A 143,489-nucleotide genomic window follows, 5' to 3' on the forward strand; every position below is an offset into this window, starting at 1 on the left:
AATACTTTGGCCACATGATGCAAAGAACTGACTCATTCGAAAAGACCCTGATGCTAAAGATTGAAGGCAAAAGGAGAAGGAGGAGGCAGAGGATGAGATGGTTAGACAGCAACACTGACTCAGTGGACATGAATTTGAGCAAACTCCAGGAGATCATGAAGGACAGAGAAGCCTGGCGTGCTGCAGTCCATGGGGTCGCAAAGGGTTTAGACAGGACTGAGCGACTGAACAACAATGTCTTCTAAACCTCATTCCACAAGCGGCTGGGGTGGATGTATTCCGGGTTGGCATACCATACCTGGGGCATTCTATTTTATTCCAGAATTACATTTTGCCATGACAAACAAGTGTGACTAGAGGCACATGGTCAGGATAGTGAGGAATCTGTATGTACTGAATCTAGAAAACAAGGGACACAAATCTATTATTTTCCTAGATATTCCAACTGAGATGAATACCAAAGATCCCAATATTGAATGAAGAAAGATTTGACAACACACACACACACACACACACACACACACACACACACGCGCTCTCTCTCTTTCTCTCTCAAAGGTTCTGTGGCCTCTGGCTTTTTCTCAGGTCCCCATCTTTGCCCAGACTGGAAATTCTGGCAAGTACACTTTAAAGCCTGTCAGCCCATTCCCTGGCCTGGGTCCATCTCTTCAAGCAGCCATTGCTCTGGCCTGAGGCTACTTGTTGTTTAGTCGCTCAGTCAAGTTCAATTCTCTTGTAACCCCATGGATTGTAGCCCACCAGGCTCCTCTGTCCATGAGATTCTCCAGGCAAGAATACTGGAGTGGGTTGCCATTTCCTTTTCCAGGGGATCTTCTTAGGAATTTCGTTTTGGGGACAGAAGATGATGCATTCAGAAGCGAGATTCCAGCCCCAGATCCAGGCGCCAGGAGGCAAGGAGATGGAATCCGGGCCTCGGACGGTGCGGGTACATCAAAGGAGACCTCATGGGACCTCCTGGCGACACCAGCGGGGACCAGGACAGAAGCCGGGCGGAGATGGGTGGCGACCAAGTCTGGCACGGGGGAGCGTGGCTGAGGCGGGGCAGGGGGCGTGTTGGAGAGGCAGGGGCGGGGCCGGGATCAGGGGATGGGGCGGAGGTGCGTCGCGGTCGAATCTGGTACAGTGGGGCATGGCAGAGGCCGGGGCAGGGGCGGGGCCGGGGTCAGGGCAGGGGGCGGGGCGGAGGTGTGTCCAGTCTGAAGGCAGGGGGTAGGGCCGAGGCTCGGGCTGGGGCGGGGCCGAGCTCGACTTTGGTATCCTTGGCGGCCCGCTGCTCCAGTCTGGCCGCTCGGTTTTCGTGCATCTTGCTTCGCTTGGTTTCTGGTTGAAAGATCGCCATGGCGCTGCGTGCGGCCGTGTTCGACCTGGTCGGGGTCCTGACTCAGCCCTCGGTCACCAGTTTCTGGGATCGCGCCGAGGAAGAGCTGGCGCTGCCCAGGTAAGGGACCCCGCGTCGCTGCCAGTGCTCAGAAGCCTGCGTGGGTTGGTCCGGGCGGCTGGGGCGCCACTCCTTGGAGAAGTTGCTTTTTGAGACTCGCAGTTCTGATTTCAGATCTCTTGCTGTAGGGAGAGAGCGCTGGGTGGAAGGTTAGAACAATTACTCGGCCCTCAAATACCACTCTGTGTAAGTAGATCCACTGTCTTTCTATTTTCTTTTTTACTTTATTTTACTTTACAATACTGTATTGGTTTTGCCAAACGTCAACATGAGTCCGCCACGGGTGTACATGTAGAGTGTGTAAAGCTCTCTAAGGACTCCAGTGGCACCCCACTCCAGAAATCCAATAAACGGCGGAGCCTAGTAGGCTACAGACCATGGGGTCGCGAAGAGTCGGACACGACTGAGCGACTTCACTTTCACTTTCACTTTCATGCACTGGAGAAGGATGTAGCAACCCACTCCAGTATTCTTGCCTGGAGAATCCCAGGGATGGGAGCCTGGTGGGCTGCCGTCTATGGGGTCGCATAGAGTCGGACACGACTGACGTGACTTAGCATCAGCAGAAGGACTCCAAAATTGTCCTTTATATTGAAATCTTTTCTTAAAGTCAGAGAAATTACTCCCTGAGGTGTCTGCTGCCCACTTACTTCTCTGTAATGGAATGGGCTCGGGCTTTCCTTGTGGCTCAGCTGGTAAAGAATCTGTCCGCAATGAGGGAGACCCGGGTTCGATACCTCCGTTGAGAAGATCCCCTGGAGAAGGGAAAGGCTACCCGCTCCAGCATTCTGGCGTAGAGAATTCAATGGACTTTATAGTCCGTGAGGTCGCAAAGACTGGGACACGACTGAGCGACCTTCACTTCACTTAGAGAGCTGCGCTGAAGGTTTCCAGAGGAAGAACTCCTGTGCTTGTACAATGTAAACAGCAAAGCAGAAACGGCCCCCAAACCTAACCACTGGAAAACGGTCAACTAGGAAGCATAACCAGCAACCACAAGGTTCAGGATGAGATTTCAGTGACATCAGAAAGTATCTGTTATAATAAGTGTAGAAAAACAAACCCACCGAAATGTGCAACTCTTTATACAGCTTGGAAACTATGGAAAAACTATTTCAACTATGGAAAAACAGCTACATGTTGAAGATGCCTGAAAGAAATGTTCCAGAATACCCTTGTGGCTGTACCAATTTACAACCCAGTCAATAGTGCAGGCAGGTTTCTCATTCTCCCCATCCTTGCCAAACATGTTACTGCTTGTCTTTTGATAATAGCCATTCTAACAGATGTGAGGTGATATCTCACTGTAGTTTTGATTGCCTTTCCTTAAAGTCCCTTTAACCATGGTATGGTTTCACTTTTTTTAGCCTGTAAGTTGTATTATTTTTTTTTTAAGACATAAAAGGAGAGTAAGGTATGTCATATGTTTATACCTGTGACCTTATCAGTGGGGGAGAGAACATGACTTGTGAATGTACAAGTCACAAGAATACTTGTCAGTATACCAGTGCATATACTTGAGAGTATATCTGTGAGTACACAGGTCACAGGTAGTCAAGTTTACAAATGTACAAAATTTCAGAGTCCAGAGTGCTAACCATTACACAATGGAACCCACAAATGTACAAAATTTCAAACAGCACTGAACTTTGAGTCTGACCCAGGTTAAAATCTCAGTTCTAACACTTAGCGTTGGGCCACCTTGCTTAACCTTACTTATTCAACTCAACTGAGACCTTAGTCTTAAAATACCTCCCCTCAGATTTCTGTATGGGTTAGATTAGATGACATGTAAAATAGGCGGGCCACTGTGTTCCTGATCCAGTTTTTATTTATTCGGTTCTCAGGCACAGGGAGAGCAATGTACTGGGATGTTCTGTTCAGCCAGTGTGGCACTGACTCACACGCCATCTCTGTGACCATGGTGAGGATTGTTCCCAGTAGTCACAGAGCAGTATAGCAAAGCCAGCTGACCCCGGAAGTCAGAGTCCACGACTTTGAACGTATTAGCCTGTGGACAGAAAATGGAAGTGCCTCTTCACTTTTTCTTGTTCCTCTCCACATCCCAGACATCATCATGCTGCTAAGTCACTTCAGTCATGTCCGACTCTGTGCGACCCCATAGGTGGCAGCCCACCAGGCTCCCCCATCCCTGGGATTCTCCAGGCAAGAACAGTGGAGTGGGTTGCCATTTCCTTCTCCAATGCATGAAAGTGAAAAGTGAAAGTGAAGTCACTCAGTCATGTCCGACCCTCAGCGACCCCATGGACTGCAGCCTTCCAGGCTCCTCCGTCCATGGGATTTTCCAGGCAAGAGTATTGGAGTGGGGTGCCATTGCCTTCTCCGGACATCATCATAGTTGATACATAAATCATTTAGGCAAAACCCAGGGTTTTATTTGTTTATTTATTTTATAATCTTTTGGCAGCAAAATCTGACCTGGCTTCATTTGGTGGCAAGTCTTATCTGAACAAGCATAAGGTTATTTATCACCATTATCTCTCCTACTACTGTAAATAATCACATGTGCATGTGGCGTGTGTTCTCAGTCATGTCTTACTCTTTTGTGACCCCATGGACTGTAGCCCATCAAGCTCCTCTGTCCATGGGATTCTCCAGGTGAGAATACTTCAGAGGGTTGCCATATCCTCCTCCAGGGGATCTTCCCGATCCAGGGATTAAACCAGCATCTCCTGCTTCTTCTTCATTGGCAGGTGGATTCTTTACCACTTGAGCCACCTGGGAAACCTCAAATAGTCACACCTTTCAGTATAAATATATTCATGAGTTTGATTACACAGGCTGCCTCAGGCCCTCCTGGAGATGTTACTTAATATATGGTATATCCCCCATTTTACCTTTACAGTCTGAAAAATACAGACACATTTATGAATACATTGGTTAGTAGGTAGGTAGGTTGGTAGACAGGTAGGTTTAAAACAAACAGTAGAATTCTAGTACATGTATTGTTCAAGGTTTTAACTTTTTATCTAATTTTAACCATTTTATTTCATTCAACACTTGGATGTCTTTTTGTTTACACAGACCTACTTTTCTCTTTTTAACCACTGCATAGTATTCCACAATATGGAAGTTCCATAATTTATTTAACCATTTTCCCCTGTTGGTGGACATTTATTTGTTAGTGGTCACTATTGCAAATAATGTCACTGTCATATTTCCATAGGGTAGTTTTCTAAAAGTGGAGTTGCCAAGTAAAAGCAAGTAGTATTTACATTTAAAATATCGACTGATTCTGCCAAGCTATTCTCCAAAAAATGCTGTACCTGCCCTGACTGTGCTTGAGTAGGCCAGCCCAGATCCTCCCTAAGGTGGAGATGACTCTCTTGAACTTTTGCCAGACATAGAGGGAAAAACAGTATCCTGTATCAGTCTGCATTTTCCTCTCTGCTATTCATTTTTAGTGGTCATCTGTATTTTTTTTCCCTTGGTATTTACCTTTTTATACCATTTGCCCATTTTTGCATTTGATTGTCACTTTCTTCTTGATTTCTGGGAACTTTTGATTTCTACCATGATGTCTTATGTTTTTTACTTACCATCTCTTCTGCTACTTCTTTTTTTAAAAAATATTTATTTATTTGATTATGCCATGGCATGCGGGATCTAGTTACCTGACCAGGGATTGAACCCGGCCCCTAGCAGTGAAAGCTTGGAGTCCTAACCACTGGACTACCAGGGAGTTCCTGAAATTGTTTTTTTAAAAACATCTTTAATATCTTTTGTGTATTTTAGACAGAGAGAGAAACAGAAAAGTGCCCAGAGTGGTGTCTTAGTACAATCCCCTCTTTCAATAGCATCAAGGTTGCAAAGAACAAAGCTCTTGATTTAGGAGTCTTAAGAACTGCAATTCAGGAGAAACAAATTTGGGTAAAACCGAGAGTGTTCTGGGGAAGAGAAAGAGTTAAGGGCTTATTAAGGCAAAAGCCACGAGGCTGTGCTCTGATTCGAGAAAGGAAATAGTTGCCCTTTGGGAAGGGAGCCTAGTACGTATCCTGAGTTTCTGGCAGGTATTCTGATGTCTTCTAGGACAATACGTAGAACAATACATGGTCTCACCCAGATTGAGACTTACATAAGTCATGCGTCCTCGGCAGCCTCCTGGCTCCATTCTAGACCACTCACTTATTTATTATTGTTATTGCTCAGTCATTCAGTCGTGTCCAACTCTTTGAGACCCCATGGACTGCAGAATGCCAGGCTTCCCTGTCCTTCACCATCTCCTGGAGTTTGCTCAAATTCATGTTCATTGATTTGGTGATGGTATCCAACCATCTCAATCTTGGTTGCCTCCTTCTCCTCCTACCCTCAGTCTTTCCCAGCATCAGGGTCTCTTCTGGTTTTCCTTTCACACTATTTTAATCAGTGCATGACGTTGTGTGCCTTATAACTCTACTGCATAAATGTTTGTGCCCTTTGTCAGTATAAAAGTTCTCAGTAGGTATACAATTTTTCTAAAGCAGTTGTATCAGATCCTGCTCCTACCAGAACTATAAGAGAGTTCTAGTTTCTCCACATTGTCATTAGTACTTGATGTCATTCTGTTTAAATTTAGCAAATCTGGTAGGTTTATGGTGTTATCTCATGGTTCATTTGTATGTTTTTTAGCCCTTGTATTTTTTTTTAATTTTTACAGTGTTGTGTTGGTTTCTGCCATACAACAACTCAACTCAAATCAGAAATAATTATACTTGTATGCTCTCCCTCTTGAGCCTCCCTCCCTTCCCCCCATCCCACAGAGTGAAATAAGTCAGAAAGATGAAAACAAATACATATTTATGCCTAAATGTGAAATCTAGAAAAATGGTACTGATGAACCTATTTGCAGGGAAGGAATGGCAACACAGATGTAGAGAATGGACTTGTAGACATGGAGGAGGAAGGAAAGAGTGGGACGAATAGAGAAAGTAGCATCAACATATATACACTATTGTGTATACGTAAAATGGATAGTTAGTGAGAAGTTGCTATATCACACAGGGAGCCCAGCCTGGTGCTTTGGCACCATGGCTTTAATTCGCGTTTTTCTGATGAATAATGATGTTGGGCTTCTTATTAGGTGCTCACTGGCCATTTGATAATTCTCTTGAATGAGATAGTTGTTTGTTATAATTTCTTTTAAACCATTTCTTTGCTCTTCTCAGGATTTTTATTTTGATCTATCTTTAAGTTGACTGGAAGTCTTTCTTGTATTTTTTTTTCTTCCAGGAAAGGCATGATGGCAAACTACTATATTAGTTTTCCCTGCCTGAACCTGATTTGTGTGGGTCTCAGCTTATCAATAACCAATGTTCTGTTTAGGCCAGTCCTTGAGGTTCTTATTGTGATTACAAGACACCCTTCAGCAGTAGCCATTGGGGAACTTTGAAAAAAATAAAGGTTTATTACTTATGAGACCTGGAAGTTACACAGCACACCTGGGGTCACATAGTGAGGATATGAGGAGAATGAGAGCACCTGGGCCTGGGTTCTGCTTTTATCAGGGTTCAGGATGTGGGCCATGGTTTCATGGGCTCACTCTTTATTGGTGAATTTCAAACAAGAGCAGGAATTTAAAGCATGGAAATAGAACAAATAGCCCATTTGATCACTTATGAAAGCAACCGAGATCTCTAAAACAAAGGTGCCTCCTTGGACATAAGTTGTCTGGGGATAGACTTGGGGGGCATTCTTTCTTGGCATCTTTTTATCTCAATGTCTAGTGTGTATTACTCCACCATTTTCTCACATTTAAAGCTGCAAGCATAGAAGGCTGTTGTCAGTCTGAATTGTCCTTCTTTCGTGTATAGTCTTTTTTTTTTTTGCCCAAAATTTGTCTGTTAGACTTTCTTATCCCAAGAATTGAAACATTTCCCCACTCTCTATCTGCTGTGGTTATTTTTTCATTAATTTTGACTGGTGGACACTATTTTTTTGGTGAACACCTTTGATTTAAGAACTCAGATTTTTCTTTAGCCTGGAAACATCTTCTCCCATTTTTCCTTTGACTATTGCTTTCTGATCTTTCTGTGATTCTTCTTGTTTATTGAAGGAATTTGGCCTCCATAGGCCTTATCGTTTTGTACATTAATTCTTTTTTTAAACTTTTTTAAAAAATTGAAGTATAATTACAATGTTGTGTTAACTTCTACTGTACAACATAGTGAGTCAGCTCTGTGTATAAATATATCCCCTCCCTCTTGGACCTCTTTTCTCATCCCCCACCTCTGTAGACCATCAAAGAGCACCAAGTTGACCTCCCTGCTTGCACATTAATTTTAATTGCTTCATCATTTTACTCTTTGTCCTTGGAAATTTTGTTGGGTCTTTTGATTCACTAATTTCATTTCTGTGATAGCCATCTCACTGTTCCCTGCTTTTATTAAGCAACCTTAAAATTTGAAAGTCATGCTTCCCAGTGCCAACAACTTATCTCCAATTGGTTCTCTGAGATACCAGTAAAAATACTGCCTCCTTTTGTTTTATAGAGTTATCAACCTCTCCTTCCTGTACAGCTACAGTCTTCCTTCATTTCCTCTTCTTTCGTTGCTGCTGCTGCTGCTGTCGCTTCAGTCGTGTCCAACTCTGTGCGACCCCATAGATGGCAGCCCACCAGGCCCCTCCGTCCCTGGGATTCTCCAGGCAAGAACAGTGGAGTGGGTTGCCATTTCCTTCTCCAATGCGTGAAAGTGAAAAGTGTAAGTGAAGTCGCTCAGTCACGTCTGACTCCTAGTGACCCCATGGACCGCAGCCCACCAGGCCCCTCCGTCCATGGGATTTTCCAGGCAAGAGTGCTGGAGTGGGGTGCCATTGCCTTCTCTGTCCTCTTCTTTTACCTACCCCCAGTTTCAGGCAGCAAAATCAATTCTCCCTGTGCTTTTCCATCTCACTCATCCAGTGTGTAATAGTTATTTGTTTATTTGTTGCCTCACTTGTTCTAGGAGCTCCCTAAGAATATATCCATATTTTTTCATTTTTCTATCACAGCACCAGACACAATGCCCTGACACCTTAGGTCCTCAACAAAAGATTGTTGAGTTGAACTGTGTGTTGTTTCTTAAAAGTGGGTGGCAGCTGAGAAAGGAATGAGGGATCTTTTCGAGGTGATGTACCACACTGTGCTTTGTAATTCAGTCATGTCTGACTCTTTGTGACCCCATGAACTGTAGCCCACCTCTGTCTATGGGGATTCTCCAGGCAAGAATACTGGAGTGGGTTGCCGTGCCCTCCTCCAAGGGATATTCCCAACCCAGGTCTGGATCGAACCCAGGTCTTCCCCATTGCAGGTGTATTCTTTACCATCTGAGCCACCAGGGAAGATAGAAATGTTCTAAAACTGCAACACAGTGATGTTTGTACACCACTACAAAAATTACTACAAGTCATTGACTTGTACACTGAAAACTTGTGAGTTTGATGACATGTAAGTATAATTTAATAAAGTCATATCTGAAAAAAAGACAATCAATGGCACAGATGTGCCAAAGCCATTGTTGATGTTGGAAAATTGAACAAAGCTAAAAATAGTAGGGATTTTTTTTTTATCTTATGTCTTAATGTTAATCATTGTTACCTGCAAGAGGATTAGTTGGGTAAAAGGTTGTTGACTTATCAGATATGAAACTCCCAGATATCTGTCCTCTTAACATGGAATGTTAAATATTAATACTTTCAACTGGGTTGCCAATTCCATTCCATTCTAAGTTTTTGCCTAGAGCACTATACTAAGAAGGACTATAAATCAGTGTCTGAATGCAGTGGTATAGGATGTGACGGGTTAGAAACATCGGCCAGGAATTTGAGGGAACAGAGTTGTATGTGCCATCTGCTAACTGTCTGATGTCACCCAGCCAGCCATGGGAGGTGAGAAATTATCAAGAAAGTGGAATGGAACAGTTTGTTTTGTAATGTAGGAAAGTAAGAGGGTAATGACCTGGTCTCTCTCTGTCTGCCTCTCCTCTGGGCCACATACACAGGATAAACATGAACCAATGTATTAATCAGCTAGGGTTACCGTAAAGAAGGACTACAAACTGGGTGTTTTCAACAGCAATTCCGGAAGCTAGAAGTCCACCATCGAGGTGTCTGTCCCCTACCTGCTGTTGTGATGAAGTCATTTAAACGTTCCCAATGTTTCTTTGTGTCTTGCAGAGGCTTTCTGAGTAAAGCTTTCCTGAAAGGAGGCCCGGATGGTCCCAGCACCCGTGTGATGAAGGGAGAGATCACATTTTCCCAGGTGCAGTGATGTCTCATAGACCCCCTTAAGGAGATGTTCTGTGCCTACACACCCATCTTCCCCCACTACCCATAAGCTCTGTGAGGGCAGGACCACGTCTTCTGCCTCATCCATTTACCCCTTATAACACTTAACTCACAAGACTGGTGTGGAGACATTTCAGGCTGGTTTACTGTCTCTTTGAGCCAAACAGAGGGGCATGCCCCAGTGACTGGGAAATTCCCCAAGCCCTTGAAGATGTGTGCCAGGGAATTAGAGCAGCCAGAGTAGCTTTTTCTCCCCCTTAAGCTGTAGTTAAATACACATCACATGAAATTTACCACCGTGATCATTTTTAAGTATACAATGCAGTAATGTTATGTATATTCACGTTAGGTAACCAAATCCACCATCCATCTCCAGAACTGTTTTTTTAAAAAATGTTAAGTTAATATGTTGTATTTTCTTTCTTTCTTTCTTTCTTTCTTTCTTTCTTTTTCGGTCACATTTTTTGGAATGTGGAATCTTAGTTCCCCCACCAGGGATTGACCCTACACTCTGTGCTGTGGAAACTCAGAGTCTAATCCTTTGGACCACCAAGCAAGTCCCAGAATTCTTTTTATCTTCAAAAACTGAAACTCTATACCCATTAAACAGCAACTTCCCACCCCTCCTTACCCCCAGCCCCTGGCAACCACTATTGCATTTTCCATGTATTCTTTATATGGGCTTCCCTGGTGGCTCAGATGATAAAGAATCTGCCTGCCTATGCAGGAGACCTGGGTTCCATCCCTGGGTCGGGAAGATCCCCTGAAGGAGGAAATGGCAACCCACTCCAGTATTCTTGCCTGGAGAATCCCACATGCATAGAGAGAGGTGCCTCGTAGGCTACAGTCCCTGGGGTCACAAAGAATAGGGCGCAACTGAAGTAACCAACACTCATGCAGCATTTGTCCTCTTGTGACTGGCTTATTTCCCTTTGCATGAGGTCTTCAAGTTTCATCCATACTGTAGCCTGTGTCACCATTTCCTTTTTTCTAAGGGTAAATGGTATTCCACTTATGCATAGAGCACACTCTGTTTGTCCATTCATCTTTTGAAGGATGTTTGGGTTGCTTTCTCCTTTTAGTTATCATGAACAGTGGTGCTGTGAACATGGGTGTACAAATATCTGTTTGAAACCTTGCTTTCAGGTTTTCTGGGTACATATCCAGAAGTGGGATGGCTAGATCATAGGGCAGTTTCAGTTTTTAATTATTTGAGGAACCACCATATGATTTTCCATAGTGGCTGCACCATTTTACATTTCTCTGCAACACACCCGAGGTTACCAGTATTTCCATATCCTTGCCAACTTATTTTCGTGTTTTTTTTTTTTTAATAGTAGTCATCCTTAGAGTAGTTGTTTTCAGGCCAAACCACTGGGTCAGAGGCACTTTTGCTAATTAATAACTATGTGATGGGTGGACTTTGGAATCTAGGGACAGAATGTGGGTCACGGTTCCCACTTACAGATGTGTGAGCACACCAAGTCACAGAAGCTCTCAAAGTCAGTTTTGCCATCTATAAAATGAGACAAATAACACTGTCCATCTCCTAGGCTGTTATGAAGATTGAAAAGTGCTTAGCACAGTGCTTGTCATGTAATAAGTGCTTAAGAAATAGTAGTTACTATTATTACTACAACCTTGACTTTTTAAATTTGTAGTATGTGCATGCTCAGTCGCTTTGGTCGTGTCCAGCTCTTTTGTGACCCTATAGGCTGTAGCCCACCAGGCTTCTTTGTCCATGGGATTTCCCAGGGAAGAAGAATGGAGTGGGTTGCCATTTCCTCCTCCAGGGTAATCTTCCCATCCCAGGGATCAAACTCAAGTCTCCTGCTGGTGCTGCCATTTTTAAAAAATGCCACAGACCAGGTGACTTAAACAACAAATATTGATTTTCTCAGAGATCTAGAGGTAGAAACCCAGGATCAAGGTGTCAGCAGGGCTGGTTTCTCCTAAGGCCTCTCTCATTTGCTTGCAAATGGCCTCCTTTGCCCTGTCCAGACACTTTGGTTCTTCTGTGTGTATCTGTGCCCTGATCTCCTATTCTTTAAAGGACACCCATCAGATTGGATTAGGGCCCCCAGTGACTTCATTTTACCTTAGGGAAGTGAGTGAGTGAAAGTCACTCAGTTGTGTCTGACTTTTGGTGATCCCATGCACTGTAACCCATCAGGCTCCTCTGTCCGTGGGATTCTCCAGGCAAGAATATTGGAGTGGGTTGCCATTCCCTTCTCCAGGGGATATTCTCAACCCTGGGATCAAACCCAGGTCTCCCACATTGCAAGTGGATTCTTTACCATCTGAGCTACCTTAATGATTCTTTAAAGACCCTCTCATCAACGACATCACATTCCAAGGTCCTGGGGTTTAGGACTTCAACATGAATTTGGAGGAAACAAAAGTAGGCTCATAATAGGGATGTTTGAGTAGTTTCCAATTGGGAGCTCTTGGGAATATCACTGTTAGAACACTTTGGCTCATGTCTTTTGACATGTGTAGACAATTTCCACTGGGTATGTGTACAGGACCCTAATGCTGAGAAAAGACCCTGATGCTGGGAAAGATTGAGGGCAGAAGGAGAAGGGGGAGGCAGAGGATGAGATGGTTGGATGGCATCACCAACTCAATGGACATGAGTTTGAGCAAACTCCAGGAGATAGTGAAGGACAGGGAAGCCACTGTGCTGCAGTCTGTGGGGCTGCAAAGAGTCGGACATGACTGAGTGATGAACAATAATGTGTCCAGGAACAGATCTGGTGGCTCACAGGCAATGCATGTGTTCAGATTAAGTATGTGCTGCCCAAAGCTTTCCCAAGTGGTTGTACCAACTGACAGTCCCTCATCAATTCACTTTTGCAGTGGGTGCCATTCATGGAAGAAGACTGCAGGAAATGCTCCAAGGACTCTGGAATCTGCCTCCCAGAGAATTTCTCTATCAAGCAAATCTTTGAGAAGGTACTTTCAGCAAGAAAGATCAACTACCCCATGCTTCAGGCAGCTGTCACTCTCAAACAGAAGGGTAAGGATCCAATACTGGCCATTCTCTGACCTAATTGCAACAGAACCATTGGGAAAGTCAGGTTGTAGTGTGTTGAAATGTGATTTGAGATCAAGAATCTTCTGGGCCTAGATGGAGAGCTGTTCTTCAAACACAGCTTCAAAGTAAGTTTTAGGAAATGGCCAAAATAAGCACTATCAGAATATCTGTAAGAAAGAATTTTGTTTAATTAGCAATTTATGCCTCATGAGCAAAATTCTCCCCCTACCATGGTACCAGTAATGACCTGAATGACCCAACCTCTTATCACAGCGATTATAAAACAAAGCCTTTTATATTTTGTTTTGTTTTGATTGTGCCATGAGACACAGAAAATCTAAGTTCCCCAACCAGAAATCAAACCCACACCCCCTTCAGTGGAAGCAGCATAGTCTTAACCACTGGACCACCAAGGAAGTCCCAAACAACAAGACCTTTTAAGCAACCATGATTTTCTCAACCTCTTCATGTCACAGTGGTTGAGCTATATGAGCTGGCTGACATGGATTCAAGGGGTGTCAGATAGTCTAGGACATGAGGCGTTTCATAGGCGTTTCAAACGCCTTTCAATAGGCGTTTACTTATTTATCACAGAAATTTTAATTGTTAATTACAAAGATGATTTAAAATATGGAAAAATGCTTTAGACAGGAGGTTAAATAATAAAAGCAGAATGGTAAAACTGTCAGAACACTAAGATTATACTTATGTAAAAATGCAGTTGGGTATAAAGAAGGAAAGGGCTTCCCAGGTGGCACTAGTGGTAAAGAACCCACCTGCCAATGCAGAAGACTTGGGTTTGATCACTGGGTCAGGATGATTCCCTGGAGGGAGAGCATGGCAACCCACTCCAGTATTCTTGCCTGGAGAATCCCATGGACAGAGGAGCCTGGAGGGTTACAGTCCATAGGGTTGCAAAGATTCAGGCACAACTGAACACACAAACAACACACACACTAACAAAGTTTGCAGTAACGTGGCCTGGGAGGAGGGTGGAGGGTTGGAGTGGCAGTCAGAAGGTGGGATTCTAGGCCTTGCTTGGCTCTACCTGTACTGTGTGGCTCTGGGCACGTTAGAATTTGTCTGAGCTTTCATTTTCCTGTTGGTAAAGGTGGGATGGTAAGGCCTACGCTGCCTGCCCTAAAGGTGTAAGGATCAAAGGGGCTGATGAAAGTTAAAACACTTTGATCAGATGAGCTTCTTGCTCTGCAATTGCAAGGAATGAAGGGATGTATCATCTCCATCCAAAAGCCCTTGGTACATGCCATTAGCTGGATCTCATGTCTGCATCAGAAGGGGTGGATGGGTAAAGATGGTGCTTTTCCAACTTGTCCGTTGAGAAGCCAGGCATCAGGAGATTGATGTAAGTGAGCAGAACCCTGTTTGGCCCCATCTTTGGGACCCCCTCAGTGGGACACCCGGAGCTTCTCAGAGCAAAGTTCTGTAGCTGGCCGATTCACTGGCACCTTCTTGCTTAGGATTTACAACCTGCATCCTCACCAACAACTGGCTGGATGACAGCGCTGAGAGAGGCAGCATGGCCCAGGTGTTGTGTGAGCTCAAGCCACACTTTGATTTCCTGATTGAGTCATCCCAGATTGGAATGGTCAAGCCTGACCCTCAGATCTACAAGTTTGTGCTGGACACCTTGAAGACCAGCCCCAGTGAGGTACGTGGACACTGCCTTTCAATGGAAAAGAATGTTTTAGAGTGATTGCAATCAAGAAAAATTGAGGGACCTTCCCTTGAGGGTCCAATGGTTAAGAATCTGCCTTCCAATGCAGGGGACACAGGTTCAGTCCCTGGTTGGGGAACTGATATCCCACATGCTCTGGGGTAACTAAGCCTGAACACCCAGGTGGAGAGATCCCAGGTGCCACAACTAAGACTTGATGCAGCCAAATAAACAAATAAATTTTTAAAACATTAAAGAGGTGTGAACAGGTAGGGGACACCTGGGACTTGGCAGAGTGGTCCAATGTCCAGTGGTGGGAGTGACTTCTCCCAGGCCAGGACTTCTAAAGTGTTTTCACCTGCCCCTTCAGCCTAGGAAGTTCTACCAGAGATGGGCCTCTTGTTAACCTCTGTGCCTCTTGCAGGACCTTGGTTAAAACAGGCATCATTGTCCAGACCATTCAGAATGGCTTCCCAGGTGGCGCTGGTGGTGAAGAACCCACCTGCCAATGCAGTGAGACTTCAGAGATGCGGGTTCAATCCCTGGGTTGGGAAGATACCCTGGAGAGCTTGGTTAAAACAGTCATTATTGTCCAAAGCTGCCAGACCAGCTGGCTGCATTTACCTATAAAGAAACATAGACCCTGGGAGACTTTCCCAAGACCACAGGCTAATGTCACCCAACCAAAGTCTGTACAGGAAGGGGATCCAATACTACAGGAGTCTCCTTGTAGACACCCCCACACCCTTAACTCCTGCCTTCATGCCGTGTCTAGGTTATCTGGTCTAAAATGTTGTTTTTGTTGTGTTTCACTACTCTCTTCTCCACAAACGTGGTTGGCCCAAGACAAAATTCCTCTCTGACACTTTCCTGTTGGCCCCTTTCACCCGTAAGCTGATCGTTGTGACACATGGACTCTCTAGTTGTGGCGTGCGAGCTCAGTAGTTGCAGAGGTGGGCTTAGTTGCTTTACAGCATGTAGGATCTTAGTTCCCTGACCAGGGATCTAACCAGTGTCCCCTGCATTGCAAAGCAGATTCTTAACCACTGGACCACCAGGGAAGCACCAAAGGATCATTTTTTTTTTTTAATTTAGATCAGATCTACTCAATTTATATAGGGAATAAGTGAAGGAAGGAATAACTTTTCTTCCCCCTAAACAGTTGAAATATTTAATCTTTTAAGTAATCCTTTTCCTTACCAACTGGGCATGACACTTTTATTAGAAACTAAATTCTCATTTGTGTATGAGTCTATTCCTAGACCCTTCTATTTCATTAATATGTTTATCTCTTTTCTAGAACAAAACTTTTTCTTTTTACCTTTTATAGCTTCATATTTTATGAAGCCTTTTATTATCTGACCTTATTATAGGTCTATTCCAAACATTTTTTGGAGGGGGTCTATTCATACATGTTGATATTCCTAGATGAATTTTAAGTTTCATCTGGTAAGTTTATATGTATCTTTCATCTTCTTACAGTTTCAGATTTCAGGGAACATGTGTATCTAACTGTGTGTTTATATGTATGCTTACATAATTAAATTAATTACAAAATTAATTTTAAGAGTGAACAGTTACATGGAGAGAAAAATAACTCAATATTTTATCAATCTGATCATGAGATTACTAATCCTTTTTTTTTTTCTTTTAAGATTTTCTTATATGGACCATTTTTTAAGTCTTTATTGAATTTGTTACAACATTGCTTCTGTTTTATGTTTTGGTTTTTTGGCTGAGATGCTTGTGGGGTCTTAGCTCCCTGACCAGGGATAGAACCCACACCCCCTGCATGGAAGGCAAAGTCTTAACCACTGGACTGTCAGGGAAGTCCCGAGATTACTAATTCTTAACCTCAGCCACCGTCCACATTGTAGCATATTTCAGGCTAGTGGCCCTCATGCTTAAGTTTTGCTTTGATCAAACTAACGCTACCATCCATGCTGTTTGCATTCAGGTGGTTTTCTTAGATAACTTCGAAACTAATCTGCAGCCAGCCCGTGAGATGGGAATGGTCACCATTTTCGTCCGCGACATTGATGCGGCCCTGAAGGAGCTGGAGAAAGTAACCGGGGTGCAGGTAACTTTCCATCTGTGCCGAGTCGGATTTCCTGTCACTTGCCTGTGTTTAGCCACTCTCAACAAAACACGTGGAGTTCCAGGCAAGGACCTCCTGGGTGGAAGACTGTTACCCTTCCTGTAACCAGCATGATGTCTGTGACAAACTTCCTATTTCCTTCTCTGCAGTCAGCAAACAGGGAAATGATGCTCAGAGAGCAAGAATCTATATTGGTCAGAGGCAGGGGACCAAGACTAGAGCAAGGCCCTCAGAGTCACACATTCAGAGTAAATACTGAGAATGTCACTGCTGGGTCCTCCTCTGCAGTGGTCAGGAGCCCTGTTCTCTGATCTGCCTGGTGATGCTTCTGGAACTCGGGCATAGTGGTTTGGTTCCACCTGGGTCACACCCTCTTGGCAGTCAGAGGGAAGGCCCCAAAGTTAATCTGATCCTTTCTCAGGAGAGAGGGAGGCCCACCAAGATGCTGCTGGGGGCTGCTGGGGGCTGCTGGGGGTTAGCTTCTCTGGCAGAAAGGAGGCATCTTTTGTTCTTTTAAAAATGTACTTATTTATTTGGCTGCATCAAGTCTTAGTTGCCACACACTTTCTTTCTGACACTTATTACCACCAAATATGTGGAGGTTTTTCCCCACACCAAGCAGTTCTCTGCTGTTGGAATCCTTTAATGCACCGGAACCTGGTGGTCTGGAGTCGACAATAAGAAAGTGAAAGAAGGAAAGAGGCTAATATTCCCTGGGTTACACAGCTGGCCTTCGCACTCCAGGGAATAAGCCAGAAATAGAGAGAGAGAGAGAAGGAAGGACATGGGGACCCAACTCTGATGGAACAAGTGTGCTTTATTGAATTCTGTGTGACTATATATACCATACTACAAGGTAGCTTCTTCAGATAAAGATCAAAAGACCAGGCTTTACAAGTTACCTAGGAAACAAGGAGCAGTAGAGGCCATAATGCCAAAAGGCAATCCATATCAAAAGACAGTCATAGATTATCCCTTTCACCATATGGAAAAGCTAATGAAGGAAATCCTATGCAAGAATCCCATCTCTTTGACCTCAGTCCTGGGAGTGGCTTGCCACTCCTCTCGCTCCTATCAGGAACTGATAAGGAACAGAGGGTTCAAGAGAGATAGGAAACAGCACACAGGAGTCCTACTGTTAAACATTCCCTGACAATTCCCCCTATTTTATTATATTTGTAAAAAAAGGTCCTGACCATTTGAGTTGTTTAGTTTTAACAATTTTTGCAGAAAGGCAACGGTAAACAACAAATATAATTGCCAAGACAATCGCCAGAGTTACAGTTCCAGACCGATGCTGTGGGTGATGCTTTGAAACCATCCTCATGGGTCTAGCCCAGATAATTGATCAGCTAGTTGTTCAGCTAAAATTTCCAGATTGGTGGATGAAGGCAGACTTTTAAAGAAGATTTCAAAGATTTCTCTTTGCAATAATTGTACACTCAGAGAGGCATTATCATGTATAGCTTGTAAATGAAATTTGATTTGTTCCCAGTTATAGGCACTATGATCGAATTCAACAGGAGTAACACAAAATTGAGTAGAAATCCAATCACATTTTAGTATCACTTGGTTTTGTACATCTATTAAATGATCTCCAACCCATCTGATGGCTGTTTTTAGTTCCTGTATTTCATCTTGAATATCCTCATCTATCTGAGCCAGAGTGGCCCACATAGTATGAGCATCTTTAGTCCAATTTTGGATAAAACTTTGTGTTTGAATTGAGGTTTGTAAAGCAATGCCAGAGACAGCACCAGTGGTGCAAATAGATATTAATCCCAAAATGCCAAGAATCAGCCATCCAGTGAATAGTTTAGATCGTCTAAATAATTGAGTAAGTAATCGGGAAGAAAGCCCGGCCATGGGACATTCTTCCCAGGGCCGTTGGAGATTTACTGGTAACCACAAATTACATCAAGATCCAAGAATCAAAAGGGATTCACTTCTTAAGGAAATACAAGCGTTAAGTCAGGTATATAATTTGCACTTAATAAATTTACAGAACATAAAGTCTTATTGAATTGTCAGTTTCCTATGGCTAAAACAAAAGGAAGGTGAATACAAGCTTGTAGGAAATATGATTGATTGTAGCAAAAGAAATAATTACCATGACTACGAATGGTTCCTGTGAAATGTCCGGTCCAAGTTCCACGTTCTTCAATGCTCGCAGCAAGTTTCCATCAGTCCCATCATTCAGGCCCAATCTGTTTATCAAGGACGATCCGGGGACAAGGGGGTACCATACCACCGTCAAGCCAGCCAAGAAGTGCTCTGTCATGGTAATGCTCCATCGTAGTGTTAGTAACTTTCCAAGCCACTTGAGTAGCATAATCACATCCAGTGCTATTAATATCACCTGAGCAGTTAGACAACCACATACCATGGGGTCCCAAATCGACAGTGGTGTGGCTAGCCACAAATATTAGTTTTCCTGATTTGGCTTGATATTTATCCTAATGAACAGGAGTATATTTAAAGTTCTTATAAGTAAACGATGTACATAATGTTCTTTCTTCTTTGCCTAAGTTTTCCCCCAAGTTTAAGTACTATCGCCATAGTTCACAGAAGAAGAAACGGCAGTAAATAATCAAAGCAATGTCCGAAATTATTCTTTTGGAGGCAGGACCAAAGCCCAAGTTTGTCAGCTGAAGTTTATGCATAATTCCCCTGGGCCCAGGCACAAGGGAAGGACTTCATAGCCTAAAGAAATGTTAATTCATTTTCCCTCCTCTCCAGAGTATGAGGGCCCTTTCACATTCCAGGGAGGGGGCATCTGGGTGGAGTCATTGGTTGATATGGTTGGTCCTTTCTCCATCCATTCTACAACCTGCAATAAAGGGGGGTTGGGTAAGTAAGCCCAGTAAGTATGATTAGTTAATCTGGCTAGAGCAGGGGTTGTGCAGGCCAACAGAGTGAGTATAGCGATAAGAAGGTTTTCAGGACTCTGAGGCATTCCCTGTGGAGAAACCAGATTTTCAGCTTGATTAGTAAGGGTTTTTATCTCTCCCCAAGAGGGGAGGTCATAAGGTTGATGTTGCCAAGGGCGGTGCTTCCTGGAGATATTTAGAGCCCATATTGGAATTTCTTCCTCCTGGGGTTTTTCTTCCTTGGTCTCCATTTTGAATGCTGGGGTCCTGCTTGGATCAAACTTTCCGAAAAGGGAGCCATGTGAGTTCGTTGGATCCATCTGGGGAAATACAAGCATACCCCTTTCCCTGTAAGATTAGTTTCCCAGATTTCCATTGTTTATTGAACCCATCTTGATACCAAATGGGCAGAGGAAGAGTAGTGTCCTTCAGGTCCTCAAAATGTTTTTCTGCTCCTGTCAAGATATCTCTTTGTGGTAAGTTTTAAAAATTTAAAACAAATAAAGCTGTATTAATGATAGTTATAGGTTTAGAAAATATCTTATGTTGGAATCTAGTAGAGTCTGCTTTAGAAAGGGAAGATAGCAATGTTCCAGTGTATTCCCCTGTTGGGACCTTTAATGGACCAGAACCTGGTGGTCCGGAGTCAAAATAAGAAAGTAAAGGAGAGAGAAAGAGGCTGATATTCCTTGATTTACGCAGAAAACCAATAAAGCTCCTGACACAGGGCTTGCGCTGTTCACGAAGGCACCTGGCACCCTCTCAGTGGGGTGAAGGCACAAAGCACCTTCCCAAGAGGGTCTTAGAAGCCTGGGCAGGAAAATGAACACAGCCGGCTTCTGCTTCCAGAGAATTACCCTGAGAGAGAGAGAAAGAAAGAAAGACACGGGGTCCCAAGTTCTGATGGAGCAAAGGTGTTTTATTCAACATTGTGTGAGTATTTATACTGTCTTGCAAGGTAGCTATTTTCAGTTCAGTTCAGTTCAGTTCAGTTCAGTCGCTCAGTCGTGTCCGACTCTTTGCGACCCCATGAATCGCAGCACACCAGGCCTCCCTGTCCATCACCATCTCCCGGAGTTCACCCAGACTCATGTCCATCGAGTCAGTGATGCCATCCAGCCATCTCATCCTCAGTCGTCCCCTTCTCCTGCCCCCAGTCCCTCCCAGCATCAGAGTCTTTTCCAATGAGTCAACTCTTTGCATGAGGTGGCCAAAGTACTGGAGTTTCAGCTTTAGCATCATTCCTTCCAAAGAAATCCCAGGGTTGATCTCCTTCAGAATGGACTGGTTGGATCTCCTTGCAGTCCAAGGGACTCTCAAAAGTCTTCTCCAACACCACAGTTCAAAAGCATCAATTCTTCGGTGCTCAGCCTTCTTCACAGTCCAACTCTCACATCCATACACGACCACAGGAAAAACCATAGCCTTGACTAGACGGACCTTAGTCGGCAAAGTAATGTCTCTGCTTTTGAATATGCTATCTAGGTTGGTCATAACTTTTCTTCCAAGGAGTAAGCGTCTTTTAATATCATGGCTGCGGCCACCATCTGCAGTGATTCTGGAGCCCAGAAAAATAGCCTGACACTGTTTCCACTGTTTCCCCATCTATTTCCCATGAAGTGATGGGACCGGATGCCATGATCTTAGTTTTCTGAATGTTGAGCTTTAAGCCAACTTTTTCACTCTCCTCTTTCACTTTCATCAAGAGGCTTTTTAGTTCCTCGTCACTTTCTGCCATAAGGGTGGTGTCATCTGCATATCTGAGGTTATTGATATTTCTCCTGGCAATCTTGATTCCAGCTTGTGTTTCTTCCAGTCCAGCGTTTCTCATGATGTACTCTGCATAGAAGTTAAATAAGCAGGGTGACAATACACAGCCTTGACATACTCCTTTTCCTATTTGAAACCAGTCTGTTGTTCCATGTCCAGTTCTAGCTGTTGCTTCCTGACCTGCATACAGGTTTTCTCAAGAGGCAGGTCAGGTGGTCTGGTATTCCCACCTCTTTCAGAATTTCCCACAGTTTATTGTGATCCACACAGTCAAAGGCCTTGGCATAGTCAATAAAGCAGAAATAGATGTTTTCCTAGAACTCTCTTGCTTTTTCCATGATCCAGCAGATGCTGGCAATTTGATCTCTGGTTCCTCTGCCTTTTCTAAAACCAGCTTGAATGTCAGGGAGTTCACGGTTCATGTATTGCTGAAGCCTGGCTTGGAGAATTTTGAGCATTACTTTACTAGCATGTGAGATGAGTGCAATTGTGAGGTAGTTTGAGCATTCTTTGGCATTGCCCTTCTTTGGGAATGGAATGAAAACTGACCTTTTCCAGTCCTGTGGCCACTGTTGAGTTTTCCAAATTTGCAGGCATATTGAGTGCAGCACTTTCACAGCATCATCTTTCAGGATTTGAAACAGCTCAATTGGAATTCCATCATCTCCACTAGCTTTGTTTGTAGTGATGCTTTCTAAGGCCCACTTGACTTCACATTCCAAGATGTCTGGTTCTAGATTAGTGATCACATCATCATGACTATCTGGGTCATGAAGATCTTTTTTGTATAGTTCTTCCGTGTATTCTTGCCATCTCTTCTTAATATCTTCTGCTTCTGTTAGGTCCATACCATTTCTGTCCTTTATCGAGCCCATCTTTGCATGAAATGTTCCCTTGGTATCTCTAATTTTCTTGAAGAGATCTCTAGTCCTTCCCAATCTGTTGTTTTCCTCTATTTCTTTGCATTGATCGCTGAAGAAGGCTTTCTTATCTCTTCTTGCTATTCTTTGGAACTCTCAGATCCCTTATGATTACACAGTGGAAGTGAGAAATAGATTTAAGGACCTAGATCTGATAGATAGAGTGCCTGATGAACTATGGAATGAAGTTCGTGACATTGTGCAGGAGACAGGGATCAAGACCATCCCCATGGAAAAGAAATGCAAAAAAGCAAAATGGCTGTCTGGGGGGGGCTTACAAATAGCTGTGAAGAGAAGAGAGGTGAAAAGCAAAGGAGACAAGGAAGGATATAGGCATCTAAATGCAGAGTTCCAAAGAATAGCAAGAAGAAATAAGAAAGCCTTCTTCAGCGATCAATGCAAAGCTATTTTCAGCAGAGATAAAATCAAAACATACAGGTTTTCAAGGAAACATGAAGTCATCCATATGAAAGAAAGAGGGTTGTAAATAATCACTTTTACAGTATGGTTTCTTAAAAAGGAAGAGGGTCTTACATAGTTATCCATCACCGTGTGGAAAAACTAACGAAGGAAATGCATGCATTCCTAAGCCCCTGGGAGTAGTTTGCTACTACACTTAATTCCTGAATATTCAGGAATTAATAAGGGACAGAGGATTCATGACAGATCCAAAACAGCACACGGGAAGCTTCCTGTTAAATGCTTCCTGACAATTCCCCCTATTTTATTATATTTGTAAAACAAGGCCTGACCAGTTGAGTTTGTTTAGTATTAACCAATCTTGTAAAAAGGCAACGATAACAACAAATATAATTACCAAACAATCAGCAAAGTTATAGTTCCAGACCCGATGCTGTGGGTAATACTTAGTCTATGGCTATAACAAAGGGAAGTGGGACACAGGCCTGTATAAATATGACTGATTATAGCGAAAGAAATAGTTACTATGACCATGACTGGTCCCTGTGAAATGTCCGGTCCAAGTTCCAAGTTGTTCAGTGCTCGCAGCAAGTGTCCAAATGTCCCATTGTTCAGGCCCATTCTGTTTATCGAGGACGATCCTAGGACAAGGTGGGGCTAATCCACCATCAAGCCACCCAAGAAGTCCTATGTCATGGTAATGCTCCATCGTAGTGTCAGTGACCTTCCGTGTCACTTGCCTAACATAGTCACACACCATGCTGTTAACCTGCTCTGAGCAGTTAGATCGCCACATACCATGGGGTCCCCAATCAACAATTGTATGACTGGCCACAAACATTAATTTTCCTGATTGGGCTTGACATTTGTCTGAAAGAACCGGAGTATATATAAAGTTCTTATAAGTAAACCTTTTGCATAATGTTCTTTGTTCTTCCCTAACTGTTTCCCTAACACTTTCCCTAAAGTCTCAGTAGTATAAACATGGTTCACAGACAAAGAAAGGGCAGCAAATAATGCAAGCAACTCCGAAAATCCTTTTTGGGAGGCAGGATGAAAGCACAAGGTTGTTGGCTGACGTTTATGCATAATTCCTCTGGGCCAAGGCACAAGGGAAGGACTTCATAGCCTAAAAAAATGTTAATTCGTTTTCCCTCCTCTCCAGAGTGTGAGGGCGCTTTCAATTCCAGAAAGGGGGCATCTGGGTGGAGTCATTGGTTAATATGTTTGGTCCTTTCTCCATCTATTCTACGACCTGCAATAAGGGAGGTTGGGTAAGTAAGCCCAGTTAGTATGATTAGTTAATCCGACTAGAGTGGGGGTCGTGCAGGCCAACAGAGGGATCATAGCCATAAAAAGGTTTTCAGGACTCTGAGGCATTCCCTGTGAAGAAACCAGATTTTCAGCTTGATTAGTGAGGATTTTTATCTCTCCCCAGTAAGGGAGGTCATAAGGTTGATGTCACTGAGGGCGGTACTTCCTGGAGATCATTAGAGCCTACTCGGCCGTATTGGAATTTCTTCCTCCTGGGGTTTTTGTTGTTTGGTCTCCATTTTGAATGCCAGGGTCCCCCTTGGGTCAAATTTTCTGAAGAGGGAGCCATGTGAGTTCGTTGGATCCATCTCGGGAAATACAAGCATCTTCCCTGTAAGATTAATTTCCCAGATTTCCACTGTTTATTAAACCCATCTTGATACCAAGTGGGCAGAGGAAGAGTGGTGTCCTTCAGGTCCTCAAAATGTCTTTCTGCTCTTGTCAAGATATCTCTTTGTGGTAAGTTTTAAAATTTTAAAACAAATAAAGCTGTATTAACAATAGTTATAAGTTTAGAGAATATCTAATGTTGGAATCTAGTAGAGTCTGCTTTAGAAAGGGAAGATAGCAATGTTCCAGTGTATTCCCCTGTTGGGATCCTTTAATGGACTGCAACCTGGTGGTCCGGAGTCGACGATAAGCAAGTAAAGGAGAGAAAAGGAGGCTGATATTCCTTGGTTTACGCAGAAAACCAATAAATCTCCTGACACGGGGCTTGTGCTGTTCACAAAGGCACCTGGCGCCCTCTCAATGGGCTGAAGGCACAGAGCACCTTCTCGAGAGGGTCTTAGAAGCCTGGGCAGGAAAGTGAACACAGCCGACTTCTGCGCTCCAGAGAATTAGCCTGAGAGAGAGAGAAAGAGAGAGAGAGAGAGACACGGGGACCAAAGTTCTGATGAAGCAAAGGTGTTTTATTCAACATTGTGAGTATTTATACTGTCTTACAAGGTAGCAATTTTCAACAGTGATAAAGTCAAAACTTACAAGTTATCAAGTTATGAAGTCATCCATATGAAAGAGAGAGGGTTGTAAATAATCACTTTTAAGGTATGGTTCGTAAAAAGGAAGAGGGTTGTATATAGTTACGCATCACCGTATGGAAAAACTAACGAGGGAAACGCATGCATTCCAAAGCCCCCAAGAATAGTTTGCTACTCCACTTAATTCCTGAATATTCAGGAATTAATAAGGGACAGAGGATACATGACAAATCCAAAACAGCATACAGGAAGCCTCCTGTTAAATGCTTCCTGACAATTCCCCCTATTTTATTATATTTGTAAAAAAGAGCCTGACCAGTTGAGTTTGTTTAGTATTAACCACCTTGTAGAAAAGCAACGAAAAACAACAAATATAATTACCAAGTCAATCTCCAGCGATATAGTTCCAGACTCGATGCTGTGGGTAATACTTAGCCTATGGCTATAACAAAGGGAAGTGGGACACAGGCCAGTATAAAATACGACTGATTATAGCAAAAAAAGTAGTTACTATGACCATGACTGGTCCCTGTGAAATGTCCGGTCCAAGTTCCAAGTTGTTAGGTGCTCGCAGCAAGTGTCCAAATGTCCCATTGTTCAGACCCACTCTGTTTATCGAAGACAATCCTAGGACGAGGTGGGGCTAATCCACCAGCAAGCCACCCAAGAAGTCCTATGTCATGGTAATGCTCCATCGTAGTGTCAGTGATCTTCCGTGTCACTTGCGTAACAAAGTCACACACCATGCTGTTAACCTGCTCTAAGCAGTTAGATCACCAATACCATGGGGTCCCCAATCAACAATTGTATGATTAGCCATAATCATTAATTTTCTGATTTGGCTTGACAGTTGTCCCAACAAACAGGAGTATATGTAAAGTTCTTATAAGTAAACCTTTTGCATAATGTTCTTTGTTCTTTCCCTAACACTTTCCCTAAAGTCTCAGTTGTATAAACTTGGTTCACAGATAAGGAAAGAGCAGTAAATAGCCCAAGCAATGTCCAAAAATTTTTTTAGGGAGGCAGGACTAAAGCCCAAGTTTGTTGGCTGATGTTTATGCATAATTCCTCTGGTCCCAGGCACAAGGGAAGTACTTCATGGCCTAAAGAAGTGTTAATTAGTTTTCCCTCCTCCCCGTTCACATTCCAGGAAGGGGGCATATGGGTGAAGTCATTGGTTGATATGGTTGGTCCTTTCTCCGTCCATTTTAAGGCCTGCAATAAAGGGGGGTTGGGTAAGTAAGCCCAGTTAAGTCTGATTAGTTAATCCAGCTCAACCAAGGGTCTCGCAGACCAACTGAGGTTTTCAGGACTACGAGGCATTTCCTGTTCAAAGACCACATTTTTAGCTGGATTAGTAAAGGTTTTTATTTGTCCCCAAGTGGGGAGATCATATGGTTAATCCCTCTGAGGGTGGTGCTTCCTGGAGATCTTTAGAGCCGCCATGGCCCGTATTCGAATTTCTTCCTGTTGGTGTCCGTGTTGTCCCGTTTCCTTTTGAAGTCTGGGGGCCCCCTTGGGTCGAATCTTTTGAAGGGGAAGCCATGTGGATTCGCTGGATCTTCTGTGGTAATACAAGCATACCCCTTTCCCTGTAAGATTAGTTTCCCAGAATTCCATTGTTTCATTAACCTGTCTTGGTACCAAATGGGCAGAAGAAGAGAAATGTCCGTAATTCCTCAAAATGCCTTTCTGTTCTCATTAAGATATTTCCCTGTGGTAAGTTTAAACATTTTAAAACAAATAAAGCTATATTAACAATAGTAATACGTTTAGAAAATATCTTATGTTGGAATCTAGTAAAGTCGGCTTTAGATACGGAAGGCAGTAGTGTTCCTGTGTATTCCCTCTTTTTTATTATTATTATTTTTATTTGTAACTTTAGTGTGTGATGTGTTCGTTCGACTATGTCTTGTGTCTGTGGATTATAAGGAATATCTGTAATATTTTTAATAGAAAAAGATCGTAAAAATTGTTTAAATTGTCTAGAAATATAGGCAGGGCCATTGTCTGTTTTTATAGAACTAGGAGTCACATTACAGCAAAACAAGCTAATAAGTGGGTTATAACGTGTTGTGTAACCTCACCATGAAGAGGTGTGGCCCAAATAAAAGAAGAATAAGTGTCGATACACACATGCAAGGAAGAAGATGGAGAAAGTTCAGGGCAATGAGTTACATCCATTTGCCACAGTTCATTAGGTTGCAAGCCGTGAGGATTAATACCTTGTGCAATGAGTCGAAGATGTAGGGGTCTTCATCTACCAGTAGAGCAATTGCTAATAATTTTTTTAGCCTGGCAGTATGGGATTTTCCATAGGCAGTGTAGGGAGCCAGCATTGTTATGCAACAGAGCATGCTGTTCCTCTGGAGTAGCAAAGGAAGCTAGTATATCAGCTTGTTCATTACCGTAAGTCATGGGGCCAGGAAGACAAGGATGTGCTCGAATATGTGTAATATAAATGGGAGAACTGCAGTTTCTAACAACAGATTGTAGTTCGAAAAAGAGTTGTTGAATAATAGGTTGGTTGGAGTCTATGGTGGAGGTTTCTATATTTTTTAATACAAAAACAGATTTTATAGAGTCAGAGACTATATTAATGGGGTAAGGATGTAGGCAAATAACTTGAATAAGAGCATATAATTCGTTTTGTTGAGGAGAATGAAATTTACTATAAAAAACTTTATATTCCTTAAGAGACCAGAATGAAGCTTTGGCGTTTTTAGTCCCATCTATATGAAAAACCTCAGCCTATGGTATAGGCTGTGAGCTGATAATGCGAGAAATAATAAATTCAGTATTTTTGAAGAAATTCCACAGCTTACCAGAAGGATAATGAAATGAAATTTCTCCAAAATATTCCAGAAAAGCTACTTGGAAATCGGTAGAAGTTTGTAATGTGTTCTCAAATTGAGATTTATTGATAGGTATTACAATTTTATGAGGATCAGAGCCAATTAGAGTTTTAGTCCTATTTCTTTCATTGATAATGATTAGAGAAATTAAATCAAGGTAGGGTGTAAGTGACTTTATTCCCCTAAAATAAGTATAGATCCTTTCTACTGGGTATTCTTGATGGGCAAGAAGTCCTATGGGAGAATGAAGAGAGGGGAGTAAAAATACTTTTAGAGGTAAATCTAGTTTAATGTGAGTAAGAAATTGTTTTTGTAATTTATTCTGCACTAAATAGAGTTCCTCTCGTGTCTCTTGAGAAGGTGAATGAGTGCTATTTAAATCAGGATCTCCTTTTAAAGTATTAAATAGGTTATTCAGTTGATAATTAGCAATGTCTAAAGAAGGTCTGTACACATGGACATCACCAGATGGTCAACACTGAAATCAGACTGATTATATTCTTTGCAGCCAAAGATGGAGAAGCTCTATACAGTCAGCAAAAACAAGACTGGGAGATGACTGTGGCTCAGATCATGAACTCATTATTGCCAAATTCAGACTTAAATTGAAGAAAGTAGGGAAAACCACTAGACCATTCAGGTATGACCTAAATCAAATCCCTTATGATTATACAGTGGAAGTGAGAAATAGATTTAAGGGACTAGATCTGATAGATAGAGTGCCTGATGAACTATGGGCGGAGGTTCGTGACATTGTACAGGAGACAGGGATCAAGACCATCCCCATGGAAAAGAAATGCAAAAAAGCAAAATGGCTGTCTGGGGAGGCCTTAAAAATAGCTGTGAAAAGAAGGGAAGCAAAAAGCAAAGGAGAAAAGGAAAGATATAAGCATCTGAATGCAGAGTTCCAAAGAATAGCAAGGAGAGATAAGAAAGCCTTCCTCAGCAATCAATGCAAAGAAATAGAGGAAAACAACAGAATGGGAAAGACTAGAGCTCTCTTCAAGAAAATTAGAGATACCAAGGGAACATTTCATGCAAAGACGTGCTCAATAAAGGACAGAAATGGTATGGACCTAACAGAAGCAGAAGATATTAAGAAGAGGTGGCAAGAATACACAGAAGAACTGTACAAAAAAGATCTTCATGACCAAGATAATCACGATGGTGTGATCACTCACCTAGAGCCAGACATACTGGAATATGAACTCAAGTAGGCCTTAGAAAGCATCACTACAAACAAAGCTAGTGGAGGTGATGGAATGCCAGTTGAGCTGTTTCAAATCCTGAAAGATGATGCTGTGAAAGTGCTGCACTCAATATGCCAGCAAATTTGGAAAACTCAGCAGTGGCCACAGGACTGGAAAAGGTCCGTTTTCATTCCAATCCCAAAGAAAGGCAATGCCAAAGAATGCTCAAACTACCTCACAATGGCACTCATCTCACACACTAGTAAAGTAATGCTCAAAATTCTCCAAGCCAGGCTTCAGCAATACGTGAACCGTGAACTTCCAGATGTTCAAGCTGGTTTTAGAAAAGGCAGAAGAACCAGAGATCAAATTGCCAACATCCGCTGGATCATGGAAAAAGCAAGAGAGTTCCAGAAAAACATCTATTTCTGCTTTATTGACTATGCCAAAGCCTTAGACTCTGTGGATCACAATAAACTGTGGGAAATTCTGAAAGAGGTGGGAATACCAGATCACCTGACTTGCCTCTTGAGAAACCTATATGCAGGTCAGGAAGCAACAGTTAGAACTGGACATGGAACAACAGACTGGTTCCAAATAGGAAAAGGAGTATGTCAAGGCTGTATATTGTCATCCTGCTTATTTAACTTATATACAGAGTATATTATGAGAAATGCCAGGCTGGATGAAACACAAGCTGGAATCAAGATTGCCGGGAGAAACGTCAATAACCTCAGATATGCAGATGACACCACCCTTATGGCAGAAAGTGAAGAGGAGCTAAAAAGCCTCTTGATGAAAGTGAAAGAGGAGAGTGAAAAAGTTGGCCTAAAGCTCAACATTCAGAAAACTAAGATCATGGTATCTGGTCCCATCACTTCATGGCAAATAGATGGGGAAACAGTGGAAACAGTGTCAGACTTTTTTTGGAAGGGGCTCCAAAATCACTGCAGATGGTGACTGCAGCCATGAAATTAAAAGATGCTTACTCCTTGGAAGAAAAGTTATGACCAACCTAGATAGCATATTGAAAAGCCCAGACATTACTTTGCCGACTAAGGTCCATCTAGTCAAGGCTATGGTTTTTCCAGTGGTCATGTATGGATGTGAGAGTTGGTCTGTGAAGAAAGCTGAGCACCGAAGAATTGATGCTTTTGAACTGTGATGTTGGAGAAGACTCTTGAGAGTCCCTTGGACTGCAAGGACATCCAACCAGTCCATTCTGAAGGAGATCAACCCTGGGATTTCTTTGGAAGGAATGATGCTAAAGCTGAAACTCCAGTACTCTGGCCACCTCATGCGAAGAGTTGACTCGTTGGAAAAGACTCTGATGCTGGGAGGGATTGGGGGCAGGAGGAAAAGGGGACAACAGAGGATGAGATGGCTGGATGGCATCACCGACTCGATGGATGTGAGTTTGAGTGAACTCTGGGAGTTGGTGATGGACAGGGAGGCCTGGTGTGCTGTGATTCGTGGGGTCACAAAGAGTTGGACACGACTGAGCAACTGAACTGAAATGAACTGAACTGAGGGGCCATAAGGCCAAAAGGCAATCCATATCAAAAAGTATTGTAGATAATCCCTTTCACCATATGGAAAAGCTAATGAAGGAAATCCTATGCAAGAATCCCGTCTCTTTGACCTCAGTCCTGGGAGTGGCTTGCCACTCCTCTCGCTCCTATCAGGAACTGATAAGGAACAGAGGGTTCAAGAGAGATAGGAAACAGCACACAGGAATCCTACTGTTGAACATTCCCTGACAATCTGCCACACGACCCGGGTGGCCTACAGTTTAACTTAGTTCTGACAGCATCTACCTGGAGAGGGTATCAGAGCTCACAGGTTAAGGGCTCAGTCTGACAAGACTGACCCCTCGACTTCAGATGCCAACCCCACATTCACGTTGTCACCTGTGCTTCCAGCTGATTGGCTATAAATTGGAGGGTCTCAGAACCCCACCCCCCGAATCTATTAACTTGTCACAGTGGCTCACAAACTCAGGGAAGCACTTTTGTTTACCAGTTTATAAAGTGTTATTCGGGCTTTCCTGGTGGCTCAGTTGGGAAAGAATCTGCCTGCAATGCAGGAGGCCCAGGTTCGATCCTTGGGTTGGGAAAATCCCCTGGAGAACCCTAATGCTAACCAGTTTATAAAAGAATTTAATAAAGGACAGAGATGAACAGCCAGATGAAGGGAGGCACAGGGCAAGATCTGGGAGGGTCCCGAGCACAGGAGCCTCTGTCTCCCTGGAGTTGTGGCATGTTACCCTTTCAGTGTGGATTTTACCAGCCTAGAAGGTCTCTGAACTCCATGCTCCTGGAGCTGGGTGGATGTTCATGGAGACTTTCTCATGTAGGTGCGATCAATTATTAACTCCACTTCCAGCCCTTCCTCCCTCCCTCCCCTTCCAGATGTGGGGGAGGGGGAGGTAGCTGAAAATCCCAAGCTTCTAATCCTGGTTTTGTCTTTCTGGTGACCAGCCCCCATCAAGGAACCCACCTAGAGTCACCTCATTAGAACAAAAGATGCTCTGAGTACTCTTCAGTTCAGTCCAGTTCAGTCACTCAGTCATGTCCGACTCTTTGCGACCCCATGAACTGCAGCATGCCAGGCCTCCCTGTACATTACCAACTCCGAGAGTTTACTCAAACTCATGTTCATTGAGTCAGTGATGCCATCCAACCATCTCATCCTCTGTCATCCCCTTCTCCTCCTTCCCTTAGTCTTTCCCAGCATCAGGGTCTTTTCCAGCGAGTCAGTTCTTTCTCATGAGGTGGCCAAAGTACTGGAGTTTCAGCTTTAGCATCATTCCTTCTAAAGAACACCCAGGGCTAATATCCTTTAGAATGGACTGGTTGGATCTCCTTGCAGTCCAAGGGACTCTCAAGAGTCTTCTCCACACCACAGTTCAAAAGCATCAATTCTTCGGTGCTCAGCTTTCTTCACAGTCCAACTCTCACATCCATACATGACCACTGGAAAAACCATAGCCTTGACTAGATGGACCTTTGTTGGCAAAGTAATGTCTCTGCTTTTTAATATGCTGTCTAGGTTGGTCATAACTTTCCTTCCAAGAAGTGAGCGTCTTTTTATTTCATGGGTGCAATCACCATCTGCAGTGATTTTGGAGCCTAAGGAAATAAAGTCTGCCACTGTTTCCATTGTTTCCCCATCTATTTGCCATGAAGTGATGGGACCAGATTCCATGATCTTCGTTTTCTGAATGTTGAGCTTTAAGCCAACTTTTTCCACTCTCCTCTTTCACATTCATCAAGAGGCTTTTTAGTTCTTCTTCACTTTCTGCCATAAGGGTGGTGTCATCTGCATATCTGAGGTTATTGATATTTCTCCCCACAATCTTGATTCCAGCTTGTGTTTCTTCCAGCCCAGCATTTCTTATGATATACTCTGTATATAAGTTAAATAAGCAGGGTGACAATATACAGTCTTGACATACTTCTTTTCCTATTTGGAACCAGTCTGTTGTTCCATGTCCAATTCTAACTGTTGCCTCCTGACCTGCATACAGTCTCTCAAGAGGCAGGTCAGGTGGTCTGGTATTCCCATCTCTTTCAGAATTTTCCAGTTTATTGTGATCCACAGAGTCAAAGGCTTTGGCATAGTCAATAAAGCAGAAATAGATGTTTTTCTGGAACTCTCTTGCTTTCTCAATGAGCACTCTTACACTTAAGAATTTTCAAGGGCTTAATGAGCTCTTTGCCAGGCACCAGGGGCAGAGACCAAGATACATTAATACATTTTCCTATCTCTTATACAGTCATTGTAGATCTTCAATAATAGTGGTGCTTCCTTCGCACAAAGCATGTGGTGAAAACAAAGCCAGACCACAGTGGTGCTGTGAGGGGTCTTTTGCGGGGAGTTAAGAGTGGCTCAGTAGTAAAGAGCCCACCTGCCAATGCAGGAGACTCAGGTTCCATTCCTAGGTCTAGAGTATCCCCTGGAGAAGGAAATGGCAACCCACTGCAGTTTTCTTGCCTGGAGAATCCCATGGACTCAGAGGAGGCCAGTGGGCTACAGTCCATAGGATTGCAGAGTCGGAGACAACTGAAGCAACTTAGCACAGCACACACAGCACAATGACTTCACAACATTAGAGCATCTCTCCCAAGCTTGATTTGTCTTTCCACAAGCCCAGAAGACTTGTGCAGCAGAGAAGGAAGCGCCAAACCTGGAATTAGAGTGGCCACTTGCTGGTCCCACTTACGAGATTTATCCCCTCATCACATCTGAGCCACACACACCGGCCTTGTTGCAATAGGGAAAGTAAGCTATGTCCCACTTGTCCTCCTAAGAGGCATGGGGAAGGTGTAAGGGAAAATGCTAATCATTCCCTTCTAAAGAGGGAAGTGCCTTTTATCTGTCAGAAAGGCTATGGGAATCAGTCATGAGTGGGCTTTAAAGCTGGACAAAAACATGGGAGAACCATGTGTTTGTAGGAAACCCCCACCTTCCCCATCCATGGAATCAGGGAGACATCCCCTAGTGTGTGACCTGGGAAGTTAGGGACACATTAGAAAAAGGACTCCAGGGGCCCTGGGGGCTGTCTTGACTCCCTCATCACTGTCAGAGGTACCCAGTTACCCATCCCTGCTACCATACCCTGGGTCCTTTCTGAACACTGCATAGGTGGAGACCCACCAGTCTCACCCTCTACAGATTCCCAGGCAGACTCTTCCATTTTTAAAAGGAGGTCAGTTTCACAGTCTACTTCCTCCATTATTCGCATGTGGATTTTCACAGGTCTGGTGGTCAGACCATGCTCTTCTTTTATTTTTCATGCATTTAAAAAATCTTTTCCATGAGCTTCCCTGGTGGTGCAGTGGTAAAGAATCCTCTTGCAATCCAGGTGATGTAGGTTCAATTCCTGTCCTGGGAAGATCCCCTGGAGAAGGAAATGGCAACCCACTCCAGTAGCCTTGCCTGGGAAATCCCATGGACAGAGGAGCCTAGTGAGTTACAGTCCACGGGATCGCAAAGGAGTCAGACACGACTTAGCGACTACACAACAGCATTGAATATAGTTCCCTGTGCTATATAGTAGGGCCTTGTTGTTTAATCTGTCTTATATATAATGCATCTCAGTTCAGTTCAGTTCAGTTGCTCAGTCGTGTCCAACTCTTTGCGACCCCATGAATCACAGCGAGCCAAGCCTCCCTGTCCATCACCAACTCCCAGAGTTCACTCAGACTCGCATTCTATGAGTCAGTGATGCCATCCAGCCATCTCATCCTCGATCGTCCCCTTCTCCTGTCCCCAATCCCTCCCAGCATCAATTTGCATCTTCTAATCCCAAACTCCCAACCTATCCCTCTCTTCCCCTCACCCTCCACCATCGGCAACCACAAGTCTCTTCTCTTTGTCTGAGTCTGTTTCTCTTTCACGGTTAGGTTCGTATTTTGGAGTCTACCTATAAGTGACAGTATGGTATTTTTCTCTTTCTGAGTTGCTTCTCTCAATATGATCACCCCTAGTTGCATGGGCCGTACTCTTTTGTCTGCTACCCATTGGCCAGAATTCAGTTACCAGACTCCACTGACCCAAGGGGAAATGGAGGGAGTGAAGCCTGGCTATGACCCAAGGGGAGAGGGGGCCAGTAGGTCAGTCACGTCATCCACTCAGGAGGCCATGGCACAACTTGGGGCTCTCGTAATACTTTGTGAACTCAGAGGTCTTGTGGACAGAAGTAGAGCCATCTCCCTTACTGTGTGTCTCTTACTTTCAGCTTCTCCAAACCGCAGTCCCCCAGCCCATCTCATGTGATCCAAGCACCGTGACCCATGGATACGTGCCCATAAAGGTGAGTCCATGCACTCTCGCTGTCAGCCGAGTCCTCTCCAACCAGCCCATGTAAGACGACTCATGAGACATTTGTGAACTCTCCCGGGGAGCTGCACACCCACTATTTACAGGGAAAAGGCCTTTCCCACAAGCATCCAGCTTCCCTGGTGGCTCAGTGGTAATGAATCCACCTGCCAATATAGGAGATATGGATTCGATCCCTGGATCAGGAAGATCCCCTGGAGAAGGAAATGGCAATGCACTTCAGTATTCTTGCCTGGGAAATCCCAAGGACAGAGGAGCCTGGTGGGCTATATAGTCCATGGGGTCAAAAAAGACTGGACATGACTTAGCAACTAAACAACAACGCAGCAAAAGTATCATTCCTCAAAACTTGACAGCAGACGTGGGCCAGTGTGATCCGACTCCCACCAAACAACAGGCCACATGGGGGCCTTGCTCGGCCTGCACAGCCTGTGTGTCTGGCACTTAATTTCATTATTTCATCTGGTGGGTGTGATTGGGGCCTTCCTTTGTGTCAGGCATGAGCCAGATATGAAGGGTGCAGGGAGGCACCAGACCTGTCCTGGGGAAACTGCAGGGAAAAGAAAAAGAGGGAGATGGCCAGTTTTAAGCCCAGGGATCAGGGCTACGGCAAGACCAAGGCCATGTGCAGAGGGGCCCTGACTTCCGACCCAGTCGGCATACAGGACAGGGCTTTGGGACATCTACTCAGGTCCATTTTGGGATCTTTCTTCATTTGGCACTGTTACCATTTAACTAAGAAATCAAGTATAGCTATGGGTTAGCTGACACACGCACAAAAAAACCCAACAGTTGCTTTGGAGCCAGAAAGAACCAGTTAGAAATCTGCTTTGGCACTTACTAATTCTGCACATATGTGTACATTTCTTAATGTCCTGAACCTCAGTATACACAGCTATGTGATGTGATGGTGCTAATACCTGGTCTTGGTGTTCTTGTAAGGATTAACTGAACTATCCTGTGTTGATCATGGGGTGTAGTGCCTCATGCTCCACAAAGAAGAGAGCTGAGGACAAAGAGAACAGGTGTCCTGAGTATGGGTCTGGGACCTGGGTGGGTGGTCGGGGGGTGGGGGTGGTGCCTGATGCTCTGCACAGGGATATTCAGGGAGCATTTGCTATTTGCTCAGCACCTCAAGAAATAACCTAGATGAATGGAGGTCTTCCATGACCTCAGGGCTTGTGTGGTCTGCAGTCTGCCAGGAAAATATTTCCCATGGTGACATCATAAGATGTGGCCTTACTGGCAGTGACTCAGGTACTCAGAATGGGCGCTATGGGGATGGAGAAAGTGACTATAATGTAATTGCTGGGGATGAGGCTCAGTGGCGAAGCGGGCATCAGAGAATGAGTGGAATTTGAACAGTGAGAAAGGGCATTTCTGGTGAGCATCAATGAGTGCGGTCCTGGGTACTCCTGGAGTGGTGAAGGTTTCATAAGCTCCCTCCAGACCTCATCTCTAATACTGAAGCAGCATGAGGGCCTCCTTGCCTGGGGCGTCTCCAACCCAGTGGACAGCATTTGTTCTCAGAATCCTCCTGATGTTTGCATATCCAGCCAGTTTCAATAGATTCCTATTTGCCCTTGAAGGAGTATGATTCAGAGCTGCCTAACCACCTCCTTTGGCCTCACCCCAAACTTAAGGACTGGAGTGGTGGCCTCTGGGGATCCAAGGCTCTAAGGGTACTGTTGCCTTGATGCCAATGAAACTCAAAGTGGGCTAATAATAGATCCCTGATTTCTGGCTTAATGACAGTTGTGTTAACAAATCATTCAAAGAATGGGAAAGTGCATGTGTTTGCTGAGCTCCTCAGCTAGAAGAACAAACCTTTTAGTTAAGATTCATTAAGAACAGAGGGTGGTTAGGATCATTTGACTGGACAGCAGCACTGTAATATTTTTCAATATAAAGGAGTATAGAATTTTAAGTTCAATTCCCGGAAAAGGAAATGGCAACCACTCCAGTATTCTTGCCCGGGAAAATCACATAGACAGAGGAGCCTGGTGCGCTATAGTCAATGGGGTCGCCAAAGAGTCAGACATGACTTAGCGACTAAATAACAACAATTTTACATATAAAATTCAAGCATATTAACTGTTGCCTAAACAAAAAAGTTCAATTCCCTTTCTTTGCCAAGTACTGAAGGAAAGACTATAGAACATATTCTGATTTAAAAAAAAAAAAGGACTATTGTCCATGAAATAGTTTGTGAAACATCAGCCTGATGTTTTCTTGAGCAAAATAGCTCATTGGGAATTATGAGTGAAACTTCCAGTTTGGAATGCCCACCTTGGAGTTGTATGAGATGCAGTGAAATAGAGTCATTCCAAGTAGATTTCCATAAGATGGAGCTTATTTTTTTTCATTTGTTTCCATTAGAAATTTAAAGATATGTATTTTGAGGGGAAAATAAGGTGCTTTGACTATATACTGCTTTAGCTCTTTTGCTTAGACCCTGCTGTAATGGTCAGGGTAGGCTCGGTGCTGTAATAAATAGCCCCACACTTTCAGTGGCTTGACTCACAAGTTTGTTTCTGTCTGGCAGTGCAATCCAGTGTGGTTTGGGAATGGGCTGTCTCCTCACAGTCATTCAAGCACCCAGGCTTCTTCTGTTTGCAGGTTCTTCCTTCCTCACGGTCCAGTCCATTTGGGTACAGATAGGAAAAGCAAGGGGGAACCAGGTGAGAGAGAGGTTCATGGCCCAGATGGAACACAGGGCTCTTGCACTCAGACAGCACTGGCTAGTCACACGGCCACACCCACTGCAAGGAGGTTGGGGAAATGTCAGCAGAAGCCAAGGAGTAGAGAAGAAGGTGGATTTTCAGCCCGAGCAGTCTTAGGCACACCTGTGTAGTCCACAAAAGACCAGAAGTATAGCAAAGCTGGGGAAAAAATTTAATATTCAAGAGACAAACAGCTTTTAACGGAACAATCACGGTGTTCTGCACCTTCATGAGAATATTATGCCCTGCACAAGATCAGCCCCCAGTTTACTTTATTTTTAATTAATTGATTGATTTTATTTTTGTTTATGCTGGGTCTTTGTTGCTGTTCGAGGGCTTTCTTTAGTTGCGGCAAGCAGGGGGCTACTCTGTAGTTGTGGTGCTCAAGCTTCTTGTTGCCATGGCTTCTCTTGTTGCAGAGCATGGGCTCTAGGGTGCACAGTCTCCAGTAGTTGCAGCTCTTGGGCTCCAGAGTGTAGGCTCATTAGTTATGGTGCACGGGTTTAGTTGCCCCGTGGCATATGGTACCAGAAACCCTGACAGGATATGAGGGCCTTTTAGGGAGGAAGGCAAAGTCAGTTTGTTTTCTGATGTTCACTTCAATTCAGTTCAGTTCAGTCACTCAGTCATGTCCAACTCTTTGTGACCCCATGAACCACCACAGGCCAGGCCTCCCTGTCCATCACCAACTCCTGGAGCCTACCCAAACTCATATCCAGTCAGTGATGCCATCCAACCATCTCATCCTCTGTTGTCCCCTTCTCCTCCTGCCCTCAATCTTTCCCAGCATCAAGGTCTTTTCAAATGAGTCAGCTCTTCGCATCAGGTGGCCAAAGTATTGGAGTTTCAGCTTCAACATCAGTCCTTCCAATGAACACCCAGGACTGACCTCCTTTAGGATGGACTGGTTGGATCCCCTTGCAGTCCAAGGGACTCTCAAGAGTCTTCTCCAACATCACAGTTCAAAAGCATCAGTTCTTCAGCCCTCAGCTTTCTTTATAGTCCAACTTTATAGTCCAATTCTCACATCCATACATGACTACTAGAAAAACCCTAGAGGGACCTTTGTTGGCAAAGTAATGTCTCTGCGTTTGAATATACTATCTAGGTTGGTCATAACTTTTCTTCCAAGGAGTAAGTGTCTTTTTATTTCATGGCTGCAATCACCATCCACAGTGATTTTGGAGCCTAGAAAAATAAAATCAGCCACTGTTTCCACTGTTTCCCCATCTATTTGCCATGAAGTGATGGGACCAGATGCCATGATCTTTGTTTTCTGAATGTTGAGCTTTAAGCCAACTTTTTCACTCTCCTCTTTCACTTTCATCAAGAGGCTCTTTAGTTCTTCCTCACTTTCTGCCATAAGGGTGGTGTCATCTGCATATCTGAGGTTATTGATATTTCTCCCCACAGTCTTGATTCCAGCTTGTGCTTCCTCCAGCCCAGCATTTCTCATGATGTACTCTGCATATAAGTTAAATAAGCAGGATGGCAATATACAGCCTTGACATACTTCTTTTCCTATTTGGAACCAGTCTGTTGTTCCATGTCCAGTTCTAGCTGCCTGCATACAGATCTCTCAAGAGGCAGGTCAGGTGGTCTGGTATTCCCATCTCTTTCAGAATTTTCCACAGTTTATTGTGATCCACACAGTCAAAGGCTTTGGCATAGTCAATAAAGCAGAAATAGAGGTTTTTCTAGAACTCTCTTGCTTTTTCGATGATCCAGCAGATGTTGGTAATTTGATCTCTGGTTCCTCTGCCTTTTCTAAAACCAGCTTGAACATCTGGAAGTTCACAGTTCACGTAATCCTGAAGCCTGGGTTGGAGAGGTTTGAACATCACTTAACTCTAGCGTGTGGATGAGTGCGATTGTGCAGTAGTTTGAGCATTCTTCGGCATTTTCTTTCTTAGTGATTGACATTATGATCTTCTTTTCATGCCTTTCTTGTTCCAGTGAAACTGCCTATTTCTGTTGCACAGTTTGGCCATTTGTGTCTTCTCAGACATTTTCTTCTAACATTGGGGGTTTTTGCTGAGAAAGCCAGGCCAGGCACAAGTGATCTCGGAGCATACTGAAAAGGCCGTGTGGTCTGGGGAAGAGGTGTTGGTTCCCTCTGGCCTGCAGGCTGTGATCACTCCCTGTTCCCCCCTCTCTTCTACAGCCTGGGGTGCGTCTGCATTTTGTGGAGCTGGGCTCCGGCCCTGTCGTGTGCCTCTGCCATGGATTTCCTGAGAGTTGGTTCTCTTGGAGGTACCAGGTAAGGGAAACTGGGAGAAGGTACACCCCGGTCAGGTGAGGAGAGAGAAGCATCTAGATGGTGTGACCCAGGCTTGGATATCATTAAGAAGCTGAAACCTTGCTGTGGAGCATCATCTCCCAAGGATGACCATGATATCTCTGAAATATTGGGGTTGGAGATGGCTTCAGAGCTCAGAGCAGTGCTAGTCCCTATATTCCCTTTGCAGATTACATAAAGGTCAACTTCTTCAAGATGCTTTATGCCACCTGCTGGGAAGTGTGTAATGATTATAAAAATCTGCAAGGTCTTTGCTAGGGAAAGCTGCTCTCTTTGGTGTCGCATTAGGTGCAGTGTACAAACCCTACCACCATCCACTGGGAGCCCCATCCCAGTGAGATTCCAACCCCATGGCAAGGATTCCAGGTAGGGTCATGTGGCACTTAGAACCAAGCCATTTATAAGAAGCAAAGAGGGAGTGTCCAAAAAATACTGATGAGACCACACTGGAAGGGTTCTGAAATGTTTGTGCTCTAGATCCCTGCTCTGGCCCAGGCGGGTTTCCGGGTCCTAGCCGTGGACATGAAAGGCTATGGAGAGTCGTCTGCTCCTCCTGGTGAGTTAGCTGTTTTACAGCTTTTCCTGTGTGGGCCATGCCCTGGTCCCATGTCAGAGCAGGCAGCCCTTCCAAGAGGTCTGACATCCCCTCTCCCCTCCCAGTTCCTGCAGTGTCCATGTCTGTACACTTTGGGCCCCAGACAACCCTGGTCCTCATACTCTGAATGAATATAAGAAATCCAGTGGTCTGTGCCCCCCAAGGGAGTCTCCTGTGAGTCAGTGAGGATATAGAGTGTAACTGGTACCATCTAGCTTCTTTTTTCATCTTGCAGAACTGAATCTCTGGACCATTAACCAGTGACTCCCCATTCTCCCTCCCCTCAGTTCCCACCAAGCTCCCTTCTGCTCTCTGATTCTATAAACTCAACCAGGTACCTCATCTAAGTGGATCATACAGTATCTATCCTTTTGTAATTGACTTATTTCACTTAGCATAATGTCATCAGGGTTCACCCATGTTATACTTCGTATCACAATTTCCTTCCTTTTTAAGGGTGAATAATATTCCATTGTGGGAGGCTTAGTAGATCAGTGATAAAAGAATATGCCTGCCAATGCAGGAGCCTCAGGAGATGCAGGTTTGACTCTTGGGTCAGGGATATCTCCTAGATGAGAGCATGGCAGCCCACTCTAGTATTCTTTCCAGAATAATCCCATGGACAGAGGAGCCTGGCAGGCTACAGTTTATAGGGTTGCAAAGAGTCAGACACCACTGAGGGACGGAACACACACACACACAATATTTTGTTGTATGAATAGACCACAGTTTGTTTATACATGCATCCATTGATAGACACTGGGATGGCATCACCTTTTGGCTATTGTGAATAATGCTGCAATTAACACCGGTGTACAAATATCTCTTTGCATCCCTCCTATCAGTTCTTTGGTGTATATACCCAGAAGTGGAATTGCTGAAGTGGAAATACAGTAATTTGTAGGCCAGATTCTTACTTAACCCAGCATCTATGGGTTCTAGCAGGAGCCAATCTGAGGATGTCAGGGCCTGTGAACCCTTGAGACCACGTGTGGGTTTATGAGCATTTTCCCTGGGAAGGAAGGAATCCATTATATTTTTAAGATTTTTTTTTAATTAGGACAATTTTTAAAGTCTTTGTTGAATTTGTTACAACAGTGCTTCTGTTTTATGTTTTTGGATTTTGGGCCACAAGGCGTGTGGGATCTTGGCTCCCTGACCAGATATCGACCTGCACCCCCTGCACTGAAAGGCAAAGTCTTAACCACTGGATTGCCCAAGAGTGCATTGTCTTTATCAGTGTCAGAGGGATCCTCAGCCCCCAACTTTTAAGAATGTCCTGTGGAGGAGGGAATGGGAAGCAGTCAGGTGTGCAGCAGAGTCGCTGGTCCCTCTGTCATCAAGGATGCTCTTAGCAGCTTAGTGAGCCCAGGCAGTGGCTCACCACCCCTTTCCTGAGCTGCTGCAGCCACATTCACATCAGCCCTGCTATGTTGAGTTGGAAGCCCACTGACATGGGCTGGGGCTCTCAGGCACTCAGGGGCCACCTCCAGGCCACTCAGCCTATCATGGCAAGAGTGTGCCTCTGTGACTGTTTCCTAAATGTCATCATGTCCCATGTCAACTCAGCTTGCTACCTCTTGAATGATGCAGAAGCATTTTAGATAAAAGGAAGGACTCAGTCCAGATATTCAGGAAAGATGTCTAAGGGTATTTTCTTTAATTATTTAAGTGTGTATTTTCATTCATCTCTATTGTAATCTTCCCTGAATCCCTTGTATGGACTATATAAATCTAATCATGTAATAAGATACATTTTTCTTTGGAAAGGGGCCTTTTTAGTTTGTTGGTAACTGGGAGGGATTGGGGGCAGGAGGAGAAGGGGACAACAGAGGATGAGATGGCTGGATGGCATCACCAACTCAATGGACATGAGTTTGGGTAAACTCCGGGAGTTGGTGATGGACAGGGAGGCCTGGTGTGCTGCAATGGGGTTGCAAAGAGTCGGACACGACTGAGCGACTGAACTGAACTGAATTTTTAATCACACAAATTAAATTAAATTAAATTAAATGTTTCTTTTATTTATAATTGCAGAAATAGAAGAATATTCCTTGGAAGTGTTAAGCAAGGTAAGAAGGGTCTTTGGGTAACATCTGTAACTTCTTTTCCATCCTGTGTTTTCATTGATAAAAGACAGAGGTGTGATTTAAGTCCTAAGAATGCAGCATTTCACAGCATTTGGGTATAAGTTCTTTCTGAAGGTTGAAATATTTTGAAATAATAGCCAACATTTACTGTATATCAAGTAGGTTTTCCCAGGTAGTGCTAGTGGCAAAGAACCTGCCTGCCAAAGCTGGAGACGTAAGAGATGCTGGTTGGATCCCTGGGTTCGGAAGCTTTCCTGGAAGAGGACATAGCATCACACTCCAGTATTCTTGCCTGGAGAATCCCATGGACAGAGGAGCCTGGCAGGCTACAGTCCATAGGGTTGCAAAGAGTCATGACTGAAGCAATTCAGCATGCACGCACACCCTGTACATCAAGTATTTTTCTAAGTGTTTGATGGAAAAGGAAATTGATTACGAGGAGTCATATAATTTGCCTGAGGTCAACAGTTTTAGAGCCAGGTTTGAATTCTGTAGTAGCTCCCCTGCTCCTGCTCTTAACTACTCCACCATATCACCTTTCCCTCCTGAGAATTTTATAAAATCACTTTATTTTGGTAAAGACGTTTTTGGTCAGACCCTGGGAGTGAATGTGTGGACTGGAGACTGCAGTGGTCTTTCTATTCTGAGGCAATAGCACCATTAGGAGGGGACCCTCATCTCAAAGCTTGCACCCAAACCTCCATCAGCCCTAGAGCAAAAGCAAAGGCTGGAGGGACCAGGAGGAAGAAACAGCCTCTTGTGTGGCCTGAAAACTGGTGATGCCACTGATTATGCTAAAATTACAGATGCTGGTTCCAAATAGGAAAAGGAGTACGTCAAGGCTGTATATTGTCACCCTGCTTATTTAACTTCTATGCAGAGTACATCATGAGAAATGCTGGACTGAAAGAAACACAAGCTGAAATCAAGATTGCCGGGAGAAATATCAATAACCTCAGATATGCAGATGACACCACCCTTATGGCAGAAAGTGAAGAGGAACTCAAAAGCCTCTTGATGAAAGTGAAAGAGGAGAGTGAAAAAGTTGGCTTAAAGCTCAACATTCAGAAAACTAAGATCATGGCATCCGGTCTCATCACTTCATGGCAAATAGATGGGGCAACAGTGGAAACAGTGTCAGGCTTTATTTTTTTGGGCTCCAAAATCACTGCAGGTGGTGATTGCAGCCATGAAATTAAAAGACGCTTACTCCTTGGAAGAAAAGTTATGACCAACCTAGACAGCATATTAAAAAGCAGAGACATTACTTTGCCGACTAAGGTCTGTCTAGTCAAGGCTATGGTTTTTCCAGTGGTCATGTATGGATGCGAGAGTTGGACTGTGAACAAGGCTGAGCGCCGAAGAATTGATGCTTTTGAACTGTGGTGTTGGAGAAGACTCTTGAGAGTTCCTTGGACTGCAAGGAGATCCAGCCAGTCCATTCTGAAGGAGATCAACCCTGGGATTTCTTTGGAAGGAATGATGCTGAAGCTGAAACTCCAGTACTTTGGCCACCTCATGCGAAGAGTTGACTCATTGGAAAAGACTCTGATGCTGGGAGGGATTGGGGGCAGGAGGAGAAGGGGACGACCAAGGATGGGATGGCTGGATGGCATCACGGACTCGATGGACATGAGTCTGAGTGAACTCCGGGAGATGGTGATGGACAGGGAGGCTTGGCGTGCTGCGATTCATGGGGTCACAAAGAGTCAGACACGACTGAGCGACTGAACTGAACTGAACTGAACAGATGCTTTATTACTGGCAGGATGAGGGGACTGTGGCCTGCCCAGGTATAAGCCTACCTGTCATACAGAAAAAGTACACTTAGTGAGTTTTCCAGTGGATAGTTATCTGGGTAGATCCCTGAGAATATGTATGGATGCAGGACCTTCCTTCTGGAAACGATTTCCCCAGGACCAGAGATCCTTCAGGGAACTGTGAGAATGATGCTGTTTCTTATTAGAAATGAAATGGTCCCAGAAACAGCACAGGATTCTGGCTGCCCTGAATTAGTGACCCTGACTTCACTCTGGCCTGTGAACAGCCTCTGTAAGTTGCCAAAAAGCAAAGCCCATGCTCTGAGTTGCTTCCAAAGAAGGGTTGTGGACTCGGCAAACAGTGCCCGTGCACAGGCAAGTCTGAGGAACCAGTCTGAGAACCCAGAAAGTAAGGGAATAATAAAGAAAGAAGGAAGCGGAGAGATGCTACGAATACAAGGTTAGTGCTGAGGGAGTGGTGTGGACCATATCAGCTAGGAGGAAAAGGTAAAGGGGTTCCTGCATTTATTTCATTTCCCACATTCTTCCTTAATTGTTTTTCTCGCTCATGGGGGACTCAGATCACCTCAGTCACTGTAGCTGGACCACAGTTCTGCACCCTTCACCCCTTAGAGATGCTCTTACATCAGACAGTCTGTTAGTCAGGAACCTCATGGGTGCTGCCACTTTACATGTCATGGAGTTTCTGGAGAATCCCTCGGCTAAATTCCCCATTAGTGTGTACATTAGTTGGCTTGAGCTTACATGACAAGACACCACAGACCAGAGGGCTTAAACCACAGAAATGTATTTCTCCCCTTTTTGGAGGCTGAAAGTCTGGGTTCTGGTTCCAATAGGCTCAGGTTCTCGTGAGGGACCCCCTGGCCTGCAGGTGACTGCCTTCTTGCTGTGTCTTCACATGGCAGGGAGAGAGAACAACTCTGGGGCTATTCTTATAAGAACACTAATCTTACTGGCTCAGGCCCCACCCTTATGGGCTCCGTATATGCAGCTCTGTAGACTTATTGTACTGAGCAGAAGCCCTTTGCGTTGGCTCAGACAAACAGAGATGTTGTGACAAGTTACCTGGGATTCTTTTTGAAGAAGCGGGACTGAGAAACAGGAAGCCATAGTTGTTTTCCCTTTTATATTGGATTAAGGCTCATCCTAATGACCCCATTTAACTTCATCACTTTTTAAATGACTCTACCTTCAGATATTTAATACAGCCATATTCTGAAGTACCAGGTGTTAGGGGAATTTGGGGATGGGATTAGGGGTGGGGAGGACACTATTCAGACTGTAACAAAGGCAAACACAGTAATTCTAATCTTCAAGCTGCTGAGTTGGATGGCTACAGTTCTGATTTTGCTGTGTGTTTTCTTTCTTAGGACATGATCACCTTCCTGGATAAGTTGGTAAGTTATCTTGAACTGATCTCTTTGGAGAATTCTGTTTGGGGCTGGGCAGTTAAAGAAAAGATATAACCCTAGAAGATGTCATCTGTCAGAGCTCTCAAGGGAGTGGCACAGGCCGGGAAGTGGTGGTGGTGGGTGGGAAGGGACCACAAAGACAGGTTTGGAGAATACACAGATGAATTTGTTTTGGTTCTTGTTTTATGAAAAGCATCTTCCAAAGGATAGGATATCTTTGTTGGCTTTAAGCCAGGTGGAGAGCCTTAGTGCCAGGTTAAGAAGTTTGGAAAATATCTTAATATTCCCACAGTGCTTCCCAGGTGGCTCAGTGGTAAGGAATCCTCCTGCCAATGCAGGGGACGTGGGTTTGACCCCTGGGTCAGAAATATCCCCTGGCAAAGGAAAATGACAGTCCACTCCAGTATTCTTGCCTGGGAAATCCCATGGACAGAGGAGTCTGGCAGGCTACAGCCCATGAGGTCACAAAAGAGTTGGACATGAATGACTTAGCAACTTTATGCAGCAACTGTATGCAGGTCAGGAAGCAACAGTTAGAACTGGACATGGAACAACAGACTCGTTCCAGATAGGAAAAGGAGTGCGTCAAGGCTGTATATTGTCACCCTGCTTATTTAACTTATATGCAGAGTACATCATGAGAAACGCTGGACTGGAAGAAACACAAGCTGGAATCAAGATTGCCAGGAGAAATATCAATAACCTCAGATATGCAGATGACACCACCCTTATGGCAGAAAGTGAAGAGGAACTAAAAAGCCTCTTGATGAAAGTGAAAGAGGAGAGTGAAAAAGTTGGCTTAAAGCTCAACATTCAGAAAACTAAGATCATGGCATCCGGTCCCGTCACTTCATGGGAAATAGATGGGGCAACAGTGGAAACAGTGTCAGACTTTTTTGGGGGGGGCTCCAAAATCACTGCAGATGGTGATTGCAGCCATGAAATTAAAAGACGCTTACTCCTTGGAAGAAAAGTTATGACCAACCTAGATAGCATATTCAAAAGCAGAGACATACTTTGCCGACTAAGGTCCATCTTGGTCAAGGCTATGGTTTTTCCAGTGGTCATGTATGGATGTGAGAGTTGGACTGTGAAGAGGGCTGAGCGCCAAAGAATTTATGCTTTTGAACTGTGGTGTTGGAGAAGACTTTTGAGAGTCTCTTGGACTGCAAAGAGATCCAACATGTCCATTCTGAAGGAGATCAACCCTGGGATTTCTTTGGAAGGAATGATGCTAAAGCTGAAACTCCAGTACTTTGGCCACCTCATGCGAAGAGTTGACGCATTGGAAAAGACTCTGATGCTGGGAGGGATTGGGGGCAGGAGGAGAAGGGGACAACAGAGGATGAGATGGCTGGATGGCATCACTGACTTGATGGACGTGAGTCTGAGTGAACTGCGCGAGTTGGTGATGGACAGGGAGGCCTGGCGTGCTGCGATTCATGGGGTCGCAAAGAGTCAGACACGACTGAGTGACTGAACTGAACTGAACTGAACTGAACTGACTTAGTAACTGAACAACAATATTACACGAGTTTTAAAAAGTTACACCCCTTTTGAAATATTTAAAATCTAATGCCTTCATTTAACGTGGTTTGGAATGTTTGAGCATATAATGAGGCTCAAGGTCTATTGGAGGTCAAACCTTTTGCCATCTTGGGCCTAGTACATTCTAACAGATTTTTGTGATATCCTGTTCTTAATGGTTGTATCATTCTTTTAATGATTGTGCCCTGCCCACTTCCTTCCAGTGAGGCTTGGAAGGATCTGAAGGCCCTAAATGTGATCAGTAGGTAGGACAGAGGAGGGAGCCCAGTTTTAGGTTGGGGGCTGTGTGCATGCTAAGTCACTTTGGTAGTGTCCAGCTCTTTGCAATGCTATGGACTAGCCCACCAGGCTCCTCGTCCATGGGATTTTCCAGGCAAGAATACTGGAGTGGGTTGCCATACCCTCCTTCAGAGTATCTTCCTGACTCAGGGAAGCATCTCGTATGTCTCCTGCATTGGCAGGTGGATTCTTTACCACTAGCACCACCTAGGAAGTCCTTAGGTTGGGGAACCTGGGTCTGACCTCCACCTGGGACCTCCGCCACTTATCATCCTTGCAGCATGGGCAAGTCTCTTGACCACTGTGAGCCATCTTTTCATTTGCAAAATGTGTGTTAGAAAACAAAGAGCCTGTGACTCAGTAGGTCTTCCATGGACGGGAGTGTGGTCACTCGTGGTTACAGCAGCAGAGAAGAGGAAGATGCAGGGAAAAATCAGGAGATATAAGATGCTTTTGAGGCTCTCCTGGCTACTTAGGGGAGAGAAGATCCCAAAAGAATAGGGAGCAGAACAATACCACTCAATGGGAGATGAGCACAGGAGGGGAGGGGAGTCATTCTCACTTTAAGACAAATAGGAGGAAAGAAGGTGAAAAAAATTTGATTGGAGAGAAGGTAGAGAGGGAATTCATGGCCAGTGGCCTCAGTCTTCCAAGAAGATTTGAAAGGCCAGTTTGTGTGGCAGGTCTGTGGGGCCCACACATGGGGACAGAGGTTTCAAGACAGTGGACATTGGAAGTAGTTGCTGTGGTTGGACCTCAGGGGAGAACCAGGGCTCCAGCTCTCAGCACCTATCCCCCATCCCAGGAACCTGCTCACACTCTTCCCCTTTCTTTGTCCTCCTAGGGCATCGCTCAGGCTGTGTTCATCGGCCACGACTGGGGCGGCATGCTGGTGTGGACCATCGCTCTCTTCCACCCCGAGAGAGTGAGGTAATTAGGCAATGGGCATCAAGAGTTTGGGTCGGACTGGACTTGAATTCCCTAAAATCCTTCCTCAGGTCTTGAGTTCTAGAAAACATCTTGAAAATGGTAGGTTGTTATCTGAAAAGGTAAAACCTTATTCCCTTAGCTCACTGGTGTGTGAGTAGCATTGAAAAAAATTTTCACAACTCAAGTGTTGCAAGTTTTATTTGCAGCAAAGTGAGGACTGCAGCCTGGAGACAGTGTTTCAGATAGCTCTGAGAAACTGCTCTGAGGAGGTGAGAGGGGGCCAGGTTGGACAGCAGTTTTGCAGCAGATGGCAGATGTATGGCAGAAACCAGCATCATATTGTCAAGCAACTATCTTCCAATAATTTTTTAAAGTTGATTGTTAATTAAAGAAAATGAGATATCTCAAGTTAAGGGAATTGAGCACTTTCCCATGTATGGGAAGATGCAAGAGTCTGGGCTCACTGAAACCATTCCTTTGACATGCACTTCAGCTATCTGAGGCCAGCATGCTGTGTTTTTACATCCTGAGTTTTCTCAGGGCTCAACATAGGGAGTGGCTGCAGTCTGATGGTTCCTGCTGCTGCTGCTGAGTCGCTTCAGTCGTATCCGACTCTGTGCGACTCCATAGACAGCAGCCCACCAGGCTCCCCCGTCCCTGGGATTCTCCAGGCAAGAACCCTGGAGTGGGTTGCCATTTCCTTCTCCAGTGCATGAAAGTGAAAAGTGAAAGTGAAGTCGCTCAGTTGTGTCCTATGGGGTCCAGCCCCGGTGGATCCAGGGTAATTCGAAGTGGAGATGGAATCGGCGTCCTAGGAAAAAACTTATTTAATTACAGATATAGAGAGAGATTAGAAATGGATAGTGTAGTAGGAAATATTAGTGGAGAAAAAGAGGCTGAATAACTTGGTTTACATGGGATACCAATAAAATTCCAAGACAAGGAATTTGCACCATCTACGTTGGGCCACTGGTGCCACTTGAATATCGGAAGGTGCCCCTCCTTGGTCTCCTTCTCGCGTGGAGCTTAAAAGCTGGGGCAAGTAAGTAGGCGTGGCGAGCACCCACGCTCCAGATGGGAATTCAGCCAGAAAAATGGGGAGCAAGAAAGAAATGACACAGGGGAATCAGTCTTTCCAGAAACTGATCTGATTTCTTTATTTTTTAGGTTTGCTTATATACCTTTTGTTATACATAGAGATAAATGGAAATTTTAAAGTCACGTGGGGGTCAGCAGTCCTGACCTTTATCAAAATCAGGTGCTTCACATAAAAGTATACATAGAGGTCTTAGGGGTCTTACATCATCATCTGGCCATGAGGCCTGCTGACATTTTATGATCCTTTCTTTCTGATAACCAAAAAACTTATTTTTTCCAAGGGTGTATTTTCTTAAACCAGGCACCACCCTCTGAAGGTAGCAGATAAAGTTGCATTCCTATAGGGTGAGGGTGTAGTGGGTTACAACTAAGAAAGGAATTTATTTAACCTAAGGTTAACATGATTAATCTTAAAGGTTAATACTTATTTCTCCTATATGCTTAAAGGTTAATACTTATTTCTCCTATATGCTAGTTATATTCATTATAAGGGCAGGGAATATGGAGATTTAGCAGCAAACATCAGCCCAATAAATGAAAACCCTTCACCAATGTTCCCCTTAAGATCTATTTAGTCTTAAGATAGTGATAAAGTTACATTTCTGCATAGCAAGGACACAGTGATTTATAACAAAGTACAGTGATCTATAACAAAAGAGAAAATTCATTAACTCAAAAAGTCTAGTATTGCTAACATCAAAAACTACTATATTTCCTTTTCTATATCCCAAATACATTGATTAATATATTCCCAGGTGCCTAAGGATATGGAGGCCTGGCGGCAATCATTGACTCAACAATGAGAAAAGCCCTATGCTAATTAAGACTTTCAAAATACTCCAAACTCTCTGTGCTATTTATGGTTGAGAGGTTGTCACACAAGCTAGTCTGTCAGCAGAGAGGTTTGACCTGAGACACCCTTGTCACACCCAGGGGAGGGAATTAGCAGCAATTATTGGCGCAACAAATGAAAAACCCTTCACCAATATAATTCCTAACCAACCCACTATACCAATAATTTCTAACTTCCCAAAAGAATCTGCCTTTAGTAAGTCTAAAACATCTCGTGCCTCTCACTGGTGGGAGGCTGCAAACAATCACATGTGTCCAGACGAACCCGTACAGGTAGGCTAGATAACCTTCAGAGGAGTTCATAAGTTGAAACACTCTTGTCATGCCCAGGAATTTTTATTGACTTGGAGCTGTAAATTAACTCCTTCTCCGAGAGAGGTAATGGAGGTCAGCCCCCTGTAAAGTCAGAGGTATAGGTGAGAGCATGAAACAGTAAAGTAGGTAGACTCTGGTTTTGGGGGTAGATGCTCGGGAACAGGGGGTTTCCTGAGGCTCGATCCCGCCTTTGCATATGCTGAAGCCTCCTTCCTCATGACTTTTGCCATGGGCGGAGTTCCTCACGCTGGCTCCCGGCATCCAGACTCTTAGATGGTAGGTATTCTTTCTTTCCTGAGTTCCCTCAGGGCTTACCTGCTCACTTTGGAGGGCTGCAGCTGCTGATGACTGTGACATCCTTTGTTGACTGATATGGCAGAAAATATTCCATTTCTTAGTAGGGACAGTTTAATGAGCTAATGTCTTAGGCACAAGGCCTGTCCCAGTCACCAGTAATGCAGTGAATATTGCAGCACCCAAGTAGCCAGAATGCAGGACAATAAGGGTAGACTTTGAGGGGAGTGGGTGAGGTAGCAGGGATGTCAGCTTATAGAACTGAGGACCAGGAGAGACTTTAGCCCTGGTCGGAGTCAGAAAATGCAGCTTTTGATTTTGCCCTGAACTGGCTGTGTGACAACTCACTTCACCCATTAGACCCTGGTTTCTTCAACCACAAAGTGGTGATTGCCACTCCTACCCAACTATTCCAGGGCTTCCCAGGTGGCTCTGTGGTAGAGAATCTGCCTGATAATATAGGAGCTGCAGGAGACACAGGTTCAATCCCTGGGCTGGGAAGATCCCCTGGGGGAGGAAATGGCAACCCACCCCAGTATTCTTGTCTGGAGAATCCCATGGACAGAGGAGCCTGGAGCGCTACAGTCCAGGGGGTTGCAAAGAGCTGGCACAACTTAACGATTGAACACATACACACACACGGCTACCCCGCCTGCAAAGTGCTGTACAGAAGTCAGGTTGGAGTGATATTTCATGATCATGATCACATCACTCATGATCATTTTCAGAATGGCATTTCAGGCACCCATCGGAGCTTTCAGATGACTTGTTTTGAACCTGGAGGGTCAGGTGACCTTTGTGGCCACACACCACTTGAGTTGGTAACTGCAGTTAGAGCCTGTCTGACCTCCCATTTCAGCCTTCTATCTTAGCAAATTAACTAAAACATCATCCTTAGCAGTCATCTGTGTTTCCCTAACTAACCCAATTACCTTTGGATTGGCAGAGTGTATACAAATGGAAACACTTGAGAGACTTTAAAAATATTTATGCTCAGTTCAACCCCAGTTCATACTGTTGGGTGATCTCAAAGACCAGAAAAAATGAAACATTTCCTAAAATAGTTTTAAAGTTTTTGTGCTCTGTTCTTCTGATCTCTTTAGCTTCTCTGTTTTCTCTCTCTCATTCAAAAGGAAGGTAAGAAATCAGTTCTTAAGAATCAGTTTCACCAAAAAGTTACTCTGCAGACTGTGTTAGGTGCTTCTTCTTCTTTTTTTATTTATTTGACTGCGCTGGACCTTAGTTGTGACTTAGTTGCCCTTCAGCACGTGGGGTCCCAGTTCCCCAACCAGAGATTGAACCCACAGACCCTGCATTGGAAAGCAGACTCTTAACCACTGGGTCACCAGGGAAGTCCCTGGATGCTTCTTGAAGGGAACAAAAAGAAATAGAGCAACAACATATGGTCTCCACATTGTTGTTACTCTATTAAACTTAGTCTCTCTCTCTTTGTCTCTTTCTCTCCTGTGAGAATTTTTAAAGATTTAACATGAGCCAAGTGAAATTTTGTGCATAATAACATCAGATCTGAGACATGCAGGCATGATCTGGTTTTCTGTTTCTTTTCTCCTTGTGCCATTTCCACCATGTCTGCTGTTGGTTCTGGGGTAGTAACTTCTCCTCCATCTGCTCTCATCAAATCAGCCCTGTTACCTTATTCCTGGGAGGTTGTAAGGGAGCAGAGACCCGCTCAGGGTCTCACATCTCTGGGTCTCCAGAGAATGGGACTGCACATCTCTGGGTCTGGGAGCATCTTTTATTAAAAAATATTGTTGACAGCGCTGATCTTTGCCTTTCTATTCAGACAATGAGTGAAGGAAAAAGAAAAGGCAACATTTGATGTGGAATATTTCTTTGAATCATAGTTTTGCCTTTCTACTGAAATAAGCTTTGGGGACCTATTTAAAATAAGGATGTACTCACTTGTTTGTTTTATATCCTTTCTTTAACAATCACCTAAAGATGCTGCTGCCAGGAGGCTATGGTTTAGCTTTTTGTAATCTTAATGCAGTTTATATGTACTAAGTAGTCTTTAAGTATTTCAGTTCAGTTCAGTTCATTTCAGTCGCTCAGTCGTGTCCGACTCTTTGCGACCCCATGAATTGCAGCATGCCAGGCCTCCCTGTCCATCACCATCTCCAGGAGTTCACTCAGACTCACATCCATCAAGTCGGTGATGCCATCCAGCCATCTCATCCTCTGTCATCCCCTTCTCCTCCTGCCCCAATCCCTCCCAGCATCAGAGTCTTTTCCAATGAGTCAACTCTTCGCATGAGGTGGCCAAAGTACTGGAGTTTCAGCTTTAGCATCATTCCTTCCAAAGAAATCCCAGGGCTGATCTTCTTTAGAATGGACTGGTTGGATCTCCTTGCAGTCCAAGGGACTCTCAAGAGTCTTCTCCAACACCACACTTCAAAAGCATCAATTCTTCAGCGCTCAGCTTTCTTCACAGTCCAACTCTCGCATCCATACATGACCACTGAGAAAACCATAGCCTTGACTAGAAGGACCTTTGTTGGCAAAGTAATGTCTCTGCTTTTGAATATACTATCTAGGTTGGTTATAACTTTTCTTCCAAGGAGTAAGCATCTTTTAATTTCATGGCTGCAATCACCATCTGCAGTGATTTTGGAGCCCAAAAAGATAAAGTCTGACATTGTTTCCACTGTTTCTCCATCTATTTGCCATGAAGTGATGGGACCAGATGCCATGATCTTAGTTTTCTGAATGTTGAGCTTTAAGCCAACATTTTCATTTACATGCTATTATCTCATTTAGTGATGGTTTTTTAATATCTAATAAATAATATGTCAAGATGATTAAAAAGAAAACCCCATTCTGTCCCATTCTATTTAGTAAAAGTTACAATTTCTTGACTTGTGACTTAAATAATGTTTAAAATGGGTTCACTATGGTATCATTAGAAACCTATAGGCATAAATATAACTTAACCATGGCTATTGAACCTTTGAAATGTGGCCAGTTTTGAATTGAGATTACTATAAGTAGAAAATGCCTTCCAGGTTCCAAAGACTTAGTATGAAAAAAAGAATGTAAAATAGCTTCTTAATAATTCTTAATATTGATTACATATTAAAATTATTAATATTTTTATATATTAGGTTAAATATTAAATTAACATTTCCATTAACATTAAATTAAAATTAATATCAAATTAACTAATATTAAATAATGTTTAAAATTAATCTCACATATTCCTTTTTACTGGTCTTAATTTGGCTACTATGCTGTGCTTAGTTACTCAGTCGTGTCCAATTCTTTGCAACCCTGTGGACTGTAGCCTGCCAGGCTCCTATATCCATGGGGATCCTCCAGGCAAGAATATTGGAGTGGGTGGCCATCCCCTTCTCCAGGGGAATCTTTCCAACTCAGGAATTGAACCCAGGTCTCCTGCACTGCAGGCTACTAGAAAATTTTAATCATATATGGTTTGAATTCTATTTCTATTGGCTAGTATGGAGTAAGCCTTACCAGTCATTCCTCTGATTATTTTTTTTTGCCCTGATTATCCCATTGCTCCTATTTTATATATAAAATATGTATTTTTTATATATCTGTTTTTAAATATATTTCATATATCTGGTTTTTTTTTTAATTTAATTGGATTTTTCTTAACTGTTTATTTGGGTGGTAGGGGGAGGGGGGGAGGTTGTGCCTAGTGGCATGTGGGTTGTTAGTTCCCTGACCAGGGGTCACACCCACACCCCTTGCATTGGAAGCACAGAGCTTTAACCATTGGACCACCAAGAGAGTCCCCTACATATCTGTTTCTTTCATAGGAAAAGTTTCCCCAAGGTAAGAGTGGGATATGGAATCCTTGCCAACCAGTCAAGCTAACTGTATTCCTGGCCAACTTCTGTTAGTTCTGCATTCATGGGGTCTTTCAAATACACCCTCTGTTTTATTCCTATGGGAAGCCTAGTAATTCACATGGTAAAGAATCTGCCTGCAATGCAAGAGACCCAGGTTTGATCCCTGGGTCAGGAAGATTCCCTGAAGAAAATGGCAACCCGCTCCAATATTCCTCCCTGGGAAATCCCATGGACAGAGGAGCCTGGCTGGCTGCAGTCCATGGGATTGCAAAGAGTCAGGCAGTACTGAGCACACATGCACGTATTTGTCTAGGCTTCCTGTTAGACCATGGGGAGCTCCTGGAGTATCGGTTTTATGTTTTCTCTCCCCTAGTATGTGGCATGGAATTACACTCAACACAGAGGAAACAGTGAGTGAAGGAAGGAAGGAAAAATGACTGTGTTTTTAAAATCTAGAGAAAGATTATGCTGTGTACTTATTCTAATCGAGATAGATATACTGCATGTAATGTACATGAGGGCGTGCTTGTGTGCATGTCTTTGTCGAAGGCAAGTAGGTGAGAAATACTGCAGTTATGGTTGCTGGGGAGAAGGGATAGTTAGGAACTTTGGGAAGGTCGTGTACACACTGCTATATTTAAAATATATAACCAACAAGAACCTGCTGTACAGCACAGGGAACTCTGCTCAATGTTACGTGGCAGCCTGGATGGGAGGGGAATTCGGGGAAAAATGGATGCATGTATATGCAAGGCTGAGTCCCTTCGCTGTCCACCTGACACTACCACACATTGTTAATTGGTCATACCCCAATAAAAAATGTCTTTGGTTTTATATTGGGGTATATAAAATACATAAAAATTAAATTTGAGAAAACGGTGGGTTAGTTTTAGGTCCTGTTCTCCATGCATTGCTGGAGTGAGATCATGTATGTGGAACTCCCCAACTCCGAGCTCACATTTTGACACATAAGATCCTTTCTGGTCCTTGTAGACTGTCTTCTTATGGGGTCTGTGTCTTGACGCCTCTTCTTCCCTCAGGGCAGTGGCCAGTTTGAATACTCCCTTCATGCCGTCAAATCCCAAAGTGTCCTCCATGGAGATCATCAAGGCCAACCCCTCCTTCAATTATCAGCTCTACTTCCAGGAACCAGTAAGTTTGGGGCCCTGCCAGCCCACCAAGGGTTTTGTTCTTTCTCCTTCCTCCCTCCTTCTCCCTGATGGTCTGATCTGTCTCTGTCCTCTTGAGTTTTCTGTGGCTTCAGTGAGAAAGGTGTTCACAAGAAGGCTCAGGTGAAGCTAAGCTCAGCTGGTCCTTCCTGAGTGATGGCAATTCTGCATGTGTGTGTGTATTTGGAGTGTTGATGGAACAGCAGTGTGGTGCATGAGGTTCTCTGCTTCTCTGAAATGGGAAAGCAGGGGGCTGAGTGTTCGTTTGGAGCCACCTCTTCTTAGTTCTGTGGCTGAGCGGCTGGTGAAACCCACCTCTAGTTGTGAACACCTCCTGGCTTCCTGCCTGGGACCTGATATTTCTGTGTACTGAGGAGTGATGTTTGTAGTTAGACAGCACTGGAGCCTAAAAGCCCCTCACCAGATCCCCTGCAGATGTCCTTTGAGAGATGTGGGAGGCTTCTAGGTATCACCTGTGTGCCTCAAAGCCTAGGATGCCTTTCAGAGTTGCTTCCCAGGGTTTGAGTGCTGTGTGATGCATGTGGCTGCTTTCCACCTGTCCCTGGATTCCCTGAGAGCAACGTCGTCCAGCCTGGCTGCCCCCCTGCAGCTGCCCTCATCTGATCCTCCTCCGTTTGTGGGCTCTGCACTCTGATGCCCAGCTATGTCTGGGTAATTCCAGAAAGGATAAAAGATGCTCCCTAACATTCCAAAGAGAGAAGGATGGATCGAGTTAATTGATAAAGATCATGACAGCATCTCACCACAGCTATCATCCAGCCTTTGCCTGTCTGCTACTCGTGTGTGTGTGTGTGTGTGTGTGTGTGTGTGTGTGCACGCTCAGTCGCTAAGTTGTATCTGACTGTTTGCAACCCTATGGACTGTAGCCTGTCAAGCTCCTCTGTCCATTGGATTTCCCAGGCAAGGAAACTGGAATGGGTTGCCATTCCCTTCTCCAGGGGATCTTCCTGACTCAAGGATCTAACCCACGTCCCCTGGATCAGGAAGATCCCCTGGAGTTAGAAATGGCAACCCACTCCAGTATCCTTGCCTGGGAAATTCCGTGGACAGAGGAGCCTGGCAGGCTACAGCCCATGGGGTTCCAGAGTGGGACAGCTGAACATGCGCACATGCGTGCAGTTTCCCACTGTGCGTGTATGTGGCTCATCCATTCTCCCCTTGATGGACGCTTGGGTGCCTATTGGGCCAGGTAGTTCTGTTGGCATCATCACGTGGCCTTCTCTCCCATCTTTTCAGCTGCGCTGGCTCGCGCTGGCTCGAGGAGTCTTACTCAGAGGCCTGAGACCAGACACTAGACTGGGTCAGGACGCTGATCTTGTCTTGTTTGTCTTCAAAGCCCTCACACCTCCTCTTCAGCCACACTCAGAGAGAGTTTGGATTTAATCTGTGCGTCCTGCGCATCCAAGCAGGGAGGGGAGGGGCAACCCAGGATAAACTCAAGGTCAGAGTGACCTCAGGGGAGGGGGAACGATTACCAATAGCAGCCATGTAGAGCAATGATTTTTGTTTCAAAGGTTGTTACAGTCATTGTGGAAAAAAATCAGTACCTTTATTGCTCTGTGGTCACTGTTTGGGGCTGGCTTTGTTCTTAAGGACAAAGCTTCTTGGCAGGGAAGTGTTCTATATTCAAATTAGTGATCTGGCTACTAGAAGACCAGATTGAGTGAATCCAGTATCTGGGGCTGGTAGGATGGGCCCCAAGCTCGATCTTAAGGAGAAACCATGGTGGCTGATGCGTCCCTCCAGCCTGTATACTCCCTGCTCAGTGAGGAAATGGACAAGCCCTGTTCGCTTCTGTCTCTACACTCAGTTTCCTCATTTGAAAAAGGTGGGTCTGGTTGGATAGTTTTCATCCAGGTGATAGCTTTAAAGATAAGCTGAATTCAGGCCAATAAACAAGACACAACATAAAGCAACTCTTTGATTCGGGGATGGGCCCTGGGAGCCCTGGACTTCCTATGTGGTGCTAGTGGTAAAGAACCCGCCTGCCAGTGCAGGAGATGTCAGAGACTCAGGTTCAATCCCTGGGTCAGGAAGATCCCCTGGAGAAGGGAATGGCTACCCACTCCAGTATTCTTGCCTGGAGAATCCCATGGACAGAGGAGCCTGGCAGGCTACCGTCCATAGTGTTGCAAAGAGTTGGACACAACTGAGTGACTCAGCACGCCTGCAGGCACTGGGAGCCCCTCTTTCCCACCCTTTACCTACCCTGCACCACCACCACCACCCTCCTACCTCCCTACCACAGCTGCCACCTCTCTCCAGCCTGCAGGTGGCGTCTGTGAGCTCTCAGGGGTCCAGACTCCTGTCCCCAGCCCTCCCACCTCAAGTTCTTCCGAGCACCTCGGGATGTAGCTTAAACAAATGCCACGTTGAGATCCAGCTCTTTGAACTGTTAGCCAACATGTACTGTCCTGTCCTGGGAACTCTCCAAGTCTGGTGGAAACTCAAATCAAAAGCTGTGTTTTTCTTCTCAGGGAAGGGATTATGACCTTCACCTTTTTGTAGGAAGAAAAGGAGGAGGAGGAAAAGGCAGTGGCAGCTCAAGACAGCAAAGACAAATAGAATCGGCTAGGTGACTTCAGTACGACCTGTTCCATTCTCTTTTAATCTTAAGATTCTGACCCTGGGGACATCTCAGCACATCCAGTGTGTCCTATTAACCCTGCCCTCTCCCACCCCCAACACTGCTTCCTCTTCATTTCTCCTTAGCAATGTATTTATATTTTATTTCTTTGGAGATTTCATGGTGCCCATGGGTGTGCACGTGTGTGTGTGTAAAACCATAGCTATGGGCAAATTTCAAGCACCAAACACACTTGCAGGTGTTTAACCAGCTGAAAAACTAGGGAATAGAGAGAAAATTTAGGGGGAAATTATAGGTAATTAACAGAGATGGTTTTGAGATAGAAGGAAGGAACCTTGACATCCACATCCACATTACCATCTACATCTACATTACCCTTGATGTTTTGAATCTTTCTTAATTCCTGCTGCTGCTGCTGCTGCTGCTGCTGCTGCTGCTGCTAAGTCGCTTCAGTCATGTTCAACTCTGTGCGACCCCATAGACGGCAGCCCATCAGGCTCCCCCATCCCTGGGTTCTCCAGGCAAGAACACTGGAGTGGTTGCCATTTCCTTCTCCAATGTGTGAAAGTGAAGTCGCTCAGTCGTGTCCGACTCTTTGTGACCCCATGGACTGCAGCTTACCAGGCTCCTCCATCCATGGGATTTTCCAGGCAAGAGTACTAGAGTGGGGTGGCATCGCCTTCTCCATCTTAATCCCTAGAACACAGTAATTCTTTGAGCTACAGAGACTGCTGGTGGTTTGTTACATCATTTATGCTTTAGGTATTTCATCGTTGCTATCTGAAAAAAAGTTCTGAGTTGTCTAAAATAAAAAGTCAGATCCCCCTTCACTTCTGTAGAACTAGCTACTATGAATAGCTTGATGAGTATTTCCCAGATGTTTTAAAGCTATGCTTTTAAGTGTGCCTGTACTTAAGCATATTGTTGTTCCCTCTCTCAGTCATGTGCAACTCTTTGCGACCCCATGGACTGCAACACTCCAGGCTCCACTGTCCTTCACTATCTCCCGAAGTTTTCTCAAACTCATGTCCATTGAGTCAGTGATGCCATCCAACCATCTCATTCTCTGTTGCTCCCTTCTCCTCCTGTCCTGAATCTTTCCCAGCATCAAGGTCTTTTCCAGTGAGTCATCTCTTCCCATCAGGTGACCAAAGTATTGGAGCTTCAGTGTCAATCTTTCCAGTGAATATTCAGGGTTGATTTCCTTTAGGAGTGACTGGTTTGATCTCCTGGCTGTCCAAGGGACTCTCAAGAGTCTTCTCCATCACCACAGTTTGAAAGCATCAATTCTTTGGCACTCAGCCTACTTTATGGTCCAGCTCTCACATCTGTACTTGACTATTAGAAAAACTATACAGACCTTTGTTGGCAAAGTAATGCCTCTGGTTTTCAGTACACTGTCTAGGTTTGTCCACCAGGGAAGTCCCAGAAATGCACAATTTTATCCAAGTCAAATTGAGGACTGTAATCCAGAAACAGTCTCTCAGAAAATTCTGAGAACTGTCCTACCAATTAGAGGTCTAGACACAGTTACACTTTTTGAGACAGAGAGCTGTATATTAAATGATATCTTATCAACAGTTTACACAATCTAGTGAGTCATCATGGTTCATCGTGGCCCCTTACAAGGTCAAGGTTATCTTGTAAGGAGTTGTCTTGTTGATGTGAGAAGAATGTTGTTCTTTATGGTTGAGCAGGTTGAGCAGGTATTTCTGCTGATGAGGATTTGTTCCAAGTCTAATGCAGATACACAGTGTACAGTGTCAGGGGAGAGGAGGCCGAAAGGCACAGAAAAAAAAATTTATGTCTAAATTTTTCTTGTCCTGCCATCAGTTCAGTTCAATTCAGTCGCTCAGTTGTGTCCAGCTCTTTGTGACCCCATGAACCACAGCACTCCAGGCCTCCCTGTCCATCACCAACTCCCGGAGTTCACTCAAACTCATGTCCATCGAGTCGGTGATGCCATCCAGCCATCCTCTGTTGTCCCCTTCTCCTCCTGCCCTCAATCTTTCCCAGCATCAGGGTCTTTTCAAATGAGTCAGCTCTTCGAATCAGGTGGCCAAAGTATTGGAGTTTCAGCTTCACATCAGTCCTTCCAATGAAAATCCAGGACTGACCTCCTTTAGGATGGACTGGTTGGACCTCCTTGCAGTCCAGGGGACTCTCAAGAGTCTTCTCCAACACCACAATTCAAAAGCATCAATTCTTCAGTGCTCAGCTCTCTTTATACTCCAACTCTCACATCCATACATGACCACTGGAAAAACCATAGCCTTGACTAGACGAACTTTTGTTGGCAAAGTAGTATCTCTGCTTTTGAATATGCTATCTAGGTTGTTCATAACTTTCCTTCCAAGGAGTAAGCGTCTTTTAATTTCATAGCTGCAATCACCATCTGCAGTGATTTTGGAGCCCAGAAAAATAAAGTCAGCACTGTTTCCACTGTTTCCCCATCTATTTGCCATGAAGTGATGGGACCGGATGGCATGATCTTAGTTTTCTGAACGTTGAGCTTTAAGCCAACTTTTTTCTCTCTGTTTCACTTTTATCAAGAGGCTCTTTAGTTCTTCTTCACTTCCTGCCATAAAATCTGCATTTTCTTTCACACTTTCTTTGGTAAATAGGAGCCTACAGTAGAGGGCAAAAAAATAAAACAATCCATGTGGTCATTTAGAAGACATTCCTACCAAAGTCTTTATCTCACATTCTTTCCTTTTTTCTCCTCTCTTCTTCTCATCCATCTAGCCTTTGTTGGGATGTATTTATTACCCGGGCTATCACAGTGGGAATAAAAATATAAGTAAGATACAGTGTGTGTCCCTAAGAAATCCCCAGGCTTGTGAGGGGACCAGATCCCAAACTAGACAATTCTCATGCAATCAAATAACTTTTAACTGTTAGGTAGTTAGAATAGGAAAAAAGGAGTCCAAAATGGTGGTGGCTAAAAGACAAAGAAAGGGAAAAGCCTTCAAAAATGGAACAAAAGAAAATCCGAGTCACTTTTAACTATGGCAGTAATAATAACAACAATAATCACCATTTATTGGCATCTCTCCTATATATACTCTACCAGGCATGATCAGAAACAGGCATTATCTCCTGTTATCCTTATAAAACTCCCATTTTACAGATGAGGAAACTGAGGCTCTGGAAGATTAAGTTGCCCAGTTAATAAGGAGAAGTAGTGGGGCTGCCCTGGTGGCTCAGACAGTTAAGAATCTGCCTGCAATGCAGGAGACCCAAATTTGATCCCTGGGTTGGGAAGATCCACTGGAGAAGGGAATGGCAACCCACTCCAGTATTCTTGCCTGGGGAACTCCACAGACAGAGGAGCCTGGCGGGCTACAGTCCATGGGGTTGCAAAGAGCTGGACCCAACTACGTGATTAGCACTTGCAGTGGGGCTTGAAACCTTGTTTGTTGGATTCCAAAGTTCATCCTTTAATTCTTCTGATCAGGAGCACAGAGGGAGGAGCCCCATCCAGTGAACTAACAGGAGGCTTGTCATTGGTCTACGGGACTTAAAAATAGAGTAACACCATTTATAAATTACAGAGAGCCCGAGAATATCAACAGGGCACACCACCAGAGTGCAAACGCTCTTATCTCCCCCTCTGGCCCTCACCTTTGTCCTCATCACCTCTGTTGATCTGATATGCTTTCATGTGGGTGGACAGACTTATTTACCTTTGTGTTCTCTTTGATTTTCTGGTTGACCCTTTTGATATTCATTTGCTCTTTTATGGACTGTTTGCACTCTGCAGCCTATCCAGACCTCTGACCCCGTGGAGATTCCTCCACACGCTGAGACATTTCCCAACCTCAGGAACACCAAGCTGTTTCCCAGATGGGGGCTGCTCACAATAAATAAGAATGATGGGGCTTCCCTGGTGGCTCAGTGGTAAAGAATCCACTTGCCAATGCAGGAGACACAGGTTCGATCCCTGATCCAGGAAGATCCCGCATGCTGCAGAGCAGCTAAGCGCACAACTACTGACCCAGCACTTTAAAGCCTGGGAGCCGCAAGTGCTGAACCCACATGCTGCAGGCATGGAAGCTTGGGCGCCCTAGAGCCTGTGCTCCACAATGAAGCCACCACGATGAGAAGCCTATACACTCCCACAGAAGGGTAGCCTCTGGGGTCTTGTCGCAACTAGAGAAAAGCCTGAGCAGCAGTGAAGACCCAGCACAGTCAAAATTAAATAAATAAGAAAGCAAAGAAACCAATAAAAAGAAGAAGAATGATGACCTGTGGTAACATGCGGGGCCTTTATTGAGCACATAAAATGCACTGCCTTCCATGGCTATTTCTGTCCTCAACATTCATCACGTCACTGATGGCCACAACTGATTCTCCATCCTGATGGAATCTTATGCTTGTCAAAGGATTATGATTAACATGCCAACATTGCTTTCATCAGAAAACCTCAAACTGCCGATGCAGTGCTGCTTGGCGATAAATGTTTCCTTGTTGTAGTGCCGCTGCCTTGTAAATCCAGAGCTCTCGTGATGTGCAACCTACACAATAAACAAGTGCAGGGTAGCAGGACCTCTTAAAGTGTGCAGGGTCTGAGGGCCACCAGCACACTTTGCCAGCCTGGCTTACAGGACCCTCCTCTTAAAACAGAGCAGGACCCTATCAGGGTCCTTGCCCCAACCCCACCCGTATCATCTGCCAGCCGTTTGTCTGTGGAAAATTGTAGTCAGAGAATAAGTTTAATCAGACAAGTGAGAAACAGTTAAAACAAAGGAAAAGAGTCAAAAGAAACCAAATAACAGTAACGTACTCATTAAGCATAGTTGAGGACCTTTAGTTCTTTCTCAAGGGCTATAGGTAATATTCTGAGTCACCTCCTGTTAAGTTGTCTTATAGATACTGAAATCCCAGGTTGAAGATGTTAACTACATGATGACCAAACTATAGACATGACATGCTGCTGCAGCTGCTGCTGCTAAGTCACTTCAGCCATGTCTGACTCTGTGCAACCCCATAGACGACAGCCACCAGGCTCCCCCGTCCCTGGGATTCTCCAGGCAAGAACACTGGAGTGGGTTGCCATTTCCTTCTCCAATGCATGAAAGTGAAAAGTGAAAGTGAAGTCGCTCAGTTGTGTCCGACTCTTCTCACTAGGCTCCTCCATCCATGGGATTTTCCAGGCAAGAGTACTGGAGTGAGGTGCCATCGCCTTCTCCAACAGCCATGACGTAAGCTGCCACAATTCCAAGAACTGAGCTCAGAGAAATGGAAACAAATGGACCCTGGAACTGAAGACTGACTGTACCTAAAACAATCGAGATGATGCTGGTTGGACCACCAATGACCAATTTGAAAGATGACTGTCAGAGCTGACTGTGCTGTTTCTGCGTGTAGTTCCCCCGCCTTCTGTCTATAAAAGTTCTTGCCCACTGGTTGCCAGTCGGGGTTGGGAGTCAGCCTTTGGACAGACATCTGCCACCCTCCCCCTCCAGTTGTCGACATCTGAAATGAAGCTAACTTTCCTTTCCACCGACCTGGCCTGTTTATTGACCTTTGAGCAGCAAGCAGCCAGACCCCACACCCTGCTTTCGGTAACACTCTCTGGGAATGTTACTAGCAGGAGACGAATAAACCTTTCACTACATCCAGCCTCTGGTCCATCCAAGACCAGTCACAGATGCCCCCTGGAGTGGATGTTTTCCTGCTTTCTCAGCGTGGACCACGGAGAGCACATGAAAGACCCAGTAGGATCCAGGAAGAGCAGAGCTGTTTTATTATGATGAGGGAGGTGGGGCTTCAAAGAGAAGGCAGGGTTTGGTACAGGGTTTGATTAGGCCTGGAAATGACCAAAGAATCAGATATGGATGATAGAGTCCAATGTACCAACCTGAGCTCTCATGTGGCGGGAAGAACTGGGAGCACAAATGATACGTGTCCCAGCTCCTTAGCCAAAGACACCTTACTGTCCTGTTCTTGGGGAGACAACCTGGGTCCAAATCAAAGGAGTTGGTTTTGACGTTACTATGGCAATTTGAGACCCATGGTTGGGACCGCCTTTGGCTTCTAGGCCTCCCCCGAACCCTCCTCTTCCCCTCCCCACCCTTCTGCCCCCAACACTTCATTCCTGCCCCAGTCTATAATAATAAAGTGATTATTATAAAATTACATTCTCGTTGTAAAAATTTAGAAAAAGAGAAAAAAAAGTGATAGCCATAAACCTACCTCCCAGGTTTAGGGTGGGGTAGAGGGGACCACTAGAGAAGGCAATGGCACCCCACTCCAGTACTCTTGCCTGGAAAATCCCATGGACGGAGGAGCCTGGTAGGCTGCAGTCCATGGGATCGCTAAGAGTCGGACACGACTGAGCAACTTCACTTTGACTTTTCACTTTTATGCATTGGGGAAGGAAATGGCAACCCACTCCAGTATTCTTGCCTAGAGAATCCCAGGGACAGGCGAGCCTGGTGGGCTGCCGTCTCTGGGGTGGTACAGAGTCGGACATGACTGAAGCGACTTAGCAGCAGCAGTAGCAGTAGAGGGGACCACTGTCAGAATCCCATATTTTATTTGAAGCTTAAAAAAAAATGTTTTTCAATATGAAAATTCAAAATTATACACTTCTGGTGAATCTTGGGCTGGATGGGACAGAGGTCACGGGCTTCTTGCTTTGGGTCAGATAGGTTTCCGAAATCTCTGCCGCATCTTTCATTTTGCTTTCTTCATTGTTTTAGGGAGTGGCTGAGGCTGAACTGGAAAAGAACCTGAGTCGGACTTTCAAAAGCTTCTTCAGATCAAGCGATGAGGTGAGGCGTGCGGGGCGTGGGGTGGGTTTTCAGCAGAAAGCGGGAGCTGCAGGGGTGCAGCTGCCTCCTGTGGGAGGACGCAGGGATGGGAGGATGGGGGTGTCAGGGTCTGGTGGTTAGCAACTAGTCTGCTTTTCTTTGACTTCTGTGGTCAGTGTGATTGGGGTCCTCACTCCCACTGGTCCCTTCATTATAATGGGGGAAGGTCTGGTCCTAACTGAAACACACCAGGAAGGCTTTGAAACATATATATATAGATGAGATGGTTGGATGGCATCACCGACTCGATGGACATGAGTTTGAGCAAGCTCCAGGAGCTGGTCAAACACGGTTGGTCAGGCAGGGAAGCCTAGCATGCTGCAGTCCACAGGGTCGCAAAGAGTCAGACACGACTGAGTAGCTGAACTGAACTGGTCATAATGGTGACAGTTAAGAAGTTATTACCATTATCATTTGCATATGCATAATTGCTTATGAAGGTACAGAGTGAATTGATGCTTCTAACTCTTTTCTGGAGCAATGCCAAGAACCTAGACTGCCTTATCGTGATAATCCCACTGTCCTGTCTTATGTGTTAGGAGTCACTGTTGCTTTGTCTGGTCAGTGCCTGCTCAGATGTCCCGATTTTTGCCAGTTTCTTTGCTGAGCACTTCTGGCACCTCACTCTTTGATACTCAGTTCAATTTCTTTCTTCCTGAAGTACCTTCTTTTGTAGTTTTTTCAATAAGTGTTTGTTAGGAATAAACTCATCATCTTTTGGTCTCGAAAATATCTTTTTTTTTTAATTTTTTATTTTTACTATATTTTACTTTACAATACTGTATTGGTTTTGCCATTTGCTCTTAGGCCTGAGGAACAGTTTATCAGAGCATTCTAGGTTGACAATTATTTTCTTCTAGAAACTTCTATCACTGTTGGTAAGAAATCAGTCTCAAGTCTACCTTCTGTGTATTGTTTGTCTTTTAGTCATGTCTGATCCACAGTTTAACCCATCTTTGAGGTTTTAATCTCAATGAACAGTTTTTTGTGTTTTTTTTTAATTTTTGAAAGCTGTATTTTATTATTTTTCAAAGCATTCAGATCTCTGTCCATAGAGCCTCGGTTCTAGCCTTGTTGTTCAGTCCCTTCTTCTGTCTTAGTCTGACTCCATGTGACCCCATGGTCTGTCCATGGGATTCCCCAGGCAAGAATACTGGCCAGGGTTGCCATTCCCTTCTCCAGGGGATCTTCCCCACCCAGGGATTGAACCTGGGCCTCCTGCACTACAGGCAAATTCTTTACTATCTGAGCCACCAGGGAAGCCACATTAATCATTTTAAGCATACTCATTTTTTATTCTCTCTCTGTTCAGGTTCTATTACTTAGTATTCTTGAAGAGTCTTGTTCACTGTTTGCTTTGCTTGCTGTCTCTTGCAGTGGGGCCTTATTGTGTATGTGGGGGTAGGGGAGAGAGTTCTGTAATTTTGGTTTGCGAGCTCATCTTCAGTAGCACTTAATCTGCTCCAAACCGCTTCAGATGAAATGGAGGAAATGCCCTTCCTGGGTGGTCCAGCATTTATTGCTCCTGCCAGGCCCCTGGTGGAATTTACCAGCCCAAGCTCCCTTTCACTACTGTTGTGTTTTACTTCACTTACTGGGGCTTTCCAGATCTCACAGTGTGGATTCAAACTCAAATACATACAAAGGCAGACTTATAGCTGTGATTTCCTAGGGAAGTGTTTTTAGCGTCTTCTTAGTATCAAACTGAATAGACAGCTCCCTTGATTTCTCTCTATCATGGTGGGTGGGTTTTTCCTGCTGATGCTGCTAAGTCGCTTCAGTTGTGTCTGACTCTGTGCGACCCCATAGACAGCAGCCCACCAGGCTCCTGTGACCACGGGATTCTCTAGGCAAGAATACTGGAGTGGGTTGCCATTTCCTTCTCCAGGGTTTTTCCTAGTCCACCCTTTAACTGATGACTCCAGATTGACTCTGTGGATAGCAGGGACAATCTGATTTTTAACTTCCCATCTGCCATAGACCTAAGGTCTAATCTCTTGTTCCTATTGGTTGGTACACCCAGGGTTTACATTGCCAAGACCTGCAAACACCCAGAAGCGGCTGTAACCTGGAGCTTGGTGGGAGCTATCCCTAACTCTGAGCACTCAGGACCCGCCTAGCTCTCCTGGGCATTTAGAATATTTGTATGGTCTGCTGGCACACACAGGGCTTTTAGACACCCTGTTCATATGTATTTCCTTTGCTTGACCCATGACATTGTTTCTAACTTTTCTCCCTCCAGACTTTCATCACCGTGAGCAGAGTCTGTGAAATGGGTAAGAGACATTCTCAGGAGGAAAGGGAGACAGGAGGGGCCATGGCAGGAACCAGCTGAACGTTAAATGATTGTTTCTCCATCTGCCGGCCGCGGGCAGAAGCAGTCACCTGCCAGCCTGAACTCTGACATGCTTAACATAGAGCCTCTGCTGGTGAATCACATTTACCCTAACCCAGGGTGACCATGAGGCCCCGGCTTCCCTTTACCCACAGAGTTTTAGAGCCAAGAGCTTGGAGAACTCTCAGAGCTTGTCAAAGCATCCTCTACTGATTAGGACAGAGACCCAAGATAGAACCTGACCTCTGCATGGTCACCTGGTGCAGGTAGGGAGGAAATCAGGCCAGACCCCAGCCAGGTTGCTTCTGTCACAATTCCCTGGCCTCCCCTCCATCAAGCTCTGTTCCAACAGCCCCCGTTCTCCCTCGCAGTTTGGAAATAAGCAAGGAGCCGGAGCCAGAGCCAGAAGCAGACCAAGTGCTCATCCCCTCAGCTCCTGGATCCAGCACTGTTTCCAGAGAAACTTGCTTGGCACCAAGGCTGTGACTTTGCCATGATTCCCTAGTATTTTGTATTAATAACAATGATCACTACCACTTGTTTGAGCACCTACTCTGTGCATCAGACACTGGGCTAGCCCTTTTTAGTTATATTATTTATAATCCTCATGACATCCCTGAAAACTCTCTCTATTATCTCTGTTCTACAGATGAGAAAAATGAGTCCTACAAGAGTGCCAGAGTTTGTCCAAAGTGTCCAGGCTGGGGTTAAACTTCTGTCACTAGTCAGGAACACCTCTCCCTTCCCTCCCTTCACCCCTTTACTCATTCACATGGTCACTGATTCATTCCTTCATTCCTCAAACACTTAAAGTGTACGCTTGGTGTAAAAGCAGGAGCAGGTATCCAAACCCATGGGACAGCGTCATTGCCCTCAGGGAGTCCCAGTCTGTTTTTTAAAATTTATTTATTTTTAATTGGAGGATGATTGCTTTACAATATTGTGTTGATTTCTGCCATATAGTCTCTTGAGGAGGCAAAAAGCACCGTAATAAGACAAGGAGAGGTGGTGGAGGGTCTCAAGAGACACCAAGGTGTTGTAACTCAGACATCTGACCCCGGGGAGGGGATGGTGGTGAAGAACAATGGGAAGGGGATGGTGGAGAAGAAACAAGTGGCTTTTTGCAGGAGGACTCCTTGTGAACACCCCAGAGGAGCCCACCCTCAGCAAGATGGTCACTGAGGAGGACATCCAGTTCTACGTGCAGGAGTTCAAGAAGTCTGGTTTCAGGTAAAGAGGACAGCGCCCCGAACGCAGGAGAGAGAAGGTGGGCAGACAGCTTCTTCTGCTCACACGTGCAGGGTGAAGCCCAGTGATCTTCCAGCTCAGCCCCCTTCAACGTCTGGCTAGCCTCTGCTTGAATGCTTCCAGTGTCAGGAGGCTCTTTACTGATGATGCTCAGCCTGCTCTAGTTTGGAGAGTTCAGTTTGTTCTCCCTTATGCTTAGGAGTCCCTTCAGAGCACATATTTTTAGCTTTTTTTCAGTCGTGATCTCAGTGAGGATCAGAAGACAGTTCTGAGTTCTTACTTCAAAAGAACATAAAAACCCACATAAACTCAAAACTGCATATGTATTTCTGAAGTGGGTAGCAATTTAGGAGCCTCAGACTGGGGCGCAGATATGCTATAGAAAGGAGCGTAGAAGGCAATCTGCTCCAGCCCCTCCTCTCATAGGAAGGGAACTTAGAAGCCCGCTCCAGTACTCTTGCCCGGAAAATCCTCTGGACAGAGGAGCCTGGCAGACTATGGTCCATGGGGTCTCAGAGCCGGACACAATTGAGCACACCACTCACACACACTTGGGGCTTCCCTGCTGGCTCAGTGGTAAGGAATCTGCCTGCAGTGCAGACTTGGGAAACATGGGTTTGATCCCTGGGTCCAGAAAATACCCTGGAGGAGGGCCTGGCAACCTACTCCAGTCTTCTTGCTGGGAGAATCCCATGGACAGAGGAGCCTGGCTACCGTCCATGGAGACAGCTGAAGCGTGCGTGCTGAAAGGACACATGGCTCATCTAGGGTCTTTCCAGGCCCTCGTTCACACTGGAGAAGTCTCAAGGGCCCAACAGCACCAACCCCTCCTGTGCTTGAGGACTGGGAGAATGTTCCAGGCACAGCCCTGGGGCCACCCTGCTAGTCCGGTGGAGACACCTCGGCATCACTCACTGGTGTCCCATTAGGATGAAGCATCTCCCCGTATCCCTTTTCTTGGGTTTCCTGGGGCGGGGAGAGTGGCTCTGGCTAGTGAGGGCACTAAGCCAAGTTCCCACCCTCTTCTGAGACAGCCCTGGGAGGAAGCAGAGAGTCCTGTGGGGCTGGCTTCTCTGTGTCCCCTCATGCTGGTTTCAGAGAGTGTCAGCTCTCAGTCCGGGGCCATGCCTGCACCAGGCTGTGCTCCATAAAGCCTGGCAGGCCTATAGGGCACTAGGGAGTGACTCCCGGGCTGTGTTCTCGACCCCCTGCCAGAATCTTGGCTCTTCCTGGGAAGACTGGCTCTACGCTGAGCTGGTTGCTGGTGGGGTCTGTAGCACAAACATCTACTAAAAGCTTTCCTCTTTTTATTTCCCAATCTGCCCCTCCCAGGGGGCCTCTAAACTGGTACCGGAACATGGACACGAACTGGGAGTGGGGCTGCAAAGGCTCAGGGAGAAAGGTGAGTCCCATGCTGTTCTCTCCCAAGTCACCCTGAGGGCATCCATGGACCCAACTTAGCTGGTCAGAGTTGGGGGTGGACAGACTGCCAGCTGCTCTGGGAAGCACCTCCACTGCAGGGTTTCCTCTTAGGACCTCTGTGCAGCTGCTTCTCTTGGAATGGCAGAGGGTGGGACAGAGGGGGACAGGGGTCTGCCAGGTGACTACACCCAGGTGTCCCGGTGGTGTCCCAGCTCCAGGTGCAGGTGGTCCAGGGCAACCCCAGAAATCACAAGGTTGAAGCCCCCAGCTCACAGAAGGAGCATCACGTGCTCTCAGAGAGACAGGAGAGATAGGGCTTTAACCCCTGGATGTGTCACCTTGACCAAGTCAGTCTGCGTCTCAGTTTCCTCATTTGTCAAGCAGGAGACAGGTTTGCAGTCTCCAGGTCAGCAAACGGAGTAATGGAGTCCCAGGTTTACACTCAGAGCATTAAAAATCTAAGGGAAATTGCATTTTCACGTTCCCCAGCTCATTCCGTAACCCCAGCCATCTCCTTGATTCAGTTGAAATTGAACATCCTCTATGTGCCACGAACTGTGCTAGACTTTGGGGCACCAGACAAATAAAACAAGGGCGGTCCTGACCGCTCAGGATCAGGTATTCAGGCAAGAGAACATGAAACATAGTAGTTAAGAGCAGGTGGGGCAGGGATTTTCCTGGTGTTCCGGTGGCTAAAACTCCATGCTCCCAGTGCAGGCAGGCATCCAGGTTTGATCCCTAGTCAGGGAACTAGATCCCACATGCCGCAGCTACGAGTTCTCATGTCACAACTAAATATCTGGGCTTCCCTGGTGGCTCAGATGGTAAAGAATCTGCCTGCAATGCAGGAGACCTGAGTTCGATCCCTGGGTCTGGAAGATCCCCTGGAGGAGCATGACAACCCGCCATGCTTGCCTGGAGAATCCCATGAACAGAGGAGCTTACCAGCTTGCTGTTCATGGGGCTGCAGAAAGGCAGACTCAACTGAGCACACATAACTAAAGATCCCATGTACTGTGACTAAGACCTGACAACCAAATAAATAAAATTTAAAAGAAGAAAAAAGAACAGGATGGGCACGATGGCCTTGTAATCCCTGTGTGACCTTGGGCAAGGCACTTACCCACTCTGTTCTCTGTGGCTGCTTAAGATGGAAATGACAAGAGTGGCGCCTTCCTCAGGATCTGTGTAAGGATACAGTGGGTTGATGCATATGGAATGCTGAGCTAGAACAATGCTTGATACATAATAGTGGCTTAATTAATGCTCTTGAGCCAGTCATCACTCTGCTCTGTGATGGACAAAACCCCAGTGTGATAGGTAGATTGTCTCATAGCGTGAGGGATGAAGATGAGGTCTTTAGGGAGGTGAAGCCCAGGGATCTAAGGTTGGGGACCCCTTCTTCTGAGGTTTCCTTCCAGCTCTTCTCTCCCACCTCCATCTACACCTGTACTACGCCTTCACGTTTTCCCTTGGAACACTGTGGAGGGCATCCCTCCACACACCCCCACAGCAGCCTCAGGATTCATTTCAGCCACAAAGCCACCCCTGGGTCTTCACTCCTCAGAGGAGGGGGAGCAGTGGGAAGCACACAGCTCTGCATTGTAGGTAAAAAAAAAAAAAAAAAATAGTGCAAATTCCTTAACCAGAGACAATGAATGCCGTCTGGAAGTTGTAATGGTGGCATGAGAACAAGAATAAAGAGGGGTCCTCTCAATCCGGCAGTGCCCCGTTTATCAGTGGATAAAGGTGAAGTCATTTAGCTGCCTCGAATGTCACGCTGGTCTCCATGCGGCTGGCCCAGTCACACTCTGGCTGCCCTTCTGAAGCATCCGTTCAGCTCAAAGAAAAGGGATATCAATCTCCATCCATGCAAGGGCATCTTCCTCCTTCCTGGTGCCATTTGGTTTGTTCCAGAAATATCAGTCCCCGGAGCAGACCACATGCATGTACTTACACACATACACGGAACCTGAGTGGTCACTACATGCCCGAATCCATCCATATTGAGAAAAACAGTCTTTTCCTTCTCTGTGTCTCTTTTACTTTCACACAAAACACTTTCTTCTTAAAAAAAAAAAAAAAAACTTATTTATTTATTTATTTGACTGGACCAGGTCTTAGGTGCAACATGTGGGGTCTAGTTCCCCAACCAGGAATCAAACCCAAGCCCTGTGTATTGGAAGGAGAGTCTTATCCACTGGACTGCCTGGGAAGTCCCCAAAACACTTTCTTTCTGACACTTATTACCACCAAATGTGTGGAGGTTTTTCCCCACACCAAGCAGTTCTCTGCCACATGACCTGGGTGGCCTACAGTTTAACTTAGTTCTGACAGCATCTACCTGGAGAGGGTATCAGGGCTCACAGGTTAAGGGCTCAGTCTGACAAGACTGACCCCTCGACTTCAGATGCCAACCCCACATTCACGTTGTCACCTGTGCTTCCAACTGATTGGCTATAAATTGGAGGGTCTCAGAACCCCACCCCCTGAATCTATTAACTTGTCACAGTGGCTCACAGAACTCAGGGAAGCACTTTTGTTTACCAGTTTATAAAGTGTTATTCAGGCTTTCCTGGTGGCTCAGTTGGGAAAGAATCTGCCTGCAATGCAGGAGGCCCAGGTTCGATCCTTGGGTTGGGAAAATCCCCTGGAGAACCCTAATGCTAACCAGTTTATAAAAGAATTTAATAAAGGACAGAGATGAACAGCCAGATGAAGGGAGGCACAGGGCAAGATCTGGGAGGGTCCCAAGCACAGGAGCATCTGTCTCCCTGGAGTTGTGGCATGTTACCCTTTCAGTGTGGATTTCACCAGCCTAGAAGGTCTCTGAATTCCATGCTCCTGGAGTTGGGTGGATGTTCGTGGAGACTTTCTCATGTAGGTGCGATCAATTATTAACTCCACTTCCAGCCCTTCCTCCCTCCCTCCCCTTCCAGATGTGGGGGAGGGGGAGGTAGCTGAAAATCCCAAGCTTCTAATCCTGGCTTTGTCTTTCTGGTGACGAGCCCCCATCGAGGAACCCACCCAGAGTCACCTCATTAGAACAAAAGATGCTCTGAGAACTCTTACCACTTAGGAATTTACAAGGGCTTCAGGAGCTCTGTGTCAAGCACCAGGGGCAGAAACCGAGATATATTAATACATTTTCTAATCTCTTACACAGTCATTGTAGATCTTCAATAATAGTGGTGCCTCCTTCTCACAAAGCATGGTGAAAACAAAGCCAGACCACAGTGGTGCTGTGAGCGGTCTTTTGGGAGGAGTTAAGAGTGGCTCAGGAGTAAAGAACCTGCCTGCCAATGCAGGAGACTCAGGTTCCACCCCTGGGTCTGGAAGATCCCCTGGAGAAAGAAATGGCAACCCACTCCAGTTTTCTTGCCTGGAGAATCCCATGGACAGAGGATCCTAGCTGGCTACAGTCCATGGGGTCACAAAATAATCAGACATGACTTGGTGACTAAACAAGTAGAGGAAGCTACAGGGCGTGAAAATAACATTTCCTTTCCCAGGTGATGGGGGAGCCCAAGCAGGGAGATTGCTTCTACTTCCTGTTAATCTCTCCCCAGATCCTGATTCCAGCCCTGATGGTCACCGCGGAGAAGGACTTTGTGCTCACTCCTGAGCTGTCCAAGCATATGGAGGACTGGGTAAGGGAAGTCAGGGTCATCGGGGCTTCCTGGCAGAGGGCTCAGGTGTCCCAGAGGATGCAGAGTGGGATGTTCAGGGAAACCGCTTGCTTGATAAGGCCTTCCTCCACAGTGAGATAGTCACCTTTTGGGAGTAGCGATGAAGACTTCCTTTCCACCACCCTCTGCAGTCTCTCACCACTCACTCACTCTTTCATCTCATGGGCTTTTACAGTGCACTGAGACGCACTGGGATAGTGCTAGGTAGCAGGGGGGTAAAGACGAAGAAGGTACAGAGCCTGCCATGCAGGAGCTCACGGCCAGCAGTTAATGCGGTACCTAAGAGGCTTGGGAGGATGGGGGCACACCTGGGAGCAGGGGCTTCCCAGAAACGCTGACCACCACTTCTGGGCTTGAGGAACTCCTAAGGCTTTCCTGGCAGAGAGAGAATGGGAGAGGAGATGGGGTGTTGAGAGGTGAGGGTAGCTGAAAGAGCTCAGAGGATGACAGGAACCCGATAGGCATCAGGGTTTCCCCGAGCCCGCTAGGAGCTGCTGAGCTGCATGGACCTAAGTGCATGGGGACCACTGAAGTGGAATTGATGTTGTTCAGTCGCTAAGTGGTGTCCGACTCTTTGTGACCTCATGGACTGCCACATGTCAGGATTCCCTATCACCAACTCCCGGAGTTTGTTCAAACTCATGTCCATTGAGTCCGTGATGCAATCCAACCATCTCATCCTCTGTTGTCCCCTTCTCCTGCCTTCAATCTTTCCCAGCATCAGGGCCTTTTCCAATCTTTCCCAGCATCTAGTTTTTCACATCAGGTGGCCAAGGTATTGGAACTTCAGCTTAAGCACCAATCCTTTCAATGAATATTCAGGGTTGATTTCCGGGGATTGACTGGTTTGATCTCTTTGCTGTCCAAGAGACTCTCAAGAGTCAAACCTGTGATTTGGAAGTGTTCTCTGCCGAAAGCTTGGAGGTTGGTGGGAACTGGGAGGTCTTGAGTGGGGTCACCATGACGTCTCAAGTATCGCGGCTGGATACTGAGAGCGTTCGCCTGCACTTGGCCATGGCTTTGTTAGCATCATCTCGTGTGACAGAGAGAGTGTGTCTCAAGGGCTGCTGCAAGGGACGCCCTTTGTGGACTGTGGAACCAGTCAAGAAAGGGCTGTGACCTACTTTGGGGGTTCAGGTGCCGAAGAGAGGCGGAACAGCCCTGCCTACAGACCACCAGTGAGGAGGGAGGCAGCCTGGGGAGGGGACAAGATCACGGCTGCAGGGCAAGAGTCAACCAAGCTTGACTTGGCCTTTTCCAGCAGCGAATGGACCAAGGCCTAATGGTTCTGAAGGGAGGCAATCTGTTGTGATGAGTATGGGTCAGCCTGAATTTGAGTCTTAGCTCAGCCACTTTCTGTGTGGCTTTGAGCCAGTCACCTAGCTTCTTTTCTGAGCCTTCAAGTTACCCAGAAGATCATGGTCAAGGTGAAATGATGCAGTGTGTTTAGAGCACCTAACACATAGTAGGAGCTTGAGCAGTGGTCATTCCTTTTGTAAATAATGTGGGGTTTTCAGCAGGGTGGCCTGTGGGAAGCAGAAAACTTGCCTTCTGCCATTTACTTTTCTGGGTGGGATTTTCTTCCAGATTCCCCACCTGAAAAGGGGACACATTAAGGATTGTGGACACTGGACACAGATGGAGAAGTAAGGAGATGGGGGTCCCTGGGTGGGGGACATCAGGGCTCCTTGTTCACCTCCAATAAGCCGCTCACTTTGTCACCCCTACCTGCCCGCGAGCCAGGTGAGTGGGTGGAGACAAACGGGAATTGCCTTCTGTTCCCTTTCCAGGCCCACCGAGTTGAATCGGATCCTCATTGAGTGGCTGGAGACTGACGCCCGGGACCTGCCGGTGGTCTCAAAGCTTTAGGGTGCGATGTGTCAGCTGCCAGCAGGTGTTCTGACCTCTTCACCTGCCGGGGCACTGCTCTGGTACCCACATGAAGCTTTACATGTGTCTCTCACAACCAGCAGCATCATTCAGAAGGGGTTCACAGCCAAGAATTATTTTCTTTCAATGAAATGAGTCAAGTTTGACCTAATTTTAGATATGGAAAAAATCACATGTGATTAATTCTCTGGGTACAAAGGCATCAATTTGTCTCTAAGGATGGTTAGTGTTCTGTGGGGTTCAGAATGAGATGATCAGGGGGTGATTTCTCTTTAACGGATCGATTCACTGTTTTGATGATGCAGAATCAGCAATTGAGAAGCTTTTCAGCAGAGATGAGAGCTCCTTTATTCAATAAAGCAAAGGCAATGATGATACTGCTGTTTTCACTCTTGGGAGGAAGGCAGGGTAACTGTTCTAAGAAAACATCCTGTTCGGGTGAATCCAATTCCCTCTGCTCTTGTGTCTGCAAGACTCTGCATGGCCTAGAACAACACTGTCAGGTAGAACTTTCTGATGTTATAAAAATGATCTGTTCTGTGCTGTCGGATAGAGGTGCCACCAGCCAGCCACACTTAGCCTTTCACCCTGTCTCCCTGCTCCCCTGGCATGGTGTCCTCAGTAACTTATGCTCACCTCCCTTGCTGCTCATCCTGCAGGGAAGTCTTGTGGACAAGGTGGTGTCACCAGGCTGAATTCTGATGAATATAAATTAGGGAAAAAACAGCATGTGTATCTAGATATATGCAGAAAGCAAGGGGTAGGTTAGAAATGTTAGCAGCTATCATTCTTCTTTTAAAAAATATATTTATTTTTATTTATTTGGCTATGCCTGGTCTTAGTTGTGGCACACGGGATCTTTAGTTGCAGCATATGAACTCTTTGTTGCAGCATATGGGATCTAGCTTCCTGACCATGGATTGAACCCAGGCCCCCTGCATTGGGAGCATGGAGTCTTAGCCACTGGACCACCAGGGAAGTCCCAGAAGCTCATTTTTAAGTACTTCTGTGTGCCTGGAGCCCCATACAGACCATCTCTTATTCTTCCCATTTAACAGATTAGGAAACTGAGGGTCGAATAACTTGCCCAAGGTCACTTGGCTAGTGTGGGACAGAGCCGAGATTCATATGCATGGTATCTGGTTCTTCAAGCAGAGCTCCTTCCAGCAAAAGCTCTTCTCTTTTCTAAATCTGGAGTCAGACTACCCAGATCAAACTCTGCTGGGCACCGATCACAGTGTGACCTCAAGAAAGGGTTTCCTCTGCCTCAGCTTCCTCTATTAAAAAAAGGACATTAATAGCACTAAACTCCTAGTGGTTGTGTGGTGGAATCTGGAGTCACAAAACATATCTCGAAGGACACACAGGACAGTGGAGTACAGTTTATTACTCCAGCGGGTCCAAGGGGAATCAGTTCCCAACAAGGACCTTGATGTTTCTGAGAGACTTAGTTTCATACCTCTAGCTGTTACATGTTAGCAACCTCTTTGATGTGTATGATTGAGCTTTACAACAAGCAGGTGCTAGGAGAACAAACAGTTAAGGTTAAAGGGTGGGAACAATGATTATACATCTTAAGTGGGGGCAGAGGGGGGGTCTCCATGGTTAATCTAACAGGAGCAACCAGACTTCAACTATAATCTCCATTTGCTATCTATAAGGAGGGAAGGAGACCTGGTTTTTGTTAGCAATGGTTTCTTCATTCTTGAGCAGAGTTCAGGTCCAGTTCACATCCTTTCTTTAAGATGTATGACAGGCTTCAAGATGGAGTCTCTCCTGCTTTCTTCATAGTGACCCCAACAGTTGTATTAAATGCGTGAATACATGCAGGACCCCTAAAGCAGTGCCTGGCACAGAGAAAGTGTTCCAAAGCGTTAACTGTACGATTTCCGTTTTTAATTCTTAAAGAGATGGGAATACCTTACTACCTTACCCACCTCCTGAGAAATCTGTATGCAGGTCAAGAAGCAACAGTTAGAACCAGACATGGAACAATGGACTGGTTCAAAATTGGAAAAGGAGTACGTCAAGGCTGTATATTGTCACCTTGCTTGTCTAGCTTATGTGCAGAGTACATCATGCTGGGCTGGATGAAGCACAAGCTGGAATCAAGATTGCCAGGAGAAATATCAATAACCTCAGATATACAGATAATACCACCCTTATGGCAGAAAGTGCCGACTAAGGTCTGTCTAGTCAAGGCTATGGTTTTTCCTGTGGTCATGTATGGATGTGAGAGTTGGACTGTGAAAAAGGCTGAGCACCGAAGAATTGATGCTTTTGAAGTGTGGTGTTGGAGAAGACTCTTGAGAGTCCCTTGGACTGCAAGGAGATCCAACCAGTCCATTCTGAAGGAGAACAGCCCTGGGTGTTCTTTGGGAGGAATGATGCTGAAGCTGAAACTCCAGTACTTTGGCCACCTCATGAGAAGAGTTGACTCATTGGAAAAGACTCTGATGCTGGGAGGGATTGGGGGCAGGAGGAGAAGGGGATGATGGAGGATGAGATGGCTGGATGGCATCACTGACTCAATGGACATGAGTCTGAGTGAACTCCGGGAGTTGGTGATGGACAGGGAGGCCTGGCGTGCTGCGATTCATGGGGTCTCAAAGAGTTGGACACGAATGACTGACTGAACTGAACTGAAGAGGAACTAAATAGCCTCTTGATGAAAGTTAAAAAGGAGAGTGGAAAAGCTGGCTTAAAACTCAGCATTCAGAAAACTAAGATCATGGCATCTGGTCCCATCACTTTATGGCAAATAGATGGGGAAACAATGGAAACAGTGACAGACTTTATTTTCTTGGGCTCCAAAATCACTGCAGATGGTGACTGCAGGCATGAAATTAAAAGACACCTGCTTCTTGGAAGAAAAGCCATGACAAACCTAGAGAGCATATTAAAAAGCAGAGACATTACTTTGCTGACAAAGATCCATATAGTCAAAGCTACGGTTTTTCCAGTAGTCATGTATGGATGCGAGAGTTGGACTGTAAAGAAAGCTGAGCGCTCAAGAATTGATGCTTTTGAACCGTGGTGTTGGAGAAGACTCTTAAGAGTCCTTTGGACTGCAAGGAGATCAAACCAGTCCATTCTAACGGAAAGCAATCCTTAATATTCATTGGAAGGAGTGATGCTGTAGCTGAAGCTCCAATACTTTGGCCACCTGATACAAAGAGCTGACTCATTAGAAAAGACCCTGATGCTGAAAAAGATTGAAGGCAGGAGGAGAAGGGGACGACAGAGGATGAAATGGTTGGATGGCATCACCGACTCAACAGACATGAATTTGAGCAAGCTCTGGGAGCTGGTGAAGGACAGGGAAGCCTGGGGTGCTGCAGTCCATGGGGTCGCAAAGAGTCTGCCACGACTGAGCCACTGAACTGAACTTTCCAATTTATCCCAGGACAAGGTTTCTGAGAACTTTAAACTCCCAACCACTCCACCACCAGCTCCTCTCTTTCGGATCTGAGAATTAAAGGACTCATATCAAATGCAAATGTGTGCCCCGGAGGGTGATGACTACAAAATCTAGATAACGTTATTTCACTAACTGTGTCCAGGCTTATTTGTCAGGGAGCAGCTGCTGGAAGAAAGTGAACGTCTAGTCACTCAGTCGTGCCGACTCTTTGCAACCCCCAGGACTGTAGCCCGCCAGGCTCCTCCATCCTTGGGATTTTCCAGGCAAGAGTACTGGAGTGGGTTGCCATTTCCTTCTCCAGGGGATCTTCCTGACCCAGGGATCGAACCCAGGTCTCCAGCACTGCAGGCAGACGCTTTACTGTCTGAGCCACCAGGGAAGCCTAGTTGCTGGAAAGAAGAATCTTAAAACATCTTTCATCAGAAAAAACACAAGTAGGCAAACCTCTTCAACCTATTTGCGTTTCCAGAATTCTACACAGAAATCTCCTAAACCATTCAAAATGTTCAGAAATTCTCTTTTGGCAAATAAGGGCCAGATGAATCAAGTTCATAGGACTGCAACACATATATCACCAGTCGTACAAGACTGCAGGTCATTAAAAAAAAAAAAATTACTTCATAGGGGAAAAGTATTTAGGTCATTCCCAAAAATACTTTTCAGAGGCCATGTTAAGTACAATTTGTTTGATGTATGTTCAAACTGCTTTGATTTTTTTTAATGTTATTTTTATTTCAGACTACGAAGGCATAAATAACAAACTGTCTTCACCTCTGTGGAGGGAGCTAGTGCTCACTCATGTCCAACTCTTTTGGGACCCCATGGACTGTGGCCCGCCAAGCTCCTCTGTCCATGGGACTTCCCAGGCAAGAATACTATAGTGTGTTGCCATTTCCTTCTCCAGGGGACTCTCCCGATCAAGGGGTCAAACCTGCATCTCCTACATTGGCAGGCGGGTTCTTTACCACTGAGCCACCTAGTGAGCCTTTTAAAAGGAGCATGGCAGACCCCACGTTCTCTATGACCCCCGCATCCCACTGGGGGCAGGAATGCCAAGCTCACTCACAGGCACTGTCCTCACACCCAGTGACTGTCAACTAGCAGTGTCCAAGGTTTCCAGGAGAGATGTCTTCTAAAAGTGGATCTATTTATAACACGCAACAAAAAGCTATTTTTGTCTCTCTTGGAGCACAATGAAGCCATGGTTTTAGGCCTGGCAGTGACTCTAAGGCCCACTGTTCACACTGACGTTAACATGAAAACAAATTTAAACCAAACTGGCTAAATATGTAGGTCAGAGAAGAAAATATATAGATCAGAAGCTCAAAGATTTGAGAAACAAGAATTGGAGACTTCCCTGGTGATCCAGTGGTTGAGACTTCATCTTCCAATGCAGGGGCTGGTAGTTTGATCCCTGATCCAGGACTAAGATCCCACATGCCTCGGGACCAAAAACCAAAACGTAAAACAGCAGCAATATTGCAACAAATTCAAAGAAGACTTTAAAGATGGTCCACACCAAAAAAAAAAAAACAAGGAAGAAAGAAAAAGAAAAGAAATAAGAGTTGCGTGGAAAATATCATAACTCGCTATTCAAGGGAACACAGCTGGCCACAAACGATAAAATACCTTCTTAGCAATTGGGAAGTTTCTCCCCGATGTTAGCTAAATACATTTTGTCTAATTTCCATCCATATTTCCATGTTTCAGATGTTGGGTGCATAGGCCTTTGCCCCTCTGTCAGAACAGTAAAAAATCCAACTGCAATGCGGGAGACTCAGGTTCAATCCGTGGGTTGGGAAGGTCCCCTAGAGAAGGAAATGGTTACCCACACCAGCATTCTTCCCCCAGAGAATCCCAGGGACAGAGGAATCTGGTGGGCTACAGTCCATGGGATTGCAAAGAGACAGATATGACTGAGCGACTAACAGTTTCTCTTTTCACTTTCAGTGCTGTGTAGATGGTACCATTTAGACAAAATTTATTAAAAGAGAATGAGCTGGCTGAGCAGGTCAAGGAAGTAGTATCTGCCAATCAGAAATCATTAAACACTCTTCCAGATGTTCACGGTGTTTCAAAGAAACGTGTTAAGTTGTGCAGTCACTAAATCATGTCCAACTCTGCAACCCCATGGACTGCAGCACACCAGGCTTCCCTGTCCTTCACTATCTCTCGGAGTTTTTTCAAACTAGCATCCATTGAGTTGGTGATGCCATCCAACCATCATCTTCTCCTCCTCCCCTTTCTCCTCCTCCCCTTAATTTATTGTATATTAAGGACTCATTTTCACTGATTAATAAGCACAGGAGGGGAAAAGATAAAAAACAAGCTTCAGTGGCCATCAAGACAGTAACATTAATTTCCCTTGCCAGCAAATGTTTGAAAAAGTTAAGACTCAGCACACATAGAACAAGCTGAGTCCTTCAGACAAGGAGTAAGCAATAAACCATCGACCTCAACCACGAGATGGCAGCGACGCAGATTGAATTAACTGATAGACACCATTTCTGCTGATCTTATTTCTTTTCATGTCATTTTATTTTCTTCAATAAGGGCAATTTATAGGAGTGATGCTCCTGGCTTGAGGGAGGTAAAGGAAGACGAGTTCCATGCAAGGGCCACAGCAGAGTGAACAGAGCAAGCCTGATGGGTGACTCCAGGCTCCGCGGGGGGTCTCAGCGGAGCACAGAAGAAGGCCCCCAGGCAGTTTGGGGGCACAGTCCAGGTGTACCCACACCCATGGCACCTAGCTTCTGGAATGTACTGCCTCGGAATGCATATGCCCAAAGGAGAAACCTGGCTTCAGCTGTAGTTGTAGGAGGCATTTGTGGGTGGGGGAAGGACACATTTTGCCTGAAGTGTGGGAGACAAATTCTTACATCTCTTGCATTGGCAAGCAGGTTCTTTACCACTAGCAACACCTAGGAAGCCTCTGTGTGTGTGGGCGTGTGTGTGGGTGTGTGTGTGTGTGTGTGTGTGTGTGTGTGCTAATCTCCTCTTATCCAGAGTTGTTTTGGATCAAGGCCCATTCTAATGACCTCATTTTCACCTGGTTATTTCTAAAAACCTTATCTAAACATGGTCACCTTTTGAGGCCCTGGGGATTAAGCCTTCAACTTAGAAACTTAAGGGGCTGGGGTGGGGGGACACGATTCAGCCCATAACAGGGGCTCCATCTCTTGTTCCCAGTCAGCTCTGTTCTGTGGCCCTGAGCTCTGCAGATTCCTTACCCATCCCATTCTTTCCTCTCTGCTGTTGAGCTGCCTCTAAGAGATTATGAACAGCAGCATCTCCACTAGCTGGGATCTCCCTGTGGGGCGCATGTAGCTGCCACCCCTCCCCTCCCCCAGCACATACATTTGCAGATGGGGAGTGTGATCATGTTCACACACACAGACACACATGAACATGAATACGCACATGCACCTGGCAGCTCTATGAGACCCTGGTTTTGAGAACACAGGTGCGACTCTGACACCCCCATCCCAGAACTTCTCCTGTATGTATCTGACCCCAAGCTTTGCTCCTCCAGCCCAGCCTCGCCTCCCAAACCCCAGAGTCGTTGCTCTCACTTCCCACTAGACCCCAGCTCTTGGCTTGGACAGATCTGATGCCAAGATGCTCAGTGATGATTAATCTGTTCTGTTGGACAAACGTGCCTCAGAGGCCAGTGCGGTGCCAGGCACGGAGCCAAGGGGCAGTGACGTGGACAGGAATGTCCCAAGGAATCTGCCACTGGAAGCTCAGAGCCAGGAGCAAATGCAAGAGCCTGATACCATTTCAGGCTCTGATTGTGTCCCAGTGCATCTCAGATGTCTGCTCTAACCTTGATGTTTGCCCAGAGAAGCAGGCAAAAGCGCCCCCACTTTAGGCCTTCCCAGGTGTCACTAGCAGTAAAGAACCTGCCTGCCAATGCAGGAGACCTGAGAAATGTGGATTGATCCCTGGGTCGGGAAGATCCCCTGGGAGAGGGCATGGCAACCCACTCCCCTGTTCTTGCCTGGAGAATCCCATAGACGGAGGAGCCTGGTGGGCCACAGTCCACGGGGTCACACACAGTTGGACACGACTGAAGCAACTCAGCACCCATACACATGCCCCCGCTTTACTGAAGAGAAAACTGAGGTTCATGGAGGTTAACCAGCAAAGCATGAAAGAGAAACCCGGGTCTATCTGCCCTAAGGCCTGGAGAGGGAAGACTTCAGCTAGAAGACTCTGCCTGGGCTGTGTCACTTGTCCGTCTCCTCCCCCTCACACCATCCCCCACTACAGCCACCAACATCCTGTCCTGTCTCCCAGTAGCAGTGGGCAGCCTGGTGAATTCCTCCCCCAACTCTGACAAATGAACCGACACATGGGCCCCAGGTCACAGCCTCCCCTCATCTGTGGCTTTACGGACTCAGTTTCAAGGCCAGGGGTCCTTCAGCTCCAGAAAGCCCCCAAAGACCCTGTTGGAATCGAAGCTCCACAGCTTTGGGGGAAAAAACGGTCACCCTGTGAAGCCTGCCTCTCCACCCTGCTGCCTGAGCGGGGCTGAGGGGCAGAGGGCGGGCCTGGCGGCTGTTTGCCTGGGTGGAGCCCGTCGTCACACTGCTGATCCGCCTCCCGCCGCCCCTCTGTGCCTCCCTGAGCTTCTTTGCTCACTGTCACCACTCTGCTGGTTCCAGCCTCTCTGCTTTGCCCCAGGGCCCTGCTGCCCTGTGCTCTCTTCCCAGAGGAAGCCGGAGTCAGCCGAGGCCACTGACCCACCACTGGAGCCATGGTAGGACAAAATGGCACTGCTGGTCGGGTCAGTTCAGCCAGTCAGCCCCACCGGCTACATCCAGACTGAGCCCGTGAACCTGGCTTGGGGCAGGGGGGCAAAATTGGGCAGGTGTGGGGCTGAGGGGTGGCCACAGGGAAGCCTTCCAATTGGACTCAAGGCTCCAAGGAGCCGTTGGGGTGCTGGGGAAGGGATAGAAGAGGAAGGCCTGGGTTGGGCTCCTGTGTCTTTACTCAGCTGCTGTGTGAGCTTGGGGAAGGCCACCTCCCTGGGCCTCAGTTTCTGCTCCTGAAAATGAGCGTTGATATCATCCATCCAGTGGTATTGCTATAAGGCCTAAAAAGGTATGGCATGTGGAGGAACCCAGGCACACAGCAGAGGTCCCTCAAATGGGAATCCATTTCCCAGGGCTCCCTGCTTGGCCTCCAGGCCAGGAAAGGCTACCATGGAGTCTCCCAGACGTGCCCCTTCCTGCAGGAGAAGACTGGTGGGAAAGCTGATGGCCAGTTTCCTTCCTTCTTGGGCCACCGGGCCAGTTCATGCAGCCCCTCCCCCACTGTCCTACTCAGCCCAGTGCACCTTGTACTACTGGGTCTTTCAGAGGGCTCACCACACCGGAGCAGGAACCCAAATACTGCTTTCTCCAGCTGCAAACTGATCTCATCTCCCTGCTTCTCCTAAGAGTGCTGAGTTCACTGCATGATCTGCCCAACCCCCTAACCGTCCCGCTCCACCATGAGCTGATCGAGGAAAATGGTAGTAAGAAGCCCCCACATGGCCACTTGGCTTCAGAACTGACATGTGTTTAGGCTTCCCAGGGGTGCAGAGGGGTGTCGAGGGCAAACCCGGAGGCTGGCTCAGCGCCGTGGCCTCAGCCTCCGTCTCTACAATGTCAGGGCAGTGGATGGATGGGGGACAGGTAGCCTGAGACCACTCAATGGAGGTGACCCAGCTTTTGTCCTATCACATAGGTCCACGGGTACAAGGGGGTCAAATTCCAAAACTGGGCAAGGACCTATGGCTGTTGCCCGGAGATGTACTTTCAGCCCACGTCCGTGGAGGAGGTTAAAGAGGTGAGTATCTTGTCTCAGAACAGCGCCCGATGGTCCAGCCACCAGACCTCCAATTCCATCTGGATCAGAAATGTGGATCAGAAATGCCCCCAGAGAGGAGGCTGAGAAGAGAACTTCCCAGCTAAGACTCCCATCCCCATCCCAGAATTGCTAGCCAGGCAATAGCACCATGAGGTTGGCTCCAACTGAACTCTACTGTCACGTGACCACCTGGGGTGTCCACCAGTGACTGTCTGATTGTTATTTCTGGCTCAGGTCTCCTCTCCAAGCTGCAAATTGGCATATGACTTCTTTCATCAGAGACATAACAAACTTTGATGCCCCGAAGGATGTTTTTGATGTTTCCTTGCTTTCAACCTATTCTATTGCGGTCTTCCTAACTCTGTACCAACTACCTGGTTGCTCAAACTAGAAGCCAGGAAGTAGGTCACTGTCCTTTCTTTACCCTTACCTGACTTCAGCAAGTCCTGGCTTGGAAGTTTCTAGAACCACCTCCTTCTCTCCAGCACTGTTGCCACTAAGCCCAGGCCACCACCCCTTCCCCACCTGCCATGGCCTGAAATAGCCTCCCCACTGTTCTCTGTCCTACTCTTTGTGACCCCATGGACTGTAGCCCTCTAGGCTTCTCTGTCCAGGGGATTTTCCAGGCAAGAATACTAGAGTGGGTTGCCATGTCCTTCTCCAGGGGATCTTTCTGACCCAGGGATCAAACCCATGTCTCCTGCTTTGGCAGGCAGATTCTTTACTTGTGATCACAGAAAAAAACAAGCTTTTTCCTACCTCTGTATCTTAGCTCTTGCTTTTCCCACTACCTGGGATGCCTGTCCCTTCACTTGTCACGGGACCAACTCCTTTGCATCCTTTAGCACTCAGGGTAAATCACCTCCTCAGAGACTTCCAGACCACTTCATCTGAGGATGTCCCCATCTTCTGCATCTCAGCTCCTTGCTTATTTCTTTCACTGCATTCAAAACCTGCAGTGATTTCACTGACATGAACTTTTTCATGCATTTTTCTCTCTCCCTCATAAGGATGAAAGGCCACACTTTTCCTGTTTTCCATTGCATCCTTAGCACACCTAGCCCTTTATCAGGCACACAGGAAGCACTTAATGAATATTTGCTGAATGGATGAGTGAATGAATGAACAAATGGACAAGACCCAACCTCTGCTTTTGAAAGGCTTACCCCTAAGACAGGTTGCATAGGACTAACCCAGACGATGCAGGTGTTTCACTAGGATTAGCAGAGCACAAAGAGGGGAGAGATTCACGTGTTTGTGAGCCTGTGCATAAGTGTGTGTGAGGGCACTCAGAGGAGAGTGGTGGGAATGACATGGTTACCACTGGTGATCAGCACCACCTGCTTCATATCTGTGGTCTCACCTGTCCCCATCCATACCTATAAGGTAGTGATTACTAGCCCATTTAACAGATGGGCAACAGGCTCAGAGAGGCTTTGGAATTTTCCCTTGTTCTTAAATAGTAAGTATCAGAGCCAGATTTTAAACCCAGATTTGAAGCCCCCAATTTCTCAAGCAGAAGAATGAAGAAAAATGATCATTGAGTCAGCCCGGAGAATGAATAGGAGCTCAAAGGGGAGCTGGGGTAGGGCAGTGGGAGATGAGGGGAGGACAAGTGGAGAATGATCAGAGTCTTCAGTTGCTGGGGGGAGGGGGCAGCGCGGATGTTTGCAGGGCAGAGAGGGCAAAAGAGGAAGGCCAGGAGGTGGAGTGGCTTTGAATGGATCCGAGGTCCTTGAATGCCGAGAAAACAGGCTTCATACTGAGCTGAGGGCTGATGTCCTGCATGCAAAGGTTGTTCTGAGCTGTGTTGGCCTGCACCCCGCTCACTTCCTGGCCCTTCTCTCTAGTTCTTTCTCGGAGTGGCCTGCACAGCGGCGTCCAGCCAGCAGCACCTGGGGGACTGGGGGTGCAACGCCTGGGTGGCCTGGCTGCCTCTCAGAGAAAGGCCTGGGCTGAGGCTGATGCAGATGCTGCCTCCACAGGTGCTGGCCCTGGCCAGGCAGCAGAACAAGCGGGTGAAGGTGGTGGGCGGTGGCCACTCGCCCTCAGACATCGCCTGCACTGACGGCTTCATGATCCACATGGGCAAGATGAACCGCATCCTCAAGGTACTTGGAGCTCTGGGCTCCCTACCTCTGCTGCACCCCATGCCACTCCATTCCAGACTCCAGGGTGGAGGTGGAGGCTCCTTTTCCCTCAGGCCTCATCCCCTCCTGGCCTCTGAGTCCCAAAGTGACCTCCCCCAATTCCTGGTCCACTGTGATCACCCTCACCCCCGACAGGGCCTGCCCTGGACTCCTTCAAGCCTCACATCTGGTCTGTGTGCACCCTTGTGTCCACAGAGATGTCTACAAGTCAGGCCCCCAAAGGTAGATTCATGACAAATCCAGGGTTTGCACCTAACTTGTTCTGCATATAGGGAAACTGAAGATCAGAGAGGGGGAGTGACTTGCCTAAGGTCACACAGCTGGCCAGCGGCAGAGCTGGCCGCATACTCAGGAGTCTGACACCAGCCCTGTGCTGGGATACATTAATTCAGGCCTCTCACACCCACCCCCTGCCCCATCCACAACCAGGAGCCTGCCAGGGAGTGAGAGTACAGGCATGTGCTCTTGTTCTCACCTGACAGGGCCAGCTCCTCTGAGCTGTCATTTTTGCCTGGTACCCGCCCCTCCAGCTCTGCTAGAAGAGATTCTAGATTTCTCTGTACTATTTATTTCCTGATTTGCTCAGGCCAACCATCTCCACCCCATAGAAAATGCTCTGGTCAAAACATCAGTCATGGCAGGAATTAACTCTGATCGCTAATTAGTGAGGACCGGGTTCTGGTCATTGATTTTGCCCAGGCTGTGTGCTCAGAGTCAGTGAAAGCTGTGTTTTGGAGTCCACAGATGTGAATTCTTATCTCAGTTCCACTGCGGATGTTTGTGTGACCTTGGGTGAGTGACTTAGAGTCCCTGAACTTCAGTCTCCATGCTATGAATTGGAGAGACTACTCCTCCCCTCCCTCCCCCACCACCACCAGCCATGGGGGTCTCAGGGCATAGAACTACTCTCCCACATGGCTGAGGAGACCTGAGCGCCAATCCCAGCCCTATGGTGACCTTGAGTAAACCTCTTCTCTTCCCTGCCCCTTATTTCTTTCCCCTGTGACTAGAAGGGTTGCACAGGACAGTCCCTGAGCCCCGGCACTCTAGGGCTCTGCCTGCACCCCCTTTTGGCTGCCTGCAGTGGGAGGCAGCTTAGGATGACTGTGGGCTGGGACAGACATACTTGTACTCACAGCCTTGAGTGGCTGCAGGACGAGGGCTGGGTGACAGCCTAGCTCATCCTAGCCTGTGCCGGTCTTTTACAGGTGGACACAGAGAAGAAGCAGGTGACCATGGAGGCTGGCATCCTCCTAGCTGACCTGAACCACCAGCTGGACAAGCACGGCCTGGCTTTGTCCAAGTAAGAGCCACCTCACCCATTCCCAGGGTGGGTGCCAGTGATGATCATCACTCCCGACCCTGACCTCAGCCAGACACTCAAGGATCTGGCAGGGGCCAGAGAGGAGCACTTTTAGGATGCACCTGTTTCTCTGGATCCCTGTCCCATCCCCACAGGGTACCCATCTCCCCATCCCCGGGTGTCCAGGGGCCATTATATGAGAATAGAAAGAAATTGTTGTTTAGTTGCTAAGTCATGTCTGACTCCTTGCAAGCTAAACTGGGGATGAGATTCCCAGGCAGGAGATGGATCAGCTGTTCTGCTCTGAGGGGCCTCGCACCACAACCCTGGGAGGTATTGTCCCAGGAAGCCTAACTGTGTCCCTCCTCCTCTCCCCAGCCTGGGAGCTGTGTCAGACGTGACCGCAGGTGGTGTCATCGGGTCTGGAACCCACAACACGGGGATCAAGCACGGCATCCTGGCCACACAAGTGAGTTCACTTGCTTCGATGCTGACCACCAGGGAGAGGGGAGGATGGGTCAAGGCCCCTTCACCCTTGTCATCGATGCTCCTGACAAGCAGGCATTCCAGGATGGTTTGAGAGCTCCTCTGTTTAATTCTACACTTATGCTGATGGCAGGGAGCAAGGGGAAGACACTGGCACCTTTAATATCTACTGAACCCCAAGCACTTAACTGGGTGCTTCACCTAATCTCTCTGAGATGGTTATAGCCCTCACTTCACAGATGAGGAAACAGAGAGGTTAAGTCATACATCCAAGATCACACAGCTGGTGAGTCAGTGCCCACCTTTATTATCGCTGGACCCCACTGCTGTGTTTCACTGGCCAGCACTCAACTCAGCCCCAAATCTCCAACAAAGTCTGTTTTTGTTTTTGTTTTTTAATAAAAATCATCCTAACACCCTCACTCCCAGAGCAGGCCACTGTGCCCCACTTCTGCCAGTTTCTCTTCTCTGGTTTAGGCCGCTATTAATCAGAATTAGTTCAGCTTTATCTGTTCTCTCACCTGGGCACCCCGCCACCAGCTGCACATGTCAAAAGCAATTTCCGTCCCAGTGAGCAGATAGCAGAGTGTGGGGAGGGACTTCAGCAGGCAATGAAAGAGGATTCCTCTGGAAACAGGAGCCGAGGGCAAGGAGAGTGATGTTCATCACCTGTCTCCAACTGGGGAGCCCACTCTGCAGAGCCCAGAGATTCTGCGTTTGGTAGGGCCAAGTAGGGGAATCTAGTTCCTAAGGCAAGGGAGAGGTCCCCAAATGAGAAAATGGACTAGACTTGGCTGAGATGGTGCTCAGGAGGGCAATGAGCAGACAGCCTGCAAGGGACTCTGGTCCCCAGGGCTGCGTGTTGGGACAGCGGGGCCAGCTCCGGACCCCCAGATGCATGCACACCCTTTGCCTTTATGAGCCACTTCCACCCAGGGCCTCGTGGCTCCATGGAGTCGATCTCATCTTAGCTCTCTTCCAGGCAGAGGACAAGCTTGCTGAATCCTGACTTTGAAATCCACAGAATGAGCAAGGCAGCTGGGGGAGGCAAGCCACTGGGGTGCCATGGAAATGCCTGTGATGGATGGGCCCCTTCTCTGCTGAGGGCTGATGCCACCCAGGCACAGCCCCCCTCACTCCATTTCTCCTTCTACCCTCCCCCAAGACTGAGGCTCCCTCGGGCTGTGATTGGAGACCTAGCTGGGAAAGTCCCCGGGGTCAGATACATCCGGGAATCGGAGACACTTGGCCTCACTTGCAAGGACGAACAGGGAAGGGAGGGGTTTACCAGAAGCCTGGGGATGCTGAAGCGTGGCTCTTCTCCCACCGCCAGGTGGTGGCACTGACCCTGCTGACAGCCAATGGGACCATCCTCGAGTGTTCAGAGTCCAGCAACGCAGAGGTGTTCCAGGCTGCACGCGTGCACCTGGGCTGCCTCGGAGTCATCCTCACAGTCACACTGCAGTGTGTGCCCCAGTTCCACTTGCAGGAGACCACCTTCCCCTCAACCTTGAAAGAGGTACTGTCTCTCATTTGCCACTGCTCAGCCTCAGAAAAGAAATGGAGGACATTAATAAGCCATGCTCCTCTGAGCTCTGCAGGTCCCCAGAATGGGACAGTGAGCTGACCTCACCAGCCCTTCCTTGACCCCAGAATACTGTGGCAGTACCCCTTTATGAGCAGGTCAGTGGATCTCAGAGGAGCTGGGTGATGAGGGGCAGAAAGGATGGCTTCTGAATGATAGGAATGTTTTTTGAATGAATGAAAACCCATGTTGGTTAGCTGGGAAAATGGATGATTGGATGGATGGATGAATGGATACATGGATGGATGATGAATGGATGGATGACTAAATGGACAGATGATCAGATGGATGGATGAATGGATGATGGACTGATGCATAGATGCATAGATGGATGGATAGCATGCAGTAGACCAGAAATGCCTGGTAAGCATGGATCTATCCCTGGTAATTGCTAAGCTACAGGACTCAGATCTATGGTTCCAAGTCCCTCAGCATCTGAGCTCCTCCATAGTCACCTCACTATTCAATATGAGTAGACCCTCTGCACAGATGGAGTTGGTAGTGATGTGAACACTACTGGCCCCACATAGTTATGGTGGAATTTGGGGTCAAACTGAATGCTGGCAGTACCACCCCCAAGCTGTGACCTTGAGTCAGCCATTGAACCTTGCTGAGCACCAGTTTCCTCATGCAAAAACAGAGTAAATCATGTTTACCTTAAAGTAGTGAACCTGAGCATTAACTCAGATAACACTTGTAAAGTATCTAGTTCAGTACTACAGTACACTCCCCAGGGTACCTAGTCAGTGAAAAATGGAAAATACTGTTATCTAGCATCTGGTCTAAAAAATCCTTACCACTGGAATTTCTAACACGTTATAAACCTCACAGCAAAGGATTTAAATGCAGAAGGTCCTTTATGCAGAGGCATGTTGTTTGGTGGGGCTGCCCTGGTGGCTCAGCGGTAACGTATCTGCCTGCAATGCAGGAGACACAGGAGATGCGGATTCAGTCCTTGGGTTGGAAAGATCCCCTGGAAGAGGGCACAGCAACCCACTCCAGTATTCTTGCCTGGAGAATCCCATGGACAGAGGAGCCTGGTAGGCTACAGTGGGTGGGGTTGCAAAGAGTCAGACACAACTGAACCTGCTGAAGCACATGGTGTTTGTGGAACTTTAGCCCCAGAACTCTCCACTGGTGGCTGACAAAGTGATTCCAGGGATGCTCTTGGGTAGGGGTCCCCATTCCCTGAGATCTAATGCCTGATGATCTGCGATGGAGCTGATGTAGTAATGACAGAAATAAAGTGCACTTGAATCATCCTGAAACCATTACCCCTGTCCCGGTCCTTGGAAAACTTGTCTTCCATGAGACCAATCCCTGGTGCCAAAAAGGGTGGGGATGCTGGTCCAGGGGATGTGGCACTGATTCCTAGAGCATCAGTGCTGAGCACGTGTGGGCCAGTCTTAGCAAATGAGTTGCCTGATGCTTTGGCCCAAGAAAGGATTACAAGGACATTTCATGGAATTGTTTGGCAGTGATACTGTGTGACTAAGCCAGGGAGCTCCAAGAGGGTAGAACCAGTCCACGTGGAGCCACCCCAGACTCTGAGCCACCTCAAGAGCCTGCTCCAACTAGCCACATCCCCAGACCAGTGTTAAGGGGCTGATCTAAGCTTCTTGTTCACTCCAAGCAGGCCCTAGCTTCAAATATAGTCACATGCCAAGGATGAGGGCTTCTACACGTTGCATTTTAGGTCGATGCAATTCAGCGCAAAGCAGAGGTCGACACTCCCCTCAGACTGTGCGAGCTGATTGTCGGGGTCCAGCCCCGGTGGGTCCAGGGTAATTTGAAGGGGAGACGGAGTAGGCGAGGAAAAACTTACTTATTTAGAAATATAAAGAGAGATTAGGAAAAAATAGTATAGTAGGAAAATTTAGTGGAGAAAAGAGGCTGAATAACTTGGTTTACGTGGAAAACCAATTAAGTTCCAAGACAAGGAACTTGCACCATCTACATTAGGCCACCGGCGCCCACTTGAATAGTGGAGGGTGCCCTGCCTTGGGCTCCCTCTCGCGTGGGTCTTAGAAGCCAGGGCAAGTAAGTAGACTCGGAGAGCCTCCACGCCCCGATGGGAATACAGCCTGAAAAGGAGAGGGAGAAAGAGAGAGAGAGAGATTTGACACGGGGAGAGCCAGATTTCCAAGAAACCAGTTCGATAAGCTGGTCTGAGAAACTGGTCCATCCTTTATTGTTCATAAGGGCTTTTTATACTTTTTTTGTACATAGAGATCAATGGATAATGTAAAATTATGCAGCGTCAGCAGCCCTGACTCTTTTCGAGACCAGACTTTCTCTCTGCATACCTAGTTGTATACACAAGTCTTAGGTGATTTACATCATCTTCTGGCCAGAAGGCCAATTAACATTTTACAGCCCTTTTCTGATAAGGGTAATAGTGTTGATCTTCCCAAAGTCTGGTGCCACTCTCAGAAAGCACTAAATAAATTTACATTCTTACATAGCAAGGACACAACAATTTATAACAATGAAAGAGGAGCACAGTGATTTATAACAAAGAGAAAATTCATTAACTCAAAAGTCTAGTGTTGCTATCATCAAACTACTATATTCCTATTTTTGCATCCTGATTAATATCCTCCCAGGTGCCTAAAAGATAAAGGATATGGAGGCCTGGCAGCAAACATTAATTCAACAAACTCTTCACCAAACTAATTCTTAACTGTAAAAGGCTCTATATCTTTAAGATGTTTTAAGCTTCATGCCTCTTGCAGCTGAGGGGCTGTAAACAATTCGCAAGTTGTAAAAGTACGGGCAGACCGGTCAGGTAAATTAGAAAGCCATCGAAGGGGTTTAAACCAAGACATTCTTTTTATATGCAGGAGACTGTTAACTGGAGCTCTGAGTTAACTCTTTCCAGAGAAAGGTGGTAATGTCAGAAGAGTATAGTATAGCAGACAGTAAACAGACAGATTTTGGTTTTGGGGTAGATGCTCAGACAGAGGACCCCTTGAGACCTGACTTGCCTTGCCCGTCAGGTCTCTCCACATGACCTTGTCATGGGTGGGATCTCCCGTGCTGGCTCCCGGCAGTAGATGTGGTCACCCACAGAGAGAGGGCTTGGGTGAGGACAGAAGGGAGCCTTAGTGCTCAGTGTCCAGAACAGAGCAGCCAGACAAGTCCAATGCTGTGTGGAGTTGGGGAGCAACGCCAGGGTCTGGTCATCAGGAGATCACTGCTGACCTCAGTGAGCATGGTGTCAATGGAGCAGTGGGCAGGTTAAGGGGTCAGCATCTCAGGCAGAGAAGGGAGATGGGCAGAGATCACCTTCAACCAGAAAGGGACCACCTTCCGGCCTCTCACTTAGGTCAGAACTTGTTCATTTTTAAGCTGAATAATTTGACCCAGAGATAAAGAGATTGCTTCTTCTTTAGCCAGTAGGATTGGCCCCTGGGCTCCTACCAGGGCATTAGAACCAAGTGGACAGACAGACTCCACCCTCTTTCTGCTCCTCCTTTGACCTGGCAGAGATGTACTAAGACTGACCACACCTAAGGCCTGCTTCTTGCAGTCTTATCTCAGGCTGTCCCCCAACCCCAACACACACACACACACACACACACAATTACACAGCAATAAATGCTCAGTGAGTATTTAGAGGGGCTCTGGGGAGGCAGGCAGCCCCCAGCCTGATTGTGCAGCTCCCTCTGTGTGACCTGGACCAAGCCCTTCACATTTTTGGAGGCTTTTTATTTTTTTTAATTATTTATTTGTCTGCGTCAGGTCTCAGTTGCAGCGTGTGGGATCTAATTCCCTAAGGATCGAAACCAAGTCCCCTGCATTGGGAGTGTGGAGTCTTAGCCACTGGACCACCAGGGAAGTCCCTTCTTTGCCATTTTAAAAGTAGGTCAAATTAGATGAACCTGACATCTTTTCCAGCCCTGACATTACATAAACCAGTGCAGCACTTGGATACAAAACTGTGCCCCACCCTGGAGACAGAGGGTCCTTCTCTCGCCTGGAGCATCTGGGGATGTTCTCGGGTCTTATCCCTGGGGAGGGGCATGAATCCTGGTGTGGAGTCTCCCATCATTTCCCTGCGGCCCCAGCCCATCCCTCAAGGGCTCACAAGGCTAGATGCTCCTCCTCCTCCTCTTCTGAGTCAGCAGGTCCTCTGTGGATTCTCTCTCTCCCCCTCTGCACAGCTCCAGCTGCTCTTCCGCCCGGAGCTGCATGGGTCTCCACCAGGTCCATCATCAGTGTCCATCATCACTCCCATGGACCAGCCTTCCCTGCCCAGGCTCTGGCCACAGACAAGGACTGCGCAGAGGGTGGGTGGCATTTACAACCCTATGATTTCCTCCCAGGGGCGTGTGCTGTCCATGGCCCTGCATTCAATTCTGTTTTACCCTCTCTGCTCAGAGCAGCCTTTAAAGGGCCCCTTCAAGAGGCTGGGAATGCTTGGGAGGAAGGGTAAGATGCAGGTGGGAAGCTGAGTCCCAGGCTGCTCCCCTCGGAGGAGAGCAGTCCAGAGAGGAGGGAAAGAGGACCAATCAGAAAACTGTCACTGGAGCAGCTTCTCCTCACTCTTGCTCCCCCTGAATGTTTTCCTTCTGAAAAGAAAAAGGATGAGACCTCATTTCCAGGAGCAGGCAGGTGCCTGAGAACCAATGTGTGCTTAGTCACTTAGTCATGTCAGACTCTTTGCAACCCCATGGACGGTAGCTCACCAGGCTCCTCTGTTCATGGGATTTCCCAAGTAAGAATACTGGAGTGGGTTGCCATTCACTTCTCCAGGGGATCTTCCCTACCCAGGGATCGAACCCGGGTCTCCCACATTGAGAGCAGATTTACTGTCTGAGCCACAAGGAAGAATTTTAAACACCCACCCCTCTCTGAGGTTTACCCTCTCCTGCCCGCCCCTGTGCTGTGTGGGGTCCATCTCAGATGCAGCTCCTTGCTTCCCAGGTCTGATTCTCTTATCTGCACCTCAACACAGCTTCTGAAGGCCGCTCAAAGCCATATGAGGGGAAGGGCGAGTTGGAATCAGTGCTTCTGAGCAGAGGGACCAAGAAAAGGGTGGCCTCCCTGGCTTCTTATGACAAGGTGTCAGCATTACCAACTTTCTGCAGTCTAACTGGTATGAAATCACAGTCAGTGAGAAGACTAGAGGATTTTGGAAATGGCTGTCAACCTTTGCCCTTTATGCCACGCAAACCATAATGAGATGTGAGAAGTACAGCTGGCTGCCTGCATCACCACCTCCCCCAATGCTGTGGGAAGCAGGGTTGGTCCCTGGGACACAGCAACCTTGTCAGCAGCATCCCAATGCCCGCCCACTCTCTTGGGTGGCCGGCCACTGACCACTGGGTAACCCCCAACCATGGGACAGGGAGCCCTCAGCTTCTGCTCACAGGCCTGGTAATCAGTTCTCGTGAGTCAGTTCAGCAGCGGTGCTAATTTTGGAGGGGATGGAACCCTCTAGAACCCTTCCTGCCAATGGCATGCCAAGGAAGACATTCCTCTGGGGCCCACCCCCTTTGATAGTGCTCCCAGGAACCACCAGTTAGATTGAGGAAACCTGATCCGGGGGACCCTCCTCCCCCAGATAGGATTGTTTGTAGGCCCTAAACAGAGTCACAGTGGGATGGGTCCAGGGCAGGGGGCTCCATCCTTCAGTGACCACACAGTGCTCAGTTAGGGACCACAGGGCACAGAGCTGGAGGGTGCATGCTGCCTGCCTGGAGGAGCTTGGAGTTTAGCATGGGGGAAAAGATATGCCTTGTCCCTCTAAAGCAGGGAGGAAAAGAAGTGACAGATGCCAGGAGAGAGGCACAAAGTGTGAGGTGAAAGTGGTTCTCATTACTCCATTCTGGGTGGGAACCTGGGCACCCAGAAAGGGGTGCCACCATTACTTTTACTGCTAAGATTCTGGGCAACCTAGGAAGGCCCTGGAGGCTGGGACAGGAGATAAGGGGGGATTTTCCACTCTCTCAGTCCCATCCTTCAGGCAGAGCTCCAGACCATGTTCCTATTCTCCCAGGAGAAATGGTTCTGCCCAGAGGTGATGGCCCGTGGGTCCATCACCCAGTCAGGATGGAAGTGATAGTGACAGGGACCTGGTGTTTCTTCCTGAACTTTCCATGGATTTATAGCCCAGCAGAAGAGGGCCTCCTCTTCAAATATGGAATCATAGGGCTCTTTATTTTCTTGGACTCCAAAATCACTGTGGACAATGACTGCAGCCATGAAATTAAAAGACACTTGCTCCTTAGAAGAAAATCTACGACAAACCTAGACAGCATATTAAAAAAACAGAGACATCAGTCTGTGGACAAAGATCCATATAGTTTTCCAGTAGTCATGTACAGATCTGAGGGTTGAACCATAAAGAAGGCTGAGTGACAAAGAATTGATACTGTCAAACTGTGGTGTTGGAGAAGACTCTTCAGAGTCCCTTGGACTGCAAGGAGATCAAACCAGCCAATCCTAAAGGAAATTAACCCTGAATATGCATTGGAAGAACTGATCCTGAAGCTGAAGCTCCAATATTTTGGCAACCTGATGCAAAGCCGACTCATTAGAAAAGACTATGATGCTGGGAAAGATTGAAGGCAGGAAGAAAAAGGGATGACAGAGGATGAGACGGTTGGATGGTATCACTGACTCAATGGACATGAGTTTGAGCAAACTCCAGGAGATGGTGAAGGACAGAGAACCCTGATGTGCTGCAATCCATGGGGTTGCAAAGAGTCAGATATTACTGAGCGACTAAACAACAACAAAGAACCCTGCCGCATTTACTGTGTCCAAGTCCCTATGCCAGCAGCTCTAGGGTGAGGGTTTGGGAAACTGGCCCACAGGGAAGATCTGGTTCACTACCTGCTTTCGTAAATAAAGTTTTGTTGACACACCGCAATGAGCTGCTTTCATGCTATCACAGCAGAGGTGAGGAAACAGAGAGAGCAAAGCCTAATATATTTACTATCTGGCCCTTAACAGAAAAAAATGTGCTGATGTCTGCCCTCGAGAAGAAACCAAATGTGAATGAGAGGCTTGATGAATTTCAGGACAGATGTATGCTTCAGTACCTGTACTATACTTCTGGGATGGATGTAATATAAATAAAAACCACTTAGAATGGAAGGAGACAGCATTGGTGGGGGTAGGGGTGGGGTTAAATTGAGCACCTGAATTCAGATCTGACGCTTTCCACGTGGTCACCTGTGGGCAGTGGCAACAGTACTGGACAGTGTGTGTGGAAGAAGTCCTCTTAGTGCTGAACTATTGGGGCTCAATTCCATTGGAACTGGAGTGCTGCTGGGGGATTTTTGAGCTGTGTCTTGGAATGCTTCCCTGTAGATGTTGTCTGGAAAGATGAAAAATGGGGCAAATTATGAGGCTCATGCAGAAGAGCCAGTGAGAGCTAAGAAGGGCCTGGGCTAAGGCACATTAGCAGGAGCAGATTTTAGGGGAAGGCTGGAGAGATATGAACAGATGCAATAGGGTGACCCACAGCCTGGGCTGATGTGTGGCAGGGGAGGTTTGGGATGACAGCCAGGTCACTGGAAGGTGACAATGGTCTGCCCATTCCTGTATTTCCTGGGCCCCATCAAGCATCAGTTAACAAGTCAGGGGTCCTCCCCGAAGTGAGGACCAGGATCCAGAATTCTAAAATTCCACTTCTCCCAGGTGCTCCAAATTGAAGTTTTAGATGGGCTCATTCCTTGGTGTTTCACCTTGGTTTTTCCTTCCTTTCTGGTCAGATATGGAAATCACAGGTTGTTTTTGTTGTTGTTCCGTCACTAAGTCATGTCCAATTCTTTGTGACCCCATGGACTGCAGCGCACCAGGCTTCCCTGTCTTTCACTAACTCCCAGAGTTTGCTCAACTTCATGTTCACTGAGTCAGTGATGCCATCCAACCGTTTCATCCTCTGCTGCCCCCTTTTCCTTTTGCCTTCAGTTGTTCCCAGCAACAGAGTCTTTTCCAGTGAGTTGATTCTTTGTATCAAGTGGCCAAAGTATTGGAACTTCAGCTTCAGCATCAGTCCTTCCAATGAGTATTCAGGGTTGATTCCCTTTCAGATTGACTGGTTTGATCTCCTTGCTGTGTTTACAGCTTGTAAACTACTTTCACATCCATGACCTCCCTTGGTTCTCACAACAGTCCTGGAAGGAAAGAAGGAAGGAAGGAAGGAAGGAAGAAAAGGACAAAAAGCTATTTCTGTCTTGGTTCTACAGATGAAGAGATGCTGCTTCCTGAAACTCACAGCTGGGAACCTGGTGGGAATAGGGCTGGATCCCCAGATGTGTGCCAGGATTGCTCACATTCAGAACCTAAACTCTCCAGTGGGTACATGCCACAGGCAGGCACTCTACGCAGGAGCTTCAGCATAGATTATCTCATTTCATTTGCACAACTGCCCATGTGTTGTTGGGGAGGCTGGGAAACCAAGGCTCCAGGGATATGGCTCCGGCAAGGTTGTGCAGCTGGCAAGTCACCAGGCCAGGACTTAAATCCAGAACTTACTCCAAAACCAGCACTCTCCCTCTCCCTCCCAGCTGCCTGTCATCTCCTTTGGCTCAGAATTTGTCATGTGTCAGCCTGATGGGTGTCAGGGAGACATGATTTGCTCTATGACATCTCCACATGTACGGATGAGCCATTCAGAGTCAGACACTCCTGTTCATTTTATTAAAGCCCACTGTGGTGTCAGGGGTTGTGCGAATAAGAGAGGATGACAGTGATGCTGACGATGACAATGTCAGAGTAATAGGAGCAGCAGCAGCTACACCTGTATGGAGCTTACTGTGCTCAAGATACCATATTAAGGGCTTTCTAGGCATTAGTGTGTTTAATCTTCATAACAATCCTGACATAGATATTGTTGTTAATCCTATTTTGCAGATGAGGAAATTGAGGCACTTGCCCAGACTTATACAGCTAGTCATTGTTCAAGTCAGGATAAACGAGAACTCATTTTTATCCTCTGCATAACTCAATGAAGTCAACCTATAAGTGGGTCATTTTAATGTCCGTGGCATGTGTGTGCTCAGTCATGTCCAACTCTCTGAGATTCCATGGACGGGAGCCCACCAGGCTCCTCCGTCCATGGGATTCTCCAGGCAAGAATACTGGAGTGGGTTGCCATTCCTCTCCCAACCCAGGGATCAAAACTGTGTCTCTTGCATCTCCTGCATTGATGGTAGATTCCTTACCACTTAACATCCAGCATCTTATAAGACACATCCCTTGCTCTTTGGCAATGTTAGGACAATTTTGGATATTTTCTTTTGATGGGGGGCCCCAACTTCCAGCATCCCCACCATCAAATGTGACCAACACAATCTCTGCTCCTTTCTCAGGTTCTTGACAACCTGGATACTCACCTGAAGAAATCTGAATACTTCCGCTTTCTCTGGTTCCCACACAGTGAGAATGTCAGTGTAATCTACCAGGACCACACCAACAAGGTAGCCATGGGCATCTTCCCCATTTCCCCCCACTGCCCACCTCCCAGGGCACCTAACACCTATTACCATCCTGATAACCGGTGAGAGATGAGAGGAAAAGCAAAGGGTGAGCATCCCTGAGCATGAGGAGAGAAGCACTAAATGCAGAGGGCGGAAGGACGAGGGAAGGCGGTCCCAGTAAGGGTCCACGAGTCTGTGAGGAGGGATACAGGGGTAGGAGATCAAGGGACAATCCAGATGTGGGGAGCAGAGATGGAGGTGTTGGCAGGACTGGCCACTGAGTCCTAAGCAGTCAGGATAGACCTCAGAAGCCAGCTAGCGCATCCCACCTTCCCTCCAGCACCCCATCCTTCCCACCCCCAGGGGAAGAAACCCATGGTTCTGTCTCCTCACCACCATGTCCTTGGCAAACAGGCTGCTTCTCAGCAGAATAAAATAAAGCCATCACTTAGGAAGATGTTGGAGAAGGCAATGGCAACCCACTTCAGTACTCTTGTCTGGAAAATCCCATGGACGGAGGAGCCTGGTAGGCTGTAGTCCATGCGGTAGCTAAGAGTTGGACACAACTGAGCGACTTCACTTTCAGTTTCCACTTTCCTGCATTGGAGGAGGAAATGGCAACCCACTCCAGTATTCTTGCCTGGAGAATCCCAGGGATGGGGGAGCCTGGTGGCTGCCATCTATGGGGTCACACAGAGTCAGACACGACTGAAGCGACTTAGCAGCAGCAGCAGGAAGATGTTGACCAGACAAGTCAGACAAAGGGCAGAACACCTACTATGTGTATGGGGCTGGCATAGGGTTCATAAAGGGTGACTGCCGAACACCAGGCTCATCAGCTCTGCAGAGAAGAGACATAGGCATTTCTTGGTCTTGAGCAAAATGATCACATAAGCACGAAACAGAAGGGGACAGGACATGGGGATCGGTCGTGCCACCAAGAATGAGGCTTTTAATCGTCCTGGCCAGTGGGTCCCCTCTCCCCCAGCACACACACAGCTTCTCCTGGGACACTCAGCTCCAGCTCGGAACTGACCACAGACTCTGCTTCCCAGCCTCCCTCCTCTTCAGCCAACTGGTTCTGGGACTACGCTATTGGATTCTACTTACTGGAGTTCCTACTCTGGATCAGGTAGGAAGGCCACTGTATCTTTTCCCAGCACCTGTCATCTACTGCTGGGGGTGTGGTCCATCAGAAGAACAATATCCCACCTTCAGACATGCAAAGTGGGTCTGTCTGCATGGTCCAGAGCAGTGAATTCCAACACTGTGGAGCTTTTAAAAAATACCCATGCCCAGGCTGCACACTCTGGCTCATGGGTGATGTGAACCTTCATATTGTCCAGTTTCTTACCTCCTTCCCAGCCTGAAGTCTGTGCTCAGGCTCAAGTACCAGACACATAACTATGAGTGATGAAGAAGGCCTTATGGGTCCTTGAGCAGTGACACTATATTCAGCCAAGACATGGAATGGCATCTGATAAAAACTTTTGAAATGTTTCATACACATAAATAATATAGGCAACACATATTTAAAGTATGTTGCTGTTGTTGTTGTTGTTCAGCCACTAAGTTGTGTCAGACTCTTTGAGACCCCCCTGGGCTGTAGGCCAGCAGGCTCCTCTGTCCATGGGATTTCCTAGGCAAGAATACAGGAGTGGGTTGCCATTTCCTGCTCCAGGAGATCTTCTTGACCCAGGGATCAAACCCACTTCTCTTGTGTCTCCTGCACTGACAGGCAGATTCTTTACCACCTGGGAAGCCCTTATGGTGTATAGACATTTAAACTTATTGTCAAGTGTATCCATCTATTCTTTTATCTTGGAGACTTTGGGGTCTTATTAAAGACAGTGAGTCCAGCCTGGAGGCCATTGCTCCATCAGATGATGGATTAGGGATGAGAGTGGAAAATGCCCAGCCAGACCTCTCCCCTTCCATCACAGCAGCCTGGCAGCTTTATGTGCCTGTGTCTGTGGAGTCCAAGCCAGGAAGCATCCAAATAAATTAAGCTCTAAATCACGGTGACCACATCCCGGGCTGGGATGGATGCTCTAAGGGAGCTCCAGGGCCTCTGAGCCCCACCCATGTGGCTCTCACTCAGTGGCTTCTGGAAACCGCGTCCACTTGGCCTCACCCTTGCAGCTCTGCTGCTCGCTGAACCATGTCCCCAAGGATGCAGCGGTGAACACGAAATAAAGGATTGGGTCTTGGTGATTTGGCTGCCCTGGTGGCTCAGTGGTAAAGAACCCGCCTGCCAATGCAGTAGATGCAGGTTCGATCCCTGGGTCAGGAAGATCCCCTAGAGGAGGAAATGGCAACCCCCTCCAGTATTCTTGCCTGAGAAATCCCACGGACAGAGGAGCCTGACGGCCTACAGTCCACAGGGTCATAGAGAGTCGGATGCGACTTAGGACGCATGCACTGTTGGTGAGGAGGTAAACTGGTGCAGCCACTATGGAAAACAGTATGAGGTTTCTCAGAAAGTTAAAAATAGAATTTCCCTTATGACCCAGCAATTCCACCTCTGACTATATGTCAGAAAGAACTGAAAGCACAATTTCAAAGAGATATTTGCACATTTGTGTTCACAACCAAAAAGTAAACATTACTATCCAACTGATGACTAAACAAAATGGGACATATAGCTATTCAATGGAAAACTAGACAGCCTTCAAAAAGAAAGGAAATTCTGACACAGGCTACAATGTGAACGAATCTTGAAGACATGATGATAACTGAAATAAGCCAGACACATAAGAGGACAAATATTGAGTGATTCCACTTATATGAGGCAGCCAGAGTAGTCAAATTCACAGAGACGAGAAGTATGGAGGGTTGCTGAAGAAGAATGGAGGCTGGAGAGAGGCAGAGATGGGGAGTTAATTTTTAGTGGAGACAGCGTTTCAGTTTTGCAAGATTCTGGAGAGCCACTGCTCAGTGATGTGAATATACTTAACACTACTGAACTGCACACTTAAACAATGGTTAAGAGGGTAAATTTTACATTATGTGGTTTTTTCTTTTAAATCACGATTAAAATGAAACACTCTAACACTAAAAACAACCTAGTCATTAAAGAAGGAGAGAAGAACAAAATGTAGGCTAAAATCCATAACTGGAGCCCTGGGCAGCCACAGAAAGAGTGATACAGGGGGATCTTCACATTCCCTGGAGGGATTTCCAGGCTGCAGATTAGCACATGTGGCACAGGATGTAGGGAATGAAGCCCCGGTTTGTAAAGGACTCGGTCCACTGACCGCAACACAGCCGGTACTTACCCACCGCTGGATAATTTGATGATCAGGACCCCTCTGCCCTGCCCCCCAGCACCTTCCTGCCAGGCCTTGTGGGCTGGATCAATCGCTTTTTCTTCTGGCTCCTATTCAACGGGAAGAAGGAAAACTGCAACCTCAGCCACAAGATCTTCAACTACGAATGCCGCTTCAAGCAGCATGTCCAGGACTGGGCCATCCCCAGGTAAGGGCCGAGCGGGCCACCCTGCGGGTGGGTCAGCAACATATAGCTCCCTTTGGGTCGTGCTCACAGCCCATGCACTGCCAACCAGGCTACCCATCCTACCTGTTATTTCTGAGGGAAACGGGAAGTTCCAAATTCCCGTCCAGTGTCCTTGCCTCTAGGGAAACCAGCCAGGGGATCCACTCCACTCTCCCCATTGGCCCCTGGCTGGTTTAGACTTGAAACATAGGGCTTCGTGGCCAGCATCTGGTTCTTCTGAAAGACTGTACCGTGTTCAGTTCCTCCATTAGCAGAGCCCACCTGGCAGGCTGGGGGACTCTTCATGGGGAGGGACCCCCTTGAGACGGAGGCTAGGTCTGTACCCAACTCACTGCAGCTTCCTCTCTGAATTGCCCCTCTTTGTCTTTCTCCAGGAAAAGGGGGATCAGTGCTCAGGGCTCAGGAGATCCCTCTGTCAAAGTGTTCAGAGGCTGGGGCACCAAACTCTCAGGGCTGGACTATTAGAAAAAGTAGGAGTCTTGGCATCAGAGTGGCTTGATCCTATCTGAAGAAGAGGAGGCCACGGCCTGGGACAGCTGCGGCCAGAAGAGAGACCTGAACAGAGCCTCCAATTGGGTGGGGGTCCTGGGGACTGGGGTGGGAGCAAGAGGTAGCTCTCTGCTTCTGTGAGAAGGACTTTAAGAGCAGAAGCCATGAGGAAGGGGCTTCCTGGGGGCCGTGCTGAGCCTCATGGGACATCTCCGGAGGCCCCTTCCTCAGGTCTGGGTTCCATCCCCTCTCCCACCCTGGGCCGAGTGCAGAGAGAAGACCAAAGCGGCCCTGCTGGAGCTGAAGGCCACGCTGGAGGCGAACCCCAAGGTGGTAGCCCACTACCCCGTGGAGGTACGCTTCACTCGCGCGGACGACATCCTGCTGAGCCCCTGCTTCCAGCGTGACAGCTGCTACATGAACATCATCATGTACAGGTGAATGGTTCGCTCAGGGCGGGGCGGGGCTGCGGAAGCCGGCAGTGAAGGGGGCGGGGCCTCGGAAGCAGGTCCCTCTGCTTCGAAGGGCCCCTCCCTCCTTCCTCAGCTTTCAAAGCCAGTTCGAATGCCACCTTCTCCAGGGAGAGTTCCCTGGTCCTAGCAGCAGAAAATAGTCTTTCTCTCCTTCCCGTTCCAACAACTACCCTTTCTAGCTGTACTGTGTTAATGTGGTCATTAATGTTAATTAGAATTGTTTTACTTACATATAGTAATTATAATTGTTAATGTTATTATTGGAGATATTATTAATATGTACTATTAATTAATATGTAACACATAATGGGCTCCTCTGATGGTAAAGAATCCACCTGCCAATGCAGGAATCACAGGTTCGATTTCCTGGGTCCAGAAGATTCCCCTGGAGGAGGGCATGGCAACCCATTCCAGTATTCTTGCCTGGAAAATCCCATGGACAGAGGAGCCTGGCGGGCTGTAGCCTATGGGATCACAAAGAGTCAGACACAACTGAGTGAGCATACAGGCAAATGTTAATATTAATGTTAATATGCAAAGCTACCCTTTGCAAAACTGATATTCAGGAATGACAAGTTTATGCTGTCTCATGTGCTGCCCTAGGCAATGATTCTGAGAGCCCGGAGCATCGGGTTGAGAAGGACTCTGAGGCCAGGAGAGTTATGCCTGGACATGGTGCCATCTCACCAGCTCCACCGGGCCATAGGCAGACACCATATGCTCATACTGTGCTATTATTTCCTGAGTTGGTGTGCAATGACCTCCCGTATGAGGCTTATGGACACACACAGTTTAAGAAACTCTTCTTTTCTAAAACTCCCTGCTTAAGACACATCTTTCTTCCTTCCCTTCCACCACTGATAATAGTCCTTCCCTGACTTTGTAAAAGACAAACAGACCACCTCTTACCTAGCCTGAATCTTACTATGCTTTATCTCTCCAGTCTGTAAAATACCCCCAAACTCAGGGGATCCCAAGAGACAGTTTAAGAGGGCGCTGTCCTGGAGGGGGGTCTGGAAGCCGGAAAAGAGAAGTTCAGAAACCCACATCGAATGGGAGGCAGCTCATTTCACACAGGAACAAACTGAGGGCCTGGCTCAGTCCTCAAAATATCTGTCTGTTTTGTCCCTGCCTGTGAATGCAAATTCAGAAGCAAGAAAATTCGCCTGTTATGATGTTATGCATCATAACATTTGAGTTTTTGCGAGTTCTGACTCTTCTCTGTCAGTAAGTCTGACGTTGCAGCAAGGACTGACCAACTAGGTTACATTGGCCATGATTTCCATGCATCAAATGAGGTGATTCTGATAGAGATATTTATATATCTATCTATTTATTTATTATAAAGATTTTTGTATATATCTTTTAAATAATCTTTACATTAAGTTTTTTAAATTTACATTTTAAACTAGTTAGATTTAAAATTGAAATCTTTAAATAAGTGTATGTGCTGTGCTTAATCACTCAGTCATGTCCAACTCTTTTGCAACCCGGTAGACTGTAGCCCACCAGGCTCCTCTGTTCATGGGATTTTCCAGGCAAGAATACTGGAGTGGGCTGCCATTTCCTCCTACAGGGAATCTTCCCAACCCATGTCTCCTCCATCTCCTGCATTGGCAGGTGGATTCTTTACCACTAAGCCACCAGGGAAGCCCAAATAAGTGTGTGTGTGTGTGTGTGTGTATGTATATATGCACACACAGAGGAAAAAATATATTAATTTAAAATTATTCACACTCACACACATCGGGTTGCAAAGAGTCAGACATGACTGAATGACTGAACAACAACAAAAACACGGCAACTTTCAGTTGACAGTTAAAATATGTGTAAGAGGTAAACTTTTTCCAAATCCTTCTGAGCAAAAGCTGCAGGGTGCTGAGTCACTGCCATCCGTGCTCTGTAGACAAGCGCTGGGCAAGATGCCTGATAACCATGGATGAGACCACAGAGACAAGAGTATAGCCTCACCTCCTCCTTCCCCCTCCTCAGGCCCTATGGCAAGGACGTACCACGGCTGGACTACTGGCTGGCCTATGAGAACATCATGAAGAAGGTGGGAGGCAGGCCCCACTGGGCCAAGGTAAGACGCGTCTGTCGGAGCCTCACCACGGGTGGGAGCCGGGCAGCTACTGTGAGCCAGGGCTTCCAGCAGAGGGCGCCTCTCTTCCCTATTGTCCTGCCTGCCCAGGGCTCCAACCTCCAGGGGAAACCGTGAGCTGAGCAAGTCATAGGAAGGAGGGCCTCCACTACCTTAACTAGACCAGCTTCTCTGCATTCATGTTCCAGCAGCCCAGTGACTGTAGTTCCCTTCGAGTTTTTAGTGCTCACCTTTCATGTAATTCTCTTAGAAACCCTATAAGCAGGCTAAGGCAATGGGTCCATTCAGCAGACAGGAAACTAGGGGTCTCTCAGAGATGATGGGACTTACTAATTAGTAGTAGAACTGGTGCCAGAGCCCCCTCCGCTGCCCGATGGCAAATGGAACAGGAACTTTAATACTGCATTTTAACCACTTTCTTCTCTACTTTCCAAGAACTTCCTCCTGTTTGGGTTCTTTACATGTGTATGTGCATGCATGCATGTGTGTGTGTCTGCATATGTGCACACACATAACACGTGGGTTTGTGCATGAGCCTATATGCATGTATACATGTGCATACATGCACACATGGGTGTGGGTACGCACGTGTGGGTTTGTGAGTGTGTGCATGCATATACCTGCACGCATGTGTTCTGTGCGTGCCTAGGGATAGGGGATCACACATGCAGGCACACAGACACAGGTTTGCAGCCCCGCTGAAATGCCAGCTCCGGGAAACAAGGCCTATTGTCTCCTGTTGCTTCCTCAGGCTCACAACTGCACCCGGAAGGACTTTGAGAAAATGTACCCGGCCTTCCAGAGGTTCTGTGCCATCCGAGAAAAGCTGGACCCCACAGGGATGTTCCTGAACGCCTATCTGGAGAAGGTGTTCTACTGAAGCACAAACAAAAAACAAGTCTAGCCCACCTCATCTCACCTCCAGGCCCACCTCTCACAGGGCAAGGCTCAGTGTCCCGCTGTCCTGATGGGGAACAGACATCTCCCCTGGGGCCCTCTGCCAGGACACCCACAGCTGCTCCGACCCACAGCAAGGAACCTGGTTCTGGGCATCCCCTACCTCTTCATCCTCGCAGCACCCCGCGTAAGGAAGAGCACCGAATCCCTTTACCTCTCCAGCAGCATCCCCTTAGCCCAAGCCTGCAGTCACCACATCCTGTTCCCAAGAGACAGAGAAGCCCCCAAACGTTCTGTATGTCTATGAGGTAAGGATTCGGCCATTCACAGGTTCCACCCGCTGGCTGGATGTCTGGAGCTCCAGGGGTCGCCCTGCCCACCCTCATAGGGAGGAGTCCCACCAGCATACGTTTAGACACAGAGGTCATGTGTGCTGTGCCCTGCTTCCTTTCACCCTCCAGGGTCTTTCAGATGCTCGGAGGCATGTGCCCTGCCCTGGGACTGTCTTCTTCCAGGGGGTCCACTTGTCCGCCTGATCTCCCACAGCCCAACCTGCAGCATGTCTGTTCCAGGGATGTTTAGAAAGGGGGACTTTCCTTGCCTTCTTTTTAATAAAGGCCAAGAGTTCCTTTAGTCTAGACTCCGCTCCTTCCTCTCCATCTCCAAGGTAATCCTTTGGGAGCAAAAGGCTCCTTGATTCCCCAGCTTCCGACCAGGGTCTTGGACTTGCCTGGAAAATGTTCTTCATATTCCTTTTGCAGTTTCAAGTGGCCTCTGCCCTCCCACATGTTGTGGCTAGTCTTTCACAAAGTTTTTGTTGACTATCTACAAGGTGCCAAGTGCTTTGGGGGAATTAAAAGAAACTTAAGACAGGCTCCTGGATCAAGAAATGTATATTCTAATCATATGTCTAATCAGAGGTTAATATGCAGAAGATACAAAGAACACCTACAATTTATCAACACAAAAACAAACTAATCAAAAATGGGCAGAGGACTTGATACACATTTCTCCAAAGAAAATAAACAAATGGTCAATAAGCACATGAAAAGGTGCTCCACATCACTAATCATTAGGGAAATGACAATAAAATCACAATGAGATGTCACTTTACATGCATTAGGATTACTCTTTTCAAAACAACAACAACAGCAAATAACACGTGTTGTCAAGGACATGGAGAAATTGGAATCTGTGTATATTGTTGGTGAAACTGTAATAAAATAGTGCAGCTGCCAAAGAAAATAGTTTGGAGGTTCCTCAAAAAACATAAAACATGATCCAGCAATTCCACTTCTGGGCATACACCCAAAACAACTGAAAGCAGGGACTCAAACGGATATTTGCACACCTATATTCATAGCAGCATTGTTCACCATTGCCAAAAAATAAAAGCAACCCACATGTCCACTAATGGATGGTTAGATAAATAAAATGTGGACTCATATTCCACATACAGCGGAATAATACTCAGACTTAAAAAGGAAGGAAATCTTGATATATCCTACAATTAATGAGCCTTGAAAGCTTTCTGCTAACTGAAATAAGCCAGTCACAATAAAGACAAATCCTGCATGATTCCACTTATATGAGGTACCTAGAATATTCAGACTCACAGAAACAGGAAATAGAATAGTGGGGGCTGGGAGAAAGGGAGGCTGCTGCTGCTGCTAAGTCGCTTCAGTCGGGTCCAACTCTGTGTGACCCCATAGACGGCAGCCCACCAGGCTCCCCAGTCCCTGGGATTCTCCAGGCAAGAACACTGGAGTGGGTTGCCATTTCCTCTTCCAGTGCATGATAGTGAAAACTGAAAGTGAAGTCGCTCAGTCATGTCCAACTCTTAGCAGCCCCATGGACTGCAACCTACCAGGCTCCTCCGTTCATGGGATATTCCAGGCAAGAGTACTGGAGTAGGGTGCCACTGGGAGGCTAGGAGATAGTGTTTAACTGGTACAGAGTTTCCAGTTGGGGAAGATGAAGAATTCTGGAGACTGGTGATGGCTTCACAATAAAGTGAATGTCCTTGGGACTTCCCTGGTGTCCAGTGGCTAAGACTTTGCACTCTCAGTGCAGGGTGCCCAGGTTCAATCCATACCACACGCTGCAATGAAGACCCGGCACGGCCATATAAATAAATAAATATGAAAAAATAAAATACAGTGAATGTACTTAATGCCACTGAACTGCACTCTGAAAAATGGTCAACATGGTACATTCTATATTATATATATTTCTACACCAATAAAAGTAAAGCAATGTATATTCTAATTCAGGGAAACAAGACTAACACTCATAGGACATTAAATAGCCAAGCCAGGGAGTGTGTGATGAAGTGTTAGGGAAATGGCACAACCATGGAGACCTGGTCAGTCCCCATGGACTCAACTTCCCCAGAGAGACTGGTTCAAGATCTGAATCCATGATTTCAAGGGCAAAAACTACACCTTCAGTAGGACAGGCTATGTGAATCACAGGGCCCAGCACAAGACAATGAAGACTTTCAAGAAGACAACTATACTTCAATTAAAAAACAAATTGCAAGAGGGTGACAACAGAGCATTCAACCAAGCACAAGGGCCTTCTGAGACATTCCTGCTGGTCCCATGGTTAAGACTCCATACTCCAATGCAGGGGCCGTGGGTTGGATCCCTGGTTAAGGGACTAAGATCCCACATGCTGCACGGCGCAACCCAAAACTAAAATATACAATTAAAAAGCACAGGGATCTTCTAAGCACAGCACTGGCTAAGCTAACCCATGAAACCAGCCCTGCTCCCCACCGCCAGGCATAGCTGGTAGGCCCATGTCCCCTTACTGGACAACAGTGTGAATCATTTCATCAAACACTAACCTAGGCCTGCCGCCATCTTGGTTCCGCGTTCCCCGCACAAAATGCCTGGTGAAGCCACAGAAACCGTCCCTGCTACAGAGCAGGAGTTGCCACAGCCCCAGGCTGAGACAGGGTCTGGAACAGAATCTGATAGTGATGAATCAGTCCCAGAGCTTGAGGAACAGGATTCTACACAGGCAACCACACAACAAGCTCAGCTGGCAACAGCAGCTGAAATCGATGAAGAACCAGTCAGTAAAGCAAAACAGAGCTGGAGTGAAAAGAAGGTACGGAAGGCTATGTCCAAACTGGGTCTTCGACAGGTTACAGAGGTTACTAGAGTCACTATTCGGAAATCTAAGAATATCCTTTTTGTCATCACAAAACCAGATGTGTACAAGAGCCCAGCTTCAGATACCTACATTGTTTTGGGGGAAGCCAAGATTGAGGATTTGTCTCAGCAAGCACAGTTAGCAGCTGCTGAGAAATTCAAAGTTCAAGGTGAAGCTGTCTCAAACATCCAAGAAAACACACAGACTCCAACTGTACAAGAGGAGAGTGAAGAGCAAGAGGTTGATGAAACAGGTGTGGAAGTTAAGAACATAGAATTGGTCATGTCACAAGCAAATGTGTCGAGAGCAAAGGCAGTCCTAGCCCTGAAGATGGAAAAGGCACTGGCACCTCACTCCAGTACTTCTGCCTGGAAAATCCCATGGACGGAGGAGCCTGGAAGGCTGCAGTCCATGGGGTTGCTGAGGGTCGGACACGACTGAGCGACTTCACTTTCACTTTTCACTTTCATGCATTGGAGAAGGAAATGGCAAGCCACTCCAGTGTTCTTGCCTGGAGAATCTCAGGGACCATGGAGCCTGGTGGGCTGCCGTCTATGGGGTCACACAGAGTCAGACACGACTGAAGTGACTTAGCAGCAGCCCTGAAGAACAACAGTAATGATATTGTAAATGCTGTTATGGAATTAACAATGTAACCATCTGAAAAGAGGACCTTTTTTTTTTTTGGGTGTTTCAAAAGAGTAACTGCAGCTGGGTTTGAAATTTGTACTGTTTCTATCATTAATAAAGTTATGGCTTCTTGTTGGATGAAAAAAAAAAAAAAACACTGACCTAGGGGTTGTTCTGAAGGTATTTTGTGGAAGCACTGAGCATCTAGAGTGAGTTAATTTAAAAGAAATTACCCTCAATAATGTACTGATGCTGATCCAATACTTACCTACCTGATGCAAAGAGCCAACTCACTGGAGAAGACCCAGATGCTAAAGATTGAAGGCAAAAGGAGAAGTGGGTGGCAGAGGATAAGACGGTTAGATAGCATCACCCACTCAATGGACATGAATCTGAGCAAGCTCCAGTGAGATAGTGGAGAACAGGGGAGCATGGCGTGCTGCAGTCCATGGGGTCGCAAAGAGTCAGACATGACTTAGCAACTGAACAATAACAGTGCACATGGGCTTCGTGCAACATTAGAAAGGCCTTCAAAACAAAAGTTGACATTTCTAAGAGAAGAATAAATTCTATTTCAAGAGCTGCTAGCTGAGTTTCCAGCCCGTGGGGCTGCCCTACAACTGTCAGACTTGAGCCAGCTCCTTGACGTCAGTTTAGCATAAACATGTACACTGGTTCTATTTCTCCGGAGGACCTGGCTGACATGTAAGGAAAGAGATGAACTGGTGACATTAATACAAAGAAAAGCGTGGTAGGCTAAACCCTGAGGCTCAGGAAAAGGTGGAGTCCAAGCCACTCCCTGTTGTACAGATGAGAAAACCAAGTCTCAGAGAGTTGAGGAAACTTGTTCAATGTCACACAGCAATTTAAGAAAGATAGTGCCCCTAAATATTTCAATCAAGGTACATCTCAAAACCCATATTTTCAATAGCTTGAATTAAGTTTTTTAAATCTGTGAATTTTGTATTCTATTCCATTGTGTAATCGTGTTTTAAATTTTTGAGCAGTGTTTTATTTTCCAAATTTTTAGATGGCATTTCTGCCCTAGGCAGGAGCGCCATGTTTGCTGTGTGGTTTATGGCCCCTTTCATGAACCCCAGGGGGACAAGTGCAGGCTTTAAGGAGTACCCAGTGCAATGGCTTACGTCCAAAACCTTGAGATTCAGTTAAACTTCAACTCCTGAAATGCTGAGGTCAAAGAATACTCTGGAAATAAACTTTCTAACTACTAGAGAACCCAAGGCCCCTTCCTAGATCAGGCTTTTGATGAATTATAATTTAGTCTTCCTTTGATTTGAGACCTTTTAAAGCCTGAAGGTCATCTTTGCCACCCCCCCACCCCACCCCACCTCCTACCCTACCCCCGCAACTTCTCATTGCAGAGTCCTTTTGAGATTGAGTGTATACTGAGGCCATAAACTGTGCTCCTGAAGCCACCACTGCTGCAGATCCACCTTTTTCTCTCCTCCTTCGCCTCCTGCTGGCTATTGCTGGTCCAGATTCCCACTAGCTGGCTTCCCCTCTCTCCCAGTGCTGTCCTCAGGCCCAAGCCTCGGGTCATATTATGTCCCAGTGGCAAACACTCTCCTCACCTCAGGGGACTTGGAAAATCGTGGATGCTGAGATTCAGAACCTGTGCTTCTAACAGTAAACAGTGATTGTCGGCAGCATCTTTGAAGTAGGCTGGAAGGATGAGGAAAAGTCTTCCTGGGCCAGTGTGAAGCTCAGTCATAGTACAGCATCAGGGCTGTTGAGCTGTGGGCAGCTCTCAAAGTTGAATTTGGGGTGAGCAGTCACCAGCTGAAAAGTAACATGCAAATTTCACCAAGTGGAGTGAGTGGACTGTGGGCAGCTTCTCCCCTCGAGTGGCCGCCTGGCCCCTGCAACCTACGGGTGCACAGCAGAGAAAAGGAGGGTTCCAGGTGACCTCTGACGGTCCCAGAAGGATGCACCACTGATCAGAAAGCCTCCCCAAATGCAAAGATGTGGGACATTTAAAAACCAAGACGGATGCCCCCTCTTCACTTGCTGGTGTCTCTGCATGGGGATAACCCCAAAACGGCCAAGTCAACCTGGCCACCTGCAGGGGCTCGGACTGGAAGATAGACAAGGGAGTGTGTGGGTCAGCTGACGGGAGGGGGCAGTGCAGCAAAGCCCAGCATCTGCGGAGCCACAGGACAGCTCTGGTCCTTCTCAAGGTCAGCAGCCACCGTCAGCCCTGGAACAGGGACTCATGGCGCCCCCTGGTGGCAGCTGTCGGGATCCTGCGAGGTGCAGGCTCAAGAGGAACAAAGCCTCCCTCTCTGAACTAAGAGGCTTTCCAAGTGGCTCAGTGGTGGTAAAGAATCTGCCTGCCAATGCGGGAGACTCAGGTTCGACCCCTGGGTTGGGGAGATCCCCTGGTGAAGGAAATGACAACGCATTCCAGTATTCTTGCCTGGAGAATCCCAAGGACAGAGAAGCCTGGTGGGCTACAATCCATGGGGTCGCAAAGAGTCAGACACAACTGAGCCCACACGAAGGCAGGCAAGGCTGACCCTAAAGGCATGAAGCTGGCTAGTCTCAAACTCTGAAGCCACCAGAAGAGCCTCAGAAAAGGGGGGAAACCCTGGAGGATGGGGGTGGGCAAGAGGGAAGAGATTTCTCCCTGCAAACGTAGGTTTCAAATTGAGAAGGGGTGGAGGACATCCCTGGTGGTCCAGTGGTTAAGACTCCCTGCTCTTAAAGCATAGGCCCTGGGTTCTATCCCTGATCAAGGAAATAGATCCTGCCTGCCCCGGTGAAATCCGGTCCCTGTCAAATAAATAAAATAATAAAAAAGTTAAAAATGAAAACAGAAGGTGGAGGGGTGGCGGGCAGCAAGGTGCGGCCTTGGGTACCTCCCACTCTGGCCGTGGATGCCACCGACTAAGGCAGGGCCAGGCCGTGAAACATCCCAGGCCTCTCTCTACAACGCGGTCCCAGTCGCATAGGGTGGCGGAGAGGACTGAGACCACGTGTGCAGAGCGCGTGCGCCTGGCCCAGGTAGGGGAGAAATAAGAGGCAGACGTTAGTCCAAAAAAAGTTGAAAACGACTTTAAGTGCCCAACACCCTCTTGACTCAATATAGATGTGATCAGCACTGGAAAAAAGATACCAGCCTCAGCTGCCACATGGAAAAGAACTGTTTACAAACATCCCTCTGAGTACCACTACATGAAAGTCCCCTAGAATTTCAAGATTGTGGGACTGGACTGAATGCTGCACAGTTCAAACAGCTGCTTATTTCAGCCCTGAAGGACCTGTTTGGTGAGGTTGATGCTGCGTTACCCTTGGACGTTCTGACCTATGAAGAGAAGACCCTGTCAGCCATCCTAAGGATATGCAGCAGTGGTCTTGTCAAATTGTGGAGCTCTCTGACCCTGTTAGGATCCTATAAAGGCAAGAACTATGCTTTCAGAGTGATTCCGTTTTCTCCACTTCTCCTTGCATTATCTGGCAATAGTAGGGAACTAGAACTGAGTAGTCTTCAATTTGAGAAAATATTCCTCACTCTCAAAAGTACTTTTTGGTGCCAGCATAACGTTTGGAGCCTGAAGCAGCCCAAAAGCTCCTGTTGATGGAATTTGAGAGTACTGAAGATGCCCCCAGTAATGTCCAACCCCTTTGGTGGGGTTGGCTTCACAGGAGAATCTGCCTGAGCCAATCAGTACCGAACAGGCAGCCCTTAGAGCACATGCTCCTCAGAGTCGGAGACTGGGCTGAACTCAATAGGGCCTTCATACAGAGGGACGTGGCCACCTTCTCAGAATTAACAGGGGATGTCAACCCTTTGCACTTAGACGAAGATTTGCAAAACACACCAGATTTAGAAAGACAATTGTCCATGGAGTTTTGATCAATGGACTTATTTCAGCTTTCCTCGGTACTAAAATGCCAGGGCCAGGCTATGTATTTCTTTCCCAGAAAATTAACTTTCCAGCCCCTTTATATGCTGGGGAAGTTGTTTTAGCTTCTGCAGAAGTGAAAAGCTGAAGCAGTTCATTGCCGTTGTTGCAGTGTCATGATCTGTACTAGAAAGTAAAAAGACTGTCATGGACGGCTGGGTTAAAGTCATGGTTCCAGAAACGCCCAAATCCTGAAATATGTCTTTAAGCATGCAAGTTCAGCCATCAGTGTTTTTAGTATTGAAAGCCTCTGGGGAAAACAGGGATTGCTGTTCTTCACAAGGACGGGCTCATAGACCTATACTGGGGGAGGGGAGCAGGTATAGAGTTGTTCCAGTGTCCACTTACGCTTCACTCAGGCTTAAGTATATTCATCACCTATCTAGGTTTTCAAACTGAAAAACACAGGCAATTCCCTGGAGGTCCAGTGGTTAGGAATCCAGGCTTTCACTGCCAGGGCCATGGATCCAATCCCTAGTCGGGGAACTACAATCCCACAGCTGTGTCCTACAAGCCATGTGGCACAGCACACACACATGCACACACACACACGAACAGAGGAAATCAGTGATGATTCTAAGGTTGCACATGTTAACCTGTCTCCATGAGGTGCCATCATAAAAGGAAAAAAAAAACTGAAAAAAGTGTTAGGAAAGTTATGATTTAGCTTAAATGTTCTACTTTTAGGATTTTAAACCTAATTAGATTTGCAGTTAGATAACACAAACCTGCCTATATCTGTGTAGAATAAGAATTTGTTAAAGTTACTGAATTTATAAGTAGCAAGCATTTAATTATTAAAGGCAATGATAGAAGATAGGTCCTCTTCGAACATCTATCTTTTACCAGTAAATGCTGGGTGCAGCCTCAGCAGTATCCAAGGCTACCCTCAGGATGGACAGCATCAGCGAGAGAGAGAGAGACCAAGCTCGGGTATGAAGCAGGGTCTGCTACTTTATTTTCTCAAGGAGTTTTTATACCCTGAGTTTGCACGTTAAGGATGAACAAGTAAAAGTTAGTTTAACGTTACATCAGTTTGTCCTTTACGACACCCAGGATGTTTTCTGCATTCTTCTTTGTTTATGAGAGTCTTTTCCATAGTATATTTTTGTGCATTGTCTTCTGGCCTTGGGGCCTATCGGCATTTTATGACCTTTTCCCGCAGGCTAGGTGAATGTAAACCCTGTTTTCTATAATCTATTCTTTGCCTTGAGCTTAACAGAAAAGTTGCAGTCTCATAGGGTAAGGGTACAGCAGGTTGCAACATAGTAGAAATGTAACAGAAAGGCCAGTTCTTTTGCAGAAGTCACCAGCTAAATTTATACAATTGTCTTATTATTTTCACACTAGGGCTAAATTCTTATTTTCTAAATCCCTAACTATATTAACAATAGTTTTTATTGTACAACCTTAACACATTAAGAGGAGAAGGCGATGGCACCCCACTCCAGTACGCTTGCCTGGAAAATCCTATGGATGGAGGAGCCTGGTAGGCTCTATGGGGTCCACGGGGTCCCACAGAGTCGGACACCACTGAGCGGCTTCACTTTCACCTTTCACTTTCATGCACTGGAGAAGGAAATGGCAACACACTCCCGTGTTCTTGCCTGGAGAATCCCAGGGACGGGGGAGCCTGGTGGGCTGCTGTCTCTGGGGTCGCACAGAGTCGGACACGACTGAAGTGACTTAGCAGCAGCAGCAGCAGCACATTAAGAGCAAAAACACAGCAAGCAAACATGGATCCAGTAACAACTTTATAGAATAATATTTTTTATGTTCTGTAATAGGGCTTCTTCACCCCCCGAAGGGCTCTGTGCCTATTAGGGCTTTTTTGTGTGTTCAGGTTCTTTATGCTGTTTATGATTAAGGTGTTGTGAACAGTCATGTGCATTAATACCAAGGGCATAAACACATTTGTCAAGCAAACTAAAATGCTAGCAAAAGGGGTTTAGATTGAAATACTCTTCCTATCCCGGATAATCTTATAGGATGCCACCATCCGAGGGACATATTGATTAAAGTTTCAAGTTGATTTGTTTGCAAAGAGATCGGGGAAGGCCTTCTGCTTGTGTCACAGAAATTAGGGAGCAGTCTAGTATAGCAAGCATCAGAAAGACAGATATCATCTTTAAGGTGAGTGCCAGGGCAGCTTTTCGAAATCCCTGGAGTCCTAATCTGCCTGCTTGTCAGGTCTTCTCCTCATGACCTTGTCATGGGTGGGACCTCGTGTGCTGGCTCCTGGCAAGTAAATATTCTTAGATCCTGTTCTTCAGCAATTTCTGAGTCAGAATTTATTATAATTCATTACTGTTTATACCAAGATGATGATTTTTTGACCCTTCAGTGTCACTTTCCCTTCAGATGGTTTTCCTGTCACTGGGGGAGGGCTTATGTACATGTTTGGACTCAGTTCTATGAGCTCTCTTGGTTTCATCTATAAAGCAGGGATAACGACACCACACAGGAGTGTTGGAGATGACAGATACAAACAGGTAAGCACAAAGCCCAGCCTCTCCACAGTAGCTACTGCTGTTGTCCATTCTCATCTGTGAGCAAGGTTACAGGTTTCCTGATTTGGGAGCTTTGGGCATTTGGAGATTGAGGGCAGGAGGAGAAGGGGACGACAGAGAATGAGATGGTTGGATGGCGTCACCGACTCAATGGACATGGGTTTGGGTGGACTCCGGGAGTTGGTGATGGACAGGGAGGCCTGGCGTGCTGTAGCTCATGGGGTCGCAAAGAGTCAGACATGACTGAGTGACTGGAACTGAACTGGCCAAAAATTAAAGAACAGATGAGTCTTTAAAAAAAAAAAGAAAACAAATTTAGAAGGGGTGGCCCTGGGTCCCCTACCAGGAAGATCTTACCCATAGGTATCTGTGTCTGTTCAGTCATGTGTGACTCTTCGTGATCGCATGGACTGTAGCCCGCCAGGGTCCTCTGTTCATGGGATTCTCCAAGCAAGAATGCTGGAGTGGGTTGCCATTTCCTACTTCAGGGAATCTTTCTGACCCAGGGATTGAACCTGTGTCTCTTATGTCTTCTGCATGGGCAGGCAGGTTCTTTACCACTAGCGCCAAACACAAAAATGAGGCCAAAAGGAGGAGCTACAAGAATGGGGCAGTGGAAAGTGGATAGCTATGAAAAATAGTTCCTTGAGGAACCCATGAACTAAAGGGGGTGAATACAAGGCAGTGCCTGAGTAAAGCTGCACTAAATACCCAAGCTTGGCTTATCTTCATCTCCACCCTGGTTTCTTCTCCATGTGACAGGGTCAAGAGAGACCCAGGCATTTCCAGAAAGTTCTCAAAGAGAATTATCAAACTGTTGGTTAGTTTTAATTTTTGACACCCACAAGTGGATACTTTTACAAACACAGAGTAAGAGAATGTTTTGTTGGGCTCTGGATAATCGCAGGACATTGTTGTAAAGAATGATGCCGTGTTCATTCCAGGCTGGTGGTAGGGGTGCAGGCTTGAATTTGGGGGACAAATATCTTCCTTTAATGCTGTCAGGGCATCTTTGTGATGCTGTCCACATGCACAAAGTCCTTCACAAAGAAGGCAAAAGTCTCTTCATGGACATGAGGCTGGAGTATGTGGTTCACCTGTCACCTCCGCTGCTGTGTGACCTGCCTGCTTGGCACTCAGACTGGGTCACGTGCTCTTTTTTATTGAATTGGGCACCGAAGGGTCTGGAGAGCAAGAGGAGATTGTAGAACATCTGGTACCACTTGAAGATCACTGCCTTTATTCCTTTGATATTAGAGGCAACGTGCATGCTAAGTCACTTCAGTCATGTCTGACTCTTTGCGACTCCATGGACCTAGCCCGCCAGGCTCCTCTGTCCATGGGATTCTCCAGGCAAGAATACTGGAGTGGGTTGCCATGCCCTCCTCCAGATCTTCCCGACTCAGGGACCGAACCCTCATCTTTTAAGCCTCCTGCCTTGGCAGGTGGGTTCTTTACCACTCGTGCCACCTGGGAAGCCCCGAGGCAAGAAGTGAGGGCAAGAAATGTGCTGACTTGTCTCCCTCTCCAATATGCAGCCTGATGCCCTCTCCTATATGCAGCCTGATGCCCTCTCCCCAACTTTGCAGCGGACTTGACCTGGCTGAAGGCAAGTGTTGACCATTAGTGAGTAAGAGTGGTGGGGGTGGGGCAGGAGTCACTGTTATTGCCCACCCCTACCCCACCAAGATCAATGTCACCATCCGGGAGGATTGTGCCCAAGGGGCTGAGATATCTCAGAGGCAAACAAAGAGTCCATTATTAACCTGGTAAATTTGTTCCATGTGGCCCAGCATTTCCTTGCTTTCTTATTGACTGATTTGGCAGTTGTCAGTTCTATGAATAAATATTCTGCAGACCTGAGTCCTCAAGTTGTCTTTAGATCTATTCAATACTGATACTTCCTGGGTTTACCAAGCCATTCTGTCACAGCGAGAGAACACCAGGCAAACACTCGGTCGTGAGAGGACACTGGGGCAGGTGTCTCGGACCCCAGAGTCAGACTTGGGTTTGATCCCAATTCTGCATTTCTGCAAATAAATGGTTCTTATTATCTCTACACTTCCCAGGTGGCGATAGTGGTAAAGAACTCACCTGCCAACGCAGGAGACATAAGAGACACACTGTTAGTCCCTGAGTTGGGAAGATCCCCTGGAGGCGGAGGGCACAGCAACCCATTCCAGTATTCTTGCCTGAAGAATCCCATGAACGGGAGCCTGGCAGGCTACAGTCCATGGGACTACAAAGGGTAAGGACACGACCGAGCAACTGAGCACACACATTATGTCTACACCCACACTTGCAATTATCTCTCCTCGGTCCACTTCCTGTCTGAAGCTCTTGCTCAACTGTGGTTGTGACTCAGAATCTGTTTATTGTGGAGTTTCCATTCCTTCGGAGGCGCACACAAGAAGCAATTTTATTCATTCTGACCACTGTTCTCTTCACTTGATAATAGCTAGAGCAGATTGTTTTACTTCCTGAACATCTCACAGGTAATAAAAGGATCCATTTACTTTGGAACGTCACTCTCCAGTGCAAAGCCAGGCTCTTTCTCTGCCCCATCAGAGGAGGAGGGGTGCAGGAGGTGAGGGGCACACAGGCTGCCCTGCTCACCTTCTGAGAACCCCGAGCAGAGTAGGGAGGGGGCGTGTCCCACACTGGACACGCCCCCTCCCTCGTCCTCCTCGCCCTGGTCAAGCTCCTCTGAGACGCGGTAGGGTCTTGCTTGGTCTGTTGATCTGGGCTGCTACTGCCAGTTGATTTCTTCCCATCACAGACAAGTGAACGGTGTCCCTGGGTAGGCCTTAAACTTGCCACCTGTGTCCTCCATAGGCCCCTGCCAGCAGTCCGAGTCTCCAGCCCCCTCAGGGCGACCAAAGGCTCTGTTACGTGTTGACTGCTTTTTTCTAATCCTGTCACTGTGACCGACTCCAACCATGTAACCCCAGGAGAGATGATGCCAGGAGCCTGGGGAGTCCAGAGCTGAGTGACTGTCTGTCATCCCCACCTCCACCACTTGGTGGCGCGCTCTCGCTCTCTGCATGGGAGGCTTCTTGGCTCCCATCACTCCCCTATCCCCTGCTATTTCACAGGGCAGGGCCGCAACCCGGGGTCTCCTTCTATAGCCTCTGTGGGCCACAAGGAACTGGGGCAGGGTCTTCTTCCCTCTAGGCACTTCTCGAGTGAAAGCTCCCCCCATCACCCCCGGCAGCTTTTATGCTGTGGAGGAAATAACCACTGCCCTGAGGGTAATTGTGGGGAACTGATGGGATCACACAAAATAACTGGCCCAGGGTTTAGAGAATTGTGGTTGGCCCAGGGTTCCTGGTAACAGTTGCCCAGGCTGCACACTGAACAACTCTGGTGTCATTTCACTTCATGGTCATCAGAGATGATACCCAACTATGGGTTTCTGGCAGAAGACAGTCAAGTGGCGATGCAGAGGCTGACAGCAGGGGTCATGATTCCGCGCCCCCCACCCCAACCTCCACTAAGCAGCCCTCTCTTCTCAGAACATCAAGCCCTGCTCCCTCTCTGCCATAAGGATCCTAGAAGCTAGAAACCAAGGGCCCGTTATCCACAGACCCCCAGCTGGAAGATCCCCACCCTGTCTCATCCAGAACCATGGTGACTTCATCTCCTGCCTCAGGGCTTTCTGGGGCCTCTGGCTGAGATTTCTATCAGGGATGGAGGGACATCCAAGGACCCTCAAATCAGGTCACGGTGCAAAGAGGGAAACAGGAAGGGGAAAGGGGCATCCAGTGAAACTCAGAGTCAGCTTCAGGCTCTCTCTCTTTTTTTTTTTTTTTTTTGGCTTTTATTGTTCAGTTGCTCAGTTGTGTCTACTTTCGAATCCCGTGGACTGCAGCATGCCAGGCTTCCCCATCCTTCACTATCTCCCAGAGTTTGCTCAAACTCATGTCCATTGAGTCAGTGATGCCATCCAACCATCTCATCCTCTGTCGCCCCCCTTCTCCTGCCCTCCGTCTTTCCCAGCATCAGGGTCTTTTCCAATGAGACGGCTCTTTGCATCAGGTAGTATTTTTGGCTGCGCAGGGTCTCCATTGCTGCATGTGGGCTTTCTCTAGTTAGGGCAAGCAGCTGTGGTGTGTGAGTTTTTAATTGTGGTGGCTTCTCTCGTTGCAGAGCACAGGTTCTAGGCGCATGGGCTCAGCAGTTGTGGTGCATGGGCTTAGCTGCCCCATGGCCTATGGGACCTTCCCGGACCAGGGATGAAACCCATGTTCCCCGCATTGGCAGACAAATTCTTAACCACTGGACCACCAGGGAAGTCCTAGGCTCTGTCTTTTAAGGGGCAAGTCTAGAATTTAAAGGGAGTTGCATAAAAAGAAGCAACAACTGGGGGTATAGTGACTTCCAACATCCAGCAGCATAGTGGAAAACAGAAAATAACTTGTGAAATGTAATAAGTGACTTAATGTAATATATAATTTGCAATTATGATCATTTTAGCAAATGCCCTCTGAACCATAACCCTAATTAACATATATCTTTAAGTGAATCACACACACTTACCTTTCTCTGAATTTCCTTGATAGCAGTACTAAAGTACTAGCTTCTGTGGACATAAGCTAATAGATATTGTCATCTGTGTGGCAACAGAGAGAGAGAAAAGGAATAGTAAACTAAGAATATTTTAAGCTTTTAACTTACATGTGGATTTTGTTACAAACCTGGCGTGCATCCAGATGGTTTTCATTTCCCTTTGATGTATATTTGATGAACAGGATTCTTTAGAGAAGATTCATAAACGGAAAAGCTTCTTAATGTGGAGAAAAGTATTGCAGTTAGTTGGTGCCACCTGCTGGCAATCTTGGGGTACTGCAGACCAGCTATATTTCAAAGTGAGGGGCGAAATTTTTTTAATTAATTTTTTAATTGAAGGATAATTGCTTTACAAAATTTTGTTATTTTTCTCTCAAACCTCAACATGAATCAGCCATAGGTATACATATATCCCCTCTCTTCTGAACCTCCCCCCCATCTCCCTCCACATCCCACCCTTCTAATGTTGATACAGAGCTCCTGTTTGAGTTTCCTGAGCCATACAGCAAATTCCCGTTGGCTATCTGTTTTACACATGGTAATGTAAGCTTCCACGTTACTCTTTCCATACATCTCACCCTCTCCTGTTTATTCCAACCCAGGGACTGAACTCGTGTCTCCTGCATTGCAGGCGGATTCTCTACCACTGAGTCACCTGAGAAGCCCGGAGGGGTGAATAGTTATCAGGAAAAACCCAGGCAGAGGAGAAATTCTTAAGCTTGGGGGACAGATATAAAGGTAGCATAGAACAGACAGTAAACAAGCAATGCCACAGTCAAGAAGGTTTCACAGGGACTCTAAGCTCTCACAACTAAAAGAAAATTACCTCATTTTGTTTTTTGGGGAGGAGTACATTTTCCAGAAGGAAAATATCAATTATGTATCAAAATAACCAGTATGCCTTATTTTTACCCTTACACACCCTAATTTTCAATGTATTCCTTCGGGAGATCATCCTGACCCCAATCATAGTATGTATCCACTTTATAAGAAAATGGAAACGGTTCGTTTTTCAGAAACATGCTTTAGCTGGCTGCTGGGCACGTCTCTTCCTAAAAGCAGGAAATCCTTGAACTGGACCAACTTCATCATCCCATTCCTTTTATTCTCAACTACTTGAGATTATACCATTTTAGCCATTGGTTTTTCTTTTCTTTTTCCCATATTCAAATGAAGACATTCGGGGGTTAAAACAAACAAAACAAGCAGCCTAAGGAGGACACACCAGGACTTCCCTGGTGGTCCAGAGGTTAAGACGCCACACTTCCAATGCCGAGAGTGTGGGTTGGATTCCTAGTCAGTGAACTAAAAGGGGCTTCCCTGGTGGCTCAGTGGTAAAGAACCCGCCTGCCAATGCAGATGTGGGTTTGATCCCTGGGTCAGGAAGATCCCCAGGAGCAGGGAATGGTTACTCACTCCAATATTCTCGCCTGGAGAATTCCATGGACAGAGGAGCCTGGTGGGCTATAGTCCATAGGTCGTAACAGAGGTCAATAGAGACTGAGCAACTAATCAACAACAACAGTGAAAAAAGATCCCACATGCCTCAGGGCGCAGCCAAAAAAATTTTAAAAAAAGACACAGCAAAACATTCAGATTACAAGGCGGTTTATTGAGTTAGGGGCATGTGAGCAAGTTCCTCCGGTGATCAGCAAACGCAGGCATCAGTGCGTTTCAGAGGAGTTCAGAGGAAAGAGGGGCTGGTGGGGTCAGGAGGGCCTCGAGCCCAGGGCCTGGTCACCTGGTGATGTGCAGAACTCTCTAGAGGGGCCTGAAGCTCATCTCAGGGGCAAGTGGGTGCAGATGCCCCCATACTTAGAAAAGCAACTTTCACGCCTCACTCCTCCCTGAGAAAGAAACAGGGGAGGGGAAGGTGAGGGCTGATAATCACTGAGAGGCAGCAACCAACACTTTGATTCTCATCAACCCAGAAAGAACATCCTCCAAAGAAAGAAACAAATTCCTAGTAGCTTCCCAACTTCCTGCGTGGGCTCTGGCTATAGCTCCAGTGACGCCTCTGCCCTGTGTTTTGGACCCCCAAGGAGCTGTTCGCCCCAGAGGGCCCGAGGTGGCAGTATTGCTGCAGCGCTTTTTCCACCACGTTTTCCATAAAGTTAGGACTGGAGACTTCCTGCAGGACCATCACAGTGATGGGGAAGGGGTTGAAGAGCTTCACAACCACCTTGGTGAGGCCAGACGGAATTCTGGGGTCAGAGCTGTGGGGATTCACTTGGAAGGAGAAAAAGTAACAAGGAGGTGGGGAAGATGGTCAACCCAGACTCAGCTGGCAACTAAAGTAAGGCTTCATTCGGATCTGTGGACCCCTTTGCTTTTCCCTAACCTCCACAACTAGACAACTTGGTGAACAGAAACGCCCTCAGAGACACTACTTTTTTGGGGTAAATGCCTTCCACAAAGGACCAGCCCAGGGGGAGCCCCCCCAAGTAAAACATGGTTTCTGAGCTGCCATGCTTCCTTTGGGCAGCAACAAGCCAGGCAGTGGTAGAAGAGGAATCAGGGAGAGAAAAAGAAACGTTTCCTGGTACTAGAGAGATGCTGCTTATCACTGGAGGAGAACAATGGATCAATTCATAAGGCATCCTACATGGGACAGGGCAGCTCTCCGGAAATAGAGCTCTGCAGCCAGGCAGACAGGTTCAAACACCTAGGTGATCACCCCTCAGGTAGGAGATGCTGGAGAAGCTGTTGAACCTCGCCACTTCCCCACCTGTAAAATAGGATCGTGACACTCGGCCTCATCAAGCAATGAGGTCTCCGTGCACCGCTGCACCTGAGTGTTTGCTTCCTGCAGTAGGACAAGTGCTCCATCAAAGCAGACATGCCCCCGTGAGCATCTTGATCCTGTTTCACCCCCGGCGGAGGAACACGTGACCTCCAGACTGCACCGCAAGTGCAGCTGCCATGTGTGGCCAGCATGGACTAACCGTGGAGACCTGCAGATGGTACTGGTCGTCGTTCTGCATGAGGTGGGCCAGTTGGGACACCCAGGTGAACTGCTCGATCAGCTGCTTGAGCAGGGCCGACGTGTCGAGCATATTCTGCTGGTAGGGCTGGAGCAGCTGGTCGCACAGCCTGCTGAACTTCTCCACCAGCTGCAGGGACTCGTTCAGCTGCTGGCGCAGCAGCGTCTGAGTCGGGATGTTGGCAGAACAGTCTGCCCAGAGATGGAAAGAACACAAACAAATGACAGAAATGTGAAGGGAGAGCTCAACAGGGATGAAGACAAATGGCAGTCAGGTCACACAGCCAGTACCTAAGGCAGAGCTACTCTGAGCGCCGTCTTTCCACCGTGTGTTCACTGTCAGCCCAAGACAAAGCAGAGAGCTCGCCCTGAGTGGAAATCAGCACATACTATCTTCATCAAAAAAGTCTTGCTCTGGGAGACAGTGTCAGCTGAAGTAAATTGTTTCAGTAACATCACTGACTTCTCTTTGGGTGCAAGATCCTGCCTCCCTGGAGACTGGCAAGGAGGGACATTGTCCACACCGCAAGAAGCATGGACTTCAGGGCTCCGTGTGCAAAGACTAGGAGCTCCTCTTTGCTGTCCCTGTCCCCCCAGGAGTCATTTCCAGAAACGGTGGACATTACCTGTGGCTGCCATTTGTGTGGTACCGCTATGCCCCAGGCATCACCGAACACTCTGGGTAGTGGTGATCTCTAATAGTCTGATGTATTCTGACGTCCAACAATGAAACTGAGGAGCACAAAGCTAAATCATTTGCCTAAAGTCACAGGATGAATTATTTGGCAGGCCAGGATGGTGAACTCAAGGCTTTAACTCCTAAACTTGGGCTCTTCCTATTGAGTCTGTGGCTCTGCAAAGTTCTCCAAGTTTGCCTGTATCTACAGAGTTGGAAATTCTGGCCCCAAGAACCTGGCTAGCAGAAGAGCCAGCCAGGATCCTCAGACCACAAGCACACAGGAAGTGAGGGGGTCCAGGTTTGCCCATCTGCCCAGTGTGGCTGGCTGCCAAGCTCACCAGAGAGTAGGGAAGTTCATTGCTTTTGGTCCCCCCACCCCACCACCCCAGCCACTGCAGGTGGTCAGGTAGACAAGGGTTGGAAACAATGCACTCTCTCTTTAAAAACTACTGTTTTTCTCTCCCTTAACTGTTGAAAAATATCCCCAAAAGAGCACATGAAACTCAAGCAAGTCAGGGAAAAGGAGGAGTTCTAAGCACACTACATCATGCTGGTTGTAATCACCTCTATTGGTTTAGGTTTAGTCACTAAGTCATGTGAAACTCTTTTCAACCTCATGGACTGTAGCCTACCAGGTTCCTCTGTCCATGGGATTCTCCAGGCAAGAATAGTGGAGTGAATTGCCATGCCCTTCTCCAGGGCATCTTCCTGACCCAGGAATAGAACTGGGGTCTCCTGCATTGCAGGCAGATTCTTTACTGACTGAGCTATGAGGGAAGCCCTTTAATCATTTCTATTAAATTAAAATAAAACATCAGGTGGAGCAAGACATGGATTATGAACAGTAACCTGGGTTGAAAAATATGTACAATGACTAACCTTAACTCTTCGTGCCAGAGAGTCATTGAAAATAAGGACAGTCATTGAGAACCAGGATGAAGTCTAGAGCAGTGGCTCTCACCTGGGATGAGAGTGCTGTCCCCATGGATATTTGACAAGGTCTGAAAACACTTTTGGTTGTCACAACTGGCAGGGTAGGGGATGGGAGGTTACTGGAGGCCAGAGATGCTGTGAAACACCTTACAGTGCCCAGGGCAGCCCCCATCACAAAGAATGATCTGGTCCAGGGGCTTCCCTGGTGGTCCAGTGGTTGAGAATCTGCCTTGCAATGCAGGGTCATGGGTTTGATCTCTGGTTGGGGAACTAGGATCCCACATTGCAAGCTGCAACAACTGAACCCACCGACTGCAATACATGACACAATGAGGGTCACGCATGCCACAGCTAGACCCTAAGCAGCCAAATACATAAATAAATATTTTTTAATAATTATTTAAAAAATGATGAAACCTATCATTAAAAAAAGAGAATGATCTGGTCCAAAATGCCAGGAGAATGGAAATTGCAAAAGGTCAGTCTGGAGGTCCCAGGCAGCACACGCTCCAAAGGTTGCAAGCACCTTAGATAAGAAGGCATAAATCTTTCTCAGTGCAGAAAAGAAAACCAGTGTTTCAGGAAGTTGTGATCAGTGACCGTTAAGATCAGTACCAGGGGCACCGATCTGAGCTTGGGCACCGGTGGGTCTCTTCTCCTGGCCCTAAGGTGACTTTCTCGCTGCGAGGTACTGTGCGATTTACGGTTTTCTAGCTATGATATTTTATGGGCTAAACCCAAGAGGCGTGCTTGTAGACTCACCTTACTTCTTCATAGATCAGCCTCATATAGCACTTGTACTTTTGCAGTGGCTTCTAAAATCACAGCACTGAGATTAGGAATATTTAACCAGACTCTGAAGGCCTGCCCAGGCACCCAAAAGAATTAAGTAACAGCAAAGCCACAGGATCGATCCACTTGTTGGAGTGGTAGTGGGGGGATATTAATTCTTTCCTTCTGAGCATAAACTTTTGTGAGCCAGGAAGTGTGTCTCTGCTTTTATAGCTGTTACCTCCAAGTAGGAAGAATTCAGTTCCCCCGATAAAACAGAGAGCAACAGCAGAAGAGAGCTATTTCCTTTGCCTCGGGGACCAACCAACCACAGGGAAGGTGGCCAGGAAGTGAAGGTACCACAAAGTGAGACCTGTATGTTCAGGGCAGAGAACACAGCAGCACTGGTGGGGAACACACTCCAGGCACCCCACAGGAGGGGTGGCCTGTAATCCTGAGCAGGTCACTGGACCTTCTCTAACTCAGTCTCCTCTGTAAGATAGGCAGCCACCCCAGTTATCCAAGGGAGAAGGGTAAATATGAAGTGTTTAGAAGAAGAGTGTTCAGTAACAAACACTTGGCAAGAGTTTAACAGAGTCCACACTGTCGAAGGGTTTCCTCAATGGCTCAGTGGTGAAGAATCCGCCTGCCAATGCAGGAGACTCAAATTCGATCCCTGGGTCGGGAAGATCCCTTGGAGTAGGAAATGGCAACCCACTGCAGCATTCTCGTCTTGGAAATCCCATGGACAGAGGAGCCTGGCGGGCTATATAGTCCGCAGGGCTGCAAAGAGATGGACACGACTTAGTGACAAAACAACAGTAACAGCAACATACTGTCTAAATTTTCATCGTCTGCAGCCAAAAATGAGGGTGTCTACTGGGTTTAGCCCTTGGGGACAGACTAACTGGAGGAAGTCACAAGATGACAGCTTTTTAGAAAGCACAGCTGCCTCTCCTATCGTCAGCCTGTTAACCATGAACTGATGCGATAAGCATTGGGTTGGCCATAAAGTTCTTGGGGTTTTTCCACAAAATGTTATGGAAAAACCTGAATAAACTTTCTGGCCAACCTGATACTTTGTATTCTGTCTCCCAACTTTGGGGACAACTCTGCATCTTAAAAGATGCTTACTCCTTAGAAGAAAAGTTATGACCAACCTAGACAGTATATTCAAAAGCAGAGACATTACTTTGCTGACTAAGGTCCGTCTAGTCAAGGCTATGGTTTTTCCAGTAGTCATGTACGGATGCGAGCATTGGACTGTGAAGAAAGCTGAGCACCGAAGAATTGATGCTTTTGAAGTGTGGTGTTGGAGAAGACTCTTGAGAGTCCCTTGGACTGCAAGGAGATCCAACCAGTCCATTCTGAAGGAGATCAGCCCTGGGATTTCTTTGGAAGGAATGATGCTAAAGCTGAAGCTCCAGTACTTTGGCCACCTCATGCGAAGAGTTGACTCATTGGAAAAGACTCTGATGCTGGGAGGGATTGGGGGCAGGAGGAGAAGGGGACGACAGAGGATGAGATGGCTGGATGGCATCACAGACTCGATGGACATGAGTCTGAGTGAACTCCGGGAGATGGTGATGGACAGGGAGGCCTGGCGTGCTGCGATTCATGGGGTCGCAAAGAGTTGGACACGACTGAGTGGCTGAACTGAACTGAACTGAATTGCATCTTAACCCTTGACCCCAGAGGGGGATCCAGGCAGAACCAAGCAAAGGACCCCTGTCCCACCAAGAGCCACAACTGGAAGGTAGCAGAGTCGGCATTTGAACTCCCATCCGCTTGATGCCCTAATGGCAGCCCCAGTGAGGTGCTGGGAGCCTGAGGACACAGGAGACCAGAGGGTCTCCGACTCACCCACTTCCAAGATCTCCTGGCACTTCACGCACTGGCCCTCCATCGACAGGCATCTTGTGGAGTTGGAGCTAATCTCCTTGCACACAGTGCGGTCATTGTTTTCTGAGGACACACAAGGGAAGTCACACAGAGCAACATGGGCCACCCCATCTCTCTGAGCCCTTCCATACCACTGTCTGGCCCTTTGAGATGGTTCTGCAGGCAGAGCAGGTTGGCATCGGGCTGTCTGCCTGCAGAAAGACACAGGCTTGGGTCAGCAGTGGTACTCCCTGCAGCGGGACCAGGAGGTGGTTCCTGGGGCCCCCTGAGCTGGGTATGGCCTCCCTCTCACCACTTCCACCTGTTGACACCTCTCCCACCTCCACATTTTCTGAGCTGTCCATACTTCTCTTTGGTATTATAACCTGTTTTGCTCTGCATTCTGTCTGGCTCATTTCTCTCCCCCTGGCCAGGCAGCAAGCCCCTTGAAGGCAGGAGTAAGATTCACCTTGGAACCTCCTTATAACACAGGGCACCCCTTGCCCCGACCTTATGATATGCAGTAAATGCTTATTCAAGTCAATTTGTTGTTTAGCCGCCAAGTCATGTCTGACTCTTTTGTGACCCCATGGACTGTAGCCCGCCAGACTCCTCTGTCCATGGGATTTCCCAGGCAAGAATACTGGAGTGGGTTGCCATTTCCTTATCCAGGGGATCTTCCTGACCCAGGGGTTGAACCCATGTCTCCTGCACTAGAAGGTGGGTTCTTCACCACTGAGCCACCAGGGAGGCCCATTCAAGCCAATACGCTCCTGTATTTCCAATCCATTACAAGCCAAACCCCAGTGCCAGTCAAACTGTAGCATTTAGGAGATGGGGTTGGCCAACCAGTGTCTATTGATTCACTGAAAGAAGACACTTCTAAAAGTTTTGGCTTTTCATGTCCATGTTAGAGTTCATTCATTCAAAAGATACTCACTGTGTGTCCATTCTCTACCAGACCATAAGGTTATAGCCACGAATAGCTCTCTTAACTGTACAGTGAGCTGATTATACAATTCATTGCCAATATAAGCATGGTGTCCACATAAAGCCACCTGAGTTCCCAAAACAAAGGGATCTAGTTTTCAAGAGCAGTGGTCTGCAACCTTTTTGGAGCGAGGGATCAGTTTTGTGGAAGACAATTTTTTCCATGGACCGAGGGGTAGGGGAGGGGGTTTCAGGATGATGCAAGAACATTCCATTTATTGTGCACTTTATGTCTGTTATTATTACACCAGCTGCATCTCAGATCAACAGGCATTAGATCCTAGAGGTTGGGGATGCCTGCTCTAGAGGAAATAGGGTCATGCCCACCAATTTTTGGAAGGACCTGGAAAACTCAAAAGAACACTGGTTCCAAGTCCTGTAGGGCTAGATTTGACCAGCCCAAATCCTGGTTTGGATCTTCCCAAACCAGGGATCAAACCCGCACCTCCTGCATTGCAGGTGGATTCTTTACCGCTGAACCACCACGGAAGCCCGTGAACCTCTGGGAATGCTCCTACACTCTGCATCAAAGGGGATGGTAGCCCCCTCCCCAGGTTGCTAGTGGGGGTTCAGATGGCATAGGCCAAGTCCTGGGCACAGATATGAGAATCTAATGCTCCCTACCTCCACAATCCCTTAGCTCCTTAGTTATTTGTACTTTTCTTTAGCATCACAGCCCATTTGACTGGGTTAAGCATCTCAATGAACCATGAGTTCTCACCCCCTCCTTCTCACCTCCTGCGAATTCCACCATGGGGAAGTGGTAGGGAGTCCTGTGCAGGTGGGCATCCATGGCCTGCTGGGCCTGGTGGATCATATTGTAGAAGGGCTGAAACACATCATGAAAGTTGAGGGGTTCCAACACAGGGAAAGGCAAATTCCAGGCAAAGCGGGATTTGGGATTAAAGAAGAGTGACCCCCTCGGGAATGAGCTGAAGGGGGAGTAGTACTGAGTGTCCTGGGGCCTCTGGGGAAAGAACCGGTCCTGGAAGAGTTCATCCATGGTGTTGGATGCCCAGTTGAAGCTGTCCTCCATGACGTCCATCACATGGCTCTGCTGCCGGTCATTCTCCATCAGGGAGTGAATGCGATCACCATTGATCCAGAAGTAGAAGGGGGAGCTCTGGTTCAGGAAATCCTCAAGCTGTGACAGGAGATGGAGGGTAATCAGAGGTGCCTCCCTTGTCAAGATGAGCCAGGCCTGTCCCGGCTGCACCTGGGACATCTAGGAGTCCCAGCAGGGGGTAGAAAGCCTGGCTGGGAATGGCTCCCCATCTCTGAAATGTCCAGGCCAGCCCCTTCCAATCTACTGACTCCAATGTGGAGGAGCAGGAAGACCTGTAAGACCAAGAAAGTCACGAGACCCACCAGGTGAGACTAGTCTGCTGTCCTCTTTGACCCCCTCCCCAATCAACCAAGTGCAAACTGACAGGACTCTGGGGAAGGGCAAAATTCATGAGTCCTAATTGAGCAAGGCCTATAGGGGAGTGTAGATGGATACTGGACATTGAAGTTGCTCAGTCATGTCCGACTCTTTGCAATCCCATGAACATTAGCCTACCAGGTTCCTCTGTCCATGGGATCTTCCAGGCAAGCATACTGGAGTGGGTTGCCATTTCCTTCTCCAGGAGATCTTCCTGACCCAGGGATTGAACCCAGGTCTCTTACATTGTAGGCAGATGCTTTACCATCTGAGCCACCAGGGAAGTCCAGATGGACATTAATATACTGCTGCTGCTGCTGCTGCTAAGTCACTTCAGTCGTGTCCGACTCTGTGCAACCCCATAGACAGCAGCCCACCAGGCTCCCCCGTCCCTGGGATTCTCCAGGCAAGAACACTGGAGTGGGTTGCCATTTCCTTCTCCAAATTAACATACTAAAAATTCTTAATTCCTTTTGCTAAAGTGGACACAGGGCTCTGTTCTACCGTGGAGCCATTTGTTACCTTATGCAGCTAAGAATTGCTGGATGAGAGTCTTCTAAGATGGTAAATACCTGACACAGGTGCTTTTCACCATCCCACATTACTGCACTCATAGCAGACATTACCAATAGATCACGACACTCTGGGCTCCAATGCAGCCAGAACTAATCAGTTGCAAATGGCATGTGAAATGAAGCTGTGATACTGTGATTTATCATAAGAAATATATATATGGTCTGGTTCCTGACAAGGAGGTCCTAAATCTCTTGGAATTTTCCGTGATAAGAGCAATCAAGGTGTCTTTGTTATGTTAGGAAAGTAACTTTTTGAAAGTAACTAAGGATGGGGGCTGATTGCTGGGAGAGCCAACTACATGATTAAAGGGTTAGAACTTTCAGCCCCAGCCCCTGATTTCTAGAGAGGGGAGAGGGGCTGGAGATTAAATCAATGACCAATGGCCAATGATTTAATCAATCGTGCCTGTGTAACGAAGCCTCTGTGAAATCCGAAAGGATGGGCTTGGGAAGCTTCTGGGTTGATGAACATATGCACCAATGAGACACAAAAGACTTCTGACTCAGAGAGGACAGGAAGGCTCCCCACCCCTCCCATCCCTATCTCTGGCATCTCTTCCATCTGGCTGTTCCTGACTTATACCCTTTTATTTTTATTACTTTTTTTAATGGATGACCAATGGGCTAGTCATCCATTGGTGGCTTTTCAAAAAATGATTTTACTTATTTCTGATTTTTAAACTTTATCTCTGGTTGTGTCAGGCCTTAGTTGTGTCACGTGGGACCTTTCATTGTGGTACACGGGCTTAACTGCCCTGTGGCATTTAGGATCCTAGTTCCCAACCAGGGTTCGAACTCATGTTCTCTGCACTGCAAGGTAGATACTTAACGACTGGACCACCGGGGAAGTCACCCAACTTATATCCTTTAATAATAAATTGATTATCTAGTATGTAAAATGTTTTTCCAGGTTTGTGGGCTTCTTGAACAAATTAATTGAACCCAAGGGGGCAATCCACCTGCAGTGTAGGAGATAATACGGGTTTGATGCCTGGGTCAGGAAGATCCCTGGGAGAAAGAAATGGCAACTTACTCCAGTATTCTTGCCTGGGAAGTCCCATGGACAGAGGAGCCTGTCAGGCTACAGTCCATAGGGTTGGAAAGAGTTGGACACAACTTAGTGACTCAACAATAAAAGGAAGCGGTCATGGAACACTCTAATCTACAGCCAGCCAGTCAGAAGCGCAGGTGAGCACCTGGACTCATGATTGGCGGTTGAAGTCGGGGGTGGGCGTGGCGGGGCAGACTTGTGGGACTGAGCCCTGAAGCTGTGGGGTCTGACGCTATCTCTAGGTAGATGGGGTCCGACTTGAGTTGAACTGCAGGGCACCCGGCTGGTGTGGGAGAACCCCTTGGTAGGGACTTGGAACTCAATGCAGAATCAAAGAAGCATATTCAGTTCTCATTCCCCTGCCTGAGCCATGCTGTACTGAAGGGGCGGGGCCCCTTCACCCGGTGGCCAACCAGTCCTGAGCTGCTGCTGCACACAGGAGCATAGAACTTCACGCAGGTCTGTTGCAGGCAGGGCTTACACTCGTCCCAGAGGGCCATCATGGTCTCATTGCACACCTCCTGGGATGCCTTCAGCTTGGTTTCGGAATCCCTGGTGTCATTCAGGGCATTCCGGGGGATGACACAGGCTGGCTTAGCCACAGAAACCATGGGCTTCCCCCTCCCGAAGCAGGCATGGGTGCCCACCCCCAACTCTGCCCAACCTGGGCACATGGGGTGCTTATTTCCATCCCGCTCTGGCTCACAGGTCCCACATTTGCCACCAGGATGTCCCTTCTCATCTGGTTTTAAACATCCTCCCATCTTCATCCTGCTCGTTAGTCCTTTCTGGCCACTAGAGCCCATCTAGACATCTTTCTCTGATGCTGCACCTACTGTCTTTACCCCGAGACTCCCCCCTTCTCACTAAATACCCCACTTTCTCCTCTCAACTTCAGGAATTTAAATGTCATCTTCCAAAGCTTCCTTGAATCTTATTTTTCTATGGCAACCACAGTCTGCAGCATGCCATGGGAATAGGTAAGTTTCTGAAATCAAAATCACACCTGCTACCAAAAGTCTCTAACATGACCATGATATTTGATCCAGGAATTCTGCAAGAATCTATCCCAAGGAATCCCTGCAATCAAGGAAAAATCTGTATGCCTGAAGATATTTTTTATAAGATTCATGAATGGCAAAAAAAAAAAAAAAACAAAAAAAAATGGAGTTAACTCAGATGTTCAAAACTAGGGGACAAGTTAAGGAAATAGTTGTACCTACAAATGGTAGCAAGGACAACATTACCAAGGATGTTTGTAATAAGTGTTAAATATTACAATAAGCATTTCTCATGTTAAAAAATTCATGAGTTTGAGTACAGCCACTGTCCAAAAAGTATAGAAGAGAAAAAGTAGTAAGAGATCAAACTTAGGTATCCTTAGATACCTAAGGAATCGTCCTAAAGTAAAAGGATTATGGAAAAACTTTTCTTCTGCTTTTCTATATTAAAATCTTGAAAAATAACTGATTTCAAGAATTAAGTAGACCATTTATACCCCCAGATGAAGCTGCACTAGGAATGTCTGACCAGGAGGAGCCATGTGAAATCTTCTCCTGCTCCATGTCCCCTGTCCCCTGGTCTGTGTCCACTGCCTCTTGCTCCCAAATGGGGAAGGCTACCATACCTTCTATGAGGCCAATTCACAGGCAATTCTTTTCTTTCCGGTTCTCATATTTCTCAACTGAGATGTCATGGAGTCTTTTTCCAAACATGATGTGCTTTATAGAACCTGGATTGTCAAATATCAATTTCCAGTGAGAAACACAAATATTCAAGAACAAGACTTGCCACTTCTCAGTGGACTCTAGGAGGTTTCTCACAGCATGGCAGGAATTTCTACTCACGCCAAGAAAGGGCATTAAGTTTCAGAGAAAGTTAGAGCTGCACCCAGGCCAACATTTCTGCAAGTGGCTACCATGAAATTGTGCTACAAGCTATCAGGAAAAAAAATAAATGGATTTCCTGGTCAATTGGATTTGGAAAGCACTTGGGTTAAATGAAGTTACATGTGTTTCTTTACTGCAGAACTTCTCTGAGTCTTTATAATGATTTCACCCCACACATTATGGACCACTGGCCCCATCTCAGCATCTCTGTCATTAGGGGTAGGGTAGCAATCAGAGTAGAATTTGAGGATACCCTGACAAAGACTATTGATTTTTTAAATAAGCTGGGCTTTCCAGGTAGCAGTAGTGGTAAGAACATGCCTGCCAGTGCAAGAGACATTTAAAAGACATGGGTTTGATTCCTGGATCAGAAAGATCCCCTGGGAGAGGAAATGGCCACCTGCTCCAGTATTCTTGCCTGGAGAATCCCATGGACAGAGGAGCCTGGCGGGCTACAGTCCATGGGGTCTCAAAGAGTTGGACACAACTGAGGGACTGAGCACAGCACAAATAAGCTGTTTATTGAATGACTGGTTTAGTTGTGTATGTTCACTGTTGATTTAGGTGTCTCTTTACAAAGGAGTCCAGAACTCAGATGTGGGCAATACAGTGTGTGCCTGCTATACCCCCAAAGGTATTACCCACACTAGATAAGCTTCCTGAAGGTAGGGTGCCATCCCCCTTCTAACCCGTGACAGTGACAGACCCTACCCAAAGCCAATGTTGGAGCTTGCACACAATCGGAGTTTAGAAAAATCTATTGAAAAGAATCTGGCAGCAGGCTTGTAAGGAAACCAGATCCAAAATCTCACCTCTTGAAGCTTTCAAAAGCGAATAAACCTTCCCTATTTGTTAACCACAGCCCCTGGTATCAGATGACACAGTGGGAAAGGAAGGAGGGCAGGTCACCATGGCAACCTGGCAGGGCACCTGGAAGAGCAAGGGCCACTCCCTCCCTCCAGCACAGAGGATCAAGGTTGGGGCCACGGAGCTCTTCCTCACCGCTTTCTTCTTCTTGGCTTCCTCTAGAGAGCTGTGCAGTAATTTGCGCTCTTCGTTGGTTTGTTCTATGTCGGTCTTTGTTTCACCTCCTTGAGGGCATTTTTAATTTCTTTATTCACATACTTACTCCCCTCGGTGGACGTTTCTGCAGGAAAAGGGCAGAGAGGTGGATGATATGAACGGGTGGTGCTGGGAATACAATCCTGGAACCAGCTGAAAGGGTCAGAAAGTCCAGTGGATCTAGGGGCTGCCATGGCTGGGGTACCCCTGGCAAGCAGCCTTCAGGGTCCCAGCTTCACTCTGACACAGGTTCCATTCCAGGTTCCATTTCCAGGGCGCACTAAAGACCCAGGGCCTGAGAATCAATTACCCAGCTGCTCAGAAATGCAAACACTGGAGCAGACACACCCAGAGAAATAACCCATTCTGCCCCTGGGGCTCTGGAGGAGCAGCCTAACTAACTGCAGAAGAAAATGTTCAAGGAAAAAAAAAATCCTGGAAGGATAATTTGATGTTTAAGCATCAAAATATAAAATAATATCCTTTTGGATACAGTCCTTTCTGGAATGCAGTTTAAGCAAACATCTGAACTTCGGTGGTCTTTGTTCCAATGCATGGTGTCAGGTGACGGGGACACCGAGCTGACTTAATTACACCATCCCACAAGGAGACTGTGATCAGACACACCACATCGTTTGACAAATACAATGAGACAATGTTACCAAAGTACGGAAAGTAATAGCCCAGGCTTCTCCGGTGCTTATCCTGGGCCAGGCACCATGCTGGATTTTATCTAAGATTTATCTAATGCATTTTATCATATGCATTTTATCTAAGACTCTCAACACCGCCTTCACCTCATTGCATAAATGAGGATGAAGAATCATAATGAGATCAAGATACTCACCCACAGTTATACAGCTGGGAGGGTGGAGATAGACTCCCACCCACCTCTGATCTCAACATTTGGGTTTCTAACTACTACCCCAGAGAGCTGGTCAGCTCACAGGACAAGAGTGGAGCAGAGGGAAGACAGGTGTCAGGAAGGACCTAGCAGAAGAGGGGAACCAAAAGCTAGGCTCCGAAGGATGACAAGCCCTCCTAATGAATGATATTTTCTCTTTCCTGAACCCAGGGCATTGGTTTTGTAGGTGGAAAGGTGGCAGACACAGGTAGTAAGCGTTATGGAAACTCAAGAGGCAAGTCCACAGAGGCCCCAATGGTCCAGGCTTCATGGAGCTTCATGGTGGGCTGTGTGGGTGCTGGGCCAAGCTGACTGGGAACAGAGCAGCCAGATGAGATACAAGATTCAGAAAGGGCTTGGGGTCACAGCACCATTCCCCAACCAAGCCTCAACACCTCCCGAAAGTGCTTTTCAAGGGCCTGAAGCAGTGACAGCCTCAGACCCTCTGAGTTGACACCGGGAAATAAATCCATTTATCATCCCCAGCGTGAGACTTGAGGCAGGAGGCATGGATAGAAGTAGAGTGAGGCGAGGAGGACAGTGGTCTTCAGGAAGTATAGAAAGGGAGGGGCAAGGCCAAAGGGACTGGTGGGTTGGGGGCATGGTGGGGGGAGCATGGAGGGGCAAGGAGACTCCCCAGAAGAAGTCCTGCTGGGAGCAGCGCTTGTCTGCTCCACCAGGTCCCTTTCACTTGGCTGTTCCCTCTAAGCCCACAGCAGGGCTTCCCCCAAGGTCCTCCCACCATCACTTGGCTGGCTGCCCTGAGCCCTGGACCAGCTGGTCTTACACAATGGAGCCTTTCCCCAAAGCTGAAGTTGTTGCAAAACAAAAATCCTTCTCCCTGCATCCCTCTCCCACCCCGCACCCCTCCTCCTCACAACTGCTCATCTGAACTCACCCGCTTCACCCTAACAAGAACGGGAAGGGGCTCTCCCCTTCCTGAAACGATGCACACCCTGAAGCCGTTCTCAGCTCCTCCACAGGTCCGCTGGAACCCTTGAGAGAAAATGAATAAGGCAAGTCTCTCCTGAGACACAATTATTAAGGCAGCTGGGCTGTGGTCCCTGAGCAGCGTGGGAGAGGAGAGCGGGTCACTGCCCTCCTCAGAGATGGTGGGTGGGCAGCTAAGCCAAGGTGCTATCTTAGGCCTGCCAGGCACTGCCCCTGCTGCTCACTGAGGCCTGAAATGCCTGGAGCAGGGACAGAGGCTTTGTCACGCCAGAGAGAAACACCTCTCCAGCAGAGCACTCCTCCCCCATAAGTGAAGGCTTTGTAGAAATCCATACCCCAGCCTTTGAAATAGGCTGTGACTGGAAGACAGGGCATTGGGTCCTGAAGAAAAGAAACCCAGGGAAGCCAAAGGTAGGAGCACTAGATGAGGAGTCTGGAAACCCAGGGGTCAGTACAGGATCTCCCATCAGGAGCCTGGGGACCATGGGAGTCATGGAGCTGAGACCTGGGACAGGGACCCGTCTCCCACCCAATCCCCTCAGAGGTAAGGCAGAACCCAGAAACAGGCTGGGGCTCCCCAAGGCCTGCAACAAGCTGGTGGCAACCCCAGGATGAGAACCCAGCCCTCCCAACCCTCCAGCCCAGTGTTCTTTCCTTGTCACCAAGTCACTGATATCTAAGCCTCAGTTTCTCCATCTGTAAAATGGACGTAATACAGATCTCAGAGATGTGAATGTGTTCTGCAAACACAAGGGTCTTATGTCATCATTGCAAATTCTGACTCCTTCAAAAATAGACATAGGACCAAATGTGGGCACTGGCACAGTATCTTTTGGGGAAGCGGGAGGAGATGGCACTTACAGAGGGGCAGAGGAAAGGAAGCAGGCACACAGAGGCCACTTGTGGTCCTTCCCTGCTGCTCCAGGTACTTTAAAGTATCTGGGAATTAGCTGGGAGTCTTGTTATCACACCAGATTCTGATTCCGAGACTGCTGTGCTAAGAAGCTTGCAGATGATACTGATACTAGCCCAAGGGTAGTACGAGAACAGTGGCTGTGGGGCCAAATTGCCCTCCCTTTGCACTGACTCCCCTTCCCTCCCATCTCCAGACTAGGGCACCTGGTTGCCAACTGCTCTGATTAAACAGAGCATATTGAAAAGCAGAGACATTACTTTGCCAACAAAGGTCCGTCTAGTCAAGGCTGTGGTTTTTCCAGTGGTCATGTATGGATGTGAGAGTTGGACTGTGAAGAAAGCTGAGTGCCGAAGAATTGATGCTTTTGAACTGTGGTGTTGGAGAAGACTCTTGAGAGTCCCTTAGACTGCAAGGAGATCCAACCAGTCCATTCTAAAGGAGATCAGCCCTGGGATTTCTTTGGAAGGAATGATGCTAAAGCTGAAACTCCAGTACTTTGGCCACCCCATACGAAGAGTTGACTCACTGGAAAAGACTCTGATGCTGGGAGGGATTGGAGGCAGGAGGAAAAGGGGACGACAGAGAATGAGATGGCTGGATGGCTTCACCGACTCGATGGATGTGAGTTAGAGTGAACTCCGGGAGTTGGTGATGGACAGGGAGGCCTGGCTTGCTGCGATTCATGAGGTCGCAAAGAGTCGGACATGACTGAGCAACTGAATTGAACTGATTAAACAAGCCTCTCAAAGGCTCTCCTTTCCCCAAAGGAAGCCATGGGGAAGACACTGTCACGCAGAGTAAGCTGCAGGGTTCAAAGCCCAAAGCCCAAGCTCCTCTCCTACTCCCTCCCCAAATATAGCAAACTCATCCAAAAAGAAAAACAAAACAATTCGCCTGTAATTCACACCCTCCAGAGGCAACCAGTAGCACTATGGTCTCTTTCCTCTTTTCTGTGTATTTGCATACAGTTGGATCCTTTTCATCCACTATCTTCAAATACACTCAAAGCACAGTTTTGCAGCTGTGTAACAGTCTCTTACCTGGTGTACCTTATTTTGCCATCCCACGTGGCTGATCATTTAAATTGTCTGTAATTTCCAACTATTATTATAACGAACTCTCAAAAGCATCCTGTTACAATACCAGCACTTACTCTTAAATTCCTAACCCCACTCTTAAATAGTAATAATCAGCTTCTTTTTTCAATAGGTCCAGAAATTCTGAAAGGTCAAGACTTGGGTTCTAATCTCAATTCTGATACCTATTTTCTGGGTATCTTTAGAGATTTTTCTTTGTTTATCCTTCCAGATTTTCATTTATAAGATGTGACAGTTTGAATCAGATGTCTGAAATCTGAGGAGGTTGTGCGACGTTTCTCTGATGTACGCATTAGGAAGCAGCTCTGCCACTCCAGCAGCAGCGTCAGTTCTCCAAATGTCAGTTTCCCCATCTTCACAAAGTAGGTTCACTAACATCTACCCTGTTTACCCCACAGAACTGTGATTGGAGTTCATGAACAAAGGGGCTCCCGAGTCCCTGCCTGTGCGCCGACCCCACAATTTTCGGTCCCCAACTCGGTTCCTTGGCGATGGGGCTCCAGCCACCTCCCTTCCCTGGATCTTCCGACTCCACCCAAAGCGCCCCCTCTGACAGCCCTGGGACTACCAGCGACCATCCTCTCCTCGCCTGGCGGCCCCCCACCCCGACCCCTACGCTCATCTTCCCGGCGGCGGGGGTCTGCGCAGGGGACTGGAAGAGTGGGGACATCTCACCCACAAGCCGCCCACAGTGGCTTGTGGGGACGCCGCCCACAAGCTTCTGGCGACGCCGCGCGCACTGCACGGTGAGGCTCCCGTGTTTACAGCGCTCCGCTGCGTGTACACCCACTTTGGGAATGGCTCCAAACCTGCAGGACGCCGGAAGAATGCCTTAGAAAGCACTGAGAGCTTTCCGGAAGCCGGCGCGGGAAGCGATGCGGAGATGCGGGGGCGTGGGCATTTGGGGAGGTCGGTCAGGTGCAGCACCCCGCGGGGAGCGTAGGGAGAGGGGCGTTCGGCACAGCGAAAGGCTCCGGTGGAGACAGACGCTGGGGTGCTGGGTCGCACCCAGGGCGCTCAGTGCTGGGGCACGGCGCCCCAGGAGGGGAGAGCCTGAGTTCACATGCACGGCGAGCGCCCAGCTCCGCAGGAGTGGAGGGATGCTCCGCGCCCCTGTCTGGTGCCCCCAAATAAAACCTCAGTTCCGCTGCGGGATTGAACTTTAATTTTTCAAATGTGCCACTCCTTCGGCTCCATATAACAGCATCAGAAATATCGGGGGTGTGATGGAGAGGGATGTTGTGATGCAACACAGAAAGTATGAAATGATGGCTTCCCAAACCACTACAGTGACCTGGTGGTCCCTTGGCAGACCTGCTAGGCTGCAGGAAACAGAAACAGGTTCTTAGGGATGAACAGAACATTCATTTAGAAGATTAGAAGGCCTCCCTGGCTTTGAGTCCCAGACTTGAAGTAAGTGTGGTCCCCATCCACTTGAGACCCAGCCAAACCAGGTGGGCTTCATGAACACGGGACCCTGCTGCCCCATGCGTTGTTTGATGAGCTACTGTCCAAGTCTTGAAATTCTCAATAGTTTTTGAACAAGGGGCCCTGCGTTTTCATCGTGCATGGAGCCTCACAAATTATGCTGCTGATCCTATTTGCAAAGGGACTTACTGATCACCAGCCCCAAGTTCCCTCTGCTGGCAGGAGGAAGCTTGCCAACAGACTCTCTGTGGCAGGGGCCTTTGATGGGGTAGAGGGGTGAGAGCAGTCATGCCACTCCCTAGCAGGGAGAGGACCAACCCAGAAGCTGTACAGGCATAGCCATTAATACTTCCTGGGGAAGAAACAGTCAGGCACTCTGACCCAGGATGTTTGAGCCCTAAAAGAAAGGTCTAGGGGCTTGAGCGTGGTTCTCGTGCTGGCTGGGGGGAGATGGGGGCGCAGGGCAGGTGTGGGCAGTATGGTTCACTCGCCAACTGAAAACCAGCAAGTTGAGGGGCTCAGAGGAGAGTTGTACGGCCAGGGGCTGAGTTTTCCTGCTCATAATTTTCAATATACAGCTTCAGATCCCGTCTCCAGTTGCTCAAGGTCCAGGGGCAACTAGAAACCCCCCTCCCACCTTTTCAGGAAGGAGCACAGAGGGAGCTTCTAGGGATGAGCAAGTGGGGGTGGGGCATTGCACGGAATTCTGACGCAGTCTCAGCTCTGTCCTGAGGCTCTGGGTGACCCTGGCCAGACCAAAGATTTAACCCTCACGTTCCACACCCTGCTCCTCAGTTCTCAGTTTCTTCCTTCTGGACAGTAAGGAATCTGGAATGTATCATCTCTGAGGTCCTCTTCAACCTCACCAGGAGCAATGCCAAGTGTGAGAAGATCATCAGCCCAGAAGGAAAAGGAAAAAATCCAGCCAGAATTTGCAATAGTATTTCTCCTTTAAGGCTTCACTTTATCTTCCTGAAAAAGTCTAATTATCAGTAACAGCTACATTTTCTATGGAAACTACCCCTGTTTAGCATCCTATCAATGCCCAAGGCCAAAAGGACTCTCTTTGAGCATGCTCCTTGTAACTTTTCTGTTCTGTGACTCCCCCAGCATCCGTCCGATACAGGAGGCACAAATCTGTAATAATTATATTTAAAAAAATCAGACTTTGGAGGACAAGGCAAGGAGATCTGCCTTAGTCAGCTAAAGTAGGGGAAGGGAGGAGAAGACAGGATTGGGAGAAAAGAACGTGATTCACAGCTTCAACTGTGGTCCTCTGGGAGGAATTACTTGATGACTCCAGCTCTTAAGCACACAAGGCTCAGAAGATAAAACTTGAAGGAAAAGAGTGCACTGTAAATGCATCACTGGATTTTAAATAGTCTAAGTAGATCACGGAGGCCAGTTGGTGCAGCCCTCACCCAATAGTTGATTCTTTCTTTTTAACTTTTATTGACCTGCAGTTGATTTCCAATGTTGTGTTAGTTTCAGGTATACAGCAAAGTGAATCAGTTATACATATT

The 143,489-nt window shown here is 46.9% G+C and overlaps 3 protein-coding genes and 2 pseudogenes across 5 annotated transcripts; 4 read left to right on the top strand and 1 right to left on the bottom strand.

Annotated features, from left to right (window-relative positions):
• Window positions 1,255-76,299, top strand: EPHX2 (epoxide hydrolase 2). The gene is made up of 19 exons (XM_005684042.2): window positions 1,255-1,459; window positions 9,611-9,695; window positions 12,581-12,740; window positions 14,237-14,427; window positions 16,391-16,513; window positions 34,594-34,668; window positions 39,582-39,677; window positions 40,194-40,272; window positions 42,349-42,383; window positions 45,553-45,579; window positions 48,266-48,351; window positions 55,784-55,895; window positions 65,228-65,299; window positions 67,581-67,614; window positions 68,801-68,903; window positions 70,254-70,323; window positions 73,913-73,993; window positions 75,620-75,678; window positions 75,823-76,299. Exons 1-19 carry the CDS (start codon window positions 1,359-1,361, stop codon window positions 75,899-75,901), a joined length of 1,668 nt encoding a protein of 555 aa, XP_005684099.2. The 5' UTR covers window positions 1,255-1,358; the 3' UTR covers window positions 75,902-76,299.
• LOC102186117 (L-gulonolactone oxidase) lies at window positions 83,955-108,269 on the top strand. 2 transcript variants are annotated; one of them, XM_005684043.3, is made up of 13 exons: window positions 83,955-84,105; window positions 85,077-85,178; window positions 87,185-87,310; window positions 88,558-88,652; window positions 89,031-89,121; window positions 90,472-90,657; window positions 94,890-95,015; window positions 100,053-100,160; window positions 101,216-101,292; window positions 103,488-103,637; window positions 104,438-104,602; window positions 106,631-106,721; window positions 107,491-108,269. In XM_005684043.3, exons 1-13 carry the CDS (start codon window positions 84,103-84,105, stop codon window positions 107,617-107,619), a joined length of 1,449 nt encoding a protein of 482 aa, XP_005684100.1. In that variant the 5' UTR covers window positions 83,955-84,102; the 3' UTR covers window positions 107,620-108,269. The 2 variants fall into 2 exon arrangements, with proteins under 2 accessions (XP_005684100.1, XP_005684101.1); XM_005684044.3 differs by lacking the exon at window positions 94,890-95,015 and having other exon boundaries at window positions 83,957-84,105.
• Window positions 110,497-113,073, top strand: LOC102186594 (annotated as a pseudogene). The gene is made up of 2 exons (XR_001918493.1): window positions 110,497-111,137; window positions 112,960-113,073. The product of XR_001918493.1 is annotated as a nascent polypeptide-associated complex subunit alpha pseudogene (transcript).
• Window positions 114,044-115,027, top strand: LOC102183326 (annotated as a pseudogene).
• On the bottom strand, window positions 124,397-142,027 carry LOC102183600 (clusterin). The gene is given in 9 exon segments (XM_018052776.1): window positions 124,397-124,662; window positions 125,375-125,608; window positions 129,663-129,764; window positions 131,406-131,814; window positions 134,121-134,290; window positions 136,610-136,690; window positions 136,693-136,755; window positions 141,214-141,347; window positions 141,990-142,027. Coding segments are annotated over 9 exon segments (1,497 nt in total).

Source organism: Capra hircus, chromosome 8 (assembly GCF_001704415.2).
Source record: "Capra hircus breed San Clemente chromosome 8, ASM170441v1, whole genome shotgun sequence".
Classification (NCBI taxonomy): Eukaryota; Metazoa; Chordata; class Mammalia; order Artiodactyla; family Bovidae; genus Capra; species Capra hircus.

Excerpts from the sequence above, each read along its gene's own strand:
- EPHX2 (XM_005684042.2), top strand. The coding sequence starts at position 1,359 with ATGGCGCTGCGTGCGGCCGTGTTCGACCTGGTCGGGGTCCTGACTCAG. Across the intron at positions 40,273-42,348 it reads AGAGTCGTCTGCTCCTCCTG|AAATAGAAGAATATTCCTTG; the intron begins GTGAGTTAGCTG and ends TTATAATTGCAG. Across the intron at positions 45,580-48,265 it reads TCACCTTCCTGGATAAGTTG|GGCATCGCTCAGGCTGTGTT; the intron begins GTAAGTTATCTT and ends TTGTCCTCCTAG.
- LOC102186117 (XM_005684043.3), top strand. Across the intron at positions 87,311-88,557 it reads AGATGAACCGCATCCTCAAG|GTGGACACAGAGAAGAAGCA; the intron begins GTACTTGGAGCT and ends GGTCTTTTACAG. Across the intron at positions 106,722-107,490 it reads GCAGGCCCCACTGGGCCAAG|GCTCACAACTGCACCCGGAA; the intron begins GTAAGACGCGTC and ends TTGCTTCCTCAG.